The sequence below is a fragment of the Hypanus sabinus genome, chromosome 30 (genome assembly GCF_030144855.1).
Source record: "Hypanus sabinus isolate sHypSab1 chromosome 30, sHypSab1.hap1, whole genome shotgun sequence".
NCBI lineage: Eukaryota > Metazoa > Chordata > Chondrichthyes > Myliobatiformes > Dasyatidae > Hypanus > Hypanus sabinus.
The window spans coordinates 32,246,035-32,390,213 of NC_082735.1; the positions used below are offsets into that span (position 1 = coordinate 32,246,035).

The window sequence follows — 144,179 nt, forward strand, 5'->3', positions numbered from 1 at the left end:
CTTTGTGGGCAGAAGGGCCTGTATTGTGCTGTAGGTTTTCTACGTTTCTACTATAGTACTATAGTAATCAAGCCCCCCCAAAAAAAGTGTTTATTAAGGCATGTAGGTTTCATTTCCAAACTTTACTAACAAACTTCAACATTCTGATCACTTTATCTTAAAATGTGCAATATCCATGAAAAAAAAATCACACTTCATAAAAGTACAAGCAAAATGATTTCACAGAGATTCAAACTACAATTACATTGGGGGGGATCCCATTTGATAATCTGACAAAGCAATTTATTTAAATTGAGAAAACCTGCTACATTTCAATACCCAAATCACATAGATTAAACAAAAAAAGATGTTCACATTTGTAAAAACAACTTTATAGCTTGTTTTTCACCCTGAATCTCCAGAAACAAGTTTAAATGATGCTTAAAAGCTTATAGAAAATTTAGCTAATTTACTTACTCGTACATATCTATCTTAAATGTATGCTTTAGATTAACTTCCTTCAGCAGCAACATTGTAAACATTTCAAACCATTCTATCTCGCACTTGCAAAACAACAGGCAAACCCCAATTCTGCCCACACTACACGTCAGGTTTTTGTTAGATATTTAAGGCATTCTAAATATTAACAGATGCGCGTGTCAATTTAAATCCTAGTGGACAGCTTGATCACCTCCCATCACCATCTTCACCAATTTGTAATTCTATGACCTAGCTCAACAGATGGAAATGTGTTGATAACACCTCCTTACATCTCCATTCATGCTTCAGTGCCAGTCCCTTGAGCTTGTAATTGATCAATAATGCCTCCATTAAAGTTAGTTATATACAATGGGTCAATAAGGCTGAGAGCAAACAGGTCCACTGATTCCATCACTTCAACGTACAACTGAATTTAAGAATAACAGTGAAGGTTTGTTCTGATGTCAAAATAACCCAAGTCCACCTACCGACTACTTACAATTCAACAGCCCATTTTACCATTTCTCCTCTAAAGTTCTTGACACTTACTTTTGTTTCTAATAGTACTCCAACCTAATTTAAATAGCGAACCATCTGCCAAACTAATGAAGCGATTTCCAACTAAAGGTGACATTTTCTCTAATACTACTTTGCATTCTTTCAGACCTTGTTGTTTCCACTGAACATCCCTGAAATTGTTTCTCTTTTTTTCCATGGACTCTCGAGGATACGTTTCACTGACGGAATCAAAACACTGTACTTTTGCAAAGGCTGAGACACTTGCACCACGGTTACTTGTTGCTAACGACTGTTTAGGGTTCTTCTCGCAAAAGGCGGTACCATGAAACTCAGAAGGGCGCTTAACTTCGGTTCCCCTTCCTTGCAAGCTTTGCTTTGGGTGTTTGCACGGTGAAGTTGTCTTAGAGGGCAGTCCACCAACACAGCCATTTCGACGACTCTCATCCAATACTTTGATCTTCCTCAGAATGACCCTACACTCTTTCAAACCAACCAGTTGCCAATGAACGTCCGCCAGGAGGTCATCCTGTTGTATCACGGTCTCTTTCTGCATTGTACAGTCCCATTGAACGGGAATCGTGGGTCCTCCATCCGGCCGGGATTGTTGAGGGGGCAAGTCCTGGGGTGGGACGGCCCCATTGGAGAGTTGGCATCCGGCCACCCTGGGGGTGCGGTGGGCAAAGCCAGTCCGGCTGCGACCAAGGGCTGGGTGGGCGTTTATCCTCCCCCTTTGCTGTCTCCGCCCCCGGCCGACCTTGGCCACCTTCCGGTCCGGCCAGGGTTCCGAATTCCGGGGCAACCCGATATTCCTGAGCAGCACCCAGCACTCCCGCAGGCAGCCCAGGAGCGGCGGTGCTGGCCGCTGGGAGGGTTGGCGGGGCCGAGACTCCCCTAGTGCCTTGGTCTCTTGCATTTTCTCTGAGGTGGGCAAGGCGTTGCCAACTGGCACCATCTTGTAGCGGGTCCCTTTGACGGAGATCACGGGTGGGCTGACAGGCGGGTCGTAGGTGACCGGGGATAGTGCAGGGACGTAGATAGGTGCTATGCTCTCCCTGCTGTGGCTGCTTTGCGATCTCGGAGAGGTGGCGGGGGGCGGCTCCCTTTGCCACAGGTTATACCTGCGCTCCTCCAGCTGACGACCCAACCAATTATGCGATCCATCAATTTGCGGGTTGCACACAGACGCGTCTCGCCGCCACAAATTCCTCCTCCGCCCCCTCCCCGAGGCCATCCTGCCCCGAGTCTTCGCACGGGCTTTGGCCGACCGCACCTTCGTAGCACCGGCTCGAGTTCTCCTATCTGCTCGGAATCCTTTGCCCCTGAGTCGTCTCCGAAAATTCGTCTTCTTCGCAATAGTCAGCGACCGAGTTTCTGTGGTCTGCATGAACCAATCGCAAACTTTTCCCATGTTCACTCTCCCCCTGAACAACAGCCTAATCGGCGATATTCCAAGTTTCTTCCAAGGGTTCTGGGCCCGATTTCCAGCCCGCCAGCGGCTTGGGGCACTTAATTTGTCCGGGAAGTCTAGTCGTGGCTCTGTACTGACAGGAACCCAACCATTGCAAACAAGCTCGAACCTCCTGTCAAGTAGCGCCTGGAGAGCTTTTTTAGGAGTGGCCATATCCCACCACCTGAGGGAAGCACTTGATAGAAAAAGCCTCTCTCGTGACACCGAGAATCTATGATTATATTTAGATGATTTAGCCTTAGAGCTTTCAGATGACATGATGCCAAGTTAGTTCCCAAGTTTCCGCTTGGTAGTTTCCAAAGCCTACGTTCCACTGTGTTGTTTGGGGGGGTGGGGGGGGCAATTGCCGATTGCGGAATACAAGTCTGGTTTTTGCGCTGTTAGGCAACACCAAGAAGAAGACACGGGGGGAGCATTTTTCTCTTTAATGTTTCTAGTCTGGCTCCTTTCTGGCGATATTTCTTCACGGGTGATGATTGCGAAGACCAGGGTCGGTCCACCGGGCTTGATAAGCACATTTCTTCCGATTACCGTGCCTTGAGAGTGAAAATGAACACTATTAATCTGTGTGTACAAGACATAAACCACCTTGTTGGAGAACCCAAGCATTTGCTTCCCCCCCCCTTTTTTTTGCTAATTCCCCCGGGAACCAGTTCTATTAAGCTGCGATAAGTTAGGACCCGATTAGCGTCAACTGGCCACGATGTTTAACCGCACCATTTGATCGTGTACAGAATCATTACAAGCAGAATTCTTCTTTACATCACAGGAAATAAATTTCCTTTGCACTCGATGCTCTTACTTATCACATTTCAATTACAACAGTCTTCAGAACATCTTCAAATCTCTACATTCTGAAAACCCGAACTGGGATGAAACTCCGGGTAAGTACCCTAACTCACACCCATTTTGTACACTGGGTCCCGTTCAAATCCTCTGAAATCACTGTATGGTACTTTGCCCCCACCCCACCCCAATTTCTCTAACCTCCTCCAGCCCTACATTTCCTCAGAGGACTCTCTGTTACTCTAACTTCTGTGTTCCTATATGCGTGTGTGTGTGAGAGGGAGAACTGCATTTTAAACTATTGAGTTCTAACCTCCCTCTTCACTTCTGCCTCTTTTGAGATGTACAATGTCAAAATTTGTAAGTTCTGGTAAAATGCCTTGGATTTTTGCAAGCATACATTGTTAAAACCTTGCTGACTTCCACAACAAATTCGTAAATATTTTCTATATGGATTCTATATCAGCTTCCTCTCTAAATGTGCCTCCTGTTTTTTTTTCAAAATCCCTATTACAATGAACATACAGAAGCATTGTGCAAAAGTCTCAGGCACATGTCAAAAAATCTGTAAAGCTAAGATACTTTTGAAAATAGTGAAAAGTTTCTAAATATCAATAAATTACTATAAAAAGCAGTAAACATGTTTTTTAAAAAACTAAACCGAATCAATATCTGGTGTGACCACCCTTTGCTTTGAAAAGGCATCATTTCTCCTGGATGTGTGTTGTATGGGGTTATGCATTTTGATTTTGTGTGTGTTGATTTTATGTGGTTTGCTAAGAAGATCAGCTGGTAGGTTGTTCCAAGCACCTTGGAAAACTTGCCACAGTTCTTCTGCACACTTTGGCTGTCCAGCTTGCTTCTTTCTCTTCAGCTAATCCCAGACAACCTCAATGATGTTGAGATCAGGGCTCTATGGAGGCCATACCATCTGAAGCCATATAAAAACTTAGAGTGCCTAAAACTTTTGTTTCTTAAAAAAATAAAAGAATGCAATAAGTATTAAGATAAATCAATAACACTCTAACTGGTATAACCCATGCAAATATTCTAGTTTTGTCTTCGTACTTAGTGCCCATTTTGCTGCTGGCATTTAGGGCAGCAATGAAGGTCCTCCATCTCTGCCTGTATAGAAGGATTCTTCATCGCTGCTTCCATAACAATTATTTTTTTGACCAGTCATGGTTGTTAGCCCTGAGTTGAACCCCCAAACATGGAGGACCGGTGGACTACCCTTAGTCTGGCCTCTACCTTTTGACATGTTTGGCATGGGTGACTCTACCAGGATCCAAAGCATAAGGTCCTTCCTGACTCCAGCTAACATAGCTCTTCAGGTCATTGGGATACAACAGCCTCCAAACCATATGATGAGGTTGTGGTCCTCTTGGAGGAGTTTTGTCTTCAGTATACATTATTTCCCTGAGATATCCACAATCATGGAAACAATCCAAAATGTACTAGTACAATTATTTACAAGTACCATGACACTGAACTGCACAAGAAGCAGAAGACAGTTGTGGATGCAGCATTTGAACTAAAGATAAAGTACAGTGGCTGAGGACCTGTAGCTTGAGACAAGGGAACTGCCAAATAATCTATTCTTAAGAATGTAAAAAGCAATGTATCTACTGGGAGTGGGTGGGGGGGGGGGAATTATGGACCTTCTGTTGTAGTTCCTGTGCCACTTGGTAGACAATTTCAGGATTTTAACCAAAAAGTGTTAATTGATATTAGGATAAGTTAAGATAAACTAATGGACTTGAAGATACCAATGCTGTTTTTGTCCTTGTCAGTGTCACTGAAAATGGAGAAAAGTTGTCCATCTGAGCTTGTTGAGTACATTTGTAGTGAGAACCTGCTTTTGTCATTATGTGTTGGCAACATGGGGATTGATGATAACATCAGACTTGGAACATATCTAAAACTAACCCTTCTTAGGGGTGCTAAGTAGTTTTGAGCTCTTTGGTGTTGTAAGTGAGAAGTTAGGATTCCATCACAGGATTTTTTATGAATGGTAAGCACAAAAGGGAAGAGGAAGTGAATTTCATACTGTAAGGTATTTCACTTCCACCCATTTCTTTAACTGCTTGTATTGATGTAGCAGATAAATTCAAATCTCTCTTCTATAGATTCAACAAAGCTGTCACCATTAAGAACAGGACTTCCCATGTTAGATTGTTAGTCCTTACCACTGTGTCATTGAAACTGTTTCTACCATTTGGCAGCCCAAGTCTGAGTGTTGTCTAGGTTCTGCTGCAGGCTACCACAGGCTGCTGCATATCTGGAGAGCTTGGTTAGAGCACAATCTACAGCCATGAGATGGAAGGTCAGTAATAAAAGATGGGTAAATGATATTTTCCAGAAAGGCAATTCTTGGAAGCTTTTCAAACTAGAAATGATGTACAAATTTTAGATATAATAACCCTGCAGGCAACAGTTGTACAGATAACTTTACCATGACACTTTACAGATCTCTTTACTGCCTGTTTATCATAGATGGTTAAACTTGTATAAGTTCAGGAGGGGCACAGACAGATCAACATGCATAATCTTCTTCAAAGCAGTGAGGACTCAAGTACTGGAAGAATGGGTTTATGGGATTGGAAGGGAGAGATTTATTAGTAACTTGAGAAACTTTTTCACCCATAGAATGGCGAGTATATGCAATGAGTTGCCAGAGGAAGTGGTTGGAGTAGGCAAATTAGCAACATTTTAAAAGCCACTTGAACTTATGCATGGATAGGAAAGATTTAGGGATATGGAAAAAATAAAAGCAGTAGTTAGTTACAGTTTTTCAAAATTGATCAACCATTTGGAGAGCTAATTCTCAACAATTTCACCCAGTCAGCCAATCCTCAGTCTCTGAAACTCTTTGAAGTAAAAAATGTTGATATTGTCCTTGAATACCTGTAGCTGGGTATCCATAGCCCTCCAAGGTAGAAAATGATCCAAAAAGTCTGATTGTGAAATATCCCTTCCTTGCAAATCACCTGCTCAGTATCTTAATATTCGTCTTGCCTCGTTTCAAAGCTTTCAGTGTGAGAAACCTCTAGTTTCATGCTGTTAAGTCCTCTCATTCACAACTACTGTGGCTGCATCCCATTAGTATTTCTTCAACCTGTTCATCTTGCAATGGATCTAATGAACCTTTGCTACAACAACTGAAGGGCAAATACTGTATATTCTTAGGAACAGAGATTAAAACAGTACAAAGTACACAATGTGGTATCATCAAATCTTTATACAAATATAATTAGACTTTGCCCATTAATCATTTGTAAACAGTGTATAAAATGAACATTGGAATGATACAACAGATTACTATTACCAACATCACCTTACCCTTCAGCAACAACTCCTTTATATTGCAACCTAACATACCACTTGACTTCCTATGTAACTGTATCTGCTTGTTGGCAGTGTATTAATGAATGACAAATAACTCAGAAGTAAGCATTCAATAATCTCTTATTAATGTAAGATAAGTAAATATCAAATAATTGACCTCACTTTCCTCAATATTATACTCCATCTCGCGCCACTGGCATTAAGGGCAGCAATGAAGGTCCTCTGGCAGTATTCAAGGTTTCCTTCATCATGCCAGTAGTTTCCTCTCAGTTTTCACTACTGTCGGTCACCCAAGTCCCAGGTGGAGACGCTGGAATACCATCACACACCGATGTAGGATTCTTCGTTGCTGTTTCTAGTAACAGTTTTGTTTGACCAGTCAAGGTTGTTGGCCCTGAGCTGAACCTGGAGAACTGATGGACCACTCCTCATCTGGCCTCTACCCTTTGATCTGTTTGACATGGGTGACCCTACCAAGAGACAAAGCATAAAGCCCTCACTCCAGCCAACGTAGCCAAGCCTCCAAACCTAACAAGGAGATTATGGTCCTCTTGGAGGTTACTATATCTGCCACATGTTATCCACTCTCTTACCTGTTTATACTCTATGCACACTACATCCTTTCTGCTCCAGACCTGCCCACGTAGCTTGGTATCTTCAGCATGCATATAGACTATGCACTTCCTTCATGAAAGCCAATAGTATAGATTGTAACCTATTAAGATCCCTCAGCATTGGTACTTCATTAGAATCAGTCTACCAATATGAAAAAGTCCATAATTCCAATCTAACTCCATCTAGTTTGCAGATGATTCTACCATCTTGGCTCAAATAACGTCAGTCAGAACACAGGAAGGAAACAGAGAGCCTAGTGACGTGCTGACATAATAGTAACCAGTCTGCCATATAAAAGAACTGGTCATTGACTTCTGGAGGTGAGCAGCGCGCATGCTTCTATCTGCATCAACTGTGCTGAGCTGGGAGGGATAAGAGCTTCGAGTTCCTACGAAAGGTCATCACCAATATACTCTTCTGGTCTAGCCATGTAGATGCCATGGTCAAGAAAGCTCACCAATGCTTCTACTTACTCATGAGGCTAAAGAGATTTGGCACGCCCCCTTTTACCCTCGCCAATTATCAATGCATGATAGAAAGCATTAAGGCTTGGTGGCTCTGCCTGGTTCCGCAAGAAACGATAGGGAGTTGTGGACACGTTTTAGCACATCACGGAATCCAGTCTCCTCTCTATGTAATCTGTCTGCATTTCTTGCTGCCTCAGTAAAGCACTCAGAATATCAGACCCCACCTCTCCCAGACATTCTCACTCTTCCCCTCTCCCATTGGGCAGAAGATAACAAAAGCCTGAAAGCACACCAGGCTCAAGCTCAGATTCTATCCTGCTGTTATAAAACTAAGTATGATTAAAAAAAACCTCACAATTTACCTCATTTATCCTTGCACCTTATTGCACCTGCATTGCACACACTTTGTAACCATTACACTTTATTCTGCATTCTTTTGTTTTACCTTGTGCCATTTCAATGGACTGTTGTAATCAATAATCTGTATGAACAGCATGGAAGACCAGTTTTTATCACTGTACTTTCATATATATGACATAAACCAGACCAAACTAAAATTTCTGACCTTTTAATCAATCCATAGTCAGTATCAAAATAACCAACTTAGTGTGGCAATTTCCTGAATTTTCTTAGAAATAAGACAGCCATAGGTCCTCCCCATTACAAATACAGATTTTAAAACCCTGCCATGACCACTTTACCTTTTTGGCCATGTACAGGTTGTGGTAGCATAGTGGTTAGCATAATGCTTTACAGTAAAGGTGAATTGGTTTCAATTCCTGCTGCTGCCTGTAAGGAGTTCGTATGTTCTCCCCGTGACCACGTGGATTTTCTCCAGGTGCTCAGGTTTCCTCCCACAGTCCCACAGCAAATTTATACATACAATAGAATGAAGGGGTTCTATTACATACCTTTGCAGCTATCACTAGACAACAAAGATTTTGCTTCCTGAATACTTCAGGGTGTACTTTTTAAAATCACAGTATTTGTTATTTCATAATTCAAGTCAATTAAAATGTTGCCCACGATGTAGACGGGAAAAGTTTTCTATTTTGTCCAGGTATGCTTAGGCAGGGCGGATGCTGTTTGACAGGACAGGTTTTAGAAAAGCAGTATATGGAGTCTAGAGGAGGCAGACAAAGATGCCAAGAATCTTCGACACTGATACTGATACAGATTTTGAACCCTTTACTTCGAGTCAACCTCATTCGATAACTCAATCTGATTTAAATGACCTAGTCAGAGTGATATTTAGCTTAGTTTGGAATTGATTTTTCTGATTTTAGACAAACATGGAAGCTCAGTTACTTAGGGAGCATGATAATATCTGACAGAAGGGCTGATGTTGAGATTAGAAGGAGAATTGGGATTGCTAAATGTGCATTTGATCAAGATACTAAAGAATAACATAATTTCTATGGGTACGGAACTCTGAGTGTTGTGGTGCTACGTTCATTCCACACTGACCAATGGAAGCAAATGTTGGATAATATCAAAACAAAATGAAGGAAGACTCGAAGCTGCAGAAATGTGGTTTTTGAGAAGAATGATGAAAATATCATGGAAGGACAGAGTAACAAATGAAGTATTGCGAAAAGCGGAATAAGAAGACAGCTGGTATCGTCAATCAGGAAACGACAGCTGGAATTTCTGAGACAGACTGAGGAAAGAGAAGCTCAAACATCTTGCAGTGACAGTAAAAATTGATGGAAGAGGAAGTCACAGTCGACAGTACATGATATTCATGAATTATATCAAGGGACGAACAAGCAAAAGTTTTGAACAGCTTATTAGAACTTCTCAGATTAAAGACAGATGGAAGACCATGATCGCCCACATCAAACGACACAGCACATAATGACAATGATGAATTATGACATACTTAATCATTCTGTAAGCCGGGCTTTAATGATGCAGAGTTAATTTGAGATATAGCCTTTCATCAAAAGGTTACTATGAATTAGCTTGGGAAAAAAGAAAATTGTAGTTACTGAGAATATAAATGAGGAGAAATTTGATTTTTGTCTATATTTTGTGTGATATAGAAGTATGAGATTTGGCATTGATGGAAGCCTGCTAGCATTTTCCTTCATGTAGGTTATGTCCACAGTGATATATGATGTAAGCTTCTCTGTTTTCTTTTGTCAGGGAAAGAATAAATTATTCCATAGAGCAGAAATTCCCAACTATGGACCTCGGTTAAGGTTGGAACCCTTGCCATAGTTGTACCTCATGAAAGCAGGTCCCTCACCGTTAACGGGTTAATGTCAACCACAGCACCTCCCTGCTAGTCACAAATTGCCTGCATTTGATCTGCAATCCTCCATGTCTTTAGATCTGTATGCCCCATAATAACAATTTTAAAAACACCTGAGGCAGTACACACTACTGCATGGCCGAAAAATCCTTTAGACACCAATATCCTTAAATCAAGAAAAACTCTGCTGGGCTGGTTGGGGTCCTATTAGTCTCGGCAGGGTGGGGGTGGAGGTTACACATGCTACAGGTGTGAAGGTTATGGGAAAAAAAAGTGCTGTGACCCATGATGCCTTGAAATTATACTGGGGGTTTCAAGTCCTCCCTGTATTAACCTGATGATAAAGCAGCTAATGAGAGTCTCACAGCTGCAGAGAATTAGGTCTTGCTCCCAAGGCTCAGAAACAAACACCTGGGAGTTGATTCACTATGTTGTGGAGTTAACCCCTGCTAAACCAGAGTTAATTCTTGATTTCGATGTTTGCACAGGAGTTGGTATGAAGGAGCAGACAGACCAGCTGAAGTGGGAAAACTTATGTCTTCATGAGTCCAGAAGGCCAACCCCACTTCAGGAAATCCACTAAGTGATAAATGCAAATGAAAATCTATTCCACCATTTCACCATTAGACATTGGAGCAAATCCTGCCATTCCATCATGGCTGATTTATTATCCCTCTCAATCCCATTTTCATGCCTTTTCCCCTGCAATGTTTGACACAGACTAACTGAGAACCTATCAACCTCTGCTTTGAATATAATGACTTGGCCTCCACAACTGTCCTTGGCAATGAACTCCATAGATTTACCATGTTCTGGCTAAAGAGATTCCTTCTCATGTCTGTTCAAATGGATGTCCCTCAATTCTGAGGCTGTGCACTCTAGTCCTGGACTATATAGGACACATCATCTCCACGTCAACTCTCATTAGGCTTTTCAACATTTCTTAGGTTTCAATGAGATTCTTCCTCATTTTTCTAAAGTCCAGTGAGTACAAGCCTAGAGTCATCAAATGCTCCTTTCTTTCATTCCCAGGATAATTTGGGTGAACCTCCTCTCCAATGATAGCACATACTTCCTTAGACAAGGGACACAAAGCTGTTCACAAAACTCCAAGTGAGGCTTTACCAATCCCTTAGAAGGTCCCAGCATTACATTCTTGTTTTTATATTCTAGTTCCCTCGAAATGAACATTAACAATGAATTTGCCTTCCTTACCACCGAATGAATCTGCAAATGAAACTTCAGGGAATCCTGCACAAGGCCTCCCAAGACTCTTTGCACCTCCAATTTTTAAAAAATATTCTCCCCATTTAGAAAATAGTCTATACCTTTATTACTTCTAGCAAAGTGCATAACCATACACTTCCCACCATAACTATATTCCAGCTGTTGCTACTTTGCCCATTCTTCCAATCTGCACAAGTCCTCCCACGTACTCCCTGCTTCCTCAACACTACCTTTTGTATTATCTGCAAATTTGGCCATAAAGCCATCAATTCCATTATCCAAATCATTGACCTATAACTTGAAAAGAAGCAGTCCCAATACCATCACCTGCAGAACACCATGAGTCATCAGAAACCAACTAGAAAACACCCCTTTTATTTCTACTCTCTGCCTCCTGCTAGTCAGCCAACTCCTGTCCACGCTAGTACATTTCCTATAATATCATGGGCTCTTGCCTTATTAAGCAGTCTCATGTGCGGCACCTTGTCAAATGCCTTCTGAAAATTCAAGTAAACAACATCCACCGAGACTTCTTTGTCTATCCTGCCAGTTGTTTCCTCAAAGAATTCTAACTGATTTGTCAGGTAAGATTTTCCCTTAAGGAAACCATACTGACTTTGGCCCAGTTTATCATATGCCTCATCTACCTACTTTATCATGTGCCTGAAACTTCATTCTTGATAATGAACTACAATATCTTCCCACCCACTGAAGATGGGCTAACTGGCCTATAGTTTCCTTTATTCTGCCTCCCTTCCTTAAGAGTGTAGTGACATTTCTAAATTTTCAGTTCTCCAGAACCATTCCAGAATCAAGTACTTCTTCAAAAGTCACTACTAATGCCTCCATAAATCTCTTCAGTTATCTCTTTCAGATTCCTGGGGTATAGTCCATCTGCTCCAGGTGCCTTGATAACCTTCCAGATTCCCAAGCACCTTCTCCTTTGTAATAGCAGCACTCACTTCTGTCCCCTGACACTCTAAGATTTCAGCATACCATAGTCTTTCACAGTGAAAACTGATGTAAAATACAAGTTTGCCTACCATATCTTTGTCCTGCACTACTACCTCTTCTAGTGTCACTTTCAAGTGGTCCAATATCCACTCTCGCCTCTTTTACTCTTTATATATCTGGGGGGGAAAGTTTGGTATTGTTATATATCTAAAAAAAACTTATGGTATCCACTTTGATAGTGTTAGCTAATAAAAATGAATTTTCATTTCATTTTTCTTGGTTGCAAACGAATAACAATAACTCAAACTTGGTAGATAACATAACAGTTGAGTAAGCAATTAATATTCACTAATTTTCAATTTTGGGTTTACAAGTTGAACTTTTTGCCTTTGATACCCATTTTTTACTTTGTATCCATCTCTGTTTAAGGAGGAGCCTGAGTGAATGTTACACTTATCAACTTTACTTCTTCTTCTTGGGCCTTTAGCTCAAAGTGGAACATAGGCCACTGACCTCCTATCTCCATCGTCCAAAGTCAATGGTATGGTTGGAGTTCATCAATGTTTCTGTAATCCATTGTGTCCACTGTACCAGGGATTGTTCTATACAGCTTCACCAGGATTGGTTTGTGTTCCTTCGTCTTGCCCTTCATGAAGTCCACAATCAGCTCTTTCATCTTACTGGCATTGGATGCAAGGTTGTGGCTGCGACACCACTCCACCGTGGTATATCTCACTCCTGTATACCCTCTCGGCTCCATTTACCGTTGTATCATCAGCAAATTTATAGAATAGTATTTGAGCTATGCCTAGCCACACAGTCATGGGTATAGAGAGAGTAGAGCAGTGGGCTAAGCACACACCCCTGAGGTGCACCAGTGTTGATAATCAGCGAGGAGGAGATATTATCAACAATCCCCACAGACTGTGGTCTTCCAGTTAGGAAGTTGAGGATCCAATTGCAAAGGGAGGTACAGAGGCCCAAGTTCTGTAATTTGGGAGGTTTCAACCTTGGTATATAAACAGCATCTCAAATCTAGAAGAGAATCCTTGATGCAATGATCATAGTTATGTGTTGGTTTGATTTACCTCCTACTGGTTCTCCTGACATATACAAAAAGACTTCAGAATGGCATTCAAAGAGCAGCTGTAAGTTTTATTCTCATTCCCATATGGTGGTCTAAGTTTTCTTGTGAGAAATTAATGATGGAACTGTGCTTTATTAAGCACATTGCAAAACAAGTTAAATATTACAAGTGTTGGGTTATGGACTGCAGGTTTTGGACTCTAGATCAAAGTCTCTTCAGGGGCTTCTGCTATTGCTTGTAATAGTGGGAGGTGGAGATGTTGGTATTTTTGCTGGTGCAAGGAGGTGGGGGGGGGGTTGATCCTCCTGCTTCCCCTTGCGCATGGAAGGTAGAAGGGGGGGCTTTGGGGTTCAGATGTTTCTGCCATTCATTCTTTGGGGTTTTGTTTTGTGGACGTCTGCAAAGAGTAAGACTTGCAGGTTATATACTATGTAAATTCTATGATATTACATTGAACTATTTGAGTAAGTATATTGCTCAAAGGAGCAGATTATTGTGCCACTTAATCATTTTCATTATACCCCTCCTCTAACCGTAAAGGGATTTGTGGAGATCATTGGCTCCCGCTCTTGGATCTGAATGGCAAATTTTTGCTGGTAAGAGTATCAGGAAATGGAGTCGAGCACTAGTGAGTGAAGTTTGAGATACAGATCACTAGAATGGCACAGCAGTCCTTAGCGGGTAGTCTTTCCTGCTGTTCACATGTTCCGAAAATTTTAAAAATAAAATTAGTTATTGATAGTACAAGATCTGACCTGTTAGTTTTTAAACTTCCTTGGTATAGTTTTCTTTTCAGCATTTAGAATGATCCCAAAACTAATTCCAAATTAACTCGCCTGAATAAGGGACAACGGGGTCGTCTATTTAATGCCTGCAGCACAGCAGGATGATTGGAGCTAATAGTACCCATTCTTGTGTTGTGGTAGATTGTAACAAACAAAATTCTGGTTTCATACTGGATTTAAAATCTACAGTGCAATGGCAGAGTAGGCCTCAGTAGGTGACTTGGCTGTGATCTGAAAGCACAGATGTAGCTCCTCATTACACCTGGAGGCCAATCTCTACCCTGCAATTCCCAGACTTGGCAAAGCATTCCCCTGTGATCATTAACCTGTTGTGTACACTTCATTAGTATTATCTTCCTGAAGCTGGCAACCTGCCATCATCTTTCTGTTAGTCTCATGAGGCGTGTGCAATGAGTTCAATGCAGGCGCAGCCTTTCTCCAGACCCCGTTCTCAACTGCCTCGACCATACTTATGCCATTCTGCTATTCTGGAACATGCTAGAACAGTTTTGCCTCAAAATAAAATCTTTAACCTTTCTGATATATATAGATAAGTCGTTCACTTAGTAAGGAAACTGAAAGCAAGATACAATAATTTTGTTAATAAAGCTGTTGAGTAAACCAGAAACAACTTCCTCAGCTAAAATGTGCAGAACAAAATCAGAATTTTAAGTTTTGGCATCAAAGTTCCAAGTAAATTTATCAACAAAGTACATATGTCAACATTTACAACCCTGAGATTCATTTTCTTGCAGGCATATTCAATAAATTCATAACAGAATCAACTGGATGTTCAACCAGTGTGCAATAGACAACAAACTGTGCAAATACAACAAGAAAGAGATAATAATAATAAGCAATAAATATTAAGAATACGCCATGAAGAGTCCTTGAACATGAGTCCATAGGTTGTGGAACATTTCAATGATGGGGCAAGTGAAATTGTCCCTTTGGTTCAAGAGCAAGATGGTTGAAGGGCAATAACTGTTCCTGAAACTGGTGGTGTGAGACCTGAGGCTCCTATACCACCTTCCTGATGGCAGCAGTGAGAAGAGAGCATGACCTGGATGGTGGGGGGCCCTGATGATGGATGCATCTTTCCTGTGACAAAGCTCCATGTACATTTGTAGATGTGCTCAATGGTGGGAGGGCTTTGCCCCGGATGGACTGGGCCTCTTCCACTACTTTTTGTAGGCATTTCCATAACAGGCTGTGATACAGCCAATCAATATATTTTCCACTACCCATCTATAGAAGTTTGTCAAAGTTTTGGATGTCATGCCAAACCACCGCTGACTCCTAAGGAAGTAGAGACATTGCTGTGCTTTAAATAGGTAGTAGTTCGATATTAAAATTGCTTAAGTCAGCTGAGTCAGTACTGTTGATGAAATTTCCTTTACTTTGCAATAAACTAAATGACCAGTTATTGGTGGCTTATCAATTTTAACATTATTGCACTTAGATTTATTTTTTATGTGCTAAAGGTCATAATCAAAAGTTATTGTACAAACCCATTTAGTAGCTGGGACCTGATTGGAGAAACAATGGCAAGGTGATGTTGAGAAGCATGCTGTGGTAGCAGAAAGGATTATCCAGAGAGATTGGCTTGGCTTTGGGTAAGCTTAACAGCATAGTTCTTTGTGCTGCTTCTTATAGGGTACCTGAATATCAGTACATAAGTTTTTATTCGTCTTTCCATAACCATGATTGTTGGCAACGTTTTTTCTACAGAAGTGGTTTGCCAGTGCCTTCTCTTGGGCAGTGTCTTTATAAGACAGGTGACCCTAGCCATTACCAATACTCTTTCATAGATTGTCTGCCTGGCATCAGTGGTCACATAACCAGGACTTGTGACATTCCCCAGCTGCTCATAGGACCATCCACTACCTGCTCCCATGGTTTCATGTGTCCCTGATTGGAGGGGGGGCGGGGTTAGGGGACAAGCAGGTGCTACACCTTGCACAAGCAGACAGAAGGAGCACTTTACATCTCCTTCAGTAGAGACATATCTCCACCCCACCACTCAGCCTTAAGAGTACACTGACTTTTAAGACTTCAGACTATCTCCTACTGTTATACGAATATACTTTTAAAACAATATTTGGTAGCTCTATCCTACATAGTGAGAGACCTGAAAGAGATGTACACAGTTGAGGTGTAGGCAAGGCAGGTATAAGAAATCCTACAAGGTGCAAAGACCTTTGGAATAGCTTCCATGCCCAGTCCTAATCAGTACCTCCTTTAAGAAGTGGAGCTTAACTTAGTCAGTACATCAAGTAGACGTGAAAACAGAACAACAGATGGTGATTCTGTAAGGTGGTAAACAGCAAGATTAGTGCAATCTGCCTCCTGAAATCAATACCCTGCCTCATTTTGAATGGTCATTATTAGGGCGATTTCTGGAGTTAGGGTATATAACAAATAGTAATTTCAATAGACAATAGGTGCAGGAGTAGGCCATTTGGCCCTTCTAGCCAGCACCGCCATTCAATGTGATCATAGCTGATGATCCACAATCAGTACCCCATTCCTGCCCTCTCCCCATATCCCTTGACTCCACTATCTTTAAGAGCTCTATCTAACTCTTTCTTAAAAGCATCCAGAGAATTGGCCTCCACTGCCTTCTGCGACAGAGCATTTCATAGATCCACAACTCCCTGGGTGAAAAAGTTTTTCCTGAACTCCATTCTAAATGGTCTACCCCTTATTCTTAAACTGTGGCCTCTGGTTCTGGACTCCCTCAGCATCGGGAACATGTTTCCTGCCTCTAGCGTGTCCAATCCCTTAATGATCTTCTATGTTTCAATCAGATCCTCGCTCATCCTTCTAAATTCCAGTGTATACAAGCCCAGTCGCTCCAATTTTTCAACATATGACAGTCCTGCCATCCTGGGAATCAACCTTGTGAACCTACGCTGCACTCCCTCAATAGCAAGAATGTCCTTCCTCAAATTTGGAGACCAAACCTGAACACAATACTCCAGGTGTGGTCTCACCATGGGCCCTGTACAGCTGCAGAAGGACCTCTTTGCTCCTATACTCCCCTTGTTATGAAAGCCAACATTCCATTAGCTTTCTTCACTGCCTGCTGCACCTGCATGCTTACTTTCAGTGACTGATGAACAAGGACACCTAGATCTCGTTGTACTTTCCCTTTTCCTAACTTGACACCATTCAGATAGTAATCTGCCTTCCTGTTTCAACAGCAACCAAATAACAGATCTGAATGTGGATTGTAAATTGAATTTAAAACACAGCTTTGAACAATAGTCTTCCTGGAGCTGCAGACTGGAATTGATTGCAAACCAGACAATGTTGATAAACATTCATGTTGGGTGTTTGGAGTCTGAGTGTGAAGGACTTGTTTGAAAATTGTATGTAATTTAAAGGAAGCATTGTAAATGCATTGCAACTTTAGAATTATCCTGCTGTTACCTTTGATCTTCAGCATATAAAAATGTCATGTAATATTGGGTTTGGAGGTCAGTTCCTCCAAGAGTGTCTCAAATGCTGAATAAAACACTTCCATATCCACTAGTGTCTGTGTCTCTCCAGTGACTTTGTTCAGTTACAATAGTCACATGTCAAGTACACACTTTGATCCCAGTACACATTTGCCAGCGCTGCCCAGTTTTGACCCCATGACCTGGTTTATGTTATTTCTTAACATAAATTTAAAAATTGACCAATAATAAAAAATAAAAAATATCGGGTTATTGACTTCATTTTTTGCTTGTGAAGTTTCTTTACATAAATTAGCATTGTGTATTCTCAATGTTACACTAGTAACTATTGTTCCAAATCTCTGATATAAATTGCTATGGGATATCCTAAGGATGCGAGAGGTGCTATAGGAATGAAGTTCTTCCTTTGTATCCCTTTCACATTTCAAGCTGAGTTGAAACTAACTCTGAAATAAAGTCAATGAATTTCAGATAGAGAATCTAAATATGATTATGCAGGTTTTGGAATGTATTATTCTGTGATTTAAGGTTGGGGCTATTGAGCAGCATGGTAGCATAGTGGTTAGCACAATGCTTTACGGTACAGGTGACTAGGGTTCAATTCCCACCACTGCCTATAAGGAGTTTGTACAATCTCCCCGTTTCCTCCCACAGTCTGAAGGTGTACCAGTTGGTAGGTTAATTGGTCTTTGTAAAAATTGTCTCATGATTAGGCTACAGTTAAATCGGGGGTTGCTGGCCGGTGTGGCTCAAATAGGCCACTAGAAGGGCCTATTCCATGTTATATCTCAATAAATAAATAGAGCTGCCCTTTGGTAATAAATGAAAAAATTATTTCAGGTTAATTTTATCTTTTCTCGTATCTTTGGCAAGTCAGAGCTAAATCATAATTGCCACAGTTGATATCCTGAAGGAATAATTCTGTCTTTTTCATCAACACAAAGGAATTTTATAGCATTTAGATGAATTAGTGACAGTACCAAGGATAACTCACCAGAAGTAAACTAGGCATCAGTTTAATAGAATGATATGTGGAAACACCTCACGATGAACACTTCTTCTAAGATGTTCAGAGTTGTGCTTGTGATGCTGGGGAGTGGTGTTTAGAGGTGGGCTGCCTGTTGCAAAACTGGGACTGAGAATAATACACCCTGATAGACTGGTAGTTCTGTAACACTATAATCTCATGGCTGCAACATAAGATTTCTTCAGGCAATAACAGCACCACCAAGGGAAAGTTGTTGAGAAGGTCAAGGCTTAGCTCTTTAAATGAAGTCTGAATTTAAATGATAAAACCGCAGGCGTTGTCAATACTTCAAGTTCCAACAAAATGCCTAACATCGTGAACATGGCATACCACCGCATCTACCTGCCACATTCTCTAGATGTCAGCACACAATCAAACCTCTGCTGCAGGCGATCAAATGCAACCTGTGCCAGGAGGCTGATAATGGAATATACTGAACACCCACCCTGCAATCCCATCCCTTGCTTTGGAAAAGACACCCAGACCAGTATAGGAAGGACAAGTAGGAGAAATCAGATTTATTTATGCTGAGGTTGGAAAGGGTTCAAAGGGGGTTCATGAAAATGATTCCGGGATTGAAAGGATTGTCCTATGAAAAATGTTTGATGGCTCCGGACCTCTACTCATTGGAATTCAGAAGAATGAGGGGTGACCTCATTGAAACTTATCAAATGTTGAAACGCCTTGATAGAGTGGATGTGGAGAGGATGTTTCCTATGGTCAGGGAGTCTAAGACCAGAGAACACAGCCTCAGAATAGAGGAATGTCCTTTTAGAACAGAGGTGGAATTTCTTTAGCCAGTGAGTAGTGAATCTGGAATTCATTGTCACAGACAACTATGGAGGCCAAGTCATTGGGTATATTTAAGGCAGAGATTGATAGATTCTTGATTAATCAGGGCACGAAGGGATACAGGGAGAAGGTAGGAGATTGGGGCTGAAAGGAAATGGATTGGCCATGATGAAATGGCAGAGTAGACTCAATAGAACCATGTTTTATTATCACTGACTTATGATGTGAAACTTGTTGCTTTACAGCAGCAATACAGTACAAAGATACAAAATTACATAAACTCTAAAGGTTCTCAGCCTGAAATGTCGACTGTTTATCCCTGTCCGTTGAGACTGCTGCCTGACTTGAGTTCCTCAAGCATTCTGTGCATCTTGCTATAAGACCACAAATTACTAAAAATAACTAGTGCAAAAGAAAAATAATAGAAGAGACAGTGTGCAGAGTTTTTCTCAATGTTGTCATACCACCATCCGCCACCTTCTCCCATGGCTTCATGTGACTCTATTCGGGTAGCTAGTTAGGTGCTACACCTTGTCCAAAAGTAACCTGCAGGCTAGCGGAGGGAAGGACCACCTTACACCTCCTTTGGTGAAGACGGATCTCCACCATGTCACAATATAATTTTATATATGAAGTTAAATAAGCAGTGCAAATAGAGGGGAAAAATAGGTAGTGTTCATGGGTTCAATGTTCATTCAGAAATCTGATGGCAGTGGGGAAGAACCTATTCCTGAAACATTGAGTGTGTGCCTTCAGGATCCTGTACCTCCTCCCTGATGCTAGCAATGAGAAGAGGGCATGTCCTGGGTGAACGGGGTCCTTAACGTTGGCAGGATGGAGATGCATCTCTACCAAAGGTCGGCAAGGTGTGGCACCTTAGCACACCCCCACCAAGCAAGGTTTCATGAAGTCATGGGAGCAGGTGGTGGATGGCAGTATGAGCAGCAAATGCATATCAGAAGTCTCCGGCGTATTTTGATCCTGTGCAGTGATACTCCCCCTCCCCCATACCAGATGGCAAAGCAGCCAGTTAGAATACTCAACACAGAAGATCGGCAGAAATTTGCGAGTGTCTGGTGACACACCAAATCTCTTCAAACGCCTAATGAAATGCAGTCAATAATATGGATCAAACACTGGCAAGTAGGACTAGTTTAGATGAATACCTCGAGTGACATGCACCAGTTGGGCCAAATGGCCTGCTTCCTTGCTATATGATGCTCCTGTCATCTCGGTCATTGAAAGATGTAGGAGCCATGCATCTATCTTCTGTCCATTGGAGCTATGTATCTATTCTGTCTGTACAGTCAACTCTTTGTATCCGCAGATTCAACCAACCGCGGATCAAAAATATTCGAAAAAAATTCCAGCAAGTTCCAAAAAGCAAAACTTGAATTTACCGAGCACTATGCTGAATCCACGCAAATGAAATGATGTGTAGGCATACCCTGCTCTATCCTCCCATCATTTCACAATTCCTCAGACTCTCTCCAGCACTCGTTGTTTGAGCATTGTTCATCTCCCATCTTGTTCGTTTGCTACTTGCGTTGTGAGCGAGAGGAAGGAGCTTAACGCTAGTAAGGGATAGCTGGCTAAAGTGCTACAGCCTCAAGAACTTAAAGATCATGGGAGAATCGGCATCAGCTGATGCCGAGGCATCATCAGTGTTCCCAGAAGAGCTACGATGGTTGTGTCTGTACTGAACATGTACAGACTTTTTTTCTTGTCATTATTCCCAATACAGTATAACTATTTACATAGCAATTACATAGTATTAGGTATTAAAGTAATCTAGAGATGATTTAAAGTATACAGGAGGATGTGCGCAGGTTACAAGCAAATACTACGCCCCTTTATATAAGGGACTTGAGCATTCACGGATTTTGGAATCCACCAGGGGTCCTGGAACCAATCCCTGCAGATACCGAGGGACGACTGTATTGTATTTTTGTGGTGTGTTTATTATGGAAATCTGCCATGTGGTTTTGGGGTGTGATAGAAGCAAATGAGTTAGCTTAATCTAGTTGAAAGGGGTAAGCCATGGGATGACTTTTTTTTTGTTGACACTCTTAATTTATTTCAACCAGTTACTATGGTAACGCTTACATTAATTGGAACATTATTGGACCGCTTAAATACGCTGGAAATAACTCGGAAAATGTGTAGGTCAGTGGTTGATGGTTGGGTTGAGTTCTCTGATCTTGGCAATCATTTGAAAATGTTTTGTCACCATTGAAAACTAACTCTGAGGTCACTAGTTATGCTGATTTGAACACTAAGATCACTATATCACTGATTTAGTTTTGACAGGTGTTTTTTTTTTAAATCGCTATAAGATCGTTCGTCTTTCATAATAAAGGATTAGATGTGCTTCAACTTTAGAACTTCATTACTTGGAAGCACATCATAGTGTCGATCTCCTGGCCTGGTCTCTTGGTGGTTCTGGTTTGTTTTAAAGTAACAGCTACAGAAGGATTAGTTCATTACAGACAGTAAATTCATGGAACAAGCATCACTCCCAACCACCAACTCTGTGCTATTCTACAACATTTCAGTTTCTGAGGTGTAGATCAAGCAGAAAAGGTTCAGGGTTCATGCCCTAGGTTGGGTCAGCTTGGGCTCCTCATGGGTGTTTCACAGCATTGGCCAATAGTGATCATTGCTTCCCACCAACGAGTCTGTAATTGATGAATAGGTAGGAACTAAGCCAACACATTACCCAGGACTGCTGACACAAATAGAGTCAAGTACAGACATGTTCAAAGTGCTACTCCCCCGGCAGCAAACAGGACACCCAGAAGTTAACCAGCGGCCCAAAAGGGTGAACACAACATAATTGTATGTGTAGGAGCCATGTGTTTATTTTCTGTCAGTACTGTATTTTGTGTTGCATTTTTATTACGTACTATGGTGATCTGTCATGTGGGTCGGGGTGTAGTAGAAGCAAATCAGTATAGTCAGGGGTTCTTGCTTTGTCCTCATTAGTTTGGGGGGAATGAGCCAGGGAATTGATTTTTTTTTTGTTGAACGCTAATTTGGTTACACTATCCTCATTTTGCTAATTCCGATATTGCTAAATTTTACCATTCGTCTTTGGTTTCGTAGTAAAGGATCGAACGTACTTTTTTTGACGGAGAACTCAGTTACTTGGAAGTGCATCACACAGTGTTAATTCACTCAGCCAGTCAGCCTCTCGGTGTTTTTTCTGTTCGTTTTTCAAACAGCCGCTTAAGTATGTAATGCAATGACCTCCTCGAACAGCAATGATGGAAGCTCCAGCCTACCTGTTAGCACCAGGTGATGTTCAGCCCAGCCAACCAGACACCAAGACAAACTAGAATCAGAGTCCTAATTTGTAATTCTCCACAATCTACAGCAGCCCCATCGAATAGGAAGGAGAGTGGGCATCTAGATCTTGTATCTTTCAGAAACCTATAAAATTATAAAAGGCATAGATAAGATAAAGGCAGGAAAGTTGTTTCCACTGGTAGGTGAGACTAGAACTAGGGGCATAGCCTCAAGATTCGGGGGAGTAGATTAAGGACAGGGATGAGGAGGAACTGTTTTTCCCAGGGAGTGGTGAATCTGTGGAATTCTCTGCCTAATGAGCAGTGGAGGCTACTTCAGTAAATCTATTTAAGACAAGGTTCGATAGATTTTTGTATTGTAGAGGAAATAAGGGTTATGGGGAAAAGGCAGGTAGGTGGAGGTGGGTCCACAGCCAGATCAGCCATGACCTTATTGAACAGCAGATCAGGCTTCCTGCTCCTATTTCTTATGTTCTTACAACAGAAGAAGAAAAAAAGTCTTAATACCCCAATGTATTAAACATGGATTCGGCGAAACAAGGATGCAGTATTTTTATCTAGTTTCTCCTTGCAGTGAACAAATTTCTTCCCCCCTCTTATTCCCCACCCTGATCTTTTACTTCTCAGCTGCCCCTCTTTTTATTTTCTTCACTCTAGCCTCCTTCCTCTCCTCACCTGCTGTCACCTCCCCCGTTGCCCCTCCTCCTCCGCTTTCTCCTATGATCCATACCCCTCTCCTATCAGATTCCTTCTTCAGCCCTTGACCTTTCCAGTTAGCCTCCCACCCCCCCCCCCACCCCACCCACCACCATCTTTTTCTTCTGGCATCTTCCCCCTTTCTTCTCAGTCCTGAAGAAGGGCCTCGGCCTGAAACATCAGCTGTTTATTCATTTCCATTTATGCTTGACCTGCTGAGTTCCTCCAGTATTTTGTGTGTTGCTTTGGATCCCCAGCATGTGCAGACTCTGTCATGTTTACATTTTTATCTAACAATCTTGTTTCCACACGATGTTAGTAAGCTGAGGGGGATTCATTCCACTGAATTCAACTCACAGCTGGTATGCTAACCAGCTTTAACACTTCACCCAACAATTTTCCTCATTGTCTGAGAATACAATAATCTCCTTTTCACTCCTATCTCAGTCATCCAATAAATAATAAAAATCTATCTACCCTTGGAGAACAAAGGACATATTTCAAAAATATGTTGGCATCTGATGTAAAATGCTTATTAACTACTCAGGGTTTTTGAATAATGAGCAGTGTTTATCATAGCACAATTATTTTCCCTACAAAAGCACAGCTGGTGATTGACAGAAAGTACAAACATATTTTGCAATGCACTGAGGGAACTCTCTCCGTAGCGATGGTGCTTAATGATGGCGCACAATTCCGTGCTGAAACAGGTGATCTATTGTTCTGCTGCTCCTACAGGTACTGACAGTGAGAGCTTTAACATCAATTCCCCTCTGGATTCATCTGCAGCACTGTTGGCTCTGGGGATGCCAGCCTCCATTACATCTCTTGTGGTTTGACTGCACTTAGTCAAACGTCCTGACAATATTTTGCACTTCTCTTTGACAATTTGCTTACTTGTTCAATTGTTCTGCAGTCTCATCCCATTGATTGGGAACATTCCATTATCCCACTTTAATCCCTTTATTCATTAAACCAGTGCCTTGTTCCTAATGGTGTTATTTAAAGTGCATATTGGTAAAGCTCTTTCAAACTGCCTGGTCCTATCCCAAGGGGCTGGATGCTAGTTGTCTTTTAAAGACACAATTGCTAAGATTTAAGACTTCTGAAAATGAGAATCCACATCAAATTAATCTGAACAGAAGTATTCAAGATTGTAATTGTAACACCCTGGGAAAGGTTTCACTGCTGATGTAATTTTCTGTAGAAGCAGTGTTTGTTTGGGTTGAGTTTAGATAACGGGTGCTTTGGAATGAGGGCCGTCCAATGAGGGGAGTGTGTTTTCGTGCTGTGTGCCTGACACCGAGGTAATCTGGGTCTTGGTGTTCGGCGGAAGATGGAGAGAGATGCCAGAAAGGAGAGGTTGTAGACACCAGACAGGAGTGGACCTGGGAGTGGGGCCAGGAGTCGATGAAATCGATGGAGGACCAGCGGAAGGGAAACTGTGAGCTCCAACTTGTGCACGTTAGACTGTTTCATTGAAATGGTCTATTTTCCTTTTGTTGTTCTTTACTAACCCTTTAGCCAAATTAAGGATAATAAAGCTAAATCATTTAATTGCATGTGGTGTACTGTCTGTTATTTCATGGTACTGATTTGTAACAAGAACAAATCACGCAGCACCCACACAAACAAGAGGTTTTGCACCTCAAATTTCATGTTTGCCGGGGCCAGAGATCGTCTTCCCTAGACTTACGCCACCGACAGAACCGGAGGGTTACATAATGAACACACAAAATGCTGCAGGAACTCAGCAGGCAAGGCAGCTTCTATGGAGAAAAGTACAGTCAATGTTTCAGACCGAGACCTTACAAATTCCTCCAGCATTTTGTGTGTGTCTGCAGATTTTCTCTTGTTTGGGACAAGATTGTAATGAGCTCAGTCCACTATAGGAACTGCTTAATACATTATCTCACTCAAAACTGCCATGCAGCAATTTAACAGTTTTTACTGTTAAGACTTTTAACTATCCTTACTGTGTGTGTGTATTTCCAGCATCTGCAGATTTTCTTGTGTTTCTAGCATAACAGTTCAGTCTAGTGCGGTTCTAAAATTGAATAGAAACATAGAAAATCTACAGCACATTACAGGCCCTTTGGCCCACAATGTTGTGCCGACCATGTAACCTACTCTAGAAGCAGCCTAGAATTTCCCTACTGCATAGCCCTCTATTTTTCTAAGCTCCATGTACCTATCTGAGTCTCTTCAAAGACCGTATTGTATTCACCTCTACTACCTTTGCTGGCAGTGCCACACACCCACCACTCCGTGTGAAAAACTTGTCTCTGTCATCCCCCTTGTACCTGCTTCCAACCCCCTTCAAATTACGCCCCTTCGCCTTAGCCATTTCAACACCAGGAAAAAGCCTCTGACTATCCACATGATCAATGCCTCTCATCATCTTATACAGCTCTATCAGGTCACTTCTCATCCTTCATCACTCCAAGAAGAAAAGGCCAAGTTCACTCAACCTATTCTCATAAGGCATGCTCTTCAATCCAGGCAACATTTTTGTAAATCTCCTCTGCACTCTCTCTATAGCATCTACATCTTCCTGTAATGAGGTGACCAAAACTGAACACAGTACTCCAAGTGGAGTCTAAGGTCTTATATAGCTGTGACATTACCTCATGGCTCTTGAGCTCAATCCCACGGTCGATGAAGGCCAACACACCATACGCCTTCTGAACAACACTGTCAACCTACATAGCAGCTTTGAGTGTCCTATAGACATGGACCCCAAGATCTTGCTGATCCTCCACACTGCCAAGAGTCTTAACATTAATATTATATTCTGTCTTCAAATTTGATCTATCGAAATGAACCACTTCGCACTAACCTAGGTTGAACTCCATCTGACACTTCTCAGCCCAGTTCTGCATCCTATCGATGTCCCGCTGTAACCTCTGACAATCCTCCAGACTATCCACAACACCCCCGACTTTTGTATCATCAGCAAACTTAATAACCCACCCTTCTACTTCCTCATCCAGGTCACTTATAAAGAATCACAAAGAGGAGAGGTCCCAGAACAGATTCCCGCGGAACACCACCGGTCAGTGTCCTCCATGTAGAATTGGAACCACTCACAACCACCCTTTGCCTTTTGTGGTCAAGCCTATTCTGTATCCACAAATCAAGGTTCCCTTGGATCCATGCCTCATTACTTTCTGAATGAGCCTTGCATAAGATAAGGAACCTTATCAATTGCCTTACTGAAATCCATATACACTATACCCAATGCTCTACCTTCATCAATGTGTTTTGTTATATCCTCAAAGAATCCAATCAGGTTCGTAAGACATCACCTACCCTTGACAAAGCCCTGCTGACTATCCCTAATCAGATTATGTCTCTCCAAATACTCATAAATCCTGCCTCTCCGGATCTTCTCCAACAACTAGCCCATCATTGAAATAAGACTCGTTGGTCTATAACTTCCTGGGTTATCTCTACTCCTTTCTTTGAACAAGGGAACAACACATGCAACCTTCCAATCCTCTGGTACTTCTCCTGTCCCGATTGATGCAAAGATCATCGCCAGAAGCTCAGCAATCTCCTCCCTCGCTTCCCACAGTAGTCTGGGGTATATCTCGTCCGGTCCCTGCGACTGATCGAATGTAATACCTTTCAAAAGCTCCAGTGCATCCTCTTAATGTCTACATACTCAAGCATTTCAGTCCACTTTGTTATCCCCACAATTGCCAAGATCCTTTTCACTAGTGAATACGGAAGCAAAGTATTCATTAAGTACCTCCACTACTTCCTTCAGCTCCATGCATATGTTTCCACTCTTACTCCTGATTGGTTCTATTCTCACATGGCTCATCCTCTTGCTTTTCACATACTTGTAGAATGCCTTGATATATTCCCTAATCCTGCTCGCCAAGGCCTTTTCATGGCCCCTTCTAAGCTCTCCTGGCACCCTTGTAATTTCCTAGAGCTCTAACAGTACCTACTTTCTTGAACCTTTCACAAGCTTTTTTTTCTTCTTAACTAGATTTTCTACATCCTTTGTACACTGCTTCTACATTATATTTGTAACCCCTGAGGAGAGGTTTCACTGCTAATGTAATGGTCTTTCTGTAGAAGTAGGGTTTGGGTTATGGTTAGAGATAATGGGTGCTTTGGAATGTGAGCTGGGTCCTATGTTTGGCAGGAGATAAAGAGGGAAGACACTAGAGAGACCCGATCACAGGATTTGACCCGGTGAGGAACTGTGATTCAATGGAGCAAGGTGCTGTAGTCGACTGAGGATCAGTGAATATTACTTTCGGAAGAGTTGAACTCAAACTTGTGCACATTTGACTGTTTAATTATAATGAGCACTTTTTGTTTTTTTTTCTTTCTTTTCTTTATTAACCCTTTAGTTAAGATTCATAAATATAATTCCTTTAATCAAATGCAGTATGCTGTGTTATTTCTTGGGACTGAGTTGTAACAGGGTAGCAAATTACACAGCATCCACACAAACCAAGGTCTGGGGTGGGAGAACTGTCTCAATCTTGTGGGTTTGGTGGGACCGGAGTGTGTATTCCCCAGACTTGTGCAGCCAAGGAAACCAGCAGGGTTTCACGTTTTTCCACAATCTGAAATATAATGATTCAAATAGATGAGTTGGCAGATGGAATGTAATCCCAAGAAGCACAAGGTAATGCATTTTAGTGAGTCAAATAGTGGTAGGACATGTATGGTAAATAGTAGGGCGCATTGGAAAGCTGATAACCAGAGATCTTGGGGTATCAACAAGGTAAATGGGGTGGTGAAGAAGGTGTACACCATGAATATAAAAGTTGGATTTTCCATAAAACACTGGTTAACCTGTATTTGGAGTATCATGTGCCGTTGTATTCACCACACTGTAAAAACGGTTGTGTCAGAAAGAGTGCAGAGGAGGTTCCTCAGATAGTTGCCTGGAATTCAGTCATGGGTAGAAATTGGATAGGCTGGTTTTGTTTTCCCTACAGTAAAGAAGATCAGGAATGACTTGACAGAGGTGTATAAAGTTGTGGGATAGACAATCAAATCAAATGCATATATTTAAGATCAACTGTGTCATGGACAGCCTGAAGCTCGACTGCACGAGGCTAGCAACTCCATCCTGAAAAAACCCAGTGCTACAGAAATGCCAACATAAGCTCCAAAGTGCTCATCCTTGAGAGAGGAAGGATACACCAAGAAGACGGGCTACACCTGGAGATAATGTGAAAGACTGGCCCAGGACAGAGGACTCTGGCAAGTTGCTGTTGGTGGCCTCTGCTCCAGTATGGGTGATGAGCTGAAGAAGAATATATTGAAGATAAGAGGAGGAGCTTTAAAGAAGATTTGCAAGGAAATTTGCTTCTACATAGATACCTTTAACTCTCTGCTACAGGAGATGGTGTCAGGTACAATTACTGCATTTAAACAGGCACTGAAATAGAGAAGACATAGACAGACATAGAACTAGTATTGACTGTAACAGATGGAATTAGTATAGAATGGGCCCATTTCTGTGTGTATAACTCTAAATTTATATCACTCACTGTCATGGCCTTTGTGTTGTTGTAAAATACACTTAAAATTCTATTCTCACTTTATAAATGCATTTTTGTTCTGGGTGATGATTATTTTGTTGAGTTTAGAAGATATAGCAGTTGTCACCGTTCTATGTACGGAACTATGCAAAACTCTTAGGCACATTTGCAGTATATAGCTAAAACTTTTACACAGTACTGTAGTAATTTTATGTATTGCACCCTACTGCTGACATATGTGAGTGATGATAAACCTGATTCTGATATGGGTCTCTATTGTAGACTGAGAGTGGGAAGGGAGCAGGGAGAGTGGAAACATGGTTTGGAAAAGGGGAAGGGGGAGAGGGGAGGGAGCAGGAAGCACCAGAGCGGCATTCTGTAATGGTCAATAAACCAATTGTTTGGAATCAAATGACCTTGCCTGGTGTCTCAGGGCTGGGTGTGTCTGCACCTGTGCCATACCCCATCCCACTTCGCCTCTGGCTCTCCTTCTCTGCAACCTGTCTCACACCCCTCCTGCAGCCTCGCCATTCCCAATGTCCTTTGCTCCCACCAGATTTATAAACTTGCTCTCTGGTCCATGTTGGCAAATGCTGTACTGTGCAAAAGTCTTGGGCACCCGAGCTACATATATATAAACCTAAGACTTTTGCATAGTACTGGAACTAGAGAATAGTGTATTTCATTGCCTGTGTTTGCTGCTTGAAAATTTTGTACAGCAGCTATTTCTTGAATATTGTTGTTTAAAGCTGACAAAGAGGGTTAATCAACAGCTACAGTCAGGGGAGAAACGGAGGCAGAGATTCTCCATATTCCTGAAGAAAACAATTCAAATATTACCTTCCTCTAGTCAGTTCTTATATGATAGTTGTTGGAAATTTTACATATGCTTGTGAAATATTACTGTTTTTCTACAGCTAAAGGCACTCCACCCTGTGGATAGCTACATCTGTAACTACTGGAAACATGAAACAGAATGTTTTCTTTTTCCCCCAAGGAATTTCTGAACAGGGCCTTGTCTGTTGCTCTTCTGTTTATAAACAGGGTTTGAAAACACTATTTCTGAGAAATACTCTGAGAAAAACAGAAAAATCAAGTTTTTATCAATTGTGAATGGGATTTCATACTCTTCTGTTACTTTTGGCAATGTTAAGTAATAAGTGTTTAAGAGAAGTTTCAATAGGTACATGGATGGTAGGGGTATGGTCCTGGTGCAGGTTGATAGGAGTAGGCAGTTTAAATGTTTCAGCACAGACTAGATGGGACAAAGGGCCTGTTTCTTTGCTGTTCTTCTCTATGACTCTATTAAAAGAAAAGAATACTGACACTTTCCAATATTGGTACAGTGGTGCTGAAGATAAGTTTCAGCACTGATTCTCAATTTGGCATTTAACTCAGGCTGGTAGTTAAGAACTTCTACTAGTGAATATTGAATTTTTCACAAATCCAAAGGACAAAGTGAACTAATATCAGAAATTGATAAGTAATTGCCAAGGACAGATTTAATTAAAGAGAAGGGTTACAACAGAAGAACAAAACTCTGAAAGTTTTCAAAAAAAGTTAGAGGAAGCACAGATGATAAATCTCTACCATGCTGCAGGCGATTACAAAGACACTTCACGATGCAGTTGACTGCTCTTGACACTGGCAGTTCCAGTTCTGTACCCTTCTGATCCTGAGGCAAGTGACACTGTTCTGCACATGACCTTATGTTGTCTCAGATGTAGAAGATTATTTTGTCACCATCAGTCAGGGAAATTAAGTGATGCTTTTAACCAGTTACAAACATCTTGACATATTCAACTGAACAACTTGGTTGTTGCCCCAGATTTGCATTCCTTCATGTGACTCCATATAAAGCATTGTTCAGTATTATTGGGAAGTCTAGAAAGACCAGCTGTTGGTTAGAACTTGTATCCCCTTGAATGGAAAATCCTACAAAAAGGAGTGGATACGGCCCAGTTCATCACAGGTAAAGCGCTTCCCACCATTGAGTACATCAAAATGAAACGCAGTTGCATCATCAGGGATCCCCCCCACCCCCACCCTGGACAAACTCTCTTCTCGCTGCTTCCATCAGGAAGAAGGTACAGGTCCCTCAGAGCTCTCACCGCCATGTTCTGGAACAGTTACTACCCCTCAGCCATCAGGCTCTTCAACCAAAGGTTCAACCTCACCATCCCAATCATTGAAATGTTCCCACAATCAATAGACTCACTTTCAAGGTCCCTTCCTCTCGTGTTCTTGATATTTATTGCTTATTTATTTATTATTTCTTCTTTTTGTATTTGTACAGTTTTGTTGTCTTCTATAGTTTGGTGCTGTTCTTCATGGGTTCTGTTATGATTATTATTTTATAGATTTATTGAGTATGCCTGCAAGAAAAAGAATCTCAGGGTTGTGTGTGGTGACTTTGTGTAGTGGCTGTTGGCTTGCTATGTCTCGAGAGATGATCAGGTTCTGAGACCCATTACCTGCATGTCCTGGTATTAGTTGGTAAGCATTGCTCTCTGTGTGATTTGACTCACTCCCCACCATCCCTTCCCCCAACCCCTTCCTCACCTCATAGGACCTGATCATCTTCCAGGCATCAAAAACTGGCATTGTTGCTGATGTCAGTAATGATCAGTGGGAAATTAAAATGATCCATGCAGAGATTCAGGAGAGAAAAATATAGTTACCTCCAAATTGTTGTGTCCAGGGGTTCCTAACCCTGGGGTTAACAGACCCCTCGGTTAATGGTATGGGTCCATGGCACAAAAAAGGTTGGGAACCCCCCCCCCCCAGCCTAGTCCTTGTCTTCTTTTCTTTCCCTTTATCCCCCACTGCCCTCGGCCCATCAGATATCGTGGGCACAGCTCAACCCAACAGATCATGCCCCCACCCCCCTCACCAGCCACACATGCAGTGAGGGCTAAGCTGTACGGGAGGGAGCAAGTGAGTAATAGAACTGATGTACAGATTTACATTTATTTATCACATGTACTTCACATTTATCACATGTATAGGACATTGCTGAGGCCTAATTTGGGATATTGTGTGCAGTTTTGGTCACCTACCTACAGGAAAGATGTAAATCAGGTTGAAAGTGTACAGAGAAAGTTTACAAGGATGTTGCCGGGTTGGGACGACCTGTGCTATAAGGAGATTGAATAGGTTAGGATATCATTCCTTGAAACATAGAAGATTGAGAGGATATTTGATAGAGGTATACAAAATTAGGGGTACAGATTGGGTTAAGTACAAGCAAGCCTTTTCCACTAAGGTTGAGTGGGACTAGAGGTAATAAGTTAAGGGTGAAAGATGAGAAGTTTAAGAGGAAGATGAGGGAAAATTTCCACCTAGAGGATAGTGAGAAGTGGAATCAGCTGCGAGAACAAGTGGTGCATGCAAGCTGGATTTCAACATTTAAGCAAAATTTGGATAGGTACATGGATGGTAGGGGTATGGAGGGCTATGGTCCCGGTGCAGGTCAATGGGAATAGGCAGGTTACATAGTTTAGGTATGGACTAGATGGGCTGAAGGGTCAGTCTCTGTGCTATACTTCTCTGATGACTACTTCTGTAACAAATAATTAAATAAAGTATTCAAAACGAGGTATAACCAAAGTCTTTGATCAAGTATCTTGAAATACCACCAATTAACAAGTTTAATAATTTATGCTAACATTAAAGGAAATTATGTTAAATTACTTAATTACGTAAGTCACACTGCACCTGCCAAACTCTAAACAGGATTTAAATTGCAGCTTCAAGAGCAGTAGACATCAATGAGCAAGCTTCACAGAAGGTTGGGTATCACACAGTGAAAGGTAGGGCACTGAGGAGTGTGGTAGAACAAAGGGATCTGGGAATAGAGGTCCATAATTCATTGAAAGTGGTGTCACAGGTAGTTGGGGTCATAAAGAAAGCTTTTGGCACTTTGGCCTTCACAGTTCAATGTACTGAGTACAGGAGATGGGATGTTATATTGAAGTTGTACAAGACATTGGTGAGGCATAATTTGGAGTATTGTGTGCAGTTTTGGTCACCTCCCAACAGTTAAGATGTAAACAAGGTTGAAAAGAATACAGAAAAAAATTACAAGGATGTTACAGGGGGACCTGAGTTAAAAGGAAAGACTGAATAGGTTAGGACTGTATTCCTAAGATCATAGAAGATTGAGAGGAGATTTGATTAATGAGAGCATAGATAGGGTTAATGCAAGCAGGCTGTTCTCCACTGAGGTTAGACGGGAGGACAACTAAAAGTCATGTTTTAAGGGTGAAAGATGAAAAGTTTAAGGGGAACATGAGGGGAAACGTCTTCACTCCGAGAATGTGGAATGAGCTGCCAGCACAAGTGGTGAATGTGAGCTCGATTTCGACGTTCAAGAGAAGTTTGGTTAGGTACATGGATCGTAAAGGTAAGGAGGGCAATGGTCAACGGGCGAGGGCAGTTTACATGGGTAGGTACTGACAGGATGGGCCAGTTTCTGAGCTGTACTGTTCTGTAAGTCTAAATGAGGTACACAAGTCTCCTGGTCGTACTTAATAGGAAATTTTATACTTATGAACACCCAGTTCCCAAGTAGCCCAAACCTGAGCTTATTTTGTTTCCCATATTTTTTAAACTAAATGCCAGTTTACCTGCATTGAATCACACCAATACTGAAAGGCTCGCCCAGATGTTTACAGCTAACGGCCCGGTTTTCTCTCTTCTGGCCTGACTTGTTGGAGAGCAAAAGTTTCCCTGCCTGCTGCTGTGTTTTTTTAAAATATTTATTTGTGCAAGACTCGTTCGCAGGACCTGCTATCACACTTGTATCACAAGGTCAGATATTTGTTATCCGTCCTTGTGTCTGGGCCACACTGCATGCCCCTTGTTAGCACAGTTCTGAGGGGAAAATCGCACCTTGTTTCCCCTGACCCTTCTTCATGGGGGATTTTCACCATCGGCCACTAAAACTTCCACACATTTGAAGCTGCAAGGTGACCAACACACGAACTCTTGCAAGTTCCCGCCAGCCGGCCGTGTGGATCAGCGCAATGGACGCGAGCAGGGGGCGGAATGAACCCCCATCGGCTCAGCAGCGTGAGGAATCAAGACTATTCGATGAAAAGCACTGGTTTTTCATTTCACTGAAGTCAAGTTCAACACACAGGGGCTTTAGGATTTTCCCCCTTCTGTTGTAGCCTAGAAATTCACTGGGATCGAGGGTATTTCTGAACTAAATGTGCACCTAATGGCTCAGTGTGGCCGCCACATTCAAGACAAAAGCCCACTCTCCTTGGAGTTTTTTCTTCAAAGTTTTTGCAGCCCGCAGACCCGAGCCTGCAAGCGGCGGTGCAGGGGAAGGGCTGAGAGGAGTTAAATCGTAGATGGGCTCCTGAGGTGGGTGAAGTGGTTGGGGGAGAAACCCACCAGGACCAGGGAGTTCCCTCCCTTCGTCACCCCAGTAAGGCAGATCTGTCTCCATGTAGGCATGCTTTTTGATTACTAAACGGACTGTTTTAATCTCTTTTTGCGATGCCAAACTCCGTTAATCCGACGGGGATTAAACCACGTCAGTAGTCTTCCCACCACGGTACACTGCTTCGTCCCGACTTCCTACCGCATTATGCCACAGGAGGGATTGAATGGCTGGACCGGGATGGGGCATGATTGGTGCAAATGGATGATATTTGGGTGTATTCTGTGGAGAGGGGATGGAGACTGTGTGATGGGGCGGTGGGGGTGAACAAAAGAATGAAGTGAGAAAGCAGGCTGCGAATGAGAGGAAAGAAACGCGTGAGGGGGGAAACGAAACACGAGGGAGGAAATGACCGAAGGATAGGGCGGGGTGAACGGTGAAAGAAAAATGCCTCTGCCGAGTGAGATTTTCCGAGACAACATCGAGTATAAACACTCACAGTTCGGCTTTCACCGCGCGCTTCTCCTTGTGGGAAAGCGCGCCTGTTCCCGCGAGACGCCGCTCCGCCGTGACAGAGCCCGCCAAGTGGTCTCGCCCATCGTGCTCTCGCCTCCCTTCGGTCCTCATGGGCCCCGAGGTCCAGGTCGTTGGGCGCTGAGGCTTGCCAAACGCCCACGAGGCACGAAAACCTTGTGGGCTACCCGCTAGCAGACAAAGGCGGCTTTGTGATCTCACTGAGAGCTTCCACGTTGAAGCTGATGGGGGTTTTTTTTGAGGCGATTATCTGGTGCAGTCGAGGGCAAACATCGTTATGTCTCCCGCTGAGATACTTGGGTGTTGAAATGGGTGGAGTGCCATGTCTTTTTGTATTTTTTCTCTCTCCCTGGTGAGCAGGGTGCTGCTTAAGTTTTGGCAAGGACCTTCTAATAATTAGCCTTCTCAACTCCTTTTGTTCTGACCGTTCACTGGGGTATTAAAGACCAAATAACAGCAACCAAACACGAGGAAATCTGCACCCAAATATCTTTGTTCTTCCATTTCCAATTGTCAGAGAATAGCACCTCAATACCAGGAATATTAAAATATTATAAATTGGAATCACATACTGGCCATGATTATACAGCTCTTCAGAAGAAGACGTGTGATAAACTTGTGTTTTGAAGGAGTTTTCAACAGATATTAACGTATAATGTACAATTATATTAAACCCTAGTGTTAAAATGCATAATTGTCTTGTACTTTTTGATGGCAAGACTGTTGTCTTCAGCTGCACTTACGGATAATGCATTCATCACTTTGGTTCAGCTTGGTGATTATATTTTGTCGGATCAATTGTTTAAATTTAATTGACCTAAACATGCACTTCGAAGCTCTAGGATGAGTTAATTCTAGGTTTGAAGTTTTAGAATGATCGAACTTTCAGTGATTCAAAAGATCCTGTTTTATCTCAGTCAAGCTCTCCCTCAAAAGTAGTGAGGTGTTCTTAACTCTATACACTCTGTGATAAACTCCATAAATGGATAATTATTTCAGCATTTATCTTCAGGTTTCTGAGGATAGGCCTAAAACAAAAAAAAAATTCAGAACAAATGGAACAGTAATCCAAAAGCAAAATACTACAGACGGTAGAAATCTGAAATAAAATCAGCAAGAAATAATTTACAGGAAAAGACAATGTTTTGGGTCAACGATTTGTCAATAACCTAAAATATTATCTCTGATGTGCTCTGTTGAAGATTGAGACCAATGACAATCAGGAAGCATGCCACCCACATCCTAGTAAGATGCGGGCATTCACCTGAATTGTTAACTTTATTTCTTCCTCCACAACTGCTGCCTGTCGGGTTACAGAATACTTTTCAGACACGATGTTCATGCAAATGGTATGAAGAACTTGATAACATCTCTGTCTTGTTAATCAGCACCATCGGCACAGGTGCATCACTGTATGCTTAGTCCCTTGCTCTGCTTGCTTTATACTTGTGACTGTGTGGCTAGGCACAGTTCCAATGTTATATTTAAATTTGCTGATGACACCACTATCGTTGGCCCAACCAAAGGAGTTGAAGAGGAGTGAGATTGAAAACCTGGCTGAGTGGTGCCGCAACAACAATCTGTCTCAATGTCAACAAGACCAAGGAGCTGATTATTGACTTCGGGAGGAGGAAACCAGAGGACCATGAGACAGTCTTCATCAGGATATCAGAGGTGGAGAGGGTCCAATTAACATTTCACAGGGCACAATGTAGGTCCAGCATGCAAGTGCCATTGCGAAGAAAGTCTGGCAGCACCTCTACTTCCTTAGAAGTTTGCAAAAGTTCAGCATGTCACCTAAAACTCTGACCAAGTTCTATAGATGTGTGGTGGATGGGTCATCGTAGCATTGTATGGAAACACCAATCCCCTAGAACAGAAAAACCTACAAAAAGTAGTGGATATGGCTCAGTCCATCAAAGATTCACCTTTATGGACTCTTCATCTCATGTTCTCAAAATTTACTTATTTACTTTTTTTCTTTTTGTATTTGCACAGTTTGTCGTCTTTTGCACACTGGCTGTCCGCCCCGTTGGTGCAGTCTTTCATTGATTGTATTATGGTTATTGGATTTATTGTGTATGCCTAAAAGAAAATGAATCTTAGGGTTGTATATGATGACATTTATGTTCTTTGATAAATCTACTTTGAACTTTGATCAATTAAAATCAATCTAATTATTCAATAGACAATAGGTGCAGGAGGCCATTCGGCCCTTCTAGCCAGCACCGCCATTCACTGTGATCATGGCTGATCATACACAATCAGTACCCCGTTCTTGCCCTCTCCCCATATCCCTTGACCCCACTATCTATAAGAGCTCTATCTAACTCTCTCTTGAATGCATCCAGAGACTTGGCCTCCACTGCCTTCTGGGGCAGAGCATTCCACATATCCACCACTCTCTGGGCGAAAAAAAATTTCCGCATCTCTGTTCTAAATGGCCTACCCCTTATTCTTAAACTGTGGCCTCTAGTTCTGGACTCACCCATCAGCGGGAACTTGCTTCCTGACTCCAGCATGTCCAATCCCTTAATAATCTTCACTTTTGATTAACTTCATCCATTGGTCAAAGATAAAAAATGTCTCCAGGTAGTAAGACAATGGAAACAGAACATGAAGATAAGTTCAAAAAAGAAAATTCTGGAGTCTGTTTTAATAAAGAAAATGTCAAGCATGTGTATTTATTTCTTTTAAGTAGTTATTGTGAATGTAAAGGATAGTTGCAATCCTTTGATCTATTTATCTGTCCCTATCTTGCATTTACCAGCTGGTATGTCAGATTGGAATATCTACACCCCATCACAAAGTAATGAACTTCAAGTGAAATTTAATACTATGTCTTGATTACCTGATCATTAAACATTTCTTCAGAGCCTCAGTTACAAATTGGATTTGTATGAAACATGGTGTGAGGACTTTATATCTGCTCAGATATAAATCTAGGAGCAAAAAATGAATAATTTATTCACCAATTACAATTAAAACCTATCTCTCACTGAGGAAGATTGAAACCATCAAGGCAGGTGATTTCAATCCTCCAGCTCACTGCTGCAGGAGGAGGCATCTGTATATGGTGGTCTCTCACTTGCTGCTCCCGAGGAGAAGTCCTTGCATTTGAGTGGTCGTTCTTTCCCTCGATGCTGTCAGCGGATGGCCCCAGGACAAGGTTTAATCAACATGATTTGTAGATTTGGACTCTAATTTGGGTTTATGATGTTCTAGTTTCTACTTGTAGTCCAAGTTGCTACTTTTTTGTTATTACTTTTGGGCAACTTTTGAATCGGGGTAGCTTCCAGATAGTGAAACACTGGGCCAAACTGTACTGAAATACATCTTTTGATTTCGTGCTTTACGTTGTTTTCTCCCATATATTTTGTTGCCGTTTGAACAATTTTTTTTTCACAGGGTAGGGGGGTGGGTTTGATGTTTGTTTTTAAACGGGTTCAAAGAAACATGGTTCTTCTTTGTTTCATGATTGTGAGGAAGATGAATTTCAGGGCTGTGTGCTGCATATATACTTTGATACTGAATGTACTTAGAATCTTAAGTTGGAGGATGTTAGTTTTTCAAAGAGACATTGAGAACATGAGGAAAACAGTTCCTGTATCCTGGAAATCTCATGTTAGATCATGAGTATATGTTCTATGTGGCCAAACATACAGTATGTGACAATGGCTGGCCTATCACAGACTTGCCAACCAAGATGCATGCAGCGGCATCCTGCAAATGGATTTGGAGGATTTGTAAACATATAGCACAGAAATGGAGCAGTAAGATGCCCATCCAGGCTAGTCCCATTTGCCTTTGTTTTGCAGAAATAACCCTGAGAATTAATCAGGGAGAATGCGGCAGGCAGTTACTGCTGAAAGGAGCTCCTTGCAAAATCTGCTCAGTCAAGATGTTGACCTTGATAGGATTGTCCTTAACGTCATCCTACACCACACCATCTGCTACAGTATCACCATTACCCCACCCTGGTAAGAAGTTGATAAGATAACTTGACAAGTGAAAACCATCAGGGGATCGAAGCACACCAAACTCCTGCTGAAGTATAAAAGCACTTCAGGCAGAAATTCATAACCTTATTTCCTCCAGCAAGAGAATGACAAGGCAAGGGGACCTTGCACATGCCATTGTTGTGATCACCTGGAGAATGGAGATTAGAGGAGCCTTATTTCTCTCTGTCACAGGGAACAGTTATTGCCAGGATCACTTCAAATACCTTGTGGCAGTTGTAGAACATCTTCTCTCAAAGGTGAAATGGAGATTCCTTCCCTAAGGCAGAATAACAGACATGATCTTCGCTATATGTGGTGTTAGAACAGGGCACCTGGTCTCACTGTGTGTTCCCTTTTCCCAATCTCTCACCATTCAGATAAGAACCAAAATGAATAATTTCATTTTTATCCATGAGGGTGCGGAAGCCGATCGAGTGGTTAGCGCTGACTGCCAGCTGAAGGTGTCTGTGCATGGTGGTCTCACACTTTTTACTCCCAAGGGAACATTCTTGCATTTGAGTGACCTCCCTCTCTCCCTCCCTCTCGATGCTGTCCACAGATGTTGCCAAAGCAAGGTTTAATTGAAGCGGATTGTAGATTTGGACTCTAATTCAGGTTTATATCTAGTTCTGACTAATCAAGAATCTATCAACCTCTGCCTCAAATATACCCAATGACTTGTCCTCTCTCCACAGCCGCCTGTGGCAACAAATTCCACACTCACCACTCTCTGGCTGAAGAAATTTCTCCTCATTTCTGTTCTAAAAGGACACCCCTCTATTCTGAAGCTGGCCTCCTCTGGTCTTAGACTCCCCTACTACAAGGAAACATCCTCTCCAAATCTACTCTATCAAGGCCATTCAACATTCAAAAGGTTTCAAAGAGCACCCCCCACCCCTTCTGCATTCTAGTGAGTACAGGCCCAGGTCCATCACTCATCTGAAAAGCCATTCAATCCTGGAGTCATTTTCACGAACCTCCTTTGAACCCTCTCCAACGTCAGCACATCCTTTCTTAGAAAAGGACCCATAACTGCTCATAACACTCCAAGTGAGGCCTCACAGTGCTTTATAAAGCCTCAACAATACATCCCCACTTCTATATTCTAGTTATTAAAATCCAAAACAAGAGAGTCGGGAAATCCAGAGTAAAGCACAAAAAATACTGGAGAAACTCAACAGGTCAGGCAGCATCCACAGAGCGGAATAAAGAACCCAGGTTTTGGCCAGAATTAGAACTATAAAAAAAGTCCATTTTAGTGATAAGTAATTATAGTGATCAAGGTTTTGCCAGTTGTTTCAAGAACCAAATAGTTGCAGGGAAGCAGCTGTTCTCGAACCTGTTATTTCTTGCTATTTGTGGGACATTGTTATTAGCACATTTGCCTAAAGTAGCCATGGTATTTCAGAATTATTTGTCTGATGTACTTTTAAGGCCATTTAAAGAGATGAGCTGTAATAAAAATACAAAGACCAATTTTATTTTGTAGTACTTTCTGAATGAAAACCAATGCCTAGAATTTGAAATGAAAAGTTCAGTGTTGTAATTTGTGGTCACATTATAACTAAGGAAATCAAAGAGCAACTTCTGAACATTTAAATACAGGAATTCAGAAACTCCTGAAGAAGGGTCTCAGCTCAAAAAGCCGACTCTTCATCCCTCTCCATAGCTGCTGCCTGACCTGGAAGCTTCATTTGGCTTACGTCTATCATTACCTGGTTATCTATGGGAGATGTGATAACCTAATGACTTAACAAAACTAAGTTGTATTCCTTCACCCAGGACATGCCCTCTTTCATTGCTATCATCGGAGAGGAGATACAGAAGCCTGAAGGCGCACATGCAATGATTCAGGAACAGCTTCTTCCTCTCTGCCATGAGATTTCTGAATGAACATTGAACCCATGAACAGTACCTCACTATTTTTTGTTTCTTTTGACATTACTTATTTAACTTAAAATATATATAGTTTAGGTTCTTTATTATGTATTGCATAAAGTTTGTCACATAATGACATTTCATGGCATATGCAGATGATATTAAATGTGATTTTGATATAAATTCAGAAACAGACCCTTCCATAAGCAATTTTAATATACAACATGCACATAACTCTAAATTTGAACAAAGCATCATACATATGCTGGCTTTCTGAAAGAACTCTCCAACTAATTACACTCCCCTGGCTTTTCTTGGGACATTGAGTATTGGTCCTATCTAAAGTTTGCCAGAAAGTTTACTTGTAAGTCTGAAAATGGAAAGGTGGTAAATGGATTAAATTCAAATGCCTACTTGAAGGACCAAGTAATACCCACAACCAATTAGTTTTCATTAAAATGCCAACTATGTGAATGAGTGCTCCATCCATGTTTTACACGTATTCACGTCTGAATTTGTGCACGCTCTCTGATTTGTGTATAATTCATGCTGATTTGTTTTAATGTGTGCAACTGGTCTTCGGGTTTTCTATAACCAACACCCTTTGTGTTTTAATTCTAAAGGCAACATATATAGGTTATGGTTCAATTGTTATCAGTTACACTCAGCTACAGGCCATTTGAAGTAAACAATAACATTATCCCTAGTGGGGTGGCTTTCGAGCAAATCTTAAGTAGAAACGTAGCATCTGTTGCATGTTTATAATAACTAGTCATTCAAGTGGGGGCGTGGTAGAAGTGAAGGCTATAAGTTATGCAGTTGTGTTTTGTTCTGGGGACCGCTGGATATCACATCTTTTTTGACCACTTAGTTGCGCTGAATTACATCACTTCATGACTGTTTGGCTTGCTAGTTGTAATAAAGGACCTAATATATTTCTTCAACTCTGAAACATCACTACTGGAGTGATTGCAGGGTGCATCACACAAGGGTAACAACCCGTGCTAGGCCGCCAGCAGGAGCAATTGGTGTATTAGAATTGGCCATTGCACCTTACATATGAACAATATTCGTCAAAAAGTAAAGAGTGCATAACTAAATGGAGAGCTGTTACAAAGCCAAACCACCTACACATGCATAAAATAGAGCATCATGATTCCCAAGTTACACTTGTAATAGGTCTTGGAGGTCAACTAACTAAATTATTAAAAAAAATTATACTGATTGAAACATATCAATCACCTCCAATTAGTTTCCAACAGAGTTCATAGTTTAAAAAAGAGGCTGATTATTTTGTTCTTTCTCAAAATAATTTAAAAACTCCCTATTTCTTCAATACACAAAATAGAAATTGCAGACATTTAAATATTAAAGAAATTGTTTTCACTTATGATCAGCATATCTAAGTTACAAGTGCATTGATATATTCTGTCCCAGCTAGAGCTTGAGGCAACTTAGATTTAGAGAAGTAAAGCAAAGAATTTCTGGGTCCCAATCAATTCTTAGGAAAAACAATTTCGGTTGCTTAATTTTTCAAAGATTATTTTATCATTTATACAACATAAAATTTAAGACGTCTCAAATCATTTAAAAGTCAGAATAAACTGAAAATTTAACGTGGGTCTTGGCAGCTGGTGATATTTCTGATGCAATGACAAATTCCTTGCTAGAACATGCAATGTCTTACTGCTGCAAACTCAGACGTGCATTCTATGGATCACAAGTACACAATGAAATCTGGTTATAGTCCATTTTCTTGCACATTACTTCTTATAAGAATTAGCATCTGGCCCTTCAAGTTTGCTCTGACTCTCAAGTTCATGGCAGCTCTTTCACCTCATTTCAATTTTAATCTCAGCCCGAAATGACTTTTCCCTTTTTCTTAGTCGCTCACTCACTCTCTCATTTAAAGGAACAATCCACTTTAGAATAATCCTTCAGATTTCGTCACAGTCACAACAACAACCTCACACTCAACACTAGCAAAACCAAGGAACCCTGGTTTGAGACACTTTAACGAGGAAAAAAAAACCTCCTCTGCACTAACCCCTGTGAATTTTTAAAAATCTCAGCGAGATTACCTCTTATTCTTCTTGATGGTAGAGAATTCAAGACTTGCCTCCTCGATGTCTGTTCCTACAGCAAGCCTGCTTTCCCAGGAACCAGCTTGGTGAATCATCATTCTCTGTGACATGTACATCCAATTTTATGGAAGCCAACCAAAACTGTTCTCAACACAGTGTAGTCTCACCCAATATAATTGTGACATGAATCACAATCAGTAAAGTCACACAGCATGGAAAGACACCCTCCAGCCCCAGAACCTGTCCAGCTGGTAAGCATGCATTTACATTAATTCCATGTTATTCTCCCTACATTCCTTTCAACTCCTCCACATTCCACCACCACACCTACTGTACACTTGTGGAGCAATTTACAATAGCCAATTAACCATCCCACTTTTTTTTGGGATGTGGGAAGAAACTAGAGCACAGTGTCAGGGAGAATGCACAAAAACCCCAGACAGCACCAGAGGTCAAGATTTAAACTGGGTTACTGACACCTCTCCCCCCCGCCCCATTAACAAAAGTCACACAAGATAAATATCAAAGCAGGCTCTGAGGCTGCGTGAACATAATTACTCATTTACCTTAAGGAATGAAGGCAAGTTACAGATGTTTACAGATAGTCTATGTATATTCAATTTAAGCTAGGGAGTACTACGAGGCCAAAGAAACCAAAAGCCATTCCGATGAAATTTAGAGGTATGGTCAAATTAATACCACTAGTTATGTGGGCTTTAATGAATATAAACATTCTTCCTGAGCAATTCCTCAAGATAAAAGTCAAATTCTGCTCCTGTTTGTGGCTTTACAAGTGGCTAATGATGGCACCATGGGAAGCACAGACTTTTTTCCAGCTACAGGGCAGAAGATGCCTGTTGGTGTGCCAGGAGGAGGTTAGTTTATGAGATGCTGTATTCCTTCTGCTGTTTGGACTTTATCAGGGCTATATACCAACTATGATGTTTATAATTAGCAGATAGTGGACTTTTACTATCTAATTACTTGAGTGTCTAGTGAGCCAACTATCAAACATCTCAACTTAGACACAAGGTACATGCCGATGAAACGACTGATGCAGTGCAAGGATGTCACCTGAGCAATAAATGCATTCTGACACATTGATAATTGGTATATTAGATACTATTAATGAGAATGTGATTATTCCAAGATTAATACCTTTTATTCAATTCATTGATATTTCATTATTTCATGATTTCACCACTAGAAGACAACATAGTATGCGTTTCAGCTCGGAGACTGCAATAATGTCCTCAACTGTACAGGGCTGGAGCTGAAGCCTTAAAGCCAGACGAAAAGCAATTTCTGTACTTTCAAGTAGGATGTATTAACTAACTTATACTTCCTCCTTTTAGCGATTTACATGTAATGGCACCAAGTTTTGTCATGAAGTTCTTCTCCTGCCACTGGGCAATGCAGTCATCTGAAATCCTGAAATCTACCTGTAAAATAAATAAGCATTGATTTTAGAAAATTATCTTTGCGCAACATTTAACAGCAGTAATGGAATGTGCAAAAGAGATAAATGCTTCTTCAAGCATTAGTTGTGGATTGCTCCAACAGAGCGAAGAAATAGCAGAGTCCATATTGTCCTCTTTTGTGCTACACAAAATTCAACGTTAGAAGTTATTAATGTTAATGTCTGGACTATACCAGATTAAATCTACAAGTGATGTATTTGAACTAAAGTTTTCCTCGCTAAGGTTTGAACATTATTCCAAAATTATCTTAAGGGAAATTATGATGCAGAATTGGTGGCATAACTTTTAGGGAATTGTCCTGACATTGTCACCTTGCATGTCAAACTTAGAAAATTCTACCCGAGACTGAATAGGATCATGACCACTAATTTACTGTGTGCAAAGGAATGGCGATTGTCAACTACCTCAGCCTCTAGAGGTTGCTACTAGTCCAGGGGTGGGCAAACTTTTTGACTTGTGGGCCACAAAGGGTTCTAAAATTTGACAGGGGGGCCGGACCAGGAGCAGATGGATGGAGTGTTTTGGTAATACACCTCATAAGAGAAAATAAAATATCATGGGATATGTAGAAAACATATGCTTTAATTTCAATTGAAAATGAACAAATGCATTACAACAAAATATCTGTCTTTGAAGTCCCATGGTATTTAGCTATTTATTGAAATGACTTTTAAAACACTGAAAATTAAATGAATAAAATACAGCATTTTTTAATAGTAACAGTTATTATTTTAAAGCACTGAAAATTCTGTTATCCTTCAAGATATTATCATCCTCACTCTCCTCCTGACTGTCTTTATTTCAAAAATGGTAGGAGATGCAGGTCTACTTGTCCTGCTCCTTCTTATTCAATTGTCCTCTGTGCCAAAACTCAACAACGACCAGCACAAAGACAGAACACTGACAGCGTGCCAGTATGCGGAGCGCGTTATTTGATCCGGAGCGCATTTTTTATTTTGAGAATGTACTTGCACCTGCGCACTACTCATGTCCATCACTTAACAGAAATGACATGTAACATGTAAGGCTTATTGAAAAAATATTTTCAAATGCATTTTTTACATAACACAACGAAGAAACTTATTTTTAATTTCAGTGGGAACAGTGTTGTTGGTCTCCCTTTTTAGCCAGCGCATCAAAGTCTGGATTTAGTTTGGTTGTGGCGATTCTCAGGATGGATCTGAGGTGTTGGTCAGTTAACCTGGATCTATGGCTGGCTTTGTTGATGCTCATGACGCTGAACACCTGTTCACACAAATAGGTCGAGCTGAACAAAGAGTAAAGCGCAAATGTGGAGTAATATGCTGCACCTCAATAAAGGTCACTGTGAAGCGGTGTGCTACCTGCAGCGCTAAAATTACGACACGGAGTTGGTAACTGCAGTCGAAGAAAAAAACTTTATTCGAAATCCCCAGCCTCACTTTTAAGCCTCCCTCAACCTGCCCCCCGTGGTGCAAAGGCTCCAAAGCTCTGTGCTTGTAAATCCCCGCAGGCTATCTTCCTTAGCCAGAACGCTGGCTAATTGTGAGCCGGTTCGGATGTGCCAGGAAATGGGTCACCACAAATCTATATAGAGTGCGTCATCTATTGGGAAAACGCCAGAATTGCGGGGAAAAAACGTTAACAAGGTTTATTAATATAATTTCATCAATTTCTGCGGGCCGGATTAAAAAGCTTAACGGGCCGCATATGGCCCGCGGGCCGTAGTTTGCCCATGCCTGTACTAGTCCCACATCTGATCTGACGCAGCTCTCTCAAGGGAACTTACTGTTTCCATGATCAGCACAGAGGGTCCTTTATCAGTCAAGTAATTCTCACCAATACATTTTGTTTTTTATAAAAGGTAATTATTTTGTTAAAGGAGAGCAAGACTACAAAAAAATCCTTTTCGCAACTTCTTCAGGGCCAAAGAGGTTTATTAGTTGCACGATCACTAATAATTCCTGTAAAAACTCACTTAACCCCCACCTGCATGATATAGTAATACTCATGAATTTTTATTTATGAAAATTCTTAAGTTTACGACTTGCAGTGAGTTTGTTCTTGTTTTACAAAGGCTACAAAACTATTTATGGAGAAAGAAGACAGCATCGAGTCATGGTTCAATACAGCACAAGTACAGGCTCTTCAGCCCAACACTTAACATCCCACTGAACCTTGCCTACTATACTTCTAAACATTCCTATAAAGGTCATCTGTTATGTTTCAAGCAATGGGGACCAAGCCTGTCCATAATTCAGACCTGCTGATCCTGGCCACTTCCTGCACTGTTTCCAGATTAACCCCACCTTTCCTCTGACACTATGACCAAAACCGCAATTTCAGTTGCAGTACAAGGCTCAAAGGAATCTCCTGGCTTCTGATGAACTGTGCATATGCAGATATCAGAACACGCAGTTAGATTCACAGTGAATGCCATAACATTGCCAAGAGTAAAGCAGTATAGGTAGGGCCACCCTCTCCTATGAACGTGAATAATTTTATTCCAGGTAGAAAATTAAGGCAGAGCTTTGCAGTAAACTGCACAAATACAAATTATCAGTTAAGGATGCCAGGCTCAGGAAGTGAAGTCAACTGTCACTAACAAATCTGATCAGTTAAAAGGCCAATACTGCCCACTAGAGGCAAAATGGAAAATAAACAACCAACCCATGAACACACATTAAGTCTTACCATATAACAATTACAGCACGGAAACAGGCCATCTCGGCCTTTCTCGTCCGTGCCAAACACTTACTCTCACCTAGTCCCACTGACCCGCACTCAGCCCATAACCCTCCATTCCTTTCCTGTCCATATACCTATCCAATTTTACTTTAAATGACAATACCTAACCAGCCTCTACCACTTCTACTGGAAGTTCGTTCCACACAGCTACCACTCTCTGAGTAAAGAAATACCCCCTCGTGTTACCCCTAAACTTTTGCCCCCTAACTCGCAACTCATGTCCTCTTGTTTGAATCTCCCCTACTCTCAATTAAAAAAGTCTATCCATTTCAACTCTATCTATCCCCCTCATAATTTTAAATACCTCTATCAAGTCCCCCCTCAACCTTCTACGCTGCAAAGAATAAAGACCTAACTTGTTCAACCTTTCTCTGTAACTTGGGTGCTGAAACCCAGGTAACATTCTAGTAAATCTTCTCTGTACCCTCTCTATTTTGTTGACATCCTTCTTATAATTCGGTGACCAGACAATACTCAGTGACCAGTGACAATACTCCAAATTCAGCCTTACCAATAACTTGTACAATTTTAACATTACATCCCGACTCCTATACCCAGTGCTCTGATTTATAAAGGCCAGCATACCAAAAGCTTTCTTCACCACCCTATCCACATGAGATTCCACCTTCAGGGAACTATGCACCATTATTCCTAGATCACTCTGCATTACCTTAATGAATTCTACTGAGAACAAAAACAAAACATACATTAATTTTAAAAAATCAGAAAACAGCAATCAAAATTCTTTGGACACATCATGCAGAGAGAGACGTTGGAACATTTAGTTACAACTGGAAAGCTGGAAGGAAAAAGAAGCAGAGGCAGACAGAGAAGGAAATTGATAGACGGATGAACATCATGGTTAGAAACAGCGGAGGCAACAACTACAATTCGGAGGGTCAGGACAGTGATGAATGGAGAGATATGCCCACCTACGCCAAACGGCAAGGCACCTGAACCTTAATGAATTTATTACTTGGTAACAACTTCCTCAATCCATACAAATCCTAAAGCTACTCTGTACATCAGGCTAGACAATTACATTTATTTGCTTTCACAATTCCAATTTTTCTATATTTTCACAAATAAATTCAGAATGTACACATAGCTGGGCTGCCTAAGACTTCTGCACAGTACTGTATTCGTCAACGTGGAGCAGTGGTGAGGGTGGAGCGCAGCAGGAAGAATATAGGACAGGTGGTAGAGGAGTGCCAGGGCGGTATGTGGTCCAGGTGCAGACACACCCAGTCTGAGTCACCAGCCAAGGTCATATGATCTCAAACAATCGGTTAACTGACCATTACAGAATGTCTCTCTGGTGCTTCCCTCCCTCCCCCTTTTCCCAACCTTAATTCCCTTCTCCCTGCCTTTTTCCCACTTTCCAGTCCACAACACAGACCCATATCAGAACCAGGTTAATCATCACTTACATGTCATGAAATTTATCTTTGTGGCAGCAGTACAGTGCAGTACATAAAATTATTATGGTACGGTGCACAGTACTGTATTTTATTAAAAAGAAGAGAACAGCAATGGTTCAAGACAATGATTCCAGGAATGACAGAGTTAATATATGAGAAGGGTTTGATGGCTCTGGGCCTGTACTTGCTGAAATTTAGAGGAATGAGGGGCATCTCACCGAAAACTTTCTAATGTTAAAAGGTCTAGAGATGATGCGGAGAGGATGTTTTCTATAGCTGGTGAGTCTTAGACCAGAGGGCACAGCCTCAGAATAAAGAGACTTCTATTTAGAACAGGGATGAGAAGGAATTTCTTTCACCAGACGATGGTGAATCTGTGAAATTCATTGCCACTAAGGCCAAGTCATTAAGTGTATTTAAAGCAGAGGTTGACAGGTTCTTGATTACTGAAGGTTTCAAAGGTAAGGGGCAGGAGGCAGAAGAACAATAAATCAGCCGTAATTTAATGGCGGAGCAGACTCAATGGGCCAAGTGGGCTAATTCTGCTCCAATGTCTCATTGTCTTATATTAAAACTGATCAATTTCTTAATTCTTGTTATCACAAGACATGCTTATTGCCCACTTCCTGCAAGGGTATATTCTGGAGGCTTTCTGGTACAAATATTACCTGCAACTTCTCAAATACTTTTTTCTTTGGTTTCAGTTCTTCATCTGCTGTACCATTTTCAAATCCCTCCACAAACACCCGCTCTCCTGGTACAGAGCCTTCTGGAGGATTTAATGGTTCCACTTTACGCTTTTCTCCATCTCTGTAATGACAAGGACAAACTTGCTTTAACAATATTGTCTAAATGAAGATCTTCAGGCAGCAACTAACAAAGTATCTACTTTGAAAGTTGCTCTATTTTTTCATACCTCAGCATCTAGAATCTAGCTTTAAATTTTATTTTATCAACCGATGAAAATCTTAGCTTGTTAGAATAATGTAATTTTCACTCAATTTTACAGTTTCTGGATATTACGTGGCTCTCAAAGCCAAAATGCAACTATTGCATTATGGAGTCAGAGTAATACTCCACAGGCCTTTGGCTCCATGCTGACCACAGTGCGGCCCCCTCCCCCACAAATCTAATCCAAATTTTCTGCATTTGGCTCATATTCCAAGATTGTCAACAAATTGCACATGGAAGTTTATTTTATAAGGTAATAATTTTTTAAAATCTCCATTATAATTTAATAGTTTAAGTAACCTGCAGGGCCCATCATACAGATTTATCAAAAGATAATAAAACTCAGATATAATGCCAAGAGAGTTCTTTCTTTAAGTACAAGCTACCTACACTAACTTCAGTACCCAAGTGGTTAGCTCTTCAGATAAGAACAAAGATGGTAGGTATCAACAAACTAACCAGAAATATCACACCTGAGCCCCATCTGATGTTTCAGTGGACAGATTTCAGTATTGGGAGCCAATCTAATCTGCTGCCCCTCTCACTTCCAAATAAATAATAAGCCATATTTATCACTAATTATTCATTCAAACAGTTCAGGTTTAGTGGTAGATTTTCCTTTTTCTCTCATTAGTGGAACACTCCATTTGCAGATGCACATCAAAAGGAAAAGCATGAAATATTCAGAGATTTAAAGTGTATTTATCATCAACAAATGTATAAATTATACAACCTTGAGATTTGTTTAACATTTGCAAAACGAGGAACCCGAAAGAAACCAATTAGGGGAAAAAAAAGACCAACCCTAGTGCCCACAAAGAAAGAGAAAACAAACAAACAAAACAAATCATACAAACAACAGAAGCAAGAACAGCAGCAGCATTCCAAATCAAATTGAGTCCTTAGATCCAAATCCCCGGAGCAGCTTGGAGTAGGCCCAAAGCCTCAGTATGCAGTTCATCATATCAGCGGAACAAGTTGCTGCAAAGTTCGCAGGCATGAAGCATGACAGCTGGGGCAATCTTACAGCTTTAGCGTCACAGAGACAGAAGCCCCCAGACTATCTGGGTTGGTATTTAAATCCATCCGAACCTCCCACTAGGAACCAGGCCCCGCCATGGTGAATCACTCCAGGCCTAGACTTTGCTGCCAGAGAAGCCATTCTCAACCTCTCCAAATCAGCTTGGCGTTTAGAACTATCCATCCTTGCCAGACTCTTGACACCCTGCCTTTTCTGTCTGTCTGGGCTAGCATTTAGATTATCCAAATAGCGTATTGTACCTCGCACTAGGGCCTGGGCCTCACTTGGCAAATCCCCCCCAAATCAGCTCAGTGCTTAGAGTGACCCACTCTTACACCTGGGTAAGTTGGATTGGCATCAGAACTCCCCCGACCCATCTTTGCCCCTCCAACTCATCCACTCCAGCTTCAAGATGAGCGGGAAACCGGAGGACTGGGAAGCTTTTAAAGAGCAACAGAAGATAACAAAAAAGACAATATGCCAAGAAAAAATGAGGTACGAAGGTAAACTAGCCAAGAATATAAAGGATAGTAAAAGCTTCTTTAGGTATGTGAATAGCAAAAAAATAGTTAAGAACAAAATAGGGCCATTGAAGACAGAAACGGGTGAATTTATTATGGGGAACAAGGAAATGGCAGACGAGTTGAATAGGTACTTTGGATCTGTCTTCACTAGGGAAGACACAATCTCCCAGATGTAATAGTGGCCAAAGGAACTAGGGTAAAGGATGAACTGAAGGAAATTTATATTAGGCTAAAAACAGTGTTGGATAGACTGTTGAGACTGAAGGCTGATAAGTCCCCGGGACCTGATGGTCTGCATCCCAGAGTACTTAAAGAGGTGGCTCTAGAAACCGTGGATGCATTGGTAATCATTTTCCAATGTTCTATAGATTCAGGAACAGTTCCTGCTTATTGGAGGGTGGCTAATGTTGTCCCACTTTTCAAGAAAGGAGGGAGAGAGAAAACAGGGAATTATAGACCGGTTAGCCTGACATCAGTGGTGGGAAGGATGCTGGAGTCAATTATAAAAGAGAAAATTACAATACATTTGGATAGCGGTAGAAGGATCAGTCCGAGTCAGCATGGATTTATGAAGGGAAAATCATGCTTGACTAATCTTCTGGAGTTTTTTGAGGATGTAACTATGAAAATGGACAAGGGAGAGCCAGTGGATGTAGTGTACCTGGACTTCCAGAAAGCTTTTGATAAAGTCCCACATAGGAGATTAGTGGGCAAAATTAGGGCACATGGTATTGGGGGCAGAGTACTGACATAGATTGAAAATTGGCTGGCTGACAGGAAACAAAGAGTAGCAATTAACGGGTCCCTTTCGGAATGGCAGGCTATGACCAGTGGGGTACCGCAAGGTCCAGTGTTGGGACCGCAGCTGTTTACAATATACATTAATGATTTAGATGAAGGGATTAAAAGTAACATTAGCAAATTTGCCGTTGACACAAAGCTGGGCGGCAGTGTGAAATGTCAGGAGGATGTTATGAGAATGCAGGGTGACTTGGACAGGTTGGGTGAGTGGGTAAATGTATGGCAGATGCAGTTTAATGTGGATAAATGTGAGGTTATCCACTTTGGTGGCAAGAACAGGAAGGCAGATTACTATCTAAATGAAGTCAAGTTAGGAAAAGGGGAAGTACAACGAGATCTAGGTGTTCTTGTACATCAGTCAATGAAAGCAAGCACGCAGGTACAGCAGGCAGTGAAGAAACCTAATGACATGCTGGCCTTTAAAACAAGAGGAATTGAGTATAGGAGTAAAGAGGTCCTTCTGCAGCTGTACAGGGCCCTGGTGAGACCCCACCTGGAGTATTGTGTGCAGTTTTGGTCTCCAAATTTGAGGAAGGACATTCTTGCTATTGAGGGAGTGCAGCGTAGGTTCACAAAGTTAATTCTCGGAATGGCGGGACTGTCATATGTTGAAAGATTGGAGTGACTGGGCTTGTACACACTGGAATTTAGAAGGATGAGAAGGGATCTGATTGAAACATATAAGGTTATTAAGGGATTGGATACGCTGGAGGCAGGAAGCATGTTCCGGCTGATGGGTGAGTCCAGAACTAGAGGCCACAGTTTAAGAATAAGGGGTAGGCCATTTAGAACAGAGATATGGAAAAACTTTTTCACCCAGAGAGTGGTGGATATATGGAATGCTCTGCCCCAGAAGGCAGTGGAGGCCAAGTCTCTAGATGCATTCAAGAGAGAGTTAGATAGAGCTCTTTATAGACAGCGGAGTCAAGGGATACGGGGAGAGGGCAGGAACGGGGTACTGATTGTGTATGATCAGCCATGATCACAGTGAATGGCGGTGCTGGCTAGAAGCGCCAAATGGCCTACTCCTGCTGTCTATTGTCTAATCAAGTGCGTCAGTTTTGCAGTGCATCAGCAAGATGCATCTCTCATGTTTGCTTTGCCCTCACTCGCCTCTTCATTGTTTGTGGTGATAGTTTACCATAATTTACTCAAAAAAAGTGCTATTAATAGCATTTTTAATGGAACTCCTTTGCTTTCAAACCACAAGTAAGCTGTCACACATCTTCAGTAGCGCCATCTTAACCAGTTTTCATGAGATCAGATCTCCATGACTTACAGTTCTCAGGGAATCCTTGATTCCCACCATTCGTAAACCCCTTTACCCCTGCAGGTGACCCAGTAGTGTAGTGGGTAGCCCAACGCTTTACAGTGCAGGTGACCCAGGTTCAATTCCTGCTGCTTCATGCGAGGAGTCTGTCTGCCCTTCGTGTGAGCCCGCGGGTTTCTTCCCACAGTCCAAAGACGAATTGGTTAGTAGAATAAATGGTCATTGCAAATTTTCCTGTGATAAGGGCAGGGTTAAATCCGGGATTGCTAGGCAGCACTGTATCTCAATAAATAAACAGAATTAATTTTTCTAAACCCTGTACAAGCTAGGAGTTTAAGGGAGCTGAACATTTTATATTCTTGTGCATACTGTAATGAGACAGAGGGCGTCTAACTTTGAGCTGCATCCAGCCGAAGCAAGAAAGAATAGATATGCTTAGATCCCGTAAATAGAAGCAGATTAAGAGCAAGCAGACTCCACTTTGGCAGCAGTATATAAACAACTTGCATCAGACCCAGTGAGCTAGGCAAGCAGAGAATAGTGCGATGCAAAGGCCCAAATATTTCCCGCCAATTTTGGATTCACATTTCACAGCCATGGGTAGAGTATGATCTGTGACATTTAATAACTGCGAAGGAGAAAAGGAAGACTGCACAAAATTGAAATAGCTCTTGCATGGAACTCTTTGTTCATAATTTCCTATTAATCCTTATTGACCTGGAGGGTCATGTACTTGGGCTTGCGGACTAAGCTGTTATTCTGGTCTGTTAATTTCCAGATGCAGTAATAAGGTCACTACAATTAACTTCAGTTCTCAGAACTCAAGGGTAAAACATTAGCAGCAATTCATGCTATTTTTTTTATTGTAATCAGTGCACCTTAAGAGTATCCTGTCTGGGTTCATCGCAGCTTAATATGGCAACTCAGCTCAATACACTCAACAACTCAGGAACAGCTTCTTCCCCTCTGCCATCAGACTTCTGAATGGACAATGAACAGAAATTCATTTTTATTTCTATATTACGTATGCCGGTGATATTAAACCAGATTCTGATTCTGAACTGCTCCAGCTGTGACTGGAAGAATCTGTTGCGGACACAGCTCAGCACATTATGGAAACCAGCCTCCCCTCCATGGACTCTGTCTATACTTCTTGCTACCCTGCCCTTTATCTCTTTCACCAATCAACTTCCCAGCTCTTTACTTCACCTCACCCACCACCTTGTACTTCTTCCTCCTCTCCCCCACCTTCTTGCTGTGATTGCTCACCTTTTTTCCCTAGTCCTGATGAAGGCTCTCGGCCCACAACGTCAACTGTTTACTCTTTTTCACAGAAGCTGCCCAGCTGCTAAGTTCCTCCAGCATTTTGAGTGTGGTACTCACATTGGATGCTCTTTCTCCTTCCCTCTCCCACTGGGCAGAAGATACAACCCGATTCCTATTAGATTCCTTCTTCTCCAGCCCTTGACCTTTCCCACCCCCCGGTTTCACCCATCACCATCCAGTTAGCCTCCTTCCCCTCCTTTTTATTCTGGCATCTTTCTTCTTCCTCCTCAGTCCTGCTGAAGGCCCTCAGCCCAAAACGTCAACTGTTTATTCATTTCCATAGATGCTGCCTAACCTGCTGAGTTCCTCCAGCATTTTGTGTGTGCTGCTTGGATTTCCAGCACCTGCAGACTTTCTTGTGTTTAGAAGATAACAGTCTGAAAGCACATGCACCACGCAAAATAATAGATGCTACCTGTTACAAGACTACTAAATGGTTCCTAGTAAAATAAAATGGACTCTTGACCTGTCAGTCTATCTCTTTATGATCTTGCACCGTATTGTCTTACCTGTACTTCTATGTAATGTCTTCTATGTCATCATTACTTTTATTCTGCATTACCTCAACGTAATGATTTAATCTGTATAAACAGTATGCAAGATACGCTTTTCAGTACATGACAATAATAATGCAACTCGAATTCTCGGAATTGTACTGAATATGCATTTACAACTTCTGATAATCAGAATGATGACAGTGCTTCTCCCTATAGATGCTGCCTAGCCTGCTGTGTTCTACCAGCATTTTGTGTGTGAGGTCTGATGACGACAGTTTACCGCAGAAGATCTCAAATGAGGTGGGCAGCTCTATATTTATAAGTGTAGCTGAAATGCACTACAGTGGAACAAGCAAGGCCCAGCCCCAAGGGAAAATAAATACTCTAAAAACACGGTAGTATAATGGTTAGCACAACACTTTATAGCACAGGCAACCTGGGTTCAATTCCCACTGCTATCCTGTAAGGAGTTTGTACGTTCTCCCCATGAGCACATGGGTTTCCTCCGGGTGCTCCAGTTTCCTCCAACAGTCCAAAGATGTACCAGCTGGTAGGTTAATTGGTCAATGTAGATTGACCCCTGATTAGACTAGGGTTAAATAGGTGGGTTGCTCAAAGGGCAGGATGGGCCTACTCCACATTGCATCTCAATAAAAATAAAATCTTGAAGATAGAGCAAAATATTTGTATAGTTGAGTTTCAAGACGCTGTTTTTACAGATTCAAAGTGGTCAATTTGGGAAAGAATTAAACTCGAGAGGGCCATTGTATTCTGTTTAACTCATCATACAAGATTGCTCAGATCTGTGTTTCCATTTGTTGGAGTAGATTTTCTACTTTATGAAGATACTGTCATCAAGAAGTTCAGTGATAGGACACTCTCTACAAACAAAAAGTTGATGCAGGCTAGAAGAAGCATGACAGTGCATTCTGCCAGTAAGATACTGATTGGATTTTCAACTCTATATACAGTAATGCATCAAAGCTACAAGAGCATGAAATATGCTTCACCTTCAAAGTACAGCATATTCCAAAAATCAATTTCCAGTGAAATTGCTTGGCAAAATTTCACTTTGGAATGGACATTCTTCAAAACAGCATTAGAACATTGTTAAACTGACAAAAATTGCAAAATATATTGTTAAATATAAAGCAGCGCCAACTGAATCAGATGGTTCCAGAAGTAAAGAGGAAAATAAGAAATTAGCCAAAACTATTGAAGGTGCACCTTATATTTGTGAATGTCAGTACACACACCTTCATTTCCAGGAACTATTTCAGGTTTTCTGTACACAGTGAGATCACAAACTGACAAATAAGGAAACTAAGTTCTCTCCTCCAATTTCAAATTAACAATTATATTGCTACTGATAATCAAGTAAAAACAAGAGAAAATATGAAGTCCTTTTATGTACTAGTCTTGCCAAATAATTTGTGATGAGCTCTTTAGAGGAAAAGGCTAAACATGTACCAGTTTGTTGGTCTTCAAGAGATGAAACTGGTGCAAAATACTGATCCTGAAGCAGACTCCCTCCTAATAATGCAAAGGCAGCCTGAGTCCAGTAATCACAAGACCTGGACATCTTGGTAACACAAGAACGACAAATTTAGAAAGTGACTGTGGGGACTTCCGGTAAGATGGCGATTGCTTAGCTGCTCTGAACTTTTGTTCCGTTATTTTCGCTATCTTTGCACTAAATGTCTCCATTTTTTAAACCTTAGTTAGGAACTTTATTTGGTTTCTTTTACTTGCCTGTGAACACATCTACCTTACAATGTCTAGCAAGAGTTCTAAATCCGGGAGAAAGGAAGTTCCCGCTCTGCCTTCTGAGACCCTCGCTGCGCTGGAACAACACCGAGACGATATTTTAAAGGAATTTAGAACCACTTTCAAACAGCTGGAAGCCAAACTGGATTGGATCAACGACAGAGTGGACGAACATGCTGAACACTTATCTCGCATCGATTCGACTTCTGAAGATTTAAAAAGTCGTGTTCGATTCTTGGAGACTCACTGTTCCAGCCTAGAGGGGAAATGTAACAGACTCCTTTCCAAAATGGTGGATCTCGAAAATCGCAGCAGACGTTGTAACCTTCGAATTCTTGGGTTGCCAGAGGCTACTGAACAGAGATCAACCGTGAAGTTTTTCGCCGAGTTTCTCTGTGAGATATTCAGGAAAGATTTGCTTCCGAACCCATCTGAGCTCGAAAGGGCACACTGGATCTACGTTCCCCCTGGAATTCTGGGCTCCCGCCCGCGACCGGTAATTTTGTGCTTTCATCAATACCAGGTAAAACACCGTCTGATTATGGAGGCACGTCGCAGAGGTACTTTTACTTTCCAAAATACAATCATTCGCTTTGTGGAAGATTTTGCACCCCAGATCTTAAAGAGTTGCGCTGAGATTAAAGGCGTAATGAAAGTGCTTTTCGATCATGGTTTTAAACCCTCTCTTCGCACTCCTGCCAATTTACGAATCACACTTAATACTGGAAAGTATAAGTGGTTTAAGTCAGTGAAGGAGGCTGAGGCATTTGTTGCAAGTCTTCCAGCTATCCAGCCATCTTTGGAACCCGATCGGACCTCCTAAAATGGTGGATAAGTACTTCTCGTAGTAAAATTACTTTTTCTGGACTCAGACTTTACTTGAATCACTCAGACATTATTTATTGAAACTCTAAGGGCTGTTGACAATCTCTCCCTGGATTTGGTGTGTCTTTTTTAAATAGACATTCTGTGCTTAATGTTTCCCTATGGACGTTTAAATAGTACTTGTGTAATCTATTTTATTCTTGTATAACTTTATCTAGAGAGTTCTACAATTGACTCTAACTTGTTTTGGAGGTTTGAAGTCTTTATTAAAGGCCTCCCTGTCTGTTGGTTCACAGTTTAACTGCTGATTATTTTTTATTTTTTTAATTTATTATTTTTTTTCACTTTTTTTTTAAGTCTATGATTTTTTTTCCTCTCTGTAAATGGTTGATAAGTACTCTTCTTGAATCTATAATTTTCCCCTTCCTCCCTTTTTTTTTTCTTTTTTTTCCCTTTCTCTTACTTTATTCTTCCATAATTTTTCGCGGGTAGGTTAATTTTGGTTTTCTTCCGATTTTCTCTATTAAGTTTTATATTTCCGCAGAAGATGTTCCAATTTGTAGTTATGTTTTCTAGTGCATAAATTAGTTACTATTTGCTATAATATTTATACGGAACTGCTGTTAATGACACAGATCTGGAAGTTATATTTGGGTTAATTTTTTTGGTAGCGCTAGCTGCTTTTTTTGGTAGCCGTCTAGTTTTGGGTTGTGTGCGTGGGGTGGGTTTTCCAGTTCCAACATCACTCACTGTATTTATTGTTTTTCTTTATTGCTCAGGACATGTTTATGTTTTGCTTTCACAAATCTATGTTTACATTTCTGCTCCCAGACTGCTATTGTATTGCTTGACTTTTTATATGCCTGCTGCCTTTTATGCATTAGTAATTGGTAATGGCTAGTGCACTTAAATTCGTGAGCTGGAATGTAAAGGGATTGAATCACCCTGTTAAAAGGAGGAAGGTATTCTCACATATTAAACAACTCAAAGCTGACATTGCTTTCCTTCAAGAAACTCATATTCGTAGTTTTGATAACTCCCAGCTTCTGTCAAAGTGGGCGGGTCAGCATTTTCATTCATCCTTTGCCGCTAAAGCTAGGGGAGTCTCCATTCTTATTAACTCAAATATTCCTTTTGAACTCCATAATAAAATATGATACAAATGGCCGTTTTATTATTGTTTCTGGTAAACTATATAACACTAAAGTTGTACTAGCAAACCTGTATGCCCCCAACTTTGATGATGTTAACTTTTTTGAATGCTTATTTTCCTCACTACCAGACTTAAACTCATACTCTCTTATACTGGGTGGTGACTTCAACTGTTGGTTAGATCCTAATCTGGATCGATCGTCCTCTGTTACCAGATCACCTACTAAATCTGCCTTAGCTATCCAATCGTTTCTCTCTAATTTTGGTATCTCTGATATATGGCGTTTCCTTCATCCTACTGAGAGAGATTATTCTTTTTTTTCACATGTTCACCATACCTTCACTAGAATTGACTATTTCTTACTCGATAACCAACTTATTCCATTTGCCTACTCTTGTGACGATCAGAGTATACTGATTTCTGACCATGCCCCAATTACTCTCTCTCTGAACTTTCCTGGTCTCCCTCAGAGGGAAAAACACTGGCGGTTTGATTCAACTTTATTATCGGATGATGATTTTTTAAAAATCTATTAAGGATCAGATAACCTTTTACTTTAACACTAACACATCACCTGAAGTATCATCCCAGATTGTCTGGGATGCCACGAAAGCATATCTGAGGGGTCAAATAATCTCTTACACAGCAAATCTCAACAGAAGATCCTGTGCAGATCGATTAGACCTCATTAACCAGATTAAAAAACTGGATCAACTATATGCTCAAACTAAGAACCCTGAACTATACAAGAAGCGTGTTGAACTCCAAACTAAATTTAATCTACTCAACCTGTCGAACGCCAACTTTTCGAAAGCAAGAGTCGCTTTTACATTCATGGGGATAAGTCTGGTAAATTTCTAGCCAATCAGCTGAGGCGTTCCAAAGCCAAACAACATATTACAAAGATCCGGAAGGAGAACGGAGACTTTACATCGGATCATTTAGAAAATAATGACGCATTTAAAAATTTTTATTCTCGGCTTTATTCCTCTGAATCTTTGAATGACAACATCTCTGCTGATCAATTTTTAAAGAATCTGAATATTCCTTTACTTTCATCTGATTTTAAAGCCAAACTTAATGCGCCTATATCATCAGAAGAAATATCTTTTGCAATTTCTGCACTGTCCTCAGGGAAATCTCCTGGACCTAATGGGTTCCCCGTAGAATTTTATAAATCATTCTCTTCACTTCTTTCTCCTCAGTTATTCTCAGTATTATCTGACTCATTTAATTACGGCAAATTGCCACCCTCTTTCAATGAGGCATCTATTATTCTTCTATTAAAAAAGGGCAAAGACCCAACAGAGTGTTCCTCTTATAGGCCGATTTCTTTGCTCAATGTTGACGTAAAGATCTTAGCTAAAGTTTTGGCTCATAGATTAGAAACCGTTGTTCCCTCCATTATCTCTAATGACCAATCAGGTTTTATTAAAAACCGTCTCCCTTTTTTTAACATTCGGTATGTATTTAATCTCTTATACTCACCTCCAACTGGGATTCCTGAATGTGTTATTTCCCTCGATGCGGAGAAAGCATTTGATCTAAATCTTTTTTTGATTCCTTAGACTCTATTATTTTGTCATATCTGTGGAAGAATAAGCGCTCTAGAATTAATAAAATCCATCTCCAAAAATGTAAAAAAGAGGGTGGCATGGCTTTACCTAACTTTCGTTTATATTATTGGGCAGCTAATATACGTTGTGCTACCTTTTGGTCTTTCTTCCATGGCCAACCCGAGTGCCCTAACTGGGTGGCAATGGAGTTGAGCTCCACTAAAGACTTATCTATCTCTGCACTTCTTGGCTCTGCACTCCCTAGTAGTCTGTCCAGATTAATAGCTAATCTTCTTGTTAGACACACTTTGTGTATATGGGCTCAGTTTAGGAAATGCTATGGTTTCCATGGTTGGTTTCCGTTTCCAGCCCTGTCGTACATAATCACCTTTTTTTTTTACCTACTACGTACGATTCAGCATTCCACGTTTGGTATAGGAAGGGCATTAGACATTTTGAAGATCTTTTCATTGATAATCGCTTCGCTTCTTTTCAGCAGCTCTCTGTTAAGTTCAATCTGCCCAATGCTAATTTTTTTAGATATCTCCAAATTAGACACTTTATTGTTCCTTTAATTCCTAACTTTCCTGAAATGCCTGCGAAAAATGCTATGGACTTATTTCTTTCCATTAATCCACTAGGTAGAGGTTTAATATCAATTATTCGAGATAAATTAGCAGCCTTACAACGGGCCCCTGTGGATAAAATTAAAATGGCATGGGAGCAGGATCTAAATACCTCCTTATCTGATGATAGCTGGGACTCGATTCTCAAATCGGTTAACTCAACCTCTGTTTGTGCTCGCCATTGCCTTTTACAGTTTAAGATTTTATAAGCCCATATGTCTAAAGCTAAACTATCTCGATTTTATAAGCCCATATGTCTAAAGCTAAACTATCTCGATTCTACCCTGACATTAGTCTGCTCTGTGATAAATGCAAGAGGGGCGAGGCCTCTCTCATTCATATGTACTGGTTCTGTCCTAGCTTGGAGAAATTTTGGAAAGATGTCTTCACTACGTTATCGTATATTCTGAATCAGCACCTAGAACCAAACCCCTTATTTGCTTTGTTCGGTTTCTGGGGCGAGACAGATTTACGTCTGAGTCCGAGCAAATGTCGAATATTATCCTTTGCCTCTCTCCTGGCTAGATGCTTGATCCTCCTTAGATGGAGAGATGCTGCCCCGCCCACTCATGCTCATTGGCTTAACGACATTATGGCCTGCTTGGACCTCGAAAAAATTCATTATTCAGTTCTTAATTCGGACCTAAAGTTCCATAAGGGCTGGGGACCTTTTATCGAGTACTTTCATGACCTTCCTCTTGAATAGGGTTTTTTTTCTTTTCGGTCCCTTACTTTCAGCTGCCTTTTTTTTTCTGGTAGTAGGCATTATTATCCTCTGTTGCTAAGTGTATTCACAGTCTGGGAGTTTAATTGTCCTGATTTATATTCTCTATATTGTGTTGTGGTTGGTCTGGAGTTTTTTTTTGTGTGTTGTGGGGCTTGGGGAGGATACTAAGTTTACTTGTCTTCAATTTAGGTGCTTTTTTTAAAAATTCTCTTTCTTCGTATCATATTGTCATTGTATGCTTAATTTTGCGCTGTATTAATGTTCCTCATTGTGATTTGGGGTTTTTTAATTTGTAAAATGTATAAAAAAACTAATTAAAAAAAAAGAAAAAAAAAAGAAAGTGACTGTGAGGAAGGAAACCTAGACAGACAGACTCACTTTATTGATCCCGAGGGAAATTGGGTTTCGTTACAGCCGCACCATCCAAGAATAGTGAAGAAATATAGCAATATAAAACCCTAAATAATTAAATAATAAGTAAATCATGCCAAGTGGAAATAAGTCCAGGATCAGCCTATTGGCTCAGGGTGTCTGACATTCCGAGGGAGGAGTTGTAAAGTTTGATGGCCACAGGCAGGAATGACTTCCTATTACACTCAGTGTTACATCTCGGTGGAATGAGTCTCTGGCTGAATGTACTCCTGTGCCTAACCAGTACATTATGGAGTGGATGGGAGTCATTATCCAAGATGGCATGCCACTTGGACAGCATCCTCTTTTCAGACAACACCGTCAGAGAGTCCAGTTCCACCCCCACAACATCACTGGTCTTACGAATGAGTTTGTTGATTCTGTTGGCGTCTGCTACCCTCAGCCTGCTGCCCTAGCACACAACAGCAAACATGATAGCACTGGCCACCACAGCGTTGTAGAACATCCTCAGCATTGTCCGGCAGATGTTAAAGGACCTCAGCCTCCTCAGGAAATAGAGACGGCTCTGACCCTTCTTGTAGACAGCCTCAGTGTTCTTTGACCAATCCAGTTTATTGTCCATTCATATCTCCAGGTATTTGTAATTCTCCACCATGTCCACACTGACCCCTTGGATGGAAACAGGGGTCAGCGGTGCCTTAGCCCTCCTCAGGTCCACCACCAGATCCTTAGTCTTTTTCACATTAAGCTGCAGATAATTCTGCTCGCACCATGTGACAAAGTTTCTCACCGTAGCCCTGTACTCAGCCTCATCTCCCCTGCTGATGCATCCAACTATGGCAGTCATCAGAAAACTTCTAACAGAAATCACAATAATTTTTTTAAAAACTTGTTGGTATAGAATAGACAAAAGCAAATTATTATCCTCAATAAATGTTAAAATTGCACAAAAAGCTTTTTTCATTTTGAAAACATTTTTGGGATCTTTATTGAATTGAAAAGTTATTAATAAACCTATTAAAATAAAAAGCTTCTATTATTAAACTGCCATAAAACTGTTCAATAATCAAAACAGAAGTTAAAATGAAGCTAATGCAAAACAAAATGCATAACTGAATTAATTCCACAGATTAAAAAGCACACGTGTAAAATAAATTAATTAATACTAAGTCTAATTCAGCTAAAAATAATGGGGGGGGGAAGCTTTTTGAACAGTTATTACTTTATAAAAATATCTGTAGATAAGGTATGAAAAGCTGAACAGAAGCAATGGAAGTATCTTTCACATAGAATGAAAGATATAGATTCCATAGATGGATTTATTTGACTATGTATTTAAAATTCAAGTTCAAAGTAAATTTATTATCAGAGTTCTTACATGACCCATTACAACCCAGAGATTCATTTCTTTGTGGGCATACCCAATAAATCTATACAACAATAACCAAAACACTATCAAAGAAAGACCACCCAACATGGGCATTCAACCAGAGTGCCAGAGTGCAAAAATCAACAAATTAAGCAAATACAAAATAAAATAATAAATAAATAAGCAAGCAAGCAGTAAATATCGAGAACATGAGACAAAGAGCCCTTGACAGCAAATCCATTGTCTGTGCAAACATTTCAGTGATTGGGGCAAGTGAAGTTGAGCGAAATTATCGCCATTGGTTCAAGAGCCTGATGGCTGAGGTAGTAACTGTTCCTGAACCTTGCGGTGTTAATTTAATATTATACATTCTGAAATTCTGATTATAAAACTAACAGCTGGTGAAGTATAAAGCAGCAGCAAAACGTTAATGTTACCAGATAACTACACATTTTATTATTTTGCAGTCAGTCTGTTCTTTATCAAAAATGTATAATGTAGCCGTCAAGCTAGGGTTTATAATGCTTTTAAACTCTAATTATTGGGGGAAAAATCCTACTCACATGGACGCACAAAGCAACATGGCTTGAGATTCAATTCCTCGCATCTTCTGTGGCTTCAGATTACATAGCAATACCACGTCTCGATTCTGGAGCTCCTCAGCAGAAATGTACTGCACTAACCCACTAACAACCGTCCGTGGCTCTGCTTCTCCAATGTCCACTTTCTCCACGTACAGACTCTCTGCATCAGGATGCTAGGGTAAACAAAATACAATTGATAATAAACAATTTCTTCGACAACCTTAAGGTTTTTAAAAGATCGTACCAGGAATCATGCATTAGGCTAGTTTATTATGATATACAATTGAAAATTAATACAGTAAGGGAATTAACAGTGTATCTAGAGGCAAGGCCATATTAAGAAATTCTTAGTGCTAAATTTAGAGTCTCTAAAGTAAACTGCCTAAAAATAAGCTCAAAGTACATAATGTTGGATATCATGAGAAGGAACATTATCAAGCCTTCTTGATAAATGAAGTGTGAAAACAGTCACAGCTAGGAGATAACATTTGATATTAGGCAATAATAGTATGTAATGCTGAAAGTACTTCAGAAAGGTCATTGATATTTGCGGTGAAAGGGGGAAAGAATAATCTTTCATTAAAGAATGGATGGCAGTGATTATTTTTTTCAGTAAACAGCGAAGTGGAATTGTTAGCTTTCCTTGAGAAAGGAAAAGATATACAAGTAAAAAGAAGATTAATGTATTCTACAGAAGCTGGAATGTCAACAAAGCTGACAGTCAGAAGAATTAAAATAGTCAAAAGGTCAGGGAAGTATTGCAGGTTCTCTAAGTTAGAACTGGTTTTAAGAAAGAAGATTATTGCAAGTCAAAAGAGCCCAAGCAATGAAGAGAAAAAATTAAAACTATAAAGAAAAAGGAGGGAAAAGTAATTTAAACTACACTTCTAGACAATCAGGGAAAGTGAGTCAACTAAACCATGCAAACCTTTCATGGGTCTGCCAACATTGATTCACTAGTGAGTTCTGTTCCAATTCAGACTGCCGAGGCTTTCATGTGTCAGAACACTGTACAGTGGGCAGACTAGAATAAACCCTAGTATACGAAGCAGCATAACCATGCCCACAAGCTTTATTAACTATCATAGCTGTCTAGAACTTTGTTTGTACAGGTCAAACCAGACCTGGGAAAGTAAGCCCATTTATTTGAAAGTTAAGGAGATGAACTTGCAGGGTTTCCAGAAGCCTTCAGCTTTGGAGCATAGCCTGCCCCAATCAATGAAACTCAACCAGCAAATTTTGGGCTTGTGTGTTTGTGTTCTGAACTTCCAGGCAGTTATTTCAGGTGAGGAACAGAGTATAAATGCCTATTTTACTAAGTGGATATGCATATATTTCTGTATAACTGTATTCTTAGCAAATTGAAAAACAATGGAACTGCTTCCTTTCAAAAACCTTCCAGACCTGAGACAAAATGACAGGGAAAAAAAAACCTGGCTGAATCGAAAGCTTGCTACATTTGCAGTATTTTCTGGATCTATGTTCTCAACTTAAAAGCTTAACTATGCTTGAAAGTAAGAACTTTTCATTTTTGTATACAGGACAAGTCCAGAAATCCATATCAGATACAACATGGACAAAGTATACTTCTTGTACCTAACACTTCACAACGACAATACTGATCTAATATAGCAGTCACTTGATTGTCCCAGCAACCAATTATTGAAGGCAGTGCCATATACCTGATAGAAAGGTAAAGAAGGGGCACATTTCAGTGATAGCTAGAAGTCCACTGTGCTTCTAACTTACCTTCGCCACACTGATAATCCTTCCAACTCGAATGTCAAGCCTAGAAGGCCTAATGTCAACATCATCAACAGCTGGTCCTTTGGGAGCTCCCTCTGGAAGTTGAATTGGAGAAAGGCGACTTGAAAATACACACCTTTTGTTAAGATTTGTTCAAAGTTATGCTCCTTCAAAAATAATACTGGCAGAAAATCATTTCCATAAATAGAGAACAGGAAAAAACTGCTGGAAGACCTCTGTGGGTTGAGGAGCATCGGTGGACGCAGAGGGATAGCTGGTGCTCCAGGTCAAACTTCTACATCAGGACGAAGAGTGGCAGTCGGTATAAAGAGGCGAAAGGGAGGGGTGAAACAGACTCATCCACCTAGCACCGCCCAACCCAGCAAGATCCTCCAGTAGCTTGTTATTTGCTCTGAATTCCAGTAATTAAAGTCTCTTGTGTCTTCAAACTCACGCCTATGTTCCGAATCAGGAAGGACTCAAGACAAAAATGCTTTCACTTTTATTCTTCAACTTTGACTTGCAGAAATGCTCCAATGAATCAATTACATTCTAGACATATTAGTTGAAATTAATCATAAGGCTAAGCTATAATGAGGATGACATTGGTCTCTTGTGATGGTACTAAATGAACATTAGGAATTCACATGCACTTTTACCACCCCAACCAATTTCTCCTCAAGTCATTTACTCACCCGATTCCGGGTCTGCAGGTTCCTTCTTCTATTATACCAGGTGTTATTATTCTGTGTTAAAATTCTAACAGCTTTCAATCAATCCCTTCCCCTGCCACCAATTAATTACCTCTCCTGTCTCTCTCCCCCCCCATCCCTTGATCTTTCCTCTGATTGGTTTTCCACCCTCCCCACACCTTCTTTATGGGGCTCCTGCCCCCTCCTTCTGCAGTCCTGACAAAGGGTCTCGGCCCCAAACATTGACTGCTCATTTCAACGGATGCTGCCCGATCAGCTGAGATCATCCACCTTGTTTGTATGTGTTACAATTAACTTGTTTCCTTCCTGTTAAATAAGGCAAAGAATCAATTTGACTAAACTCTACTCACTGGGTTGCTTCTTAGGCACAGGATAAGCTTCTTGGATTAGTTGTTGCATCTCTGGAGTCTGAAACTTTTTCCTGATTGGGTCCAACAGCTTATTTAACATGACTTCCACAGAATTCTTCAGGTCCCCAGGATGGATAGTCTGAGGAGAAAATGATTTAATCTATTAATACACATAAATACTAACTAAAAGTGGATATTCATGCAACTAACACTGCACCTGCCAAACTCTAAACAGGAATTAAATTGCAGCTTCAGGAGCAGTAGACATCAATGAGCAAGCTTCACAGAAGGTTGGGTCTCACACAGTGAATGGTAGGGCACTGAGGAGTGTGGTAGAACTAAGGGATCTGGGAATACAGGTCCATAATTCATTGAAAGCGGTGTCACAGGTAGATAGGTCATAAAGAAAGCTTTTGGCACTTTGGTCTTCATAAATCAAAGTATTGAGTACAGGAGATGAGGTGTTATGGTGAAGTTGTATAAGATGTTGGTGAGGCCTAATTTGGAATATTGTGTGCAGTTTTGGTCACCAACCTACAGAAAAGATGTAAACAAGTTTGAAAGAGTACTGAGAAAATTTACAAGGATGTCGCTGGGTCTGGAGGACCTGAGTTATAAGATAAGATTTAATAGGTTAGGACTGTAATCCTTAGAATGTAGAAGATTGAGAGGAGATTTGACAAAGGTACAGAAAATTATGTAGGGTATAAATAGAGTTAATATCAGCAGGTATTAGGTGGGTCTACAAACAGGGTTAAAGGTGAAAGATGAAAAGTTTAAGGAGAACATTAGGAGAAACTTCTTCACTCAGAGGGTCGTGAGAGTGTGGAATGAGCTGCCAGCACAAGCGGTGCATGCAAGCTCAATTTCAATGTTTAGGAGAAGTTTGGATAGGTACATGGATGGTAGGGGCATGGACTAGATGGGCTGAAGGGCCCCTCTGTGCTATACTTCTCTGTTGTCTCCTTCTATAACAAGCATAGTTAAATTAAGTATTCACAACAAGATATATCCAAAATTATATCTTGAAATACCACAAAGTAACAAGTTTAATAATCTTTGTTAATATTACAAGAATTACTGTTAAATTACTTGATCACGGAAGTCACTTTCAAGTTGATCATATTCTACATAGGTCTTCTCACCACCCCACTTTTCATCTCTCAAAACTACAAATTCTGAAAGAGAGCAGAAAAAAATACATTTTATTGCAGTTGAACAGAAATAAAACTAGAGTTTAAAAATAAATAATGTATACATCAACTATCCTCTAAGTCAGGGGTTCCTGACCTGGGTCCACAGAACCCTTGATTAATGGTATTGGTCAATGGCACAAAAAAAGACACTTGCTCTAAGTTTTGACTGACATATAATATTGCAATAGCAAATCCCTTTAGTCATTCAAAATTAAACTTCCCGTTCTTCCAGTCACAGGTGCAATACAAAGCATATAAAAGCACAATAGGAAAAGTGGGCCTCCATTCCATATGAAATTGGCTGAGCTACCTTTGATTGTAACTCCTTTTCTGTACCAGTTTCCCATAGCTCTCAATTCCTTGATCTTTCAAATATCTACAGACAGCTTAATACATCCAATAATATGGCCTCAACCACCCTCTGGTGCTAGGAATTCCAGTAATTTGTTACCTCCTGAGAGAAGAAATGTATGTGCATCTAATTTTCTCACTTATTTTGCTGCCATAACCCCTTGTTTGTGACTCTTCCACCATGAAGTCATCTCAATATCCACCCTGTTAATTCCTAGGATAAAATAACTGAAGTGCAATGGCAACTTTCTGAATTCTGTGAAAGACTTGGTAAGCGACATAGTAGTCCAGATTTCATGAGGAAATGTTGAGAACATTATCAAGAATTGATTAATATTATCTTGTGTAATTGACACCTACATCAGTGTTTCAGTAAATGTGAATGTGGCAATCAAGGTGTTGGTGTAGATGGGAGTCTTGATGGACAGTGTGCCGAAGCTGTAGTTCATTGGAGCAATGACTCCTCTTTGGGTAGGGAAACTGTCCAAGGAACCTGCGCTGCATGGGAGTAGGCATAGCAAAAACTCTAGAGGAAAACAATTCCAATGAATTTTGGGAAAATGATCTAAATTTTTTAAAACATCAGTGCACCAGATGCATTTAATTTTCTAAAAAACTAATGACAACATTTTAATAATTTGTAATGGTTTTGTGGGAGCAGGTGGTGGATGATTGTACGAGCAATTGGTACGCGTCACAAATCCTGACTGGGTGACCACTGAAGTCAAGCAGACAATCTCTGAAGAGAATTGGTAATGGCTGGGGTCTCCCGTCTTGTAAAAAAAGGAGGAAATGGCAAACCAATTCTGGAGAAAAATTTGCCAAGAACAACATGATCATGGAAAGACCATGATCACCCACGTTATATGACACATCACATAACAACGAATGAATCGTTTTTGGAAATCTGAAGCATTCAGATACACTTACAGCTGAATTGAAGAGTAAGAATGTTTCTGTGAATGGAAGTTTTTTTTAATGAAAGTAGCTCACTTTGATTGCACTGTATGAACTTCTACATCTAACTAGGACCCTGCCATGCAGTATCAGACTAGGGTCCCACCCACCAACCTTCAAGCCAAGATTTTATCAGGCAAGTTTGTAAATCTTTCTGGCAAGTTGCAAATTCTACCCTATTGCAATGCAAGTACAGAAAAGTGCACAGAGTGGAGGAGCAAAAAAAAAGTACTTGAAAGATAAGAAAAGGAAAAATTAGAAATTTATTTCTGGAGGTAGAGGAAGCACTTGGAGATATGTTGCATCTTAGATCACCGCCAACCGCTTGAACAATACTTTCTGTACATTGGAGATTTACTGCTCCCCGGCTATTCTTCAAATTGACACTCATGTCCCAAAAGGAGTAGTGTCAAATGTTTTTGGAAATTAAATAACGGCTGATCACTATATCAAACGCACTTATCAATGTTTGAACCTGCTGTCCCATCTCACTACATTTTACATCAGTCTTTATTGTGAAAGATACTAGCAGTATGCCAGAAATTTGACTGTGTCAGAGAGGCAGAAGTGAGTGTAGTTGCCGTTACTAAGGAGATCACTTGGACCAGATGGACAATACCCCAGGGTTCCAAAAGACATAGCTGAAGAGATTGTGGGTGCATTAGTAATGAACTTTCAAGTATCATGAGATTCTGGAATGGTTCCAGAGGACTGGAAAACTGCAAATGTCACTCCACTCTTTGAAAGGGAGGGAGGGAGGCAGAAGAAAATAAATTATAGGCAAGATAGCCTGACTTCAATGGTTAGGAAGAAGTGGGTATCCATTAAGAATGAAGTTTCGTGCTACTTGGAGGCACATGATAAAGTAGGCCAAAGTCAGCATGGTTTCCTTAAGGGAAAATCTTGTCTGACAAATAGAGGAAATAACATGCAGTACATATAGGCAGAGTCAGTGGATGTTGTTTACTTAGATTTTCAGAAGGTCTCTGACATGGTACCACACACGAAGCTACTTAATAAGATAAAATTACAGGAAAGATACGAGCATCAACAGAAGATTGGCAGAGGCCAAGAGCTGGAAAAAAGGAGACCTATTTTGAACATACCAGATACAGCAATCAAACCTGAAGGCTTCACCAATTCACAACTTGGACTGAACTGCAGATTCAGAAAAGGCAGAAGATAGGAGTGTGTCTTTCATGATAAATTCACTGTGGTGCTCGTACCACAGAGGGATGTGTCATACTCTAGTTCCTCCAACCTGAAACATCTCATAATTAAGTGCCAACTGTTCTCTTTAACAAGGAAGTTCTCCCTGATCGTTACCGCAAATGGCCAACTGTAATCAGACATGAATGCATCTTGCCATCAACAAACAAAAAATAGTCCACCCTGACACATTTCAAATCATAGTCAAGGGACTTCAATCAGGCTTGTTTGAAGAAATCTCTGTCCAATAACTATCAACATATAATCTACACCACCAGACATCCCAACACACTAGACCACTGCTATACTACGATAAGGAATACCCAACGTTCCATGCCCAGACCACATCTTGGGAAATCTGATCACTTGGCTGCCCTTCTCCTACCTGCACGCAGATAGAGGCTAAAGACAAGGCCCTTTAGCTCTCAGAACAACAAAGAGGTCTTTGTGGGAGGCAGAGAAACAGTGACAGGATTGCTTCCAGTCAGTGAACCGGGCCATTAGAGGATCTGAAAGAACACACCACGGGCATCATGGACTTCATAAGAACAATCGTGGACTAGTGTGTCGCCCACAAAATCATTCAAGCTTCCCCATCCAGAAGCCCTGGATGAACCATGAAATCTGCAATCTGCTGAGGGCCAGATCAGTAGCACTCAGGTCTGGTGACCAAGATACAAGAGGTCCAGGTATGATATCCAGAAAGCCATCTCACAGGTAGAGTGGCAATTCCAAACTAAACTTCAATCATTGAAGGTTGCTCAATAGCTGTGGCTGGGCTTGAATGCAATCACCTCTTACAAAGTGAAACCAAGCAATATAGGTAACAAGGCTTCGCTTTCAGATGAGTTCAATGCCTCTTATGCTCACTTTGACCATCAAGACATGCAGGAATCTCCATGAACTCCAACAACCCTTCAGTGACCCTGTGATTTCAGTCTGAAGCAGACATGAGAACATCCTCCAGGATGGTGAACCCACAGAAATTATTCTGCCCAGATGACAGACCTGTCCAAGTACAAAAGACCTATACTAATCAACTGGCTGGAATGTTCACCAATATCTTTAACCTCTCACTTCAGCAGTCTGAGATACTCACCTGCTTCAAGCAGGCTTCAATTTTACCAGTGCCTAAGAAGAACATGGTAACCAGCCTCAATAACTATTGTCCACTGTTATGTTTTGAGAGGTTGGTAATGAAACCTATTAACTCCTGCCTGAGACGTGACTTGGACCCACTCCAATTTGCTAACCACCACAACAGGTCCACAGCAGATGCCATTTCATTGGCTTTCCAATCACCCCTGGAAAGCAAAGATATTAGGATGCTCTTTATCAACTACAGCTCAACATTCAATACTATCATCCCCTCAAAACTAAACAATAAGCTTCAAGACCTTGGCCTCAATACCAGCTTGTGCAATTGGATCACTTGCAGACCCCAACTGGTTCAGATAGGCAGTAACATCTTCACCATGATCTGCATCAGCACAGGTATGCTTAGCCCCCTGCTCTGCTTGCTTTACAGTTATGACTGTGTGGCTAAGCGCAGCACCAATGCTATGTTCAAGTTTGCTAACGGCACCACTGCCATAGGCCAAATCAGCATATAAGAGGGAGACTAAAAACCTGGCTGCCAGAGAGAGCTGTGGAGGCCTAGTCATCGAGTGTATTTAAAGCAGAGGTTGATAGGTTCTTGGTTAGTCAGAGCATCAAAGGTTACAGGGCGAAGGCAAGAGAATGTAGTTGAGAGGGATAGTAAATCAACCACGATAAAATGGCAGAGCAGACTCGATGGGCCAATTGGCCTAATTCTGCCCTTATGCCTTAAGGTCTTACACACTCCACACATTTGAATCTTTTCCAGAAAAACTACACCGAATATTTAATGCTGCCAACATCATTACTCTTCACAATTTCACCTCCCTTTGCATGCCCCATAGCCCGTACAATACTTTCTCAAATTTCCCTCATTGGTTACTCTTACATTTAATTTCTCCTCATGACTTCCCAGTTAAACATTCTGCTTCCTAAAGCTCTCAGGTGGCATGGTTGCGTAGCTGTTAGCACAACCCATTCCACTGCCCTTGACTGGGGTTCAATTCCCAATGCTGGCTGTATGAAGTTTGTACATTCAATGTGGGTTCCCTCCAGGTGCTCCCATTCCTCCAACATTCCAAAGACATACAAGTTAGGGTTAGTAAGATATCGGCATGCCATTTTGGCACCGGAAGCATGGTGACAATTGCTGCTTGCCCTCAGACTGTTCTGGTTGTTGACACAAATGACACATTTCACTGTATGTTTCGATCTTTAAAATCTTTAATCCTTAATCTCAACCCTCAGTCTTATTCTAATCAACATTTTAAGCCTTTTGATCTTTTAATTGATATATTTTCTTTGGAAATGTTTGGCAAATGGCTTGACTCAATTTGTTGTACAAGGCTGGCATTTGCTAGGTAACACCAATGGCATTCTGCATGGGAAATTCACTGCCCATGCAAAGTGGAAATGGCACAATCTCTATTATCGTTCAATCTGGACCAATCCTTAACCAATCAGATAAAGTGACTGTGACAGATAAAGCATTCAGTTCTGCAAGTACAGGGCAGTGATCATCTTTGGCCAGAAACAGAAGTATAACTTATTCTCACCTCCATACAATGGAAACAAGACATGCCTCACAAAGGACAAAACACCATTGTTCTCCACATTGCCAGGTTCACAGAACGCCTTTTTTAACTTCTTTTTTACATCTTTCCTGTCATCAAGCAGATCAATTTTGGATTCCTAAAAGCAACATTTACTGCATTATCAAAGTGACTACCAAAGCAATTACATTCAGTATTTTGTGTCTTTTGCTTTACTTTTTGTATATAAATATGATAACACCACTATCTTCTTCTAAAATTTCTGTTACATTTCTGACTTGTTACAGAATCAAATTCTGGCTTAACAGTATATATAGACTGATTACCCATTCAATGGTTTCTATCTTGTGAGATCCTAGGAATTTTTTTCTAAGAATCAAGACATTAGCAGATATTCATACCACAACATCCATTTTCTAAGCATTAAGGGCAATTTGAGTGGCATGGTAGCATAGCGGTTAGCACAATGATTTACAGTACAAGTGACCTGGGTTCAATTCCTGCCACTGCCTGTAAGGAGTTTGTATGTTCTTGTGACTGCCTGGGTTTGCTCCTGATGCTCCGGTTTCCTCCCACGGCCCAAAGGCCTACTGGTTGGTAGGTTAATTAGTCACTGTAATTGACCTGTAATTAAGCTAGGGTTAAATCAGGGTTTGCTGGGCGGCATGGCTTGAAGGGCCAATTCCATGCTGTATTTTAATAAATAAATAAAGTTTAACATCACTGACTTTCGTACTCTCTCCTGACATAGATGGAAGCCATTTAATCCTTCAGGTATATGATGCAGTTTGGAGTGAACACATTAATCCCATTCCCCAAACACATCAGGGTGACACCTAGGGAACATGTTCCCCATTAGATACGATATCATTAGCCTGTATCACCTTGGGGCCATTACTTTCCCTTTCTTGTTGAATTTTATTCTTATTTTTGGATGACGATCTAGTCATGATTTATAACAAGCCACGGGCATTTACAATTTTGTTTCTCAATTAGTAAAATTATCCAGAACAATAGAAATTGAAATCAAGAGTCAATACCTCTTCTGAGGAGCTCATTTTCCCTCCAGTCAGGCCTGGGACCATAGGGTTCATTAAATGAATGCGCTTGGAATACCCAAGAGCTGGAAGGTACTGAAGAAAGAACAATTAAGAGTTAAATACATCCAGATACTGCTTGAAGATTTTAGCATTCTGCAACCAAAAGTTGGTGTCCACCTGAACTGAGAGGACTGATAATCTTAAAAAACATTTGCATCATCCTGACAACGTTGTTTAGAAAGCTTTATCGTCAAAGTATCTCTGAAGATTACTAATAGATTACTTACGAGTTATGTTTAATCCTGTTAAATTTTATAAAGTGATAACTCTAGATTTAGATGATCAATGAAGTTATGTAATCTAAAGAGTTGTCATTCAGATCTAGCAAGATATCAACATTAATAGCATAGGGTATCATATATTAATTCCATGTTTAACAATGTGATCAAAAACTAAGCCAATGAATAGTCTCAAAAGTACAAGGAAAATGCAAAGAGAAAGAAGTTGTTACATTTTAGACATCACATTCTATAAATCAACAACTGCTGTGCATTGAATTAAGTTATTTAAGTTTTACATTTTTATCATCATTTGCTTGGTCCTTGAAGCAACTGAAGCAGCAGCATCTTGAAACAATAACATAGGGAATATTCAGCGTTTCAAATGAATCTTAAAATTGCATTTTCCAAGAAGATATTAATATTTCTAAAGATTTAAAATATATGCAATTAATAACCTATCCAGACATCTCCAGCTGCATTACTCATAACATTGAATGCTAGTTCTGGCAAGACCAACAGACACTTGGTCTCATAAAGCACAGATCATTACAAATTACTTTAGATCAAGTAAAATAACTGAGGTATTATGCTTGTAGCATTGGAAACACAGTCAACAGTTTACATATATCAGGTTTTCAAAAAACAGCAATATTATGTTAGTTGGAGTTTATTGAGGACAAAGCTTTATCAGGGCACCAAGAATCACCCATTGTTTTAGGTTTTATTGTGGGATCCTGGTTTAACATCCTATACGAGAGATGCCAGCTGCAGATGGTGCAGCAAATCCCATCCCTCTAAATCTTGAACTAGAGAAATAACCTAGATTATAAATTCAGATTTCTATGACAAGGTATTCTTAATGTAACTGAACAAAAAAATGCATACTTTTCCAATAGATACATAAATTTCCTGTTGAACTCAGCTGAAAATCAATTGTATTGCAACACAAAATTTGAAATGCTCCTCTGAAAGGATACCCCCCAAATATCATTCTGTAAATAATTCCAACTTTTAAACTGGAAGTTAAATTCTGGGATGTGCTTTTGCAACCTAATATTTACAGAGTTGTTCTGGCACAAGAGGACATTCTAGTCTTTGCCAGTTCCAATCAGATCATTGGATCTGCTCTTACAGCTTTGCAAACCAAATTATTCTCCAAGTAAGAGATGCTGAACTCTTCTTGCGCAGGTTCCGTCTCCGAGCTTACTTCTTTGACAAGGTCTCTCTTACCCCCACCGATGACCCCTTCTCCCGTCTTCAACCCTCCTCCTCTTCATGGACACCCCACTCTGGTCTTCTGCCTGCTCTGGATCTCTTTATTGCTAATTGCCAAAGGGACATCAACTGTCTTGACTTCACCACACCCTGTTCCAATTCCAACCTCACTCCTTCCGAACGCTCTGCTCTCCACACCAATCCCAACCTCACTATAAAACCTGCTGATAAGGGGGGAGCTGTTGTTGTCTGGCATACTGACCTCTACCTGGCCGAGGCACAGCGACAACTCTCTGATACCTCCTCTTATTTACCCCTTGATCATGACCCCACTAAGGAGCACCAGGCCATTGTCTCCTATATCATCACCAACCTTATCAGCTCTGGGGATCTCCCATCCACTGCCACCAACCTCATAGTTCCCACACCCCGCACTTCCTGTTTCTACCTCCTACCCAAGATCCACAAACCTGCCTGTCCAGGTAGACCTATTGTCTCAGCTTGTTCCTGCCCCACTGAACTCATTTCTGCATACCTTGACACTGTCTTATCCACCCTTGTTCAATCTCTTCCCACATATGTTCCTGACACTTCTCATGCTTTGAATTTTTTCAAAGATTTTAAGCTCCCTGGCCCCCACTGTCTTATTTTCACCATGGACCTATATATTTCCCTATATACCTCCATCCCCCACCGAGATGGTCTCGAAGCTCTTCGCTTTTTTTTGGATTCCAGACCTAACCAATTCCCCTCTACCACCACTCTCCTCTGTCTAGCAGAATTAGTTCTTATTCTCAATAATTACTCCTTTGGCTCCTCCCACTTCCTCCAAACCAAGGGTGTAGCCATGGGCACCGGTATGGGTCCCAGTTATGCCAGCCTTTTTGTTGGCTTTGTGGAACAGTCCATGTTCCAAGTCTATACCGGTATCCATCCCCCTTTTCCTTCACTACATCGACGACTGCATTGGCGCTGCCTCTTGCACGCATGCTGAGCTCGTTGACTTCATTAACTTTGCCTTAACTTTCACCCTGCCCTCAAATTTACCTGGTCCATTACCGACACCTCCCTCCCCTTTCTTGATCTTTCTGTCTCCATCTCTGGAGACGGCCTGTCTACTGATATCTACTATCAGCCTACAGACTCTCACAGCTACCTGGACTATTCCACTTCCCATCCTGTCTCTTGCAAAAAGGCTATCCCCTTCTCACAATTCCTCCGTCTGCACCGCATCTGCTCTCAGGATGAGGCTTTTCATTCCAGGACGAAGGAGATGTCTTCCTCTTTTAAACAAAGGGGCTTCCCTTCGTCCACCATCAACTCTGCTCTCAAACGCATCTCTCCCATTTCCCGCACATCTGCCCTCACCCCATCCGCCCACCACCCCACTTGGGATAGGGTTCCCCTTGTCCTTACCTACCACCCCACCAGCCTCCAGGTCCAACGTATAATTCTCCGTAACTTCCGCCACCTCCAACGGGATCCCAGTACCAAACACATTTTTCCCTCTCCCCCTCCTTCTACTTTTCACAGGGATTACTCCCTACGCGACTCCCTTGTCCACTCGTCCACTCCATCCCTTCCCACTGATCTCCCTCCTGGCACTTATCCTTGTAAACAGAACAAGTGCTACACCTGCCATTACACTTTCTCCCTCACCACCGTTCAGGGGCCCAGACAGTCCTACCAGGTGAGGCGATACTTCACCTGTGAGACGGCTGGTGTGGTATACTGAATCCTGTGCTCCCGGTGTGACCTTTTATATATTGGTGAGACGCGACGCAGACTGGGAGACTGTTTCGCTGAGCATCTACGCTCGGTCCGCCAGAAAAAGCAGGAATTCCCAGTGGCTACACATTTTAATTCGATGTCCCATTCTGAAATGTCTATCCATGGCCTCCTCTATTGACAAGGTGAATCCAAACTCAGGTTGGAGGAGTAACACCTTATATACCAGCTGGGTAGCCTCCAACCTGATGGCATGAACATTGACTTCTCTAACTTCCGTTAATGCCCCTCCTCCCCTTCTTAGCCCATCCCTGAAGTATTTAGTTGTTTGCCTGTTCTCCATCTCCCTCTGGTGCTCCCCCCCTCCCCCCTTCTTTCTCCCTAGGCCTCCCGTCCCATTATCCTTTCCCTTCTCCAGCTCTGTATCACTTTCGCCAATCATCTTTACAGCTCTTAGCTTCATCCCACCCCCTCTGGTCTTCTCCTATCATTTCACATTTCCCCCTCCCCCTACTACTTTCAAATCTCTTACTATCTTTCCTTTCGGTTAGTCTTGACGAAGGGTCTCGGCCCGAAACGTTGACAGCGCTTCTCCCTATAGATGCTGCCTGGCTTGCTGTGTTCCACCAGCATTTTGTGTGTGTTGTTTGAATTTCCAGCATCTGCAGATTTTGTGTATTCTCCAAGTTATTTATTGAGATACAGCGCAGAGTAAGGAGTTTGTACGTTCTCCCTGTGACAGAGTTGGTTTCTGTGCTAAGCTCTTCCAGCCACGGCAGCCAGCAACCCTGGATTTAATCCTAGCCTAATCACAGGACAATTTGCAATGACCAACCAATCTACCAACCAGTACATCTTTGGCCTGTGTGAGGAAATCTAAGCACCTGGAGGAAATCCACGCAGTCATGGGAAGAACGTACAGGCAGCGGGTGGGAATTGAACCCAGGTTGCTGGTATTGTAAAGTAACCACTACACTAATGTGCCTTAATAAATTTCACATCCAACCTGCTTGCTCAACCTTTGCTCATAAAACATGACAACAATATGACAAGCACAGTTAGACATTCAATACTGCAACTGCTTAATATTTCAAATAACTGTAAATATTTTGATAACAGTAGTACCTTTTCTGCAAAGGTGAATATTTTCCTCTGATCAATCCCACCAAACTGTGCATCAACCTTCAAATACTCTTCATCTAGGGCCTAAAAGGAGTGAGAAAATATTTTTAAAAAAACAACGTTAACACTTGGGATTAAAATAAAATAAAACTTTTAAAGTTTTCAATTAATGAAAATATTGAAGCTTTGAAAACAAAGAAAGCTGTTAATAAAATGAATTACTTGCCACACAAGATCATTTCAACATTTGAACAGGGCTGGCATCACAGGTTTATTTTAACCTAGGGCCCTATGGGGTTTTTTTTTGTAATTTACTTTTTTATTGAAGTTCATCATCAAACATTTCCATAAGATGATTTTCAGACATTGTACATATATATCACAAATCTCCACATAGTAGTTATCTGAGGTATACACAAAGAAAAGAGTGGAAAGAAAAAACAAGCAAAAGGAAAGAACTATGTACAAGTAGGGAGTGATTTTTTTTTAAACGACAGATTCATTGATTTGTGAGAATAAGATCAGGCCTATGAGGCATTATGTAGTTAAACCATTTTTCCCAGTATGAATCAAATTGTTCCAGCTTATGATTAACAGATGCTGTTATCGTCTCCAGTTTGTAAATTTCCATTGTAATTTCCATCCATACATTTAAAGTTGGGCTCTCCTGTGATATCCATTTCCTAGTAAGAGTCTTTTTACCACCCACCAACAGAATATTCATTAAATAATTATCTCCTTTCAACCATTCTTGAGGTATATATCCAAAATATATGGTCTTACTCTCTAAGGGTATTTCACATTTAAAGATGTCTTGTAGGGCATTGTGTATCCCCCTCCAATAGTCTTTGATAACAGGGCAGTCCCAAAAAATAAGATATGATTTGCATTTTGATTTCCACAATTTCTCCAGCAAACAGGGAGGTTACTATCATAATGGGATTTCTGAGAGGATGTAATAAAATATCTTATTAAGTTTTTCCATCCAAATTCCCTCCATTTCTGTGAACTGGTACACTTCCATTGATACCTCCATATTATTATCCATTCTTCCTCAGATATAATTATCCCTCCTTCCTTCTCCCATTTTATTTTAATGTATGAAGTCCAATGTGTTTTAAGATTTGAGAACTCCTTATACATGCTTGAAATGATTCTACTACCGTTATCTGAATTATATGCTTTTATAAATAGCTCTATCAAGCATGTACTTGCCTTTGTTACAATAAGTGTCTTATTAACATATTGTCACATCTGTATATACCGATAAAAACCATGTTTTTCGAATAAGTGTTTCTCTTTAAGCATTTCAAAACTGAACAGTGTTCCTTCTTTCATCATGTTGCAAAGAATTGTTATTCCTTCAGCTGTCCGGTCCTTAAACCTAGCATCCAATTTATTTGGTGTAAAATCCAAGTCATATCTCCCTCTAGATTATATTCTTTTATAGTAGTTTTCCATATTTTAAGAGTCAATTTCACCCATGGGTTATCAATAGTATTGATGTACCTTTGCAGGTTGTTATCAGCCAAAATTGCCTGTATGGGGATGGGAACTACCTGCTCGTCAATGTTTTTGAGCTGTGCTGCAAAATAATCATCTCTAAGAGAAGGTAGGCCCCATCCCCCCTTTTCCTTTGCTAACTGCAAAGTTTTGAGACAAACCCTAGGCCTTTTCCGCTGCCAAATATACCTTGATAACATCTTGTTCCATTCATTGAATTGATTTTGATTAATCTCTATTGGTAGGGTCTGAAAGAGATATAACAGTCTGGGCAGTATATTCATTTTAATAGACTCAATCCTTGAACTGAGACTGAAAAAGGAATCATGTTCCATCTTGCCATATCTTCCTTATTTTTTTATATTAAAAAAAAACCTAAACATAAAAAACCTAAAAACCTTAGGAACACCACTGGGATTGTGAAATGAGCCCAGCAGATTGCACTTTCTGAGGAAGCTTAAACAGGCATCACTCCCCACTAACATCTTAACTACATTCTACAGAAGAGTGGTTGAGAGTGTGCTGACCTTTTGCATCACAACCTGGTACTCCAGTGTAGTGCTGCCAACAAAAAACCCTTGCAGAGGGTGGTTAGGGGAGCAGAGAAGGTTATTGGGGCCTCCCTACCTTCTGTCCAAGACCTCTTTCAGTCGATGCCTCCAGAAGACACGGTACATCATTAAAGACCCCTCACACCCTCTCCATGAACTGTTTGTTTTTCTGCCATCAGGTCAACATTACAGGAGCATCAAAACTAAAACCACAAGGCTACTAAACAGCTTCCTCCCACAGGCAGTCAGACTGCTGAATAGCTGCTCTACCTGACTCTGCTGTGGACACTTTTAACTTGCACTGGACACTTATAACTTGTTTTTAACTGACATGTGGCTGTTGTGTTTTACTATTTATTGTTATGTTTATTATTTACTGTTGCGTTTGTTATGTTATGATTGCACTGCTCCTGGGAAACGCTGTCTCATTCAGCCCTGCAGAGCTGATGTATGGCTAGAATGACAATAAAGTTTGTGAATCTTGAATAAAGGCTGATAATTACATTCTGATAATTTTGCCAAATCTTTTGGCATAATGATGTCCAAATATTTGAAAGACTCTGTTTGCCATGCCCAGGGATATCTACTTTCAGTTTCTCTTGGTGGGTTATAGTAATATGAAAGTAATTGGGTTTTATCTATGTTGATCTTGTATCCTGATAATTGACCATATTGTTCAAAGGATTACATCAACTTAGGTAAAGAGTATGTTAGTTGCTCTAGATAGATCAAAATGTCATCCGCGTAACAAGCCAATTTATGCTCTGTCCCTTTAATAGTAATTCCCCTGATATCTACATTTTGTCTGATATATTCAGCTAATGGTTCCAGACATAATGCAAAGAGTAGCGGTGACCAAGCATAACCCTGTCTTGTGCCCTTTTCTAGGGTAAGACTATTTGATAAATATCCATTGATTTGAATCCTAGCAGTAGGGTTGTCATATCGTATCTGGATAATTTTAATAATTGTGTCCTGGAAACCAAATCTGTGTAAAACTCTGTAAAGAAAATTCCAATTAACCGACTCAAATGTCTTTTCAGCGTCCACGTTTATCATTATTGCTTCGATTTTATTTTTTTGTATATGATCCATAATGTAAAGTGTCCTTCGTATATTGTCTTGTGTTTGGCATTGTCGTATAAAACCTGTCTGATCGTTACACATCAGTATGGGTAGAAACTCCTCTAATCGTTTGGCCATGATGGAGGTAAATAACCTATAATCTACATTAAGAACAGATATTGGTCTAAATGACCCGCATTCCATTTTATCCTTGCCTTCTTTCGGTATAGCTGATATTATCGCTTCCTTCCAACTGAGTGGCATTTGTGCTTTTTTTTTAAGAGCCCAGTTCAGTGTGGGGAGTAAAACAGGAATTAACTCATTTTTAAATTCTTTGTACCACTCTGCCGTATACCCATCTGATCCTGGTGACTTGCTTAATTTAAGCCTACTGTTATGAATGATGGACAGACCTGATGGACAATGGGGTGCAGAGTTAACCATTCCCCCCCCCCCCCCGAGAACTACGAACTATTGCTGCTGTGATGCGGCTACTGAGAGAGAGAGAGATAAAGCCCAGGCAAGAACATCCGCTACAGATAAGAGGGGGAGAGAGACTGTTGATTTACTGTATTATGACTCTTCCTGGATTATTTACTTTCTACTACAAGGACTGTACTTTGCTCATTAACGTTCCTCAGGAGACAGCAGGAGTGGCCTGATTTGATGGACACGGTCATTCAGAGTTGATGGATAGCTGAGACCCCGTGAGTGGGGATAAAAGACAGGTCTGGAGAGACACCCTTCAGACACACTAGTGGACACTGACTGAGTGTTGGGAACCCACAGAAAGGTGGGGGGCTTCAGAGACCGAATTAGGAGATCGGTCAGTAAAACTCACAGTGTTACAGCAGGGCCGGTGGGGACTTGAGTGTGTGTCCACTCATGCCAGAGTGACGAGTCCACCACAGAAGAACGGTCTAGCTGATGACCAGAGGGGTCATAACTGAATGACCACAACGACACGACGGATTAAGAAAGCAACAAAAGGTTTGCCTGCCGCAGCAGTTACATCTCGCACGCTCTCTCTCTCTCCCTCCAATGATTTCATTACAACAACCATAACTACTTCAGCATTTATGAACTGAACTCTATACTTTCATATGACAATTCATTTACCCCTAGACATCAATAGAGCTTGTTTATTATTATTACTCCTACACTTTTAGGTTTATTACTGCTAACTTGTTTTATATGTATATTTGCATTTTTGTTATTGTATTGTGTAGTTTACTAATAAACACCTTTAGTTTGGTGTAGTTTACTAATAAACACCTTTAGTTTGGTACCACCAGACTCCAACGGATTCTTCTTCCTCTGCTGGTCAGACACACAGGGTAGGTAACACTACTAATTGCAGCTTTTAACTCAACTTCAGTTATGTCAGCACTCATCATTCTATTTTGTTCTTCGCTTAAAGTGGGTAACTAGAGAATTCAAGAAGGTGGCAATTTGGGTTATGCTTCCCCCTGGAACTTTGGAATATAGAGTTTTGTAAAACACTTCAAAAGCTTCTTGAATTTCACTTAGCTTATTTTTTATCATTTTCGTTCTTGGGTCCCTAATTCTATGAATTGTATTTTCTGCTTTTCAGTTTCCACACCAGTATTTTCATAGACTTTGATCCACTTTCATAATGTCTCTGTTTCAGAAACATTAAATTTTTCCTGATTTCTTGTGTAGCCAAACTATTAATTTCATTCCTAATTCTTTAAATTTCCCCTAATGTATCCTTTGCCAAATTCAATTTGTGTTTTTTCTCTAGTTCCTTCAGCCTATTTTATAATTCCTCTAGTGTTTTATTCCTTATTTTTTTCTTATATGAAGATATCATTATAATTTTCCCTCTTAAGACAGCCTATCCCATAAAATGGGAGGTGAAACCTCTCCATTATCATTAAATTCTGAGTAGAGGCCAATTTCTTTTTTAATTTGTTCCTTAAAGTACGGATCACTGAGTAGACTTGAATTTAGTTTCCAAATAGTATTCTTTGGTTGTAGGTCAAAATCAACAGATAAATATATAGGTGCATGGTCACTTACATCTATTGTCCCAATTCCACAGGTGTTTATTTTGTCTTTGTCTTTTCCAAATGTTATGAAATAGTCTATTCTTGTATATACAGAATGGGGAGTAGAATAATGAGTGTAATCCCTTCTGTCGGGGAAAAGGTATATCAATTAGACCAACATCCTCAAAAAGTGTATTAACTTTCTTATGTAAGGATTTTGTTTCATAGGTTTTTCTATTGGAAGAGTCTAAGTTTGGTTGTAATTGTAAATTTAAGTCTCCCCCACATATCAGGAGACCTTCTGTTTCTGCTACCATAATATCAGTAATTTTCTGAAAGAAACCGATATCACTTCCTGGGGGTGCATATATATTCAATAGAGTAACTGAATTTCCATCTATATTCCCCTTTACCAGAATGTATCTGCCCTCTTTAACTCCCATTTCGAATGCTTTTTTCAAAATTTAGCTTACTTGAGATAAGAATAGCAACTCCTCTCCAATGTCCTGATTTATATGAGGAGAAAAACAAATTAGTGAAGTCCATTCTCTTTAGTTCTCTATGCTCATTATCACAAGCCCTCTGCTCCTTCAGGAACGTTGTAAATTCTGTTATTTTTCCACCATGTTCTTCCCGCCAGGTCAAGCAGTTTATCTTCTTGTTGATTTAATATTTTTATTGCCTTACTTAGTATCCGTTCCACGTTTTGAACTCGATCTTCCACCTTCACAATTCGAGTCTCTGTCACCGCTATTTTTTGATTGACGTTGGTGAGCTCTGACTTAATATCATGTAGCTGCTGTTTTATATCTTTCTGGAACTCCCCTATCTCTTTCAAAATTTCGATCATATTTGCCGCTTCGCCTGAACAAGGCCCAGCGTCCGTCTCGCTAGCACGCGTTCAGGTAGGAGAGCCGCTCGCTGCACTCCTCTCAGCTGCATGCTCCGCAGTGTCGCTTTTTAAATTTCCATTCTTTTTCCCCATTCTTGCTCCTCTTATCAGTTCAAATACGTTCGAAAAATACTATATTTGATGGGTTAACGGGGCTTAATACGCGTTTTTCCGGAGGAGCTAGTGACTTAAACTGCCATTCTCGACGATGATGTCACCGGAACCCAGCCCTATGGTTTTGAACAGGCTACAAAAGGTTGTGCTTTTATTAAAATATAAATGAATGACTGAAAAAAAAATCAAAAATGAATAAGTAATATTTCAGACATCATTTGAACACCTGGTTAATTACCCACGAATTTACATATGAGAAATGGAAATTCCTGTCAATCTTTTGACAACAAAGATTTAAGAGAAAGGATATCCCTTACTTTAATAAATTTCAGCTGTGATATGGATAGGAATTTAAATTTGACTAAATTAAATTTAATATGATGGGGCTCACTAAAATAATACATATATCGTGCATGCAAGCATGCATTCTCAATCTGCTTCATGCTCAAAGAATATAGAACAGTACAGGCCCTTTGCCACAATGTTCTGCTAACCTTTATTTATTCATTGAGATGCAGTGTGGAATAGGCCCTTTGAGCCATGACACTCAGCAATCCCCCAATTTAATCCTAGCCTAATCACAGAACAATTTACGACGACTAACTAACCTACCATCCGCTATGCCTTTGAACTGTGGGTGGAAAATAAAATCTATAAATATCACATCCATCACTCTACCTTCATTGATCTGTTCTGTCACTTTCTGGAAAAATCAATCAGGCTCATGAGGATCAACCAGTCCCACGCAAAACCGTACTTTCTGCCTCTAATCAGACTAAGTTTCTCCAAATGCTCAACAGTCCTGTCCAATTGTTTGCCCACCACTGATATAAGATTCAGTGGTCTATAATTCTCAGCATTATCCCTATTACCTTTCCTGAACAAAGGAATTACATGTGACACCCTCCATTTTCTACTATGACTTCCGTGGCCAATGAGGATACAAAAATCAATGCCAACTGCGTAGCGATCTCTTCCCTTGATAACCTGGGGTATACCCATCCAGCCCAAGGAGTCATCTAGCCTAATGTTGTTCCAAAGTTCCAACACATCCTTTTCCTTAACCTCGACAGGTTCCAGCACTTTAGCTTTTTCTATGCTTACTGCGCATACATCCCCAGTATCTCCCCAGTTCCTGCCCAATAGAATCCTAATTTGCCCTTCCCCAATTAAACACTATTCTATACTGTCTGCTCCTTTCCTTGTCCAAATATTATGGAGTTGTAGTCACGGTTTCCGAAATGCTCACCAAGAGATCGGTCACTTGACCAGGTTCATTGCCTAGTAGCAGATCCAGAATGGCTTCTCTTCTATCCAGCATAAACCTTTCCTCTATTCCCCATTCTGACCTTTCCCTTCTTGTCAACAGCCTATTACTTCCCCCGGGTGCCCTCCTCCTTCCCTTTCTGCCATTGTCCACTCTCCTCTCTTATCAGATTACTTCTTCACCAGCCCTTACCTTTCCCACCTACCTGGCTTCACCTATCACCTTCCAGTCAGCCTCTCCACCCACCACCAACTTCTTATTCTGGTAACTTCCCTCTTCCTTCTCAGTTCTGAAGAAGGTTCTTGGCCCAAAACGGCAACTGTTTATTCTTTTCTGTAGATGCTGCCTGACCTGCTGAATTGTTCCAGCACTTTCTGTGTGTTGCTTTGGATTTCCAGCATCTGGAGACTTTGTGTTTGTGATTGACCTCTCTTCTAGTCAGCAGGTCCACATATCGTGTCGGGAATCCTTCTTGGACATCATCACAGGTGTCAGAGCCCCTTTTCCTCACCATGTACATTCCCTTTGTTATCAGTCTTTCCCCTTCCTACCTGTAACCCAGGATACAGGAGACCACTGAGGAGAGGATGTTCCACTTGTTTAACTACTTCCGCACCAGCTTTTTTGGCATCATGTTGGGTCACTACAGAGGCCAACTTGTAGACATCCAAAGTGTATTCCCTGAAAACACAGCCACGTGCTGAAGTTAGAGAAACTGTTCAAAGTTCAAAGTAAATTTATCATCTAAGTACATACAAGTCACCATATACAACACTGAGATTCGTTTTCTTATGGGTAAATTCAATAATCCATTACAGAATAATAACCATCATAAACTCAGTGAAAGACTGCACCAATCTGGGCATTCAACCAATGTGCAAAAGGTTCAGTGGTTCAGTTCATTGTCAAGGTATGCATGTACAATACAACTCTAGATATTTGTCTTCTCCAGATAACCGTTAAATACAAAAAATCATGGGGGGGTGTTGAAAGAAAAAAATCATCATCCACTCCCCACATGAAAAGGAAACAAAACTTGCTAAGCCAAAACACCCCCACCCCCTCCCTCACACAAAAAAACTAACGGATCGTCCTCATGGAAATCGGCAGTTGTAACATCAAACCCCAAAACCCCAACCCAAAAGACGACAAGGTGCAAACACAAAAAAAAAGCAATAAACATTGAGAACTTCAGATGAAGAGCCCTTGAAAGAGAGTCCATAGGTTGTGGGAACTTTTCAATGATGGGGCAAGTGAAGTTGAGGGAAGTTAACTTGTTACAGCCAAACAAAATAAAGACTTTCAATCTATGAAATGAAAATCATCTTTTCCCCATTTAGATATTGATACCCTACCTGCTTAACTGAAATTCGGTCCCTTTCACAAATTTGAGTTTTTCTGTTGGTACACCTATACTTTCCAGCATGGCTTTTATAATACGTTCATAGTACTCCGTTCTCAGTTGAAGCAGCTCCCAAGGAGCTTTCATGTTGTCCAAATAAGCATGCAAATCAGCAAATAAAACAGTTACCTGAAGCAGAAGGGGAAAACAGAGATTTTAATTGTTTGTAAGAATTTTTTTATTGCAATTTCTGCTATTTCTGGAATGTGCTATAGCTTTCCTAGAAGGTACTCACACATATTGAGATCCTGCACAGTGCTTCAGAAGGCTAACTCATGACATTTCCAGATTTTTAAACTCTTTCCACATGTTCACTACTATGATGTGACATTTTGCAAGTCCCACATCCAGAAAACAACAACAGAAATTTTCTCCATTTAGGCACCATGAAGACCACTGCCACCATCTTTGCAAAAATGTGCTCCATAGTCCAACAAGTTTTATTCTCAGGATGTTTGTAAGCTTGATATAATACAACTAAGTAAGTCAGGGGTCAGATTTTTCCTCAATTAAAAATATTCGGTACTCACAATGTACATTGATAAAGAATTTTAGATTTTTACTTTCAGCTAATCCTTAAACTCAAGAGCTCCCACTGTTAAACTCTCCACTGCCCTTTATGAAGGTCATTAAAATTATTGTTAGCAAAATTTGGATTATCTGTCCTAAGATCCACTCACTTGATTGGAGTAATACACAAAATGCTGGAGGAACTCAACAGGTCAGGCAACATCTATGGAGAGGAATAAAGATCACTGAGATCCATCATCAGAATTTCAAGCATCTGCAGGATCTTGTGCATATTAATTTATCAGAATCGTTTATTTTCTTGCATACTACTCACTGATCCATTCTGTTTATAGCCGGGGATGGTAATAGGGATAAGCTTCTACTACCTATTAAATGCTCGCAGCAGTGCACACTTCAAATAGACTCTGACCAACCAAGTCCAACTCCTGCCCTTCACCTGTGGCTTAGCTACTAAGCCTGGCGGAACTGTTTCTACTCTCAGGAGAAGCGGCAAAGGAGGGTTGCTGGCACCTTAAAACTTGTCCCTTCGGGCAGGTGGGGCTCATCATCCATGGTTGGCAGCTCTTCTAGGAGAAGGAAAATTCCAGCCTCAAGCCTTCACTGCCTTGCAGTTCTTCCCACTCGTGGAGAAGGCTTCGGGAGTAATCTCTGAGGGAAAAATCCAGAGCTGGAATCCCCAAAGGCAGAGCTATATTGACTTCAACTCTGACTGGCAACTCCTCCAACACTGCAGGTGCCAAACAGTATTGGTCTCTGTCACCTTTTGGGTTATCAGATGTGTGGATGGAGAGTGTGATACATGGTAAAAGCTTGTTCTCCATATTGTACTGCCCTGACTTGCATATCCTGTAGACAGCTAAGACTCAACACCCACGGTCAACCCTGACTAATGGAGGCCCTCGATTATGAAAGGTGCAATTGCTATCAACAATGACAGAGTATAATGGAATTTTTAAAAAAGCAGAATTATCAGGGATTCCTCTTCAAATCTCAGGAATTAGCCACTGGTGTACTTGGCCAGGTATTGAAAATCTTTGTTGAACAACTGGCTGGAGTGTTCAAAATCATCTCCAGACTCTCACTACTACAATCAGAGGTTCTCACCTGCTTCAAAAGGATATCATTCATCCCAATGCCCAAGAAGAGCACGATGGGCTACCAGATACTATTACAGCTCAGGACATCAAGAATTCAAAGTTCAATTCCAACATCATCTATATGGAGTCTGTATGTCTTCCCCGTGGAATGAGTGGGTTTTCTCTGGGTCCTCCAGTTTCCTCCCACATTCTAAATAAATACTGGTTATTATGTTAATGGGGTTATAATAAATTGTCCTGTGATTAGGCTAGGGTTAACTATGGAGGGATGGGCTTGAAAGGCCTATTCTAATTAACAGTATCTCTAACTAACCAACATTCCTAACTGTGATGAAATGTTTTGAGAAGTTGGTTATGGCTAGAATTAACTCCTGCCTGAGCAAGGACCTGGACCCAGTGCAATTTGCCACCTCACTGGCTCTCCACTCAGTTTCGGAAAATCTGGACAACAGCAATACACGACCTCAGTCTGCTGTTTATCGATTACATCTCAGCGTTCAACATCATCATTCCTCACTAATAATCAACAAGCTTCAAAATTGGGGACTCTGTACCTCCTTCTGCAACTGGTTCCTTGCCTTCCCCATTGGAAGACCACACTCACTGCAGAGCAATAATAATGTATTGCTGTCACTGACAATCAACACCTCCAAGGTAATGCTGACCCGGGCTACTTGTGTGGCTGGACACAGCTGAAGAGACATCTCTAAGTTTGATCACTTTACTGTTCTTGACTGAATCTCAGATGGCAACAAGGAGGCATACAGGAATGAGATAGATCAGCTAGTTGAGTGGTGTCAGATAGACAGACAGACATACTTTATTGATCCCGAGGGAAATTGGGTTTTGTTACAGTCGCACCAACCAAGAATAGTGTAGAAATATAGCAATATAAAACCATAAATAATTAAATAATAAGTAAATTATGCCAAGTGGAAATAAGTCCAGGATCAGCCTATTGGCTCAGGGTGTCTGACATTCCGAGGGAGGAGTTGTAAAGTTTGATGGCCACAGGCAGGAATGACTTCCTATTACACTCAGTGTTGTATCTTGGTGGAATGAGTCTCTGGATGAATGTACTCCTGTGCCTAACCAGTACATTATGCAGTAGATGGGAGACATTGTCCAAGATGGCATGCAACTTGTCATAACAACAACCTCGCACCCAGCGTCAACAAGACCAAGGAACTGGTCATGAACTTTAGGAAGGGAGAACACACAGCAATCCTCATTGAAGCGATGTAGTGGAAAAGGTGAGCAGCTTCAAGTTCCTGGACACCAACATTTCAGAGGATCTATCCCAGGCTCAACATTTTGATACAATTACAACAGCGGCTCCACTTCATTGGGATCTTGAGGAGATCTGGCATACTACCAAAGGCTTAAAAATTTCTGCAAATGTAGGGTGGGGTGCATTCCGACGGGACATACGGAGGCTCCAACGGAGGCATCGAAAGAGGTTGCAGAGGGTTGTAGTCTGAGCCAGCTCCAACAAAACCACCTCCACTCTTGAGTCATCTTCAAGGGCCAGTGCCCCAAGAAGGTAGCATGCATCATCAAGACCCTCACCATCCAGGACAATTCCTCTTCCCATTACTACCATTGGGAAGGAGGTACAAGAGCATGAAGACCTACTCTCAACATTTTCAAAGCAGATTCTTCACTTCCACCATCAAGTTTCTAAACGGTCCATGAACCTATGAATACTACGGTATTTTCCCTCTTTTGCACTACATTTTTGTAACTTACAGGAATTTTTATGTCTCACACTGTACTGCTGCTGCAAAACGCCAATGATAATAAACCTGACTCTGATTTATGCTGCCAGCTCTCAACAAAATCATGACTGAACCAATAATATAGTTTGGACAACAAAGTCCATGGAGAAAAAATCTGCACATTTCCTATTTGCCTATCATCTCACCTCACAGCCAGCTTTCAAGAAGTCAGCGATCTTTGACATTGGCACAAAGTATGCTACGTGGGGTTTTCCAGTTGTGGCTGTTCCCCAGTAAACATTCAGGTCTCGCTCTTGCAGAATGGAATGCAACTTATCCTCACCCAAGACCTCCTAGAAAAAAACATTTGTTGAACTATTTAAGTATATATTAAGCTTAAAAATACATTCTTAAACTGATTTTTTTGCTGAAAATGCAAAATATATAATGATTAAATGACTGCAGTTCAAGAATGTATAGACATAAAAGTGAATTGATCCTCAAAATGTAATCAATTATCCACCAACTTATATACCAGTTATACTGTTCTGTGCTTTTTTACCAAAAATATTATATCACTTTTTATCTTTTTGCCATATATTTACTTTCAGTGACAATATTACATGGTCTGCGGTTTGCACATTATTCAGGGTGAGAAGTTTTAATAGATTTATATTTACAAGCTCAATATAATGAGAAGGAGGTTAGGGTTTCAACATATTTCAACATTCAACTCATTTAAAGTTCCAGTTAACTTTGCATTCACCAGCATTCCTGGTAATCAAATCTATGTATTCAAACAGAAAGAAAAATATTTATTTCTTATCAATGGTATTTGCATAATGTCACACCTGCAAGTTTCGTGTGATAAGACTGATCTTCTCCTCAACATTTCTGCTTTCCCCCATGATGCTGAATGCTTCCAATGGCGATCTGCGAGAAACCGAGAAGTCAGTTTTACTATAACATTACTGCCAAGTGCTTAACTTTGTTCACAAACAATGCCAGTAAACATGAACTTCTCCTGCCCACTATAATTGCATAGATGATAACACTTGTAGGCTGTCCCCAGTACATCCTTAAGTTGTGCCAGTGGTTAACGCAAACAACACATTTTGCTGTATATTTTGATGTACATGTGAAAAATAAATGAATCTGAAGAACTGTCTAATATTTCTAGATTTCTGCATGTACAACTGTGCAAGAGTAAAGGTTGCCTTTAGTGTAAGACGAGGTCTCTTGAGAAAGCTTTTACACAAATCAGTAGGAGGTGGGTTACCAATTCAAAGATTCAAGGACTAGAAGCAAAACTGAGCAACTGATACAGTACTGTACTTTTACATTAACATTTGAGAATAACTGAGGAGAAATAAATTGGGGAGTCACCTGCCATCTCAGTGGATGCAAAAAAGATCCTTTGGCACCATTTTGAAAAGGATGGAGAAACTGGCTCTGATGTCCTCTATAATGCTATAATGCTTACTTCTAAAGCAAAAATACAAATATTGTCCTCTTTTTTAAAAAAAATATTTAATGAGTGTGGAATAGGCCCTTCCAAGCCTTCGAGCCAGGTTGCCCAACAATCCCCCAATTTAATCTGAGCCTAATCACGGGACAATTTACAATGGCCAATTAACCTAACAGCCGGTACATCTTTCGACTGTGGGAGGAAACCGGAGCACCCGGAGAAAACCCACATGGTCACAGGAATAATGTACAAAGTCCTTACAGGCAGCGGCAGCAATTGAACCCAGGTTGTTTGCACTGTAAAGTGCTGTGCTAATCTCTGTGCTACCCTGGCCCCTTGCTGGATAAAGATTACCTACTATGCTTATTACAAACAGGACTATAATTCAAAAGTGCTTTCTTGCTATGGCAATACTAACAATACCGAAACTGTCTATAAATATGTTAGAAGGAAGAAAGCCCTTTAATGTAATGAAATTCTTATTTTCACACTGTACACACCCATCACTGTGTGGTACGTGGCAATGCATATTCAGAACAAATCTACCAGCTTAAAACAATGCATTTGCAAGACAAAGTGGACAATCAAGATCAGAATTGTATTTTGCCACCATCCGTAACTTCAAGTACGGCAAGATTCAAAGTTATTTCTCACACATACGTTGAAACATATGGTGAAATGCATTGCTTGCATCAACAACCAACACACCATATGGTGTGCCTGGGTTAGACCACAATTGTCGTCACACATTTCTTTCTTTCTTTCTTTCTTTTTTTTTCCCTTTATATCTTTTTATTAATTTTAAGAAAAACATAGATGAAATATGAATACAAAGCATTTGAGAATACATAATTAATAGTTTAAATAGACAATCAGATATATAATAATCAATAAGGCCTCCCAAATTTATGTAAAACAGACAAAAAAAAGAAAAAAAAGAAAAAAAAAACCAAAAAAAAGAGGAAAAAAAAAACTAACCAACACGGGCCAATATATAATGTTAAATACATATAGTAGTGCCAATAACTCTGAACCTCCATCCAAATAATAAAGGATAATAAAAGTAAGGTTTAGGAAAAGACAATTTAACTCATATGAAAATGTTGAATAAATGGTCTCCAAGTTTCTTCAAATTTAACTGAAGAATCAAAAACCACGCTTCTAATTTTTTCTAAACTCAAACAAGAGATAGTTTGAGAAAACCACTGAAATACAGTTGGAGGATTAATTTCTTTCCAATTCAATAAAATAGATCTTCTAGCCATTAATGTAACAAATGCAATCATTCGTTGAGATGAAGCGGATAAACGGTTATTATCCATCATTGGTAAACCGAAAATTGGAGTAAAAGGATGCGGTTGAAAATTGATATTTAAAACTCTTGAAATAATACTGAAAATATCTTTCCAATAATTTTGTAAACAAGGACAAAACCAGAACATATGAGTCAATGAAGCAACATCAGAATGACATCTGTCACGGGTTGAATTAACATGAGAATAACATCGAGCCAGTTTATCCTTAGACATATGAGCTCTATGTACAACCTTAAATTGTATTAGGGCATGTTTAGCACAAATAGAGGACGAATTTACCAATAATAAATTTTTTTCCCATTGCTCAGTGTATATAGGACAATGCATCTCTTCTTGCCATTCCTTCTTAATTTTTTCTGATACATCTGGCTGTAAATTCATGATCATCTTATAAATGATGGCTACTAAACCCCTTTGAAAAGGATTAAGGGCTAAAATTCTTTCTGTAATGTCCAATGGACATTCTTTCGAAAAAGACTGTAACTCATTATACAAAAAATTTCTAACTTGCAAATATCTAAAAAAAATGGGTTTTAGGTAAATTATATTTATTAGATAGCTGTTCAAAGGACATAATGTTATCATCCAGAAACAGATCACGAAAACATGTTATACCTTTAGTTTTCCATAAAAGAAAAGCTTGATCCATAGATGAAGGCCGAAAAAAATAGTTAGATATTATAGGACATGATAAAATAAATTTATTCAAACCAAAAAATTTACGAAATTGAAACCAAATTCATAATGTATATCTGACTATGGAATTAGTTATCTGTTTATTCAATTTGAATAAAGAAAAAGGAAGTGAAGATCCTAAGATTGAAATCAGTGAAAAATCTTGCAGAGATTTACATTCCAAATCTACCCATTGTGGGCAAGCAGCTGTAGTCAATTCTTGTGTCCAGAATATTAAATACCGTATGTTAACTGCCCAATAGTAAAATCTTAAGTTTGGTAGAGCCAAGCAGCCCTCCTTCTTAAGCTTCTGTAAATATTTTTTGCCCAATCTAGATTTTTGTTCTGCCACAAGAAAGAAGATATTTTGGGGTCAATAGTATCAACGAAAGATTTAGGAACAAAAATTGGTAATGCTTGAAATAAATATAAAAATTTAGGTAGTATCATCATCTTAATAGCATTAACTCTGCCAACCAACGACAAACATAGTGGAAACCACCTGTAGCGTTCTCACTCGGGTGTAATGGAAACACCGAAATAAACCGTAGTCAATGAGAACAAGGTCGCAGTAAGATTAACCATTTACTGTTCACTCTTCACATTAACATATGGTGAAAACTGTTGAAAAACAATACAAGATTGATACAGTATTTGTTCCCTTCTTGATATCATTTACATTGTAAATACTTGTAAAAGTAACAACTACATTACATTAAAGTGCAGCATACAGTCAGAATTTACCTACGCCATTGACTGCTCTAAATACACTTCAATGCAAACAATCCGCAACTCTTTAACTAACGAAAACATAAACATTATCGACCGTCGTTACTTTTAACAGGATCGGCGTTAACATTTTAATTCAACGTATTGATTATCTATTAACTTACAGCGTTGCTCTCACTGTGATTTCTAATGCTTACAAACAACTTCTTGCTCAGGTCTGCCTCGTGCGAGCCCCCACCCTTGCGTTGATTCCAAACCGGTATTTTCCCACAAGACGCGGCGAAACCGGATGTGACGTCATCGCATGCCGATGTATTTTACAGGCAATGAATATACTTTAAACAATTCTAATTCTAACTAGAAAATACTAACAAATGAATTACTAAGCGAAAATATTATAAACTAAATAACTGCCATAAAGGCAACACACCACCTATTAGCAAGTTGCTTAATCTGATCAATTAAAGGTAAAAAATTAACCTTAAATAAATCTTTATGTTTTTTAGTAATTTTAATACCTGTAAATAAAATAATCTGTAACAATTTTATATGGTAAATGTTTATAAATTGGAACTTGCATATTTAATGGAAATAGTTCACTCTTGTTAAAATTCAATTTATAACCAGAAAAGTTACTAAATTGAGCAAGCAAAGACAAAATAGCAGGAATAGATCTTTCAGGGTTATACATAATAACAAATCATCAGCATATAATGATACTTTATACGTCCTCTCCCCACGGGTAATACCCAGAATATTGGGTGATTCACGAATAGCTATAGCCAAAGGTTCTAAAGCGATGTCAAATAGTAAAGGACTTAAAGGGCAACCTTGCCTTGTACCACGAAATAACTGAAAAAAAAGGGGATCTTTGATTATTGGTAAAAACCGAAGCTAAGGGTTTATGGTATATTAATTTAATCCATGATATAAATTTTGAACTAAAATTAAATTGTTGCATTTTATTAAATAAATATGGCCATTCAACTCTATCAAATGCTTTTTCAGCATCTAAAGAAATGACACGTTCTGGTATTTTAGATGAAGAAGTATAAATAATATTAATTAATTTTCTAATGTTAAAAGATGAATAGCGATTTTTAATAAATCCAGTCTGATCTTCAGAAATAATTCGAGGTAATATATTTTCTAATCTAATAACCAAAATTTTACTAAAAATCTTAAAATCCGTATTCAACAAGGATATAGGCTGATAGGATGCGCATTCAGTAGGGTCTTTATCTTTTTTAAGAATTAAAGAAATAGAAGCTTCATAAAAAGATTGTGGTAATTTGCCTACACTTAATGCATCTTTAAAAATTTTACAAAGCCAAGGAGAAAGTATAGAAGAAAAAGATTTAAAAAATTCTGCGGAAAAACCATCTGGACCAGAAGCTTTACCAGAATTCATTGAAAAAATAGCCTTTTCTATTTCAGACTCCGTAATAGGTGTATCTAAAAATATGTTATCCTCAACAGTTACTTTTGGAATATTCAATTTTCTTAAAAATTCATTTATTATAGTAAAGTCCTTAGTGAATTCTGATTGATATAAGGAATTATAAAAATCTTGAAAGTCTTTATTTATCTCTTTGTGGTTGATCGTCAGAATACCATCTTGTTTACGAATCCTAGTAATCTGTCGTTTATCTGAAACAATTTTCAATTGGTTCGCCAATAATTTACCAGACTTATCTCCATATATATAGAATTGGGTTTTTGATTTAATTAACTGACTTTCAACCGAAGAGGATAATAATAAACTATGCTCCATTTGAAGTTCCACTCTTTCTTTATAAAGTTCTTTACTAGGGATCATTGAATAAATCTTATCAATTGCTTTGATTTTATCAACTAATGTTAATATTTTAGAATTAGTTCATTTCCTAACTCCAGCAATGAAATAATCTGTCCACGAATATATGCTTTAAAAGTATCCCATAAAATTCCACTAGAGATCTCTGCTGTAGAATTTGTTGAGAAAAACAAATCAATTTGTTGTTTAATAAAGTTAACAAAATCTAAATCCTGCAATAAAATAGGATTAAACCTCCAAAATTTAGCATTGATATATGAATCCGTTATTTTAATAGATAACTTCAGAGGTGCATGATCAGATATGGTAATATTTACAATCGGTAACATCTGTAAGTAAATGGTGATCAATGAAAAAGTAATCAATTCTTGAGTAATTATGATAAACATGGGAAAAGTATGAGAACTCTTTGTCATTAGGGTGTAGAAAATGCCAAATTTTACAAATAGCTGAATCAATCATAAAAGAGTTAATAAGAGAAGCCGATTTATTCGGAAGAATTTGGGTGGGCTTGGATCTATTCATCAAAGGGTTTAAACAACAGTTAAAATCCCCACCCATTATCAATCTATATTGATTCAGATTAGGAAAGGATGTAAATAAGCATTTAAAAAATTCAGGACAATCAGTATTTGGAGCATAAACATTAACCAAAACAACTTTTTGATTAAAAAGTAAACCAGTAATAAGCAAAAATCTACCTTGTGGATCTGAAATTGTTTCATGATGTATAAAAGAAGTTGATGAGTCTATAAAAATGTAAACATTTTTATCTTACTTTGGCTTGCGAATTTGAGTGATATTGTTGGCCCTTCCAAAACCTAAAAAAGCGTTGTCTATCCCCCTTCCTCACATGATCGGATGATTTAAACCATTAGTATTCCAAGAAACAAAATTAATAATCCTATCCATATTGACAATATTTATTACAGTTAACACATAAGTTTAAAAAAAAAGTGAACTCATGAACCTGGAAGAAGGAAGTGAGTTCAAGGAGAAACCGGAAGTCACGGCACTGCAACCATTTTTGTAGTTTCATATAAGCCCATGAAATAAAACTAAGCAAAAAGAAAAAAAAGAAAAAGAAAAATCCCCCTCCCTCCACCCTCAAAACCCCAGGAAAAAAGCCAAAAAGAGGCAAGCAGGCAATCTAACACGGGGGTCGGCAACCCGCGGCTCCGGAGCCACATGTGGCTCTTTTACGTCTGTGCTGCGGCTCCCTGTTGCTTTGGGAAATAATTGGTCAGTATTTAATTAAAATGTATTTTATGTTAGTTTGTTAGTTTTTGAAATGTAATTCTAAAGATTATGGTGATCTTGTACAATCTAAATAAGACGTTGTGGCGACCCATTTCCTGACACATCCGAACCGGCTCACAATTAGCCAGCGTTCAGGCTAAGGGAGATAGCCTACGGGGGTTTGTGAGTACGTGTCTTTTGCAGCATCCGCGCCCATGGGGGGGCGGGTTGAGGGAGGCTTAAAAGCAAGGCTGTTTAGTTCGAATAAAGCTATCTTTGACTGCAGTTTACTGACTGCGTGTAGCACACCGCTACAACGTGTTTTTATCACTGGCTGTCCAGAGGGGAGGTGCTGAAACGCTTTGTCGCGTGTCTGGAAGAAGTGAAAACTTTCCTGGGCAGCAAAGGGCCCACCTTTCCTGAGCTGGAAAAGCCAGAGTGGCTGGAAAAGCTACACTTCATGGTAGACATGACAGCGCACCTGATCACGCTGAACACAGCTTTTCAGGGGTAAGGACGTACAGCCCTGGACATATTGGAGGATGTTTTGGCATTCGAGCGCAAGTTGACAGTGCCTGCCAGAGATTTACAGAAAGGCACTTTGTCTCACTTCCCCAATTTGAGAGAGTTCAAACAAGGTCACGACATGATAAATTCGGAGTATTTACATTCTGCAATCATCGCAATGCAAACATCGTTTGGGAAACTCTTCTGTGAGTTCAGAGAGGAAAAAAACACATTATCCTTCCCGGTCACTCCCCTAAGCATCGATCCATCCCTACTGAATACGACTGCATTGTCAGGTGTGAGTCAACCTGACCAAGTATGATAAATATTTTAATTGCCTATTATTTTACGTATATTCATATGTCTCAAGACGGCAACTCAGACAAAAAAAATTGAAAAAAAAATACAAACAACCCATATTATAAGAAAGGGTTAGGATAACAAAAGTTAAAATATAAAATTAGTATTTTATATATATATATAAAACAAAAGGGTTAAAAAAATTAAATTGATAAAACCCATAAATAAATAATACTAAATTGGTATTTTAAATGAGAGTTTAAAACTTTCAAACACATCAAAACGGATATGACGTTCCAAGCACGAAAGTCTGTCGGGAAGAAGAAACGCCATTTTATTTTTTTTAAATCTTAATATTTAAATGTTAAAAATATAAAAAAGCGTATACAAACTTAAAAAAAAGAAACCCTAATAAGTTATTTTCAAAGTTAATAGATTAATAATATAAAAAAAATATAAAGTCAGAATAAACCAAAAAAAAAGAACTTTTATCGTATATAAAAAATACATGTAAGCCATACCAAAAAAAAACATCATTCTGAAAAAGATCCAAATCTATAGACTTGTGGCGACCCATTTCCTGGCACATCCGAACCGGCTCACAATTAGCCAGCGTTCCGGCTAAGGGAGATAGCCTACGGGGGTTTGCGAGCACAGAGCTTTGGAGCCTCTGCGCCACGGGGGGCAGGTTGAGGGAGGCTTAAAAGCAAGGCTGAGGATTTCGAATAAAGTTTTTCCTTCGACTGCAGTTCCTGACTCCGTGTCGTAATTTTAGCGCTGCGTGTAGCACACCGCTACAATTGGTGACCCCGACGGTCCAAATGATTTTTGGACCAGAAATGACCGACGCTGCCTCTGTTCATGCGGTTTCATTGAAACTGCCGGGTTTCTGGACACAGCGCCCAAACCTATGGTTCCAGCAAGCCGAAGCCCAATTCCACGTTCGCCGGATCACCTCAGAAGACACCCGCTACTACTACGTGGTGAGCTCCCTCGACCAGGACACAGCGGCCCAGGTCGCGGAGTTCGTACAGTCGCCCCCGGCAGACAGCAAGTACACGGAATTCAAAGCCCTGCTCCGCAGGACTTTCGGACTCTCACGGCGCGAGCGGGCTGCCCTTTTACTGCACCTGGAAGGCTTGGGCGACAGACCTCCATCGGCTTTAATGAATGAGATGTTGTCTCTCGCCGACGGACACACACCCTGCCTCATGCTTGAGCAGGCATTCCTGGAGCAGCTGCCCGAGGACATACGCCTGCTGCTGTCCGACGCGGATTTCAGTGACCCCCGGAAGGTGGCAGCCCGGGCGGACTTGCTGTGGAACGCCAAAAAGGTGAGCGGGGCGTCCATCGCACAGTTCTCCCAGCCACGCTCCCGGCAGCAAACCAGTCCAGGCCCGGCCGCAGAGCTCGCCAACTCCCGGCCCAATGAACACTGGTGCTTCTACCACCAGCGGTGGGGCGCAGAAGCCCGCCATTGTCGCCCGCCCTGCAAGTTCCCGGGAAACGCCAGGGCCAGCCGCCGCTGATGGCTACTCCTGTATGTGTGGGATAGAAGGTTGGGACACCGGTTTTTGGTCGATACTGGGGCTGAGATCAGCGTTTTACCTGACGAGTTACGACACCCGCAGTTACGGCACCGGGTCCCCCCCTGAGGGCCGTGAATGGCAGCACAGTAAGAACCTATGGCACCCGTCAGGTGCAGCTACAGTTCGGCTCCAGCCAGTTCACGTGGGACTTCACACTGGCCGCCGTAGCCCAACCGTTTCTGGGTGCGGATTTTTTGCGAGCTCACAGCCTACTGGTCGACTTGCCCAGGAAGAGACTGGTACACGCCGAGACCTTTCAGACGTTCTCCCTGGGTGCAGCCCAGTTGCCAGCCCCTCACCTCGGCTCCATCACGCTGTCCGACAACGACTTCACCAGGGTCCTGGCGGATTTCCCATCGGTTCTGGCACCGCAGTTCACAGCGGCCATGCCCAGGCACGGCATACAGCACCACATCCCGACCCAGGGACCACCCCTCCACGCCCGCGCTCGGCGGCTTCCTCCGGACAAGCTCCGACTGGCGAAGGAGGAGTTCCAGAGGATGGAGGAATTGGGGATCATCCGGCAGTCCGACAGCCCATGGGCCTCCCCCCTGCACATGGTGCCCAAAGCGACGGGAGGCTGGAGACCGTGCGGCAACTACCGCAGGCTGAACGAGGCTACCACACCGGACCGCTACCCTGTGCCGCACATTCAGGACTTTGCAGCAAACCTGCACGGCGCACGGATCTTCTCCAAGGTAGACCTCGTCCGAGGGTACCATCAAATCCCGATGCATCCTGACGACGTCCCCAAAACGGCTCTCATCACCCCGTTTGGCCTTTTCGAGTTCCTCCGCATGCCGTTCGGCCTGAAGAATGCCGCACAGACGTTCCAGCGGTTAATGGACGCAGTGGGACGGGACCTGGACTTCGCGTTCATCTATTTGGATGACATCCTCATAGCCAGCAGCAGTCGTCAGGAGCATCTGTCCCACCTCCGTCAACTCTGCGCCCGACTGAGTGAGTACGGTCTTACAATCAACCCCGCCAAATGTCAGTTCGGACTCGATACCATTGACTTCCTGGGCCACAGGATTACTAAAGACGGGGCAACCCCTCTGCCCGCTAAGGTAGATGCGGTCCGCCACTTTCCCCGACCCACCACGATCAAAGGCCTTCAGGAATTGGTAGGTATGGTCAATTTCTACCGCCGCTTCCTCCATTCCGCTGCCCGGATCATGCGCCCCTTGTTCGCCCTGATGTCGGGTCCGAGCAAGGACATTACCTGGGACGAGGAGTCTGCCGCCGCTTTCGTTCAAACGAAGGAAGCTTTGGCGAACGCCGCGATGCTAGTACATCCCAGACTGGATGCCCCTACCGCCCTCACAGTGGACGCATCTAACACAGCAGTCGGTGGGGTGCTGGAGCAACTCATCGCAGGTCGCTGGCAACCCCTGGCGTTTTTCAGCAAACACCTGCGGCCACCCGAGCTCAAGTACAGTGCTTTCGACTGGGAACTGTTGGCGCTCTACCTGGCAGTCCGGCATTTCAGGTACTTCCAAGAAGGTCGGCCCTTCACCGCATTCACGGACCACAAACCGCTTACCTTTGCGTTTACGAAAGCGTCCGACCCCTGGTCGTCCTGCCAGCAACGCCACCTGTCCTACATCTCTGAATACACGACGGATGTCCGGCACATCTCGGGTAAGGACAATGTCGTGGCGGATGCACTCTCTCGCCCTACCGTTCATGCCCTTTCCCAAGGGGTAGACTTTGAGGCACTGGCAGAGGCGCAGCAGGCGGATGAGGAGATTCCGAGTTACAGAACCGCAGTCTCCGGTTTGCAGCTCCAGGACCTCCCCGTGGGCCCGGGTGAGAGGACCCTACTCTGTGACGTCGCCACCGGCCAGCCCCGTCCCGTCGTCCCGACAGCCTGGCGGCGCCGTGTTTTCGACTCCATTCATAACTTGGCGCATCCCTCCATCCGGACAACTGTCCGGATGGTTTCCAGCAGGTTCGTTTGGCACGGACTCCGCAAACAGGTCAGTGAATGGACCAAAACGTGCATGCACTGCCAGACGGCCAAGGTGCAGCAGCACACCAAAGCCCCACCGCAGCAGTTCCATCCCGCCCACCGGCGTTTCGACCACATTCATGTGGATATCGTGGGCCCCCTGCCAGTGTCGCGCAGAGCGCGGCACCTCCTGACTATTGTGGACCGGTTCACGAGATGGCCAGAGGCGGTCCCGCTCACCGACACCACCTCCGAATCTTGCGCCCGAGCCCTGATCGCCACCTGGATATCTCGCTTTGGTGTACCGGCCCACATTACCTCCGACAGAGGCGCCCAGTTCACCTCCAGCCTGTGGTCAGCTATGGCCAGCCTTCTGGGGACTCAGCTGCACCACACCACTGCCTACCACCCACACTCGAACGGGCTAGTGGAGCGTTTCCACCATCACCTGAAGTCGGCCCTCATGGCCCACCTGCAAGGAGCCAACTGGGCGGACGAGCTTCCCTGGGTCCTACTCGGCATCCGCACAGCGCCAAGGACGACCTGCACGCCTCGTCGGCCGAGTTGGTATACGGCGCGCCCCTGGTCGTCCCGGGGAGTTCCTACCAGTCCCATGGGGGCAAGAGGAAGATCCCGCAGCAGTCCTGGGCAGACTACGCGAGAAGCTCGGTAACCTGGCCCCCATACCCACTTCACAGCACGGGCGGCACCCGACCTGCGTACCCAAAGACCTACAGAACTGTAGGTTTGTGTTTGTACGAAGGGGCAGGCATCGGCCACCGCTGCAGCGGCCATACGAGGGGCTGTTTATGGTGCTCCGGAACAACGGGTCCACGTTCGTGCTGGACGTTGGGGGGAAAGAGGAGGTTTTCACGGTGGACCGCCTCAAACCGGCCCATGTGGACCTGGCGCAACCGGCTGAGTTTCCGGCACCTCGGCGCAGGGGCCAACCTCCCAAGCAGGTTCTGGCCCAGACTGTGGACATTGGGGGGTGTATCGCCGGTTCTGGGGGGGGGTTATGTGGCGACCCATTTCCTGGCACATCCAAACCGGCTCACAATTAGATAGCCTACGGGGGTTTGCGAGCACAGAGCTTTGGAGCCTCTGCGCCACGGGGGGCAGGTCGAGAGAGGCTTAAAAGTGAGGCTGAGGATTTCGAATAAAGTTTTTCCTTTGACTGCAGTTACCCACTCCGTGTCATAATTTTAGCGCTACAATATCGCTAATACACATTTTTTCAGGTATTTACAGGTTAGGAATTTTTTTACCGAATTACCCCTTGGCCTGCTCTTTAAATTTGGCTTATGTTATTTTTCAGTTTAAATCTTTTCAAAAACAATTAATAGCTATCACTTATAAAGTTAATGAATGCTCGCATATCACCTAATGATAGGGTTCAACGCACCTGGGAAGTAGAACTTCAACATTCACTTTCAAATAATCAATGGAGTAAAATTTATTACTTAGTCAATAATTCATCTATCTGCGCACGCTTGGCACATATTTTTCCTAATATAAGCCCTATTTCTGACAGATGTAACGCAGAAGTGGCTACTCTAACTCATATGTTTTGGTCGTGTGTGAGTTTAAATAATTCTTGGAGGGATGTGTTTGGAATATTATCTAAAGTTATAGATATGGATGTTCAATCTAATCCATTTACAGCAATTTTTGGGATTATTCCAGAGGAAGCAAGCAAAGTGTCTGCTTCCGCCCAACATGTGATAGCTTTTTCAACTTTACTGGCTAGGAGAGCTATCTTGCTACACTGGAAAGAATCTAACCCACCTTCTCTTTTCTATCGGCGCTCCTCCATTATTTCATGTCTAAGCTTGGAGAAATTTAGAAGCCGGATATTTGATACATCCTTATTTTGAACAAGTCTGGCAACCCTTTATTCAACATTTTCATATGATTTAATTTATTTATTTTTATTTATTCTCTTTGGGGAAAATCCTTATCCATGAAGGTTTGGAGATGACTGGAAGGATGTGTTTTTTTTCCTCTCTTTTTTTCTAATTTTATCCTCAATTGGATTGCCCAATCTTTCTTTTTTTCTTTCTCTTTTTTTTGTTTCAGTTTAGTTAGTGGGTTTATTTCCAATTTTTTTTATGATTACTATGAGGAGTTGTCGTTTTTTTTAATCATTGTATATATAACAGCATAATATTTTATCTGTTTGATTTTGACATTATATACTTTGTTTTTATTATTGCTGTTAATATGACTTTGATATTATCTACTTGCTAAACTCCTCTTCCGATTTGTATATTCTTTATTTGAAAATCAATAAAAAAGATGGAAAAATGAAAAAAAACAGAAAATGGTGGAAACATTTAGGAAGTGAAGTACCATCAGCGAAGAAGAAGAAGAAGAAACAGAACTAAAAGCTTTTGGTCTTGTAGGAATTTGAAACTTAAAACATGAAGTTTGTTTCACCTTCTACAGATGTTGCCTGGCCCGAGTGCTTCTAGCATTTTCTACTTCGGGTTTCCGACATCTGCAGACTTCTTTTTATTGCCAGACTTTGCATTATGTTTTACTATTAAATATCCTCTGACGAGCCTGCTGTGTCACCCAGCTCCAGAGCAATCTTGGATGAGCAATAAATGCTGTATCCTTGCCTGCGATCCTCAACCCGAAAAATAAATAGGCAAAGGCAAGTCAGATGTCACCGCACTCGCGAATGCTCCATATAAACCAATGCTGGTGGAACGCAGCAGGCCAGTTAGCACCTATAGGAAGAAGCAAAGCCCAGGCCGGCTGCAGTTCTGACAGGACCCCAGCCCACCTGAATCCGACCAAGCCCTGCATCCTCCGGCACCAAATCCTACCAGATATCCTTACCGTGTGCAGATCAGCTTCGGGAGCCAACGATGAATGACCGTCTACCTCCACCGCCAACACCTCACGTTGTTCAATTGCATCAGCGACCTCCGGTTACCAGCTGGCATGAGCATGCGCAGGACGCTAAGGTCGCACCAATCGCACTTCACTGCGTCTGCGCAGACCGACCAGAACCGGTCTCGTCGAGCGCACGTTACTCTGCTCAAACTGACCAGAGCCGGTCTCATGGATCGCACGTTACTGCGGCTGCGCAAACTGACCAGAACCGGTCTCGTCGAGCGCACGCTACTGCGGCTGCGCAAACTGACCAGAGCCGGTCTCGTGGATCGCACGTGACTGCGGCTGCGCAAACTGACCAGAGCCAGTTTGAGCCATTGTCCTTCACTGCACCTGCGCAAAGCTGCATCATAAAAATCAGAATCAGAATCAGACTTTAATCGCCAAGTACCTGTGCACATACAAGGAATTTACTTCCGGCAGATGTTGTCTCTTTGCTCAAAACAGATGATAAATATAAATGAAAATATAGATTATACAAACTAGTAATGCAATCCAAGCAATAGTTAGCCGACAGTTAACCGGCCGTTAACTGTTCGGCAAAGTGACCGCAGTAGGGAAAAAACTTCTCCAGTGCCTATTAGTCTTAGTCTGGAGGGATCTAAAGCGCCTACCAGACGGAAGCAGTTCAAACAGTCCATGCGCAGGATGGAAGGAGTCCTTTATGATGTTCCTTGCCCTCTTCTTCAACCTGGAAGAGTACAGGTCCACAATAGAGGGCAGGGAGGCTCCAATGATGCGCTTGGCAGTCCTCACTGTGCGCTGTAGTCTGGTTCTATCCTGCTTGGTGGCGGCTCCAAACCACACAGTGTTGGAGGTGCACAGGACAGACTCAATGACTGCAGTGTAGAACTGCAGCAACAAGTCATGAGGCAGACCATATTTCCTCAAGAGCCGCAGGAAGTACATCCGCTGCTGGGCCTTCTTCAGGATGGAGTTGATGTTCTGCTCCCACTTCAGATCCTGAGAGATGGTGGTTCCCAGGAACCTGAAGTACTCCACGGTGGACACAGGGCTGCCGAGGACTGTGAGGGGGGACATAACGGGGGGATGTCTCCTGAAATCCACCATCATCTCCTTTGTCTTGAGCGTGTTCAGCTCCAGATTGTTCCGACTGCACCAGAGCGGCAGTTAGTCCACCTGCTGTCGATATGCAGATTCATCACTGTTCTGGATGTGTCCAATAGGAGCAGGAGTAGGCCATCCAGCCCATCAAGCCTGCCCCGCCATTCAATAAGATTATGGCTGATCTGTCCGTAAACTCAGTTCCATCTACCTGCCTTTTCCCCATAACCTTTAATTCCCTTACTATATAAAAATCTATCCAACTGTATCTTAAATATATTTAGTGAAGAAGCCTTAACTGCTTCCCTGGGCAGAGAATTCCACAGATTTACTGCTCTGAGAAAAAACGTTTTTTCCTCATCTCCATCCTAAATCTTCTCCCCTGAATCTTGAGGCAAGGTGTCCCCTAGTTCTAGTCTCACCTAATAATGGAAACAGCTTTTCTACTTCTATCCCTTTCAAAATTTTGTATGTTTCCATAAGACCCCCTCTCATTCTTCTGAATTCCAGAGAGTATAGTCCCAGGCAACTCAATTGCTCCACATAGGTTAACCTCTTCATATCTGGAATCAACCTGGTGAACTTCATCTGCACTGCCTCCAAAGCCAATATATCCTTCCTCCAGTATGGAGACCAGAACTGCACACAGTACTCCAGGTGCGACCTCACCAGTACCCTGTATAGTTGCAGCATGACCTCCCTGCTCTTGAATTCAATCCCTCTAGCAATAAAGGCCAACATTCCATTTGCCTTCCTAATAACCTGTTGTACTTGCAAGCCAACTTTTAGCGATTCATGAACAAGCACTCCCAAGTCCCTCTGCACAACAGCATGCTGCAATCTTTCACTATTTAAATAATAATCTGCTCTTCTATTATTCCTTCCAAAGTGGACGATCTTGCATTTACCAATGTTGTATTCCATCTGCCAGACCTTTGTCCACTCACTTAACCTATTTATATCCCTATGCAGACTCTCCACATCCTCTGTACAATTTGCGTTTCCACTCCGCCAATTCTCTCAGCATCCAGGGATGCATCCCACCACGACCAGGTGACTTATCTACCTTCAGGCCCTCTAGTTTGCTCATCACTATCTCTTTAATAACAGTGATTTTATCGAGGTCCTCACCTCCCATTTCGTCCATAACATCATTCTGTGGCATATTAGACATGTCCTCCACCGTGAAGACCAACACAAAATAGTCCTTCAATGCCTCAGCCATTTCCTTATCACCCAATATCAATTTCCCCTTCTTGTCTTCCAAGGGACCTATGTTGACTTTAGCCACCCTCTACCGCTTTATATATTTATAAAAACTTTTGCTATCTGTTTTTTATATTTTGTGCTAAGTTACATTCATACTCTGTCTTCCCTTTCCTTATTTCTTGTTTAGTTGTTCTTTGTTGCTTTTTAAAGTTTTCCCAATCCTCCAGCCTCCCACTACTCTTTGCAACTTTGTACACGAGCTTTTAATTTGATACTATCTTTTATTTCCTTAGTTATCCAAGGTATCAGACAAGCAAATATTATTTACAGTGATTAGAAAGCCATAAGGTAAAGTTTAAAGTTAATTTTATTATCAACGTACATACATAATTACCATATACAACACTGAGATTCATTTTCCTGCGGGCATACTCATCAATTCTATAGAATAGTAACGACAACAGGATTAATGAAAGATCAACCAGAGTGCAGAAGATAATAAACTGTGTAAATACAAATATAAATAAATAACAAGAACGGGAGATAATGAGCTAAAGAATCTTTAAAGTGAGATCATTAGTCGTGGGAACTTCCCAATGGAAGGACAAGTGAGTGCAGTTATCTACTTTGGTTTAAGAGCCTGATGGTTGTGGGGTAGTAACTGTTCTTGAACCTGGCGGTGCCCATCCTGAGGATCCTGTACCTTCTACCTGATGGTAGCAGTGACAAAAGAGCATGTCCTGGGCTGTGGTGATCTCTAATGATGAATGCTGCTTTCCTGCAAGAGCATTTCACAGAGCAACACACAGATTGTTAAGGGAGGGGATTGGAGTAAAGAATATAGTTTTTATAAACTTATGATGTACGCAATCTGTTAGCAAAGTCACCATTTATTTCCTGTCCCAAATTGTCCTCAGTGGTTGCTAGGCAATCACCTTCCAGGTCTGAGGTCTATGTATCTGAGCTAGACAATGAGTGATAGGAACACAAGGGAGGTGAAAGAGGTGAGAGAAGAGAGAGGAAAATAATGTGTTCAAATTCCTCAAACTGTGCTCCACTTGTCAGGTGGTTCAAGTTCAGTTTATTGTTATTCAGCTGTACACTTGTATACCGCCAAACAGAACAATGCTCCCCCAGATCAAGGTGCACAACAGAAAAAGTTCCCTCCCTCTCCCCTCATCTTCTATTCCCCACTCTATCCTCTTACCTCTTCTCACCTGTCTTTCAACTCCTGCTGGGTCCCATCCTCCTTCTCTTTCTCCTATGGTCCACTCTCCTCTCCTATCAGATTCCTTCTTCTCTAAGTCCTTTACCTCTCCCACCCCCTGGTTTCACTTGTCACCTTCTAGCTATCCTCCTTTCCCTCCCCTCACCTTTTTATTCTGGCATCTTCCCCCTTCCAGTCCCAAGGAAGGGTTTCAGCCCGAAACATCAACTGTTTATTGATTTCCATAGATTCTGCCTGATCTGCTGAATTCCTCCGGCATTTTGTGTGTGTTTCCTTGGATTTCCAGCTTCTGCAGACTTCCTCATGAGTACAAGGTCAGTGGCACTTTATACCTGGGTGGTCAGGGAGTTCGGTAGTCTCGTGGCCTGGGGGAAAAAGCTGTTTGCCATCTTAACAGTTCTTATCCTAATGCTGCGGTACCTCCTGCCTGATGGTGGTTGGGGGGTGCAAAGAGATTGTTAGACAGATGGGGGGGGGGGGGGGTTCATTGACATTGCTAAGGTGTATGCAGCACTCCTGAAAATGCCTCAGATGGGTGTCAATGTCTGAATTGTGTATTAAATTCATGCATGCAGTGAGTTATTTGCCTCTGACAAAATGCAGTACTGAAATAAAATGCAAGGAGCTGAAACATCTTGTGTGGCTTATTCATAGGCTCTTCATGTGCACCATGGAGAATTTTACACTTGTTAAATTCTTAAATAGTCTCGTGAAAAGGGGCAAGAACCATGCGGTAGCATTTATTGTTCGCAACCAGTATTCATTTAGTACACAATATCATTCCATAATTAACATTATCTACAAACGTTTGTAATTAATTCGCTAGTATTAGGAAGTCAACAGACCTAAGACAAAATGAATTTAAAACCTCAGTTAAGACAAATTTATAACCAAAAATTGTTATTTATTCGTCAATAGTCAGAACCGTGAAACTTTGAAAGAATTAGCAAGCCATGAGGTATCTCACATGGTTTCATTCACCAGAAGCTCCGTTGAAGGTGATACAGAAGACATATTGCAGCTGCAGTGTCCGATAATCAGCCTTAAAGTGAATAAACAATATCTCAATAGCAGTTTGCTTTTACATACTGTTTTCTAGTGTCAAGATATGTCCCATGGAATTTTCAGAAGGGCAAAATGATTTACCTACGCTTGAATGAAGATGTGTAATATTTTGGAAAGCAAATGTATATGGGGTCTGGTTCATACTTGGTTTTTGAACTTGTTCCTACTTGAAACAACTTTCTTGATTTAACTTCATCATCGTTATTCTGTGCCGTGTCGTATAATGTGGGCGATCATGGTCCCGTGACTATAACTGTTGTTTGCAAATTTTTCTACAGAAGTGGTTTGCTGTTGCTTTTTTCTGGGCAGTGTTTTCACGAGACGGGTGACCCCAGCCATTATCAATACTCTTCAGAGACTGCCTGCCTGGCATCAGTGGTCAATCCTCTCCACATCCACATTAAATAGGCATTTCAATATTCAATAGGTTTCAATGAGACTCCCCCCGCCCACCCTCATTCTTCTAAACTCCAGCAAGTATAGGCCCAGAGCCATCAAAACCTCCTCATATGTTAAGCCTTCATTGTTGGGATAATTCTTGAGAACCTTCTTAGAACTCTCTCCACTGCCAGCAAGTTAACCATTAGGGAATCCTGCACAAGGGCTGCCAAGTCACTTTGCACCTCTGATTTTTGAACTTTCTCCCCATTTATGAAATAGCCCACATCTTTATTCCTTCTACCAAAGTGTATGACCACGCACTTCCCTACACCGTATTCCATCTGCCACTTCTTTGCCCATTCTCCCAATCTCTCAAAGTTCTTCTGCAGACATCCTGCTTCGTAAACACTGCCCGCCCCTCCACCTCTCTAAGTAGCATCGACAAATCTGGCCACAAAGCCATCAGTTCCTTCGTCCAAAGTATTTTCATAACGTGAAACAAAGCAGTCCAAATACCGACCCCTGCTGTACACCACCAGTCGCTGGCAGCCAACCAGAAAAGGCCCCCTTTATTCCCACTCTTTGATCCCTGCCAGTCAGCCAATGCTCTACCCATGTTGATACCTTTGCTGTAATACCTGGACTGTTACCTTGTTAAGCAGCCTCACGTTCAGCAGCTTGTCAAGGGCTGTCTGAAAATCCAGATAAACAACATTCACTGACTTGATCCTACCTGTTATTTTCTCAAAGAATTCCAACAGATTTTTCAGGCAACAATTTCCCCTTAAGGAAACCATGCCGACTTTGGCCTGTTTTATCATGTGTCTCCTAGTACCCAAAACCCTGCCCTTAATAATAGACTCCAACATCTTTCCAACCACTGGAGTCAGGCTAACTGGTCTATAATTTCCTTTCTTCTGTTTCCCTCCACTCTTAAAGAATGAAGTGATATTTGCAATTTTCCAGTCCTTCAGAACCATTCTAGAATCTAGTGATTGTTGAAAGGTCATTACCAATGCCTCCACAATTTCTTTGGCTATTTCTTTCTGAACCCTGGGGTGTAGTCCATCGGGTCCAGGTGCCCTACCTACCTTTAAATCTTCAGCTTCCCAATCACCTTCTCCCTAGTAATAGTAACAACACTCACTTCTGCCCCCTGACCGTCTTGCATTTCTGCCATTCAGCTAATGTTTTCCACCGTGAAGACTGATGCAAAATACTTACTAAGTTCATCCACCATTTCTTTGTCCCCCATTACTACCTTTCAGTGGCATTTTCCGATGGTCCAGTACCCACTCTGCTCTCTCTTTTACTTGTTATATACCTGAAAAACATTTGGTGTCCTCTTTTATATTATTAGCTAGCTTACCTTCATACTTCATCTATTGTCTCTTTAGGCTTTTTAGTTGCCTTCTGTTGGTTTTTAAAAAGCTTCCCAATCCTCTACCTTCACATTAATTTTTGCTATATTAAATGCCTTCTCTTTTGCTTTTAGGTTGTCTTTGATTTCCCTTGTTGGCCACGATTGCCTCATCCCCAATTTAGAATTCTACTTAATTTTTGGGATATATCTTCCCCGCACTTTTCTGAACGGCTCACAGAAACTCAAACCATTTCTATTCTGCTGTCATTCTGGCTATGGTCCCCTTCCAATCAACTTTGGCCAGCTTCTCTTTCATGCCTCTGTAATTCCCTTTACTCCACTGGAGTACTGATCTTAGCTTCTTCTGAAACTATTGGGTGAATTCTATCATATTATGACCACTGTCTTCTAAGGGTTCCTTTACCTTAAGCTCCCTAATCAAATCTGGGTCATTGCATAACACCCAATCCAGAAATGCTGATCCCCTAGTGGGCTCAACCACAAGGCAAGGAAGTTTGGACTATTTTGTAGCACCTTAACTTTCATTTGGCCATTGCCACCCAAGAAGAAAAGGAGCCAGCTGAATACTCTATCTATGCCTCTTATCATCTTGTATATCTCTATCAAGTCTCCTCTCATCCTTCTTCTCTCCAAAGAGAAATACTCTCACTCAACCTGTCTTCATAAGATATACTCTCTAATCCAGGCAGAATCCTGGTAAATGTCCTCTGCAACCTCACCAAACCTTCCATTTCCTTCTTGTAATGAGGTAGCCAAAGCAGAACCCATTTGCCGCTGGACGTTCTCCACATTGAAAGTACTCTTGCACAGAGTGCTATATCACTAGTCACAAAAGATTCTGGGCCTTTTTTCATTGACCAGCTTTTAAAACATTGTACAAAGTATCTTACTTTGCTTAGGGGAAAAATATGAAATTAAGGGCAAAGAAGAAGTATAATAAAAGTTAAATTTTCTTTTTAAATATGCAAGGATCTTTGAAATCATTAGCTGGGGGAATGGCAATGCACATGCTCGTAGGTCAGAGTAGTTTTTAAGATACTATCAAGAAGTTAAGGAAGTTAAGATTCCTTAAGGTTGTTATAGCGGGGATGGTAGTGGAGATAAGCTTCCACTACCTATTAAATGCTCCCAATGACATGCATCCTCAAGTAGCCTCTGACAACTAAGTCCAGCTCCTGGCCTTCACATGTGGCTTAGCTACTAAGCTGGCAGAAGGGACAAAGGCGGGTTACTGGTGCCTTAAAACCAGTGGTTTCGAGCAGATAGGGCTCATCAGCCGTAGTTGGCAGCTTATCTTGAAGGAAAACTCTGATCTCAAACCCCTGCTGCCTTGTAGCTATACTCACTCGTGGGAAAGGCTTCGGGAGTAAACCCCGAGTGAAAAATCCAGGGCTGAAGTCAGTTTTACACTTAGTTCAATGCTGACTGGCATTGCTGTGATACTTCTGGCACCAAACTGTGTCAGTCTCTGCTGCTCCTTTGGATTCATCAGGTCTGTGGAGAGGGGGAGCTTGCTACATGGGCAACAGCTTGCTCTCCGTATCATACTGCCCAGGCTTGCATATCTAGACAGCTAGGACACAACATCCATGGTCAACTCTGGCCTCAACTCAACCAAAAAGTTACACAACTCAACAATAAGTACATCCTTTCAGGGTTCCTGTAACTTCCTTCCTATCATCAGATTGTTAAAGATAAAATAACATTCTCTGTGGCGAAGAAGGGAATTCATGACAGAAACATGATTTTCTTGAACAGTTGTTTGTGTGCATTCTTTGCAGGCTGCTGTCATATTTTTCCCACAGTAACAATGACAACTGATAGTCTCACTGTTGCTTCTCTCTTTTCAAACAGTCTGAAACTTTCATATCACTTTAAACCAAGGGTTCTTAAACTTTTTTATGCCATGGACCCCTACCATTAACCAAGAGGTCCGTAGATCCAAGGTTTGGGAACCCCTGCTCTAAACTAAACTATGTTAATTTATTTAAGCTATTACAGTTGTGCTTTTATAATTTTATACTCTGTCAGTCAGTATTGACGCCGATGGCGGCCTGTCTCCCAAACCATCCAGGTGCAAAAAGCCAGCAGCTCGCTCGCGCCGTTAGAGTCCAAAAGTCCTTATGATCAGGGCTTTAAGTTCTGTGTATTTGCCATCCTCCGGGGGTGACTGTATGAACTCCTCAACCTGGGTGGCTGTCTCCTGGTCAAGGGAGCTCACCATGTAGTAGTAACGTGTGGCATCTGAGGTTATCTGCCAAATGTGGAATTGGGCTTCTGCTTGTTGGAATCATAGGTGAGGTCGCAGCGTCCAGAAGCTTGGCAGTTTTAACGAAATTGCATGAACAGATGCGGCGTCGTTCATCTCCGGTCCAAATATCGTTTGGGCTGTTGGGGTCACCAATTGTAGTGGTGTGCCACACGCCGTGCTGAAATAACGACACGCAGTTGTAAAAGAGGTTTATTCAAACTTCGTAGCCTCGCTTTAAAGCCTTCCTGTTCCCGTCCTCCCCGGGCGGGCTACCTGTAGGGGGCAAGTATTCACAGTCCCGTCCCGCTTACTGGTGGAGAAAGCCTGGTGCCCTTTTTGGGGCCGGCCTCAATGCCGGTGTGTGCCACTTTGTGAGCCGGAAAGTGGGTCACCACAGTATATCATATTATTTCTAAAATTTGAATGGATTTTTCAGTCCCTTCTTCACAATCTTGTGTTGAATCAATTAAGAATGTGTGAGTTGTTTATAAATGCCCTAAGCTGCTGTGTGATATAAATGTGTTTGTGTTTTTAATAGTGACCTGCTATCAGTTAATTATACTGATATATAGTGTATTTACTGTATATAGTAGAATATCGAAGCGTTTTATTTGTAGCTGGTTGTTGGAACAGTACTAATAGTTAAAAACACAAAATGCTGGCAGAACTCAGCAGGCCAGACAGCATCTATGGGAGGAGGTAGTGACGACGTTTCCAGCCGAAACCCTTCATCAGGAGTTGTTGGTTTTGAATTTCCAATATGAGCCTGTATGGTAATATAAAGGTGAAATTTTAATAGTATTAAAATCATCTATTTGTTTTCTTTTTATATCTAATAATGCAAAATGAATTGTCATGCTGCCAATTTAGACAAGAAAAATTGTCTAAGCTTTGACACTGAAAGGTGTCTTTTTCTCAGGATATTTCAGGTAGGAATAAAAAAGGAAATGCTTTATTAGAAGTACACAAAATAGACCAAAATTCATTTTTCTTTATACCAAGAAACGCTTTATTGATGTTCTGTCAATACAATCAAGTAGTTTAGTTTTCAAAGAAGAGTCTGGCTTTCAATTCCGATAGGAGTGCATTTTACCAGTTGCTATTACAGTGCATTTAAGTATTTACAAAAGAAAACTTATCCTTCTACATCAGAAAAAGATGACTACAGAAGGTGAAGATCTCCTCTTAACAAAAAGAGGGAGAATTAGTCTCTTTCTTCACGAGTAATAATTCATTAACATAATCACCCAGACTCAAAATGTGATTTATCAAAAAGCAGTTGATGTGAAAACAACAGCTTATTAAAATACTTATAATCTAAAGTTGCATAGTGTGAAATATTGAAATGCAATCCCTTCATGCTGGAATTGTTATGCTGGCTGGCATTGGATATAACAATAGGTTAATAAAGTGTAATGTATAAGTGAATTTCAGATGACAATTCTGTTGACGTTAGTACAGAGAATGAAAGTATCAATTTGCAATCCACTGATACTCTATCAGAAAATTCATATGGTAACATTAACAAATCCATGCTTGTTAACCTTTCCAAGTGATTGATTTAAGCCTTTGTTTCAAACAATGGACATTTCATATAATATCCTTTGCACATTATGATATTACAGAGGTTCACAATGCGATTTATTGCAACAGCTGTCGTTACATTTTCTTGCAAAAGACATCTTCAGTTGGTGGTGGTAATTTTGTTACAAAATAAATTATTTTACAGCCCAGTGCTTATAATTGAAATCTGAGAGAAATTATCAATTCATATTATAATCTCCATGTTTTGAACATTTTTTATGACTTTTGCTCTGAAATTTCTATCTTAGTAAACTGAGACAATTATTAACTCATTCCTTCAAACCCAGTCTCTGCTGTGCATTTTTCAGTTCAGTTGATTTTAATTCTGTTAGTAAAAGGGTAATATGCCAATAAATATGCATAATTGCACAAAAACAATTGGAAGAGCCTGTAAACAGAATTCTTATTGGCGTAATTTCATCAGAAGCCATATTGCTTTGCATATCAGTTTGATTCTGTAAATACAATTATTCAACTAAAAAGTTAAAAAGTAGTTTGAATTTAACTATTCTATGGAGCAGGATAACTATTATAATTCAGTCAGAATGTCTGGAAAGAACTGGGAGATCATAAAACAGTTTTAATGATCATTGTTGACTCATAAGTAGTCAAATTACTTGTTAAGTATATTTCATCATTTTTATCAGCCACAACATTTTTGCTATCCATTCTGAATTTCTTTATTAATTGATTGTTTCAGTAGAATGCATTCCTTCTATTTACCGCATCAGAATATTTAAAATATCTGTATTACCTTTTTAAATCTAATTGGATGTGTATATTATAGGTTTGGATTACAGCTTTCAACATTGGTTTCTTGTGTCAATAGAAGTGTTAGCAGACCAGATAGAGAAGAGGCAGGGGGAAAAAATTCAGAGACAAGGCAGACCAGATAGAGAAGAGGCAGGGGGAAAAAAATTCAGAGACAAGGCATTTACAAATGAACCAGTGCAAGTAAATTATATTGCATTTTTTTTATTAACTAAGTTTTACTTGCAGAGAATTTACCAATAAGTTTCTCGAGCAACAAAAATAATTTGGCCTCTTATGATCAGAAAAGATTGCTTCTCTCCTGGCTAGACGTTTAATCCTCCTTAGATGGAGAGATGTTGCCCCGCCCACGTATGCTCAATGGCTTAATGATATTATGTCCTGCTTAGACCTTGAAAAAATTCATTATTCAGTTCTTAATTCGGATATAAAGTTCCATAAGGTCTGGGGACCTTTTATTGAGTACTTTCATAACCTTCCTCTTAACTAAGGTTTTTTTTCGGTCCCTTGCTTTCAGCTCTTTTTTTTATTAGTAGGCATTATTATCTTCTGTTTTTAAGTGTATTTACAGTTTTGGGGGTTTGAATGTCCTGATTTATATTCTCTATATTGTGTTGTGGTTGGTCTGGAGTTTTTTTTGTTGCGGGGCTTGGGGAGGATAATAATTTTAGATGTCTTCAATTTGGGTGCTTTCTCAATTATCTTTTTTGTATTATATTATTATTGTATGTTTATTTTTGCACTGTATTAATTTTCTTCATTTTGATTTGGGTTTTTTTCTATCTGTAGCGATGTAGAAAATGCATTAAAAAACTAATTAAAAAAATGAAAAGAAACAGCGCCTAGAGGTTTATAACAGTCAATCTGCACGTATCCTCTTTTTGAAAATATAACATCTACTGTTGTGTACATGCCTCAGCTCAGAAGCACAGACCCTACAACATAATCTGAAACAGCATATGTAATGTATTGCTTTTATGAAGCATTATCCACAATGGGAATAATTTGACATAGTGAATCTCAGCAATGTAAAAACCATTGAAGGATCCACTATAATTGCAATCCAATGGCCCTTTGCTCCAAGTGCTTTTCCCTCTGGGCTCTGGAATGGGTTCTCATCAAGGCTGTTGTGTGATGTGCTTTAAAAGACTAAACATTTCACAGTCTTTGCTAGTTTGAAAAATAGTGGCGTATGTACGTGCAGCACTCTAGCTGCCAGCAAACTGAATTAAATTACCGAGTAACTACACTACATCTGTCCCAGAGACGTCTTCAATATGTTAAAATCATAACAGTTTATGATCTAGAAAGAGGTCATTCATTGCATGTAACTATTCTGAGATCACATCAGCTGGGATCATTTAGTATCTCATTAGAGGGAATGACAGATAATGGATGAATTCCTGCATGGTCTCATCAGTTGGTGAAATGTTGGGGTACACCACATTCTGATTTGGGCATTAGCCAATGAACAGCACTCTCTGAGTCAGAACATTTTGATTCAAATCCCAATCCTGAGACTTGAGCACAAAATAGTTCCTGTACAGTTCAACATTTCTTACCCTTTAATCCAACTCAATTAATGTTCGTGAATATCTCAGGGTACTAAGGTAATTCAAAATACATAAAACCTAACCAGTACAAAAGAGACATTTACTTGCACTACATCATTTATCCTTCAGCCTTCTTCTAGTCAGCAAAACATTACTACAAATTAAATTGAAATTTAAAATTCAAGCAAGTTGCAGTGGCGATTATACCATTCCTCAAAGTTTTAATTCTCAGTAAGTATACAGTGTACACAGTTGTCAGAATTCACAATGGAACACCACTAATCATGTATTGCACTTAAAAGATATGATTATAATAATTAATATACAACTGCGTAATATTGATAGATTGTTTCTGTCAATGGTATAAATGTGAAGAAAGAACAAGAAATGCTTCCTTACGCAGAACATTACTCAAAAGTTCCACAGGGAATACAAGTGTCACGTACATCATATCAACTTTCATTGACAAAACTTTTCCCTCTAACTGACCATTAAAAAAAAAACAGTTCCACATTTTGTCCCTTATGGCGTAAGCTGAAAATGTGCAGTCACTAGGGAAAAGGTCTGATGTTTGTGGTTGTTATACTATGCCGATTTTCATCCAGAGGCTTTTCTTTTATACTGGAAAATGGTAGCAACAAATAGTACGTGTGTGTGTGTGTGTTCCCAGTGTCCCTCTTGATACAGTTAATTACTACACAATATATAAATCCGCTAATTCAAGTTGATCATCGTTATGTCGGGCAAAGTAGGAATCCTGAGAATGAGGAGTGGATGTAATCGGTGGAATATAAACCATTGGCTTGGTTTGACGGCATCTGGATCCACACCTGATCATGCTCTCTGAGTTCCAGAACTGCACTCCCTGATGCTTGATCAAGGTATCCTTTCTTATATTCATCATACGTGTACATTGCAGGCACATTATTCTTGTACAGTGCCACCCAGATACTGGTTCCCTTTACATGCACGTGATAAGCAAAGTAGTAGACACCGGGAACTTGACACGTGAATAGCCCGGTTGCTGGATTGTAACCATGTTGTCCATTATACAAAATCCTATCAAACTTAATGGGAACCCCTGAAGGTGGAAATGACTTGGTAAGGATTGCAGTGAAAGCTGGAACTACGTGTGCAGAAATTTCTCCTCTTTCATATTTTGGCTTTCCGTTTACTGGTATTGAGGCACCATCCACACCACCATTTACTTGCAGGCTAGCAATACCTGTTGTTTCCCCATTAACGATGATCCCGGGTGGGCCCAGTGGGCCTGGAGGTCCAGGCAGGCCTTGAGCTCCCATCCTACCTGGAATGCCAGGGTGTCCCATTGGGCCCATTGGTCCTGTAGTTCCTGGTACTCCTAATTTTCCTTCTCCTGGTAAGCCTGGAGGCCCTGATTCTCCTCTGGGACCAGGTAAACCCATTGGTCCTCTAGGTCCTGTAGTCCCCTGCATACCTGGAATTCCTGAAGAGCCTCTGGGCCCTGGTTGTCCATTTTGCCCTGGTTCACCTTTGGGTCCTATAGGACCTGCTAATCCTGGTATCCCAGGAGCCCCTTTCGGACCAATTTTACCTGGTGCTCCTGGAAGTCCTGGTAAACCCCTTTCCCCAGGTATACCAGATTTTCCAGGTACACCACTATATCCCTGATCCCCTTGTCTTCCTTTTGGCCCTGGAGGCCCAGTAAGCCCAATTTTACCTTCAGGTCCTGGTAGACCATGCTTTCCCATTAAACCCTTGGATCCCATTGGCCCTGGATAACCTTGTTCACCCTTAAAACCTGGTTCACCACGTAAACCATTTACACCTGGTTCACCCTTGGGTCCTGGAGCACCTGGTGCACCAGGAGGCCCTCGCTGGCCTTTTATTCCATTCATTCCTAGTTTTTCATACCCTGGAACTCCAGGCAAACCCCTCGCACCTGGTGGTCCAGGCTCACCTTTATACCCTGCAGCTCCTGGCTTACCTGTTAATCCATCTTGACCTGGTTTTCCTATGCCGTCCAATCCTGGCTTCCCTGCAGGACCCTGAGGACCAGGACTGACAGAAGGCTTCCACAGGCCTTACCGGCAATACATTTCTAAGTACTCTCTAGAATTAAAAAAAAACTTTCCCTCTTGGATCCTATGCCCAAATTTTTAATCTTCCTGTGGCATTGAAATAATGAGATCAATTTTTAAATCTTGTGGACCTCTATCAAATCTCCTCTTATCTGTCTTCCTTATGAAGAGGACCACCCTATATTTTCCATTCTAACCATATAGCAATCAAGTTCAACGTACTTTTACTATGTTTCTAACCTGTGCCCCAGTGAATCCTAGAATCCCATATACTTCAACAACCACTCCCCCAGCATGTCTTTCCCCATTGAATAAACCATTAAACATGATTTTGTTTAGACCCTAGTGCCATGAAATATGCTGATAACACTATTTTGTAAAGTTATTTTTATATTCATTTTAACAGAACTTCAAAATTCATTTATGGTTTCATTGCCCACTACAAAATGCTGCCTTTGTTAATGCTTAATTCCTGATTTTAGCACAAGGTGTTTATAAATATATAGAACAGATATGAAGACAACACGGGACTTTCATTAATCCCATTGACATACTAACTTGCTGTTGCAAAACGTTTCACAAGTTTCCTGCCTGAATAGTATAGATATAATTTTACATGCAAACAAACTCAATGAACCTGCCTTTGACCTTAAAATTTTTAAAGGAATCGTAAGATGTACTAACTGTGGTAACTTCTATCCTCGTCACCAAAAATATGTGGTAACTTCTACTTTACAAAAGGACCACTCGACAATTTTATGGCCAAAAGAACATCTTTATCTGGGACGGCAAATGATATTTATAATACAGAGGCTTTCGGGTACCTCGTGCGGCATGGGTGGTGGAACTATATACAATGCACACCGGGAGTTAAAACCCCGCTGACCCCGGAACCTGCCTCCTGTTACCAACAGCTTCCCGATTAGTATTAACTTACTTTTAATAATACTCACATTATAACACTAACAAAATCTAACAATTCAAGAATCAAAGATTCAATGTACATTTATTATCAAGGTATGTATACAGAATACAAGTCTGAGATTTGTCCTCCCGCGGGCAGCCATGAAACAAAGAAACACCATGGAAACCCGTTCAAGAACATACCAAACAGCCAATGCTCGAAAAAAGAGAACAAATGGCAAATGCCAAGAAGCAAGCGGACAACAGGTAGAGTATCAAACATTCAACTAGGAGTCCAGCAGTATTCAGTTTAGCTCAGTTCTGCCCCCAACCGCTAGCTAATGCAGGTGGCAGAACCATTGTCCTGCAGGACCAACCGCCCCAGTCTGCATCGATTATCCCGGTCAAACCACTCAAAAATAACCAAAAAAAAGAGTAATTAGAATCCAGTAACACATGCAATATGAACCTCAAAGTCCCCCAGAGTAGGTCCATTGACTTGCCACAATGTGGACCAGTCCTGGCAGTGTGGATCCCAAGACCCCTACACGTTCCTCCAACAGCAGCGGGTGAGAGGGAGAGGAAGACTGGTCAAAAGCAGGGAGATGGAAACAGTCAAACGTGCACAAATTGGAGCTCATCTTGAACTTCTCTGTCCCTCATGCACTGGGCCCTCGGTCAACATGGAAGCACAAACGACCTTCCGAACGTCGCTTGCAACCCATCTCAAACAAACGGGTCTCCCACTGGATCGTATGCTATGACCAGTCCTCCCCAGTGTCTTCTCTTTTCATCTCCTCTCGAACAAAAGCTCCAAGCTCAGCCTTAGAGTCCCTCACCAGAGAAACTTCCCCTTAACCAGACCATCCTAACTGGATGGCACACATTTCTCCTCGCTCTTATCTTCAGCATTAACCTGAACATAAGCTGCAAACAAGCAGCCCGCACAGAACAGCACAAAATGAAATACATACAGCATAATAGTAAAAACTATGAACCAGGGCATTACACAATATAGCTCAAAGGTAATTTGTTGCTAACAAAGAACTTTGTACAGGGGCCCAAAAATTTGACCTAATGACTGGAAAGCAATGCTTGAAAAGTTGAACATCAGTAAAAGAAGAACTAAATTAAGTAGTTTAAGTGCAATACCAGTTGAAATTAAATATGAAAAGTAACCCCTATAACTTTCTGAAACTAGCTTGCAGTGATCCATTGATTGCAATTCCAGTATCTGCCACAATGGGGCAGAGCTCAATTGCACAAAGCTCTTCAGCCACTGAAGAAATAAAGGGAAATTTCTGTCAAATCGCAGAAGTACAAATCTTATTGCATTAAATTATGTTCAAATTAGAGTGAAAACCCTACATTGATAAAGTGCCTTTCCCATCCTCAATATTATATTTTTATTTATTTATTTTGAGATTCAGCAGGTGATGCTGGGAATGAGAACCTTGGCGAGTTAAAAGCCAAAGTCAGAACCAGCTTTATGTTAGCCCCAGTGTGAGCCACTCGTTGAATTAGATCACCAACTTTTATTAAAAAAATGTACATGTAGGTGACCCGTTTGTCCAGTAGGAGTGGTAGAGGCAGGTTCGGTATTGTCATTTAAAGTAAAATTGGATAGGTATATGGACAGGAAAGGAATGGAGAGTTATGGGCTGAGTGTGGGCCAGTGGGACTAGGTGAGAGTAAGCATTTGGCACGGGCTATAAGGGCCAAGATGGCTTGTTTCCGTGCTGTAGTTGTTATATGATTATAACTTTATTAACATTTTAATATCATTCAGTTTTAATGTAACTCACTTTTGTTCTAAATGCTGTTTGCTTACTTTTAATGTTTGCACAATTTGTTTTTTCCCTCAAACTGCACATTGGGTGTTTGTCTGGGTTTTCTTTTACGGGTTATTTTGGGTTCTTTGTTTCATGGCTGCCTGTAAGGAGACCAGTCTCAAGGCATACAGTGCATACTTTGAGGAGAAGTGTACATTGAACTAATTTCTAGTAGTTAGAACGATTAAGTACTTTTAATAATGTCTAAAATTATTTAATCTTTTTGAAATGTTTCTAAATGTCAGAGACATTAATAAACTGGATTTTTGGATTGTCTTCAGGAATGCAAGGCTAGGGGTGCAAGGAAGGGGGAAGGCAAATCCTTTTCTTACCGTTGTAAGATCCTACTGGTGCATTATCTATTAACACGAACAGAGCTGCTACTTTGAAAGGAAACTTAGCCAACAAGTAGGCTAAGTATTTCTAAGTGTGCAGTCTATATGACCTTGATGTGCTACTTGCATTAAGAGCAGGAAGCATATTATCTCTCAATGTGGACAGTACGGACGTGTTAGCTGCACATTGCAATGTTCATAACTTTCAATGAAAGGCATTCAGTTTAGCTCTCAGATACGTGGACCACCACATTCTCCTTCTGTCCTGCAGCTCATTCATTTATCCTGGGAGGACGGTGCAGTGTAACAATGTCCATTATGTCCAAGTTTGCAGATGAACTTGAATATAAAGTGTGTAATATTGTTGATGGGTGGCGGGGCAGAGATACGTCTCTACTATAGGAGGTGTAAGGTGCTCCTTCTCTCCGCTAGCCTGCAAGTCACCCTGGGCAAGGTGCAGCACCTGCTTAGCCCCCTGATCAGGGTCATGTGTAGCCATGGGAGCAGGTGGTGGATGGTCGTATAAGCAGCCGGCGTGTATCACAAGTAACGCACACAAAATGCTGGTGGAACGTAGCAGGCCAGGCAGCATCTATAGGAAGAAGTACAGACGACATTTTGGGTCGAGACCCTTCGTCAGACCTTTCATGAGTCCTGACGAAGAGTCTCGGCCCGAAACATCGACTGTACTTCTTCCTATAGATTCTGCCTGGCCTGCTGTGTTCCACCAGCATTTTGTGTGTGTTGCTTGAATTTCCGGCATCTGCAGATTTCCTTGTGTTTGCTTATCACAAATCCTGGTTATGCAACCACTGACACCAGCAGACAATCTGACATTGATCGTGGTTGGGGTTTGTAAAGACACTGCCCAAAAGAAGGCAATGGCAAAACGCTTCTGTAGAAAAACTTGCCAAGAACAATCATGGCCATGAGACCATAATCGCCTATGGCATACAACACAGCACTTAATGATGATGAAGAATGTCGTCTAGGTATCTAAGCTTATTGCCTGCATTGGTGCAGAGGCTTTACCTGAAAATGTGGGTGAACATTGGCAAATGAATGGGTGACCTCCTAAATGCCAGAAGAAGTTCCACTGGCACTGAGGAAGCCATTCACCTTTCTCTCCTGTGGCTCGACACGTTGGTTATAATTGGAATTCGCAGGAAAACTTTCTGCCGCATCAACTACGATCCAAATGAGTTCATAGTTTCTGGTGATCAATTTTTGCAGCAAAGTTATTTAAGGAATTGATGGTATGGTGCTGGAAACTGACTAGTACTGATTATAGCTAAAGACATCTGTAAACAACATCTATCTTGAAGCTACATGAATAAATTTACAGACATCTTTTGAAACTACTAGATAGTAGTTTACTCCACACAATTCAATGTGAGAACTACTTCCCGAATCTGATTTTGTGCCTACCGTAATACATTTTTTGATACAAATTTAATTTCTACATACGGGAATAGGATTTTTTTTGATAGAAATTGGTTATAAAGTTTTTAATTCTATATCCAGGATAAAATATTTAGTTACATAGGTTCTGTACTGCTTGGAATTATTATCACTTGGAACTATTCAAGCTAGATGCCAGAAAACTCCAACTCCATGAGAACACAGCAAGTGAAATAGGAAGCATAGTTATGGTTCAGAGAATTATTTATTTTATTTGACCTAGAGTTACAGTGTGGAATAGGCCCTACCAACCCTCCAGCCGCACCTCACAACCCTGATTTAACCCCAACCTAATCACAGGGCAATGTACAATGTACAACTACCTGGTATGCGTTTGGACTGTGGGAGGAAACCGGAGCACCCGGAGAGGATCTATACATTCCACAGGGAAGGCGTACAGAGACACCTTTCAGGGTTTGAACTCTGAACTCCAAACTCTAACGCCCAGGGTAATAGCATCGTGCTAACCGCCACGCAACCATAATGTGATCTTAATTCTCAGAGAGCGCGCCATAGAAACATAGGAAATAGGTGCAGGAGTAGGACATTTGGCCCTTCGAGCCTGCACCGCCGTTCAGTATGATCATGGCTGATCATCCAACTCAGAACCCTGTACCTGCTTTCTCTCCATACCCCCAATCCCTTTAGCCACAAGGGCCATGTCTAACTTCCTCTTAAATATAGCCAATGAAGCAGCCTCAACTGTTTCCTGTGGCACAGAATTTCACAGATTCACCACTCTCTGTGTGAAGAACTTTTTCCACATCTCGGTCCTAAAAAGCTTCCCCTTTATCCTTAAACTGTGACCCCTCGTTCTGGACTTCCCCAACATTGGAAACAATCTTCCTGCATCTAGCCTGTCTAATACCTTTAGAATTTTATACGTTTCAATAAGATCCCCCCTCAATCTTCTAAATTCCAGAGAGTATAAGCCTTGTTGATCCAGTCTTTCTTCATATGAAAGTCCTGTCATCCCAGGAATCAATCTGGTGAACCTTCTCTGTACTCCCTCTATGGCAAGAATGTCTTTCCTCAGATTAGGGGACCAAAACTGCACATAATATTCTCACCAAGGCCTTGTACAACTGCAGTAGGACCTCCCTGCTCCTGTACTTAAATCCTTTTGCTATGAATGCCAACATACCATTTACCTTTTTCACCGCCTGCTGTACCTGCATGCCCACCTTCAATGACTGGTGTACAATGACACCCAGGTCTCGTTGCATTTCCCCTTTTCCTAATAGGCCACCATTCAGATAATAATCTGTTCTCCTGTTCTTGCAACCAAAGTGGATAACCTCACATTTATCCACATTAAATTGCATCTACCATGAATTTGTCCACTCACCTAACCTATCCAAGTCACCCTGCATCCTCTTAGCATCCTCCTCACAGCTGGCACCACTGCCCAGCTTTGTGTCATCCGCAAACGTGGAAATGCTGCATTTAATTCCCTCGTCTAAATCATTAATCTATATTGTAAACAACTGGGGTCCCAGCACTGAGCTTTGCGGTACCCCACTAGTCACTGCCTGCCATTCTGAAAAGGTCCCATTTACTCCCACTCTTTGCTTCCTGTCTGCCAACCAATTCTCTATCCACATCAATACCATGTGCTTTAATTTTCCACACTAATCTCCTGTGTGGGACCTTGTCAAAAGCCTTTTGAAAATCTAAATATACCACATCCACTGGTTCTCCCCTATCCACTCTACTAGTTACATCTTCAAAAAATTCTGTAAGATTCGTCAGACATGATTTTCCTTTCACAAATCCATGCTGACTTTGTCCGATGATTTCACCTCTTTCCAAATGTGCTGTTATCACATCTTTGATAACCGACTCTAGCATTTTCCCACCACCGATGTCAGACTAACCAGTCTATAATTTCCCGGTTTCTCTCTCCCTCCTTTTTTAAAAAGTTGGGTTACATTAGCCACCCTCCAATCCTCAGGAACTAATCCAGAATCTAAGGAGTTTTGAAAAATTATCACTAATGCATCCACTATTTCTTGGGCTACTTCCTTAAGCACTCTGGGCTGCAGACCATCTGGCCCTGGGGATTTATCTGCCTTTAATCCCTTCAATTTACTGAACACCACTTCCCTACGAACATGTATTTCCCTCAGTTCCTCCATCTCACTAGACCCTCGGTCCCTTACTATTTCCGGAAGATTATTTATGTCCTCCTTAGTGAAGACAGAACCAAAGTAGTTATTCAATTGGTCTGCCATGTCTTTGTTCCCTATGATCAATTCTCCTGTTTCTGACTGTAAAGGACCTACATTTGTCTTGACCAATCTTTTTCTTTTCACATATCTATAAAAGCTTTTACAGTCGGTTTTTTTGTTCCCTGCCAGCTTTCACTCAGAACCTTTTTTCCCTTTCCTAATTAAGCCCTTTGTCCTCCTCTACTGGTCTCTGACAGTTTCTCCCAGTCCTCAGGTGTGCCGCTTTTTTTTTGCTAATTTATATGTTTCTTCTTTGGACTTGATACTATCCCTAATTTCCCTTGTCAGCCACGGGTGCACTACCTTCCCTGGTTTATTCTTTTGCCAAACTGGGATGAACAATTGTCAGTTCACCAGTAGTCTCTGAGAGTGCCCGTAGCGCAGGAAAGAAGGGAAAGTAAATTTTATTACTTTGTTTTATTCTTGCTGTAAAATGTTTAAAGATTTATGTATGACAAACTCTGTATTACCAACTAGTAGAAAATTGAGTCAAAAGTGTAGGTGATTAACAATTGGAAAACATTAGAGGTTGCTATGGACGTTCGTTATTTATGAGCCATCTTTGGCCGTCCGAGACATGTTTGAGGCTTTGGCTTTGTACAAAGGAAGAAACATAAATGAGATTTGTTGCCAATATGTCCGACCTTCCTAAAAATCTGGAGAGCTATGTCAGAGAAGGAAAGGTTCTCAGATCTGAATGCTGCTTGCATTTTCATTTAAAATACCGTGGTGAAATTTGGTTCAGAATAATTCCACTTTAATTGTGTCCTGAATACATATGGCACCAGCTGACTCAGCCGTACACAACCTTAACTCATAAATGATGAACAGGTTTATGGACGTTCGAGTGCCTTTTTTCCTGAGTTTTTATTTATTTAGCTTTTCATGAAATCTGCCTCCACCAGTCCAGAAATGCCACAGCTGGAGACCGATCACATCCTCAGCCCAGATCGCCAGCAGGCTTGCTCACCACGGCGTGTGACTGGCAACTGAAAATCGAACTTAACAGGCAATTAAAATTCCCTGACTTCATTGCATCATCATTATCCCTGAGGCCTGACACGGTCGTTCTGTCAGAAACCTCGGAGCAGGTGGTCATGGTAGAACTGACAGTTCCCTGGGAAGACTGGATTGAGGAGGTGTTTGAGCATAATACCAGGAGCTGGTAGAGCAGTGTCAGAGAGAGGGGTGGAGGGCACGATGCGAGCCTGTAGAGGTGGGGTGTGGAGGTTTCGCTGGCTGCTCACTCTGCAGAACCTGCTCTCTCCTCGGCATTTCTGGGGGCTGCAAAGAGCCATCAGGACCGTCACAGAGGCTGCTGAGCGAGCCTCCAGGTGGCTGTGAATCAAGAGGTGTGACCCGTGAACCAGCGCTACTGGGAGACGCAAGCCAAGGCCTGATCAACCCTGGCTGGGTTGCCTGGACGAGCGTGTCTGATGTTGAAACACCCGATGACCCCAGGATACATCACTGATGCTGTGTCCCAGCACATCCTAGGATGTGCCTCAGCATCACGATCTCGCTCCAGTACTAATTGAAATTATAGTTTAAAATAGTGCAGGGATTTGAAAGTAATTTAGGGAAGCCAGTAATTGTTCAGTAGATGCTGAGATTTCATAGTACTGAGGCTTATTTAAGTAACCTGAAAAATCATAGAATCTCATCATTTAAACATACAATGAACTGTAAACCTGGGTTTTCTGCACTTTTGGAATTGCTGGAAAAACTTGAAAGCTATTTGAAATGAAACGTGATTGCTGAGAACTCGTATCCTTACTCCAAAATGTCCCATGAGTGAAGAAACCGTACTGCCAAATGGGATGGACGCCTCTCAGTTATGGTCCAAGTGGAATGCATTATTTATCTGTTGGTTCAATATTGATATAATTTTGGAGCTTGAAGTGGGTTTCCTCATCTAGGAGATCTCAGTGCTGGGAGAATGAGACAGTTCAACGACAAGGTTATTCCATTCCTTAACAGAATTTTTCCAACATTATTGAATACAAAATTTCCCCATCACTCACTTTTAAAAGCAAGTCCAATATTTCATGTTTCTATTTACATGTATTTTTTGGTGGTGTAGCTATGTCTCTACCAAAAGTAGCGTAAGACTTTCCTTCCCTCATCTACCTCACAGGATACCCTTGGGCAAGGCGTAGCACCTGCTTATCCCCCCAATCAGGGTCATGTGAAGCCGTGGGAGCAGGTGGTGGATGGTCGTATGAGCAGCTGGTACATATCACAAGTTCTGGTTATGTAACCACTGACGCCAGGCAGGCAATCTCTGAAGAGTATTGGTAATGGCTGAGGTCACCCATCTTGTAAAGACACCACACAGAAGAAGGCAATGGCAAACCACTTCTTTAGTAAACTACTTCTGAAGAACAGTCATGGTCAATACCATGATCACCCATGTCATACGATACGGCACATAATGAATGAATGAGCCTTTATATGAAAAGAAACATGCTAAGATTTTCCAAATGATCTAGAGCAGAATAATATTCCAGATACCGATGACAACTTCATCATTTAAGAACATTCTTAAACTCAGTTATACGAGGGGTGATAGATAAGTTCGTGGCTTAAGATAGAAGGAGTCAATAGAAAACCCAGCTCATTTACTTTTCAACATAGTCCCCTCCTACACGTACACACTTAGTCCAGCGGTCATGGAGCATACAGATCCCTTCTTCGTAGAAGTGGTCCACAGCAGGGGTGATTGATAAGTTTGTGGCCTAGTGTAGAAGGAGATGAGTTATACAGCTCTCGTTACATGCACATACAGTTCAATTCTTTGAGTGAAAATGTAGAAAGTTTGAAGTTAATAACATCTCCTTCTATCTTAGGCCACAAACTTATCAATCACCCCTACTGTGGACCACGACATCGACTTCTGCAAAGAAGGATCCGTATGCTCCACGACCGCTGGACTAAGTGTGCAAATGTAGGAAAAATAAATGTGCTAGGTTTTCTAAAATTGACTCCTTCTACCTTATCAATCACCCCTTGTATGATCCAAATTTTTGTTTAGTCTTTTTAATCTTTTCATTGTTCTGTATTGATTTGTTTTCTCTGTGAAATGGATTAGGGATAATTTTATGTTAATAGCGATCCAGGAATACTGCGTTTCACTCTCCATTTGTGAAACTATCTTCAATTGAGGTAAAAAGATAACATGAGAATTGATTTCTGAAAGGCAAATTCCGTATCTAGATACATCAAGATATATGTACGGTGGATGTATGTCTCGATATCACACTTGGGCAGTTAATGGTTTGTGAGATTTGTTCGCTTTCGGCATTGAACTGAGACTCTTCTGCTTTGTTCACAACCGGAGTCAAAGAACCTCAGCGATAACCCAACTGTAACTTTTACACCATTTCCCACACTTTGTCCACAAAGATGTTAATTTTAACCATAAAAACATTGCATGAAACTTTTAAAAGAGTTACCTACAGAGGAATTAATGGAAGATCTGCACAGACATTTGTTGTTTCTCTCTAAACTTTATTTATCATGTCAAAGATGGATTAACACAAGCAGGTTTGAATTTTGAGGAATTTTGAAGGGCCTCAGCCTGAAATATTGACTGTTCATTCCCCTCCATAGATGCTGCCTGACCTTCTGAGTTCCTCCAGTATTTTGTGTGTACGTTGCTCAAGATTTCCAGCATCTGCGGAATCATCTGTGTCTCTAAAATGCCATTGGGAGTCCCGATAAATTGCCTCAATCCAAAACATTAATTTCCCTTCATAGATGGTGCCTGTCCTGCTGAGTTCCTCCTGCAGTTTGTGTGTGTTACTTTGGAATTCCAGCCTCTGCAGAATCTCGTGTTTATGAATTTTGTGGATTTAATTAACTTGCCTATCAATTTGACCCACTTTGCATTTTATTCCGATGGGAGGTGAACATCCCAAATATAATTTGTCAGGATTCATACTAAAGCAATATTACCAGATAGATCAGAAACGTTAGAAACAAGAACCTCTGGAGTATTCATTAAACAGACACTGAATTTTTATTTCTGCTGCTGTCTTGAAGGGCAGCAAACATATCAAGGAGCTGCTTACTTCAGAAACACATGAACATAGTTTAGCAATAAGCAGCGCATATCTTGTCTCCAATCTTCATCAAACATTACAACTTTATTGATAGCTCAGGAACTTCAATTTAGTGGGAGAAATCCATTTTTCCCATTCCTTTCAATGGAACACAAATTGCTGTCAGGGTTGGCCCAATTGAATCCCAGGAGTGAAGTGAATTCAATTGTTGACAGGGAAAATATCCAAGATCGAAACATTCTATGAAATGTCTCCTTGGGTAGTAATCCAGCATTGAAGACCATGTTATTTAAAAGTGACCACTTGCATTCCACAGATTTCTTCCCCATGTGTCAAATTCAATATAACCATAAGGCATTTTATTATCTACCCATGGTTGCCCTGGCAACCTTTAATTCTGTTCTCAATCACATTTCATCTCAATCCCTATTAAGGGCCAAGTAAACACTTCCAAGAAGCAGCTATTTCTCATATATATTATTCTATAGAATATGTCTCTCCCAGTCTTCATGCTTTGATTTTGAGATGGTTTTTGTCTGGATTGTCTCCTGTGATGCAAGATGTAATTTCAGTAGGAAGCAGTCAGCTAAGGACCCGTCTGGGAATGCCAGACCTTCTGCTGCCTTGTGCACAGAAAATAGGCCAACCACTGTAAAATTGTAATGATGCTAACTTTGGTTTGAACACTAAGTACCAGCATAGATATTTATCCAAGGTATTTTGTGATGTCTCAGACCAACTATAATGATGCCAACATTTATTTGGGCTCCAAGTACCAACACGGATATATATCCCAGGTATTTTGTGATGTCTCTAACAACCCTTTGTCTTGTACGCTAGACATATTATTCATGTGGAAAAACTTAGTCCAATCAACACTTTCATGGCTCGGTAAAATGGCAGCTCTGGTCCATGTCAAGAAATATAATTTAACCTATTATAAATTAAACGCTGATCTGGTTTCCAAAAAGAAAAAAAAAGCCATCTCAATTTACTCGGCAGCTGTGCCACCTCCAAAAGAATTAATTCAGGTTTAGAATCTTGCTTTAGACAGAAACTCTCAGTTATGCCTTTGATATTCACATTTGGCTTCTGCGTCCGTGACCAGTTCCAGCACACTGCCCAGCTTGAGATGAATCGTTTGTGCTTTCAGTGTAGTATTAGTGGATGCTGCATTTCCTGACATGTTTTCTTTAGGATTAAAGCTTAAACTAAGACCCATGTACCTTTCATAGATAATATAAGATCCTGCATGCATAATTCGAATACCATGGTAAGGATGATTTCTCTAGGTGTTCTCACCAACAGTTATACTTAAGCTGATACTAAGACAGATGCACTGGCACATTGCTAATTATAAGAAAATGCCGAGTGCAAAATTGGATGTTGTGTTACATACATTTAAGAATCAGAATCTGGTTTAGTATTCCTGACTGTCACTTGGGGGTTGGCTTCCTAGCGGGTCGAAAGCCACTTCCGCCATGTAGCATGTGGCATGTTTAAAAGCTGTGGCAGCCCTTTCCCATTAGTTGTTTTGTGTGCCACAGCACCAGCGCCCAGTTTCAAGCACCTCAGAGGTATAATGCAGGAGGCTCGGACTCCTTCCAACGTCCCCAGGGCACACTTTACAGAACCACCATGGAAGTGACCAGGTACGCACTCTTAGCTAAGTATCGATTTGTTGAATACTTAGTTTTGTGGTTTATGTAACTTGGAGAACTCAGATGTTGGGTCAAATCTTTTACTGTTTGTAAATAAATGTTTAATATGCTTATTCATAATTGGTGTCTTCTGTCTCACTCAGCAAATCCGTTCCACATTACATTGACATACATTGTGAAATTTGTTGTTTTGCGGCAGCAGTACAGTGCAATACATAAAAATATACTGTAAATTACAATAAGGAATATATAGATACAGTACTGTGCAAGCATCTTAGGCACATGTAAAAAAATTCAGTAAAGTGAAGATGCATTCAAATATGATGAAATGAAAAGTTTCTAAATATCAAAGAATTACTAAGAAGAGCAGAAAACTGAAAGGATCTATATTATATCAATATTTGCTTTTCAAACATCATCAGTTCTCTTAGGTACATTGTCATGCACCTTTCTGAAATGCACTATAGAATACCAAGTCAAAGTTTAGTTGTTATTCAATCATAGATGAATACTCCTGAACACAGCCAAATGAAACAGCATTACTCCGAGCCAAGGTGCAAAACACAGTGCCAACAGTCATACGCAGCACAGAGCACGTATAACACATACAAGATATAAGTAAAATACAATTACACAAAAAACATAGTCTAATACCGAGTCCATGAACGCTGCAGCCGTCTGCAGTCGAACACAATACCGCTTGTCATCTGCTGAGTGAACACCAGGGGCAGCACCAACACCAGCTTGGATGCCACGCCTCACCATCTTTCATGGAGGGCACTGACTCCAATGCCTCTCTCCTGGGCCACTGTAATCAGCTGACACTGCAACTTGAGACCTAGTCCTTACTACGACAAAGGCCATGCAGCTCCCCAGCCGCCTGCCCCAGCCGCCCGCCAACAAATCGGTGGAAAGGACTGGCACCACTCCACGTTAAAAGTGGCCAAGAAAAGCGACTAAAATGTTCACTTGCTATTAAACTGCATCGACTCCTCTGGCGCAGGCAGCAGCACGATCCGCATCTTCAGTTTCTCCGTCAACGAGCAACTCACTGATGGGGTAAGACCTGCAGTACTTTAAGTTCTTAATGTCCAGAATGGTCTTACAAATGTTAAAAAAATACATTTATAAAGGACAACAGAAGCATAGAAGCCGCTGCAAGATAACACATCGGCATCTTACCGACTCCTTGTATCTAGCAATAGAGAAAACTCTTAATCCTTTATTTTGCTGTCAGCTTGTTTGAAATTCCAGTCAAGCTAGCCAGACAAATTACAAGGCCCTCTGTGGCTACCTGGATTATGTCATGTAAACATTACACAACTCTATTCTGCAATGGCTAGGCAAAAAACTGTCAAACTTTTAGGCTGGAGAACTCTTTCAATGTTACAACAATATCACCAATGTTTTTCCATTAATTCAGATTGTAACTCAAATATTACCTACTGAAGTAATCCTTCAATCCTGTACCACTTCTGTGAAGGCAACACTTTTGCCTACAGGGTCTACCAGATCAGTAAGTGAGCTGGGCCTCAGAACCCATTGCTCTTATAAAAATAGGTTTCATTCACTCTCTCTCTGCAGATCCCCACCACCCAGGTCATAGTCTCAACCATCAGGCTCTTGAACCAAAGGGGAGAACTTCACTCAACTTCACTTGCCCCATTATTGAAATGTTCCCACAATCTATGGACGCAAGTTCAGGGACTTTTCATCTCAAGTTCTCAATACTTATTGCTAATTATTTATATTTGCATTTCTACAGTTTATTGTCTTCTGCACTCTGGTTGAATGCCCTAGTTGGGAAGTCTTTCATTGGTACTGTTATAGTTACTAATCTATAGATTTGTTGAGTATGTCCACATGAAAATGAATCTCAAGGTTGTATATGGTGACATATATGTACTTTAATAATAAAACTTACTTTAAACTTTTTATGAAGAGTTCAATGCCTGTGTATCCTGAATATAATTTCTCACCTTGGGTATGTTGTTGGAAGAACATTTCCATCCCTTCAATGTGGGCAGCAGTAAATGACTCACAGGCTTGCTGAACAGCTCAAGCCAGACAGAACAGCTGCCTTTATTATTATTTTTCCTGATAAACCATAAAACTTCTGCACTATCTCATGTAATACTCCTGAAGTCAAGTCTTTTAGAGTCTTAGAACACTACAGCACAGAAACTTGCCCTTCGGCACTTCTAGTCCATGCCAAACCATTTAAACTGCATAGGCCCACTGAACTGTACCTGGACCACTACCCTCCATACCCCTCCCAACCGCATAGCTATCCAAATTTCTCTTAAATGTTGAAGTTGACCCTGCATTCACCACTGGGCTGGCAGCTCATTCCATACTCTCACTGCCCTCTGAGTGAAGAAGTTCCCCCTATGCTGCCCTTAACCTTTCACCCTTAACCCATGGCCTCCAGTTCTAGTATCACCCAACCTCAGTGGAAAAAGCCTGCTTTGCATTTACCCTGTCTATACTCCTCGTAATTTTGTATAACTCTGTCAAATCTCCCCTCTATCTTCTATGTTCCAGGGAATAAAGTCCTAACCTATTCAAACTTCCCATATAACTCAGGTCTTCAAGTGCCAGCAATCCTTGTAAATTTTCTCTGGACACTTTCAACATTAGTAAATCTTTCCTGTAGGTAGGTGACCAAAACTGCACACAATACTCCAAATTAGACCTCACCAATGTCTTGTACAACTGCAACGTAACATCCCATCTCTTGTACTCAATACATTGATTTACAAAGGCCAATGTACCAAAAGCTTTCTTTACAACCATATCTACCTGTGACACCACTTTCAAGGAATTTCAAGTCGACAGTAGTTCAAATAACCATGCTGTATAACTGTGACGTGCAGAAGAGCATCTCTGAATGCATAACATGTCAAACCTTGAAGTGGATCAGCTGCAGCAGCAGAAGATCATGAACGTACACTTACTGGCCCCTTTATTAGGTTCAGGAGGTATCCAATAAAGTGGCCACTGAGTGTATATTTAAGCCAGTCCACAGGAGTAGATTTTTCGCCTGCCCAATGCAAGTTTTTTTAGGATTAACCATTCATTGTTGAAACGATGGTTTTCATTTCCATTATGACATTGAAACTGCAGCACTTTCTGTACTAAGTTCCGTGCTTTTCTTCCTAACCTTTTTTTAATGCCACAGACCACCAGCATTAACTGAGGGGTCCGTGAACCCTTTCTTAGAGGACATGAGTCAGAAGTTCACGTCTATTCCTTGTTTCTATCATGTCCTTAGCCAAACTTAATAAAAGTCAAATTTAGTTTTATTGTCCTAAATTCCACAAGTGGTATACACACCATAGAGAATGCACAATGGAAACAAGTTTGCCTTCCAGTCGACTGGTTTATTTGTTTTACGTCTTGTAGGGTAAAATTGTGTTTTTCTCTGATTCCTAGCCAACTTATTTGACTTCCTTTTTAATTGGATTACAATATTAGTATGGGTAAATGTCTGTGAAGGGAATTATCTAAATCTCATTGAGAACTACTCACTTATACAGTGAAGGTACCCTAAAAAGCTTTGAAACTAAATCTGACGTTCCGTCTGATTATGTCACATCATCAAGAACCCCCATCATCCAGACCATGCTCTCTTCTCACTGATCAGGCAGAAGGTAAGGGATCTTTAGGTCATACATCATCAGGTTCAGGGACAGCTGTCACCCTACAACCATCAGGTCCTGAACCAGAGATAAAACCACACTCACTCCTCTCAACGTTTCCTATGAAACCTGTCTTAAGCCGAAATGGCATAAAGTGAAGAACCATTAATTTATCTGGGAAAAAATTTCCGTAGAAGCGAAAATCCTCTTTGTGATGCAAAAGCAGTTTACTAATGTAGGTCTTCTGTAAAAGTGAGGTGGTGTAAAGTGAACATTTGTTAAACAGGGGACACCTGTACATGCTTTGATAATAAATTCACTTCGAACTTTGAGAAGTTCTTCAAAGAAGGAAACTTGTTGGCCTTGTCCAGAGAGACTCGTATGTGTTTGTCTCTAAGTGCTCCCTAAGATCGTCAGTCAAGTCAGTCAGTGGGAAGGAGCCCGTGTTCATAAACAACCAATGCAATCAAAAAGCATGAGGTGATAATTGGTGTAGGCCAAGGATCCCCTAAGCAAGAGGTCCATGGACCCCAGTTTAGAAACCCCTGGTAAACATTTCTCAGTAGTTCTCCATAAGACAATAAGATATAGGTACAGAATTAGGTCATATGGCCTATCGAATCTGCTCCGCCTTTTAATCATGGCTGATCCATTTCTCTCAGCCCCAATCCCTCGCTCCTCCCCGTATCCCCTCATGCCCTGAATAAACACAAATCTATCAATCTCTGCCTTAAACATCCATAAAGACTTGGCCTTCACATCCTACCATTAGATACTAAATAAAGTTTGGAATCACAACAACCAAAGTTAACCATAATACGATTTGAGAACAAGAAGCATATTTCATTTTCCTAAACCACTTGCAATAAAAATGTAACAGATTTGTACAACTAAAATAAAGCTGTTGAATATTTTCTTGTAACTATGGCAGAATGGCAAACACTTCGTTTCATAAATAGTAACAGCAAAGAAAAACATCTTGTACGTCCCTTGCAAGTTCTTAAATGGAGAGACATCTCCGATGTAAACAGACAAGCCACTTGGAGACTTACTGAGAGTCACCTCCGAAGTTAAAACAGAAGCAAAAGTTGTCTCATAAGTTAGGTTTGACTGTTTTTGTTGCTGATACTGCACAACAAGATTTGTCACACATCCACCCAATGTTGAACAGCTCTGAAGTTGTTTCTCGGGTCTGAGCACCGTTGAAGTGAGTTAACAACGTGAAGCAAAGGCTCGTCTACTACACCCAACACACACTCAAGTGCTCACTGTGGGGAGACTTGGCACGGATGACTTTATTTGAGTCATTATCTCCATCTTATAAAATCCCAAATATGAAAACGCAGACTATTTAAAAATATTAAACACCAGAGATTCTGCAGAGGCTGGAAATCCAAAGCAACACACACAAAAAAAAAATGCTGGAGGAAATCAGCAGGCCAGACAGCACCCATAAAAAGAGTAAACAGTCAACATTTTGAGCTGAGATCCTTCATCGGGACTGGAAAGGAAGGGATCTGATAGGAGAGGGGATTGGACCATAGGAGAAACAGAAAGAGAAGGGGATGCTGGAGGAGGTGATAGGAAGGTTATTTAAAAGTATTTAAACTTAAGTTCTATTTTTATAGATTTTTATATAGTTCATTAAAATGTCACTTCAGTGCAAACAAAGTATAAATCTCAAGGGTAACTGAAGACCAAATGAATTTTAATACACTTTAATCATTTTAATACAAAGATGTAGCTGGGTCTGGAAGACCTGAGTTAGAAGGAAAGACTGAATAGGTTAAGACCTTATTCCTTGGAACGTAGAAGATTGAGAGGAGATTTGATGGAGGTGTACAAAATAAGGGGTATAGACAGGGCAAATGCAAGCAGGCTTTTTCCACTGAGGTTGGATGGCAATGCAATCAGAGGTCATGGGTTAAGGGTGAAAGGTGCAAAATTTAAGAGGAACATGAGGGAAACTTCTTCACTCAGAGGGTTGTGAGAGTGTGGAATGAGTTGCCAGCACAAGTGATGCATGAGAGCTCAATTTCAATGTTTAAGAGAAGTTTGGATAGGTACCTGGATGGTAGGGGTACAGAGGGCTATGGTCCCGGTGCAGGTCGATGGGAGTAGGCAGTTTAAATGGTTCAGCATGGACTAGTTAGGCTGAAAGGCCTGTTTCTGTGCTGTACTTTCCTATGACTCTATGTCTCTAAAACTCTATTGACTTTGCAAGGAAGTGTGAAGTTGAAAGCATTTGCTAAATCCTCTGAATGCTTACAAAAAGAAACACCCCGCACGAACGGAATAATCAGGTTTAAGAATTCCTTAACCAAGATCCTAAACAGATGCAGATCAAGACTAACGTTTAGTTGATGTTCAAAGAGGTTGATTTGGCTTTTATGGGCAAAGCCATTCAGCCACATCATTTACTGGTATCTGAACTTCACTCTGCTCACTAAAGATGATTTCCAACATCGTTAGCGTAACAGCTATCAGAAACTACCTACTTGCCTTCGCCATTGACTATCATCTACCCCAGGGGTTCCCAACCTCTTTTACGCTACGGACGCCTACCATTAACCGAGAAGTCTGTGGACCCCAGGTTGGGAACCTCTGATCTATCTACCTCATCGATGTAAGAGTCAGTAGTTCCCCCACTGGGCTACGAGCCATCTCTGAACCCACAAAACCGGACTAGAAAAGAGCCATCCTCAATCCCAAGGAACTGCCTATGAAAAAGAAGACAACTTGGGGTGACACAATGTATTTAGGGTCAATGCAAGACAGTACACTCAGTTAAACACTAACTACTTCAACCATGTGCAAACTAATGATGTATTTACTTGTGACATTAACTTCCTTCCTTTTATATTCTGTGCCCTAGCTAATGAAAGCAAATATACATTTAATGTCATCTTATCCTTTTTTAAACCTTTGCTTCTGTTTATCATTGCACTTTTCTTGAGTGCTGCCTAGGATCCCACCCTTTGTTGTGTATACTCTAACATTATTTGTCCTCCAGAAATACATTGCCTCCCAGTTCTCGAATAAATTCCGTCTGCCACTTCTCTGCCCAGCTTACCAATACTGTTCTGTAGCTGAGCACTACCCTCCTCGTTATCAGCTACGTTAGCAGGCTTACAAATCATGTCTCCTACATCTAGATAGTTAGATGTGCAGGCAGTGAGTCTCCAGCGCAGATCCCAGTAGTACGCTACTGGGCACTGGCTTTCGCTCACAAATCTGTTCCTTGACCACCAAACAAAATCAGATCTTATTTACCAAGTTGCCCTCCATCCCACAGGGCATTTTGGATCTGCCTTCTATGTGGGATCTTGTTCAATATTTACTGAAGTCCAAGTAACTTATATCAGCTACACCAGCCTCATAGCAAGCCACTTACTCCTAGATATTAAACGGCCCTTCTACATCTGCAAGTTACCAATCTTTCATTTAGATACATACACCTCAAATTAATTAAGATTTGATACCTTCAAGTGTGGGGCTTCGACAATGTTGCCTTACTGATGTTTGGCAGGCAACCAAGAAAATAACATCTGGATGTCCTGTTAAAGATTCGAAGATTCTAAATACATTTATTATCAAAGTATGTATGCAGTATACAACCCTGAAATTTGTCTTCCCACAGGCAGCCAGTAAACAAAGAAACACCATGAAACACACTCAAAGAAAACATCCAATACCCAACCCAAGATGGCAGCTTAACGTACAACATCACACGAAACAACTTTAAAACCCTAGGTTAACAATACCAACTGAACTCGGACTATGTCAAAAACGACTACAATCAAGGACTGTGATATTTTCACCCAAAGACGCGGCTCCCAAAAACTGAAAATTAACACTCCACCGACAGAGCAAGCCGAGGAAGCTACTAGTAACATGGCGGAGCTAACGGCGGTGCTAGCTGAACTAAAGTTACTTCGTTCTGAGTTTGGATCCAATCTGGTCAGTATAGGTGACCGCCTGGGTAAGATGGCCAGCTCCGTCGCTGCCTTGGAAAACAATCGTATCTGAGATTGTTGGAGTAAAGGTGCCTCACCAAGCAAAAATCTGTGTACTAGGTATATATCCAAAGAACTTTACTGTTAGTTCAAAACAGTCAACTTTAGTTGACTTTGGACTCCTGCAGGCCAGGAGGATGATAGCTTTATCTCGGAGAAAAATGGATATACCTTTGATACATGTATGGGGGAAGGAGATGGCACCTTGTATTGTATTGGAGAGACTGACTTACATAAACAGAGGAAGGGCAGGAGAATTTGAAGATGTGTGGAAATCTTTATTGGAGTTTCGTGGACGTCAAGGTGCACTGTCATTTTGAAATAGCTGTGTGTTGTTGAGTGCTTCTACGGTTTTATTTTCTGATGAGTTTATATTTTATTTCATTGTTAAATATGTGAAGTATGTGAAATGTTATATTTCTTTTCCTTTGGTGATTGTGAAAATCATGAGGACATGTTTCACTACTCAGTTTAATTATTACTGTTTATTAGTATATATGAAATATACGTAAAATTGTATAAAATGTATAATATATGTATAATAATATGTATATATATATGTATAATAATATGTATATATTGTATAATATACGTAAAAACAATACCCAACCCAAGAACAAATCGTGCAAACAGTACAAAACAAGCAACTATAAACATGAAACCACAGAGTCCTGGAAACAGTCTGGGAGTGTCCAGTTTAGATCAGTTCAGTTCAATTTATCACTGTGCCATTTATTGACTGCAGGTCGCAGAGCCAGTCCGCCCTGATCAAAATCACACAAAGCTGTAACCAGAAACCAGAAACACATCATAACACGGGCCACAGAGTCTCCTAAAAGCAAGTCTAACCCACAAACCGCGCTGATCAAACCTTACCCAAGGCCCAAGACTCCTAGTATTTTGCCATGCGTTATCAGTTTCTGGGCACCAGATGGCTGGAGGAAGACTGGTATTTCAGCTTTAGTTCCTGGGCAGGAAGCTCTGCACAATTGTCCTCATGTTCTGATACTGGATATTAGGTGTGAGTCAATACATGGGTAAAAGTTGTTAACCTACTGCAACTATATGGAAAATCAAATAACGATAGATGAAAGCTGCGAAAGCTATAAAGAACAAGGCGAGGACATGGTAACACTGCTTCTCTGCCACCATTCACAGCAAAACAAAAGGACTGTAGGCCAAATGTTAAGCAGAAATTATATTAATTGGAAATGTTTCAGTGACTTTGATGCTGGTAGCTAGCCTCCCTTACAAATCTGGCCAAGCGCCTAGGGTCAGTTAATCACCACTGACAGTTTCTACTGCTGAAGCCATTTACAATTATCCATGGAGCCTTAAAAAAGATTTAAGGCTTCTGCAGCCTCCCGTCATTTCACAATTCCTCAGACTCTCTCCAGCACTCGTTGTTTGAGCATTGTTCATCTCCCATCTTGTTCGTCCGCTACTTGCGTTGTGAGCGAGAGGAAGGAGCTTAACGCTAGTAAGGGATAGCTGGCTAAAGTGCTACAGCCTCAAGAACTTAAAGATCATGGGAGAATCGGCATCAGCAGTGTTCCCAGAAGAGCTACGATGGTTGCGTCTGTACTGAACATGTACAGACTTTTTTTCTTGTCATTATTCCCAATACAGTATAACTATTTACATAGCAATTACATAGTATTAGGTATTAAAGTAATCTAGAGATGATTTAAAGTATACAGGAGGATGTGCGCAGGTTACAAGCAAATACTACGCCCCTTTATATAAGGGACTTGAGCATTCACGGATTTTGGAATCCACCAGGGGTCCTGGAACCAATCCCCGCGGATACCGAGGGACGACTGTATTGTATTTTTGTGGTGTGTTTATTATGGAAATCTGCCATGTGGTTTTGGGGTGTGATAGAAGCAAATGAGTTAGCTTAATCTAGTTGAAAGGGGTAAGCCATGGGATGACTTTTTTTTTGTTGACACTCTAATTTATTTCAACCACTTACTATGGTAACGCTTACATTAATTGGAACATTATTGGACCGCTTAAATACGCTGGAAATAACTTGGAAAATGTGTAGGTCAGTGGTTGATGGTTGGGTTGAGTTCTCTGATCTTGGCAATCATTTGAAAATGTTTTTTCACCATTGAAAACTAACTCTGAGGTCACTAGTTATAACACTTAGTTATGCTGATTTGAACACTAAGATCACTATATCACTGATTTAGTTTTGACAGGTGTTTTTTTTAAATTGCTATAAGATCGTTCATCTTTGCTGGTTTCATAATAAAGGATTGGATGTGCTTCAACTTTAGAACTTCGTTGCTTGGAAGCACATCATAGTGTCGATCTCCTGGCTTGGTCTCTCGGTGGTTCTGGTTTGTTTTAAAGTAACAGCTACAGAAGGATTAGTTCATTACAGACAGTAAATTCGTGGAACAAGCATCACTCCCAACCACCAACTCTGTGCTATTCTACAACATTTCAGTTTCTGAGGTGTAGATCAAGCAGAAAAGGTTCAGGGTTCATGCCCTAGGTTGGGTCAGCTTGGGCTCCTCATGGGTGTTTCACAGCATTGGCCAATAGTGACCATTGCTTCCCACCAACGAGTCTGTAATTGATGAATAGGTAGGAACTAAGCCAACACATTACCCAGGACTGCTGACACAAATAGAGTCAAGTACAGACATGTTCAAAGTGCTACTCCCCCGGCAGCAAACAGGACACCCAGAAGTTAACCAGCGGCCCAAAAGGGTGAACACAACATAATTGTATGTGTAGGAGCCAAGTGTTTATTTTCTGTCTGTACTGTATTTTGTGTTGCATTTTTTATTACGTACTGTGGTGATCTGTCATGTGGGTCGGGGTGTAGTAGAAGCAAATCAGTATAGTCACGGGTTCTTGCTTTGTCCTCATTAGTTTGGGGGGGAATGAGCCAGGGAATTGATTTTTTTTTTGTTGAACGCTAATTTGGTTACACTATCCTCATTTTGCTAATTCCGATATTGCTAAATTTTACCATTCGTCTTTGGTTTCGTAGTAAAGGATCGAACGTACTTTTTTTGACGGAGAACTCAGTTACTTGGAAGTGCATCACACAGTGTTAATTCACTCAGCCAGTCAGCCTCTCGGTGTTTTTTTCTGTTCGTTTTTCAAACAGCCGCTTAAGTATGTAATGCAATGACCTCCTCGAACAGCAATGATGGAAGCTCCAGCCTACCTGTTAGCACCAGGTGATGTTCAGCCCAGCCAACCAGACACCAAGACAAACTAGAATCAGAGTCCTAATTTGTAATTCTCCACAATCTACAGCAGCCCCATCGAATATGAAGGAGAGTGGGCATCTAGATCTTGTATCTTTCAGAAACCTATAAAATTATAAAAGGCATAGATAAGATAAAGGCAGGAAAGTTGTTTCCACTGGTAGGTGAGACTAGAACTAGGGGCATAGCCTCAAGATTCGGGGGAGTAGATTAAGGACAGGGATGAGGAGGAACTGATTTTTCCCAGGGAGTGGTGAATCTGTGGAATTCTCTGCCTAATGAGCAGTGGAGGCTACTTTAGTAAATCTATTTAAGACAAGGTTCAATAGATTTTTGTATTGTAGAGGAAGTAAGGGTTATGTGGAAAAGGCAGGTAGGTGGAGGTGGGTCCACAGCCAGATCAGCCATGACCTTATTGAACAGCAGATCAGGCTTCCTGCTCCTATTTCTTATGTTCTTACAACAGAAGAAAAAAAGTCTTAATACCCCAATGTATTAAACATGGATTCGGCGAAACAAGGATGCAGTATTTTTATCTAGTTTCTCCTTGCAGTGAACAAATTTCTTCCCCCCTCTTATTCCCCACCCTGATCTTTTACTTCTCAGCTGCCCCCTTCTTATTTTCTTCACTCTAGCCTCCTTCCTCTCCTCACCTGCTGTCACCTCCCCCATTGCCCCTCTTCCTCCGCTTTCTCCTATGATCCATACCCCTCTCCTATCAGATTCCTTCTTCAGCCCTTGACCTTTCCAGTTAGCCTCCCCCCCCCCCCCACCCACCACCATCTTTTTCTTCTGGCATCTTCCCCCTTTCTTCTCAGTCCTGAAGAAGGGCCTCGGCCTGAAACATCAGCTGTTTATTCATTTCCATTTATGCTTGACCTGCTGAGTTCCTCCAGCATTTTGTGTGTTGCTTTGGATCCCCAGCATGTGCAGACTCTGTCATGTTTACATTTTTATCTAACAATCTTGTTTCCACACGATGTTAGTAAGCTGAGGGGGATTCATTCCACTGAATTCAACTCACAGCTGGTATGCTAACCAGCTTTAACACTTCACCCAACAATTTTCCTCATTGTCTGAGAATACAATAATCTCCTTTTCACTCCTATCTCAGTCATCCAATAAATAATAAAAATCTATCTACCCTTGGAGAACAAAGGACATATTTCAAAAATATGTTGGCATCTGATGTAAAATGCTTATTAACTACTCAGGGTTTTTGAATAATGAGCAGTGTTTATCATAGCACAATTATTTTCCCTACAAAAGCACAGCTGGTGATTGACAGAAAGTACAAACATATTTTGCAATGCACTGAGGGAACTCTCTCCGTAGCGATGGTGCTTAATGATGGCACACAATTCCGTGCTGAAATAGGTGA

The 144,179-nt window shown here is 41.0% G+C and overlaps 2 protein-coding genes across 3 annotated transcripts; both read right to left on the reverse strand.

The window, feature by feature from the left end:
* Window positions 1–40,705: 40,705 nt before the first annotated feature.
* yars1 (tyrosyl-tRNA synthetase 1) lies at window positions 40,706–104,958 on the reverse strand. Of its 2 annotated transcripts, none has more exons than XM_059954607.1 (14): window positions 104,814–104,958; window positions 91,225–91,306; window positions 90,580–90,726; window positions 86,981–87,156; window positions 86,177–86,306; window positions 78,225–78,305; window positions 73,876–73,968; window positions 72,839–72,974; window positions 67,564–67,649; window positions 66,472–66,610; window positions 65,412–65,503; window positions 63,642–63,835; window positions 48,962–49,103; window positions 40,706–44,106 (listed from the first exon to the last, which is right to left on the reverse strand). In XM_059954607.1, the coding sequence occupies exons 2-14, from the start codon at window positions 91,279–91,281 to the stop codon at window positions 43,996–43,998; spliced, it is 1,584 nt and encodes a 527-aa protein (XP_059810590.1). In that variant the 5' UTR covers window positions 91,282–91,306; window positions 104,814–104,958; the 3' UTR covers window positions 40,706–43,995. The 2 variants fall into 2 exon arrangements, with proteins under 2 accessions (XP_059810590.1, XP_059810591.1); XM_059954608.1 differs by lacking the exon at window positions 40,706–44,106 and adding an exon at window positions 59,917–60,016 and having other exon boundaries at window positions 48,969–49,103.
* A 13,057-nt stretch (window positions 104,959–118,015) lies between these two features.
* On the reverse strand, window positions 118,016–138,689 carry LOC132383336 (collagen alpha-2(VIII) chain-like). Its single transcript, XM_059954238.1, has 2 exons — window positions 138,623–138,689; window positions 118,016–119,423 (listed from the first exon to the last, which is right to left on the reverse strand). Exons 1-2 carry the CDS (start codon window positions 138,687–138,689, stop codon window positions 118,096–118,098), a joined length of 1,395 nt encoding a protein of 464 aa, XP_059810221.1. The 3' UTR covers window positions 118,016–118,095.
* Between the last annotated feature and the right edge of the window lie 5,490 nt (window positions 138,690–144,179).

Bases quoted from the DNA above. Each gene is read 5' to 3' on its own strand.
- LOC132383336 (XM_059954238.1), bottom strand. From the start codon at position 138,689: ATGATTTGTAAGCCTGCTAACGTAGCTGATAACGAGGAGGGTAGTGCT. The intron at 119,424-138,622 runs GTAAGCTGGGCA...ATTGCCGGTAAG, and splicing joins TCAGCTACAGAACAGTATTG to GCCTGTGGAAGCCTTCTGTC.
- yars1 (XM_059954607.1), bottom strand. From the start codon at position 91,281: ATGGGGGAAAGCAGAAATGTTGAGGAGAAGATCAGTCTTATCACACGA. The intron at 86,307-86,980 runs GTAGGGTATCAA...CTGTGTTTTCAG, and splicing joins ACCGAATTTCAGTTAAGCAG to GGAATACACTTTGGATGTCT. The intron at 49,104-63,641 runs GTGAGTAGGATT...TTGTCATTACAG, and splicing joins ATGTTGCTTTGTGCGTCCAT to AGATGGAGAAAAGCGTAAAG.